Below are 112,701 nucleotides of genomic sequence, written 5' to 3' on the forward strand. Positions count from 1 at the left end.
CTTGAGCCTCCCTCCAGACCTCCAGAATCGGAAACTTGATGGATAGGGCCAGCAATCTGCACTTTATCAAAGCCTCCAGGCACTCTAATGCTCTGTGGCCAAGTGTGTAAACCTCTGGCCTGGAGAGATTGATCTCAAGCATTTGTGGAGGGCTTGCCTAAATGTGGGTTCCTGGCCCAGCTCCTGAGATTCAGAGGTAGTGAATCCAGGGAGCTGTGTGGGAATCTGCATTTATATATATATACACATGCAGGTATACATACACATACATACATGCATACACACACACACACACACACACACACACACACACACACACACACACGGTTTAGTTGGTCTATAGATCACAATTAGAAAAATTCTGGTTGAAGTGAAATTTAGGTGTTGACAAAATTAGTATTTTATCCCACAAAATCCCCCTCTATAACTGAGCAAAAACCTTGTTTTTTTTTAAAGATGACCAGTAAGGGATCTTAACCCTTGACTTGGTGTTGTCAGCACCACACTCTTCTGACTGAGCCATGGGCTGGCTCCGGAGCAAAAACCTTTGAACTCTGACTTACAAATCCCTGCAACTCTCATTCAGCCTAAAGAGCACCTGCGTGTGGAGGTGTGTGGCTTCCTCCTCGCGGCTGCCACAGGGGCCCGGGGCGTCTGTGTGCTCCAGGTGTGCAGCCCGCCCGCCCCTGCTGCAGGTGGTGCACACGCTTCATCACAGAGACACGGGCTAAAGGGAAGCAGTGGAACCCGCACCTCCACATAGCGTGAAGTATTCAGTACATGCCCAGCCGAGACAAAACACAAGTGAGGATCTCATTTTTTCCCCCCTCCTGAGATGACAGCTGGAGGAAGACCTCTTTGGGAAATGGAGACTTGATCCTTGCACATCCTGCCATAGGGATACCCTATTCTTTAAAGCAAATCTTTCTACCCTGTGACCTTTAAAGCAAGGTTTCAAGGGGCCGGCCCATCGCTCACTTGGGAGAGTGTGGTGCTGATAACACCAAGGCCATGGGTTCAGATCCCTATATTCCTGGGAAAGCGTAGATACAGCAATAAATTACAGTAATTTTACTTTTAAAAAATAAATAAAGCAAGGTTTGGGAATTATTGACTAAGTATGCAAGGTCTGTACAAATGTACCTAGCTGTGGTTTGTAATCAGACACACACTACATTTCCTCGTTGAACCTGTTAGAGATCAGTGGCAAAAAAAAGAGATTTTTTAAATGGAGAAAGGTGAAGTTTGTGATGGAAATAAAGGCTATTAGTTGTGATTTTATTAAATCAGTCTACATTTTTCTGCTGTATCAGGAACAAATTAATTTATTAATAACATTACTTTGTTTTCATTATATTTGTTTTTATTGTTATCTGATACTTAAGGTAATTGATACCATACTTCCACTTACATAAAGATAAAAAAATCACCTTTAAATACTCTTATTTCAATAAAATATGTGAGTTAATTTAAAGGAAAATGTTAAGTAAATATTAGTACAAATGGAAATATTCCAAAGATGGCACACGAATGATCAAAGTTTGGAAAAGTCTGTCCTATGATATTATTTTCATGAGTTCAGCATAATCCATTTTACCACTTTTCTAATGTTGAGCTTTTAATTTATTTTCTATTATGAACAATGCTTCGAAGAACCTCTTGGAGCTAAATATTTGTTCATATCCATGATGGTTTCTTTAGGAGAATTCACAGATGTGGAATTGTTGAGTGAAAGAGCAATCATTATATTATTTTAAAGTTTGAAATTAGTGTTCATTAACCATTTTTCTAAGTTTTTACGAAGACATTTAGGAGGCTACTAAAGCAGTATTTACAACCCATGGGAACAATTTCTTCTTCATTACTCAAAGGGTTGCTTAATGCTTTGCCTTCTAGTGTGTTTTGGGACCAAATCATAATTCTTTCCACCCTGGGGAAGCCCTGTGGTGGGGAAAATGCTTGGTTGGAAGATCTGGTTTGTAGCTAATGTTAACCTTTCCACTTAATTAGCTGTGTGATCTTGTGTGAGTCACAACCTTTCTAAACTATAATTTTCTCATCCATAAAATTGTACTACGAATAATACTGTTTACCTCACCGAGCTGTGAAGATTAAATGAAATGATATGTGTGAAAATGGCTTGTAAATGCTGAAGCACGATATAAAATGTTAGTTTTATTTATTACAGAAGTGCCGTATATGTTCCCCTCTTGAGAGATTCTTAAAGCACGATTCTCTGACTTCACAGATACATGTCATCTCATGCAATGCAGATAATTTCTTAGTACCAAATGGGGATAGTGTCTAGAAAAAGTGAAAAAATAATTAAATTTCAGTGAGAATCTGATTGTTCCTTCCTATCTCCTTCTCAACAAACACTGGGCAGTCAACACTAATTCTGGACTTTTATTTGAGCTGGTTGCTTATCATCAAATCTCAGTGAAAACATCGGTTACTCCGAAGTTACATTACTTGTTAGTCTAGAATTGCTCTGGTGGCTCAGGATTTCTGAGTCCAGCTTAGGACCAAAACCAGTTACTCCTGGCACCTACAGATTGTCGGAAGAAGAAATGAATTTCACTGAGACTCTCTTCTCTTCCTATAATGCAAATTATCTGAATGGTCTCTTGTGGGTGGATTCAGAGAAAATTGTCCAATGAGATGCTTATTAGAAAACCGTGATGGTGACAAAATCCAGAGGGTAGAGCAGGGAGTGGGCTAACCTTGAGGGCACCTGGGCTCTAGAATTGGCTCTTCGACTTCATCACGCAGGGCTTCGACTTCCTCATCTGTACAATAAAGGAGTTAGATAAGAATCTAGTCACTGGATGGTCTCCAAGTTTTCTTCCCAGAGTAAGATCCCATAATTCTGTGGGTTATGACCTGCCAGGGCGTTCTTTCTGGAGATCCCTAGCAAGGTTTTGAGTGGCAGAGTAAATGGAAATTGGGGGGCTGTCCTTTCCTACCTCCCTCCATGGGCAGAAGTGTAGGTGCTGTCCAGGAGGGTCTCAGCTGGACCATGGGAAGAAGCAAGGACTCTACTCTGTGACATCACAATATCCAGCCCCGGTTTGACCTTGACTTCTGAGAAGGAGAAGTAGCCGGAGGTTCAGTTATTGATACAGTAGGTATCAATAAAAAGCTGCCTGAGGGAACTAGAAGGGATCGACCAGCCATGCCTGCAGTTCAGGTGTATGACATTTGCTAAGCTCAGAACAGAACTTGCTGGTGTTTAAAGGAAAAGGAGGAGAGGACCACAAGGTGAGTGTGTGTCCAGGCTTAGGAAGAATGGTGTGAGCCCAGAGACTATGTCCCAGACGCATTGGGGTAACAGTTCCAAGTGAGCAGAAGAAAGGCCAAAGGTGGTCCTCGCAGAAGCAGAGCTGGGCACATCCTCCCAATAGCCAGGTTCCTTGTCATGAAGCTGGACCACAAGGACATTTCCAGGGCTGTGGTTTACCTCCGTTGCCTTGTGATGTTCTTCTATATAGGTGTTTTCCCATTAATAGCTTTTCCACAGAATGACAGGGAAGAATAAACTAAACAAAGATAAGCTAACCGATAGAAGAATTTTAATAAAAGACTGTAAAAAAGCACAAACAAAAGTAATAAAAGGAGGAAAAATACATGTATTATGGGTTAGCAAGTGAGATTGACTATAAAGTCTAGTTTTGAAATTTCGAGGCTTGATAGGCAAGCGACCACCTCCTATAAACAGCGAAAGAGCCTGCGGTTGAGCAGTAAGTGAAACAGTCCAGCTGGAACCATCTCCAACTCCTCCCCCTTTAAGAAACTCACGCCAGTGAAATCACGGCTGGGGATGCGGACAGTTCTGTTTTCTTTACCTTGCCTTGGGGTTTTGCCTTCAACAGTATTTGTTTCTTCCTGGAGTCTTGGGGCCCTGAGAGGCTCCGAGTGACGGCAAAGAGCTGTTCTGTTTACCAGTAGGGTGGGGCACAGAGCGGGTGCCAGATTCTGACTCATCTCCCCTTGGATTCCCTTGGGTCTTAGCACACTGCGACCCCAGAGTCAGAGCAGAGCTCAGACAGGCGTGTTGAGATTTGCCTGCAAGACTGGAGTTTACTGTGATTCCGTAGCGGTCCAGTGTTCTGACAGGTAGATCAGTTACCCACAAGGGACCCCAACAGCAATAGACAAGAGGAGGAGGAGACTAAATCCCTATCCACAGGACACAATTTTAATGCTCTTTGGCCTCCAACACATCATGCATAAATATAGCACAGCAGTAAGGCCAGTACTCTCTATAAAAGTAGTAATAACTCAAAGCATGTAAACTGTGAGAGATCCAGATAAAAACAGAGTGTGCTTGCAGATTAACTTTACAATGTACATTAAACTTCCATCTAGAGAAGTTCTCTTAAATCCTAGAAAATTAAAATCTCATTGGTCCAGTTTTTAGACTTCATTCATTTTATAGTCATCAAAAACTAGTTTAGGTTTAACCTAAAATTATATCCACCAACATAGAATGCCCTAACTCATGTACATTTACATTTATTGACTGTGGTGTTCTCTGACTGTTGTGTTAGTCACATACTGCAGAATTTTAGAGTTGGAAGGGGACTAAGAGATCATCTGTTACAACAGCTTCATTTCCAGAAGAAGAAATCAGCACAGAGAGATTGTCTTGGCTAAGAGCATCAAGCTAGTTAGTGCTACGGACTAAACAAGTCCTCTCACTATCAGCCTGGTGGCTTATCCAATATACTCTGCCCCCAATTCATGTTGAATGAGTTTTTTGGTTTATGTTTGAACTAACTCTTTTAATTTCCAAGTTAGAATATTCTAAAATGAAGGAAATCTCATTTTATCACCTTGGTGTGGCTATTGGTAAATGTAGGTACTTTATGTAGGTGACACTAATCATCACAGCCCACCTAGCCTCTGAAACTTCATACAAAATAAGCTTTGGTCAAGGTCAAGAAAGGGCACCCAAGACTCCATCCAAAAGGCTGAAGTAACAGTAAAAATAAATCCAAGGATATTGACAGGCTACTGTGCCTTAAGGTCTGATTAGAAGTAGTCCATTAAGAAAAAAGAACATTTATACGACTCACAAGCTTTTTGCTTTATTGTAAATACACAGTCTTCCCGTGGCCTTGCCTTTTCCAGTTCAGGTGGATCATGCTTTGTTTATGAGTATATATGTACGTGTGTATAGACCGTGAATGTACACACAAGTAAATACTTTATCTGGCAGGTGTGGGGCTATTACATCCATTCATGGTGACTGACCTATCCTTATCACATAACATATCATCTGATTAAGTCATAGGACTTAATCCCAGGAATTATATTTTGTTTGGAATTATCTTGATAATTTAGGAGTCTCCTTTGACTTGTCCAGGGTTTGTTTTATGCAGAGCTGTGTAAGTCTTGCATGCCCAATTAATCTGCAAGTTTGAGCCCAGGCTCTCCTTGGATACAGGTATTCAAGAGTTTTTGCAACTGCATTCATTGCAAATATATTAATATCAGCCCAAAGATCCAAAGTCTGAAAGAAAGTGAAATGAAATAAAGAATTATTTATAATAAATAGACCTAATTTTCATAGTCAGCAGTTTCATTGCTAGTCTTAGAAAAGTTTGATGAATATTTTTCAGGCCATTGGATAGTTTTTTAGTCAACTCAAAAGTGTACTTTCTGTAAGGATCTTCCATAGTTTCTGGTTTTCCACACAAATTGTCTTTAATAAAAGAGAATTATGAAATGATTACCAATAAAAAAGAACGTTCCATCATGGCATAGGCTTTTAAACAGGGCTGTGGTAATATCTTTCAGCTTTCATATTAATTTCAAAAATTGAGTAATATATTGAGTAACTTTGCACATATTACAGCATAAAACTACAGGAGAAAGCCAATTGTGAAAAATGGGGGATAAAAAGAGCTTCAGTTTCAGATTTTTCATTGTGGGTTTGAAATCTCAAATCTCTCCAGTAAAGTGGAACTCAGGTATGCCAAGTAAACTTTTGAAATGTTTTTTCTCAAATTACCCGACAAGATGCAGCCTGACAAGTCTTATTCAAGAGCTGGGAGAAAACAAAAAGTAGAAGAAAGCTACCTCTTTAGAGATCCCAAGACATCAGATCCTCCCTCGTGCTGCCACCACCTGGCATCTGGCCACACCTGGATTCTGACACATGCAGGACACTCGCCTTCATCCCAGCCCAGCCCCCATGCCCACTCTCCTAAGAATTGTGCAACCAGGCCTTTGTAACCCGAGGCCTGTGAAGTCTGCAAAGGAATGTGACCCAGAGCCAACAGGTGCTGGTTCCACCAGGGCCGTGAAGGAGCTCTCCTGCTGTTTACTTGGTGCCTCGTGGGAACCTCAGAAGGGGAAGAGTACACTCTAAAATGAGTGGGGGAATAGAGTCCTTGGCAGATCTATGACGTCAGCACTGTCGTGTCTCCCCCTCCTCGTCTTTGCAGCCTCCAGAGCCATGCTTCACGCTGCTCCTGAGAAGAGACCCTCATCCACTTCTGAGCCCCTCCTTCTCTTAGTCCTAACTGTGTCCCTTACTAGAAGCTACATGTTGTAGGTCCCATTGTTCCAGTGTCCTGCACAGGGTGAAGGTAATCCTGCTGGTGGGAGGTTGTATTAAGTGGTGATGTTGATGGTAGAGTGGCAGATGCTGGTGACAGGGCAGCCAGGGACATCTTTGTAGCCAGAGGCCTATTGGTCCTCATCAACTCACAGCACAAAACCAGCCTCCTACGCTCTCCTCACCTTCCCACGGACTGTTTCCTCCATCAGAGGAATCTGGCCACGATGAAACCCAGGGCCGTCCCTCATCTTCTGCTGGGGGAACATGTCATGAGTTGAGTCAAGAATACCCTTCTTTCAAGTTGTCCAAACATCATGATGGCCAAACAAATGGAAGTCTAACAAAAAGGAAGTGAAGGATCTACCCCCAGTCTTGCCACGTGAGTCAGCACCGCTGAGAATAACTGACTGTAAATAACAAGTTCTGTATTTTTTTTATCATTATTGTTATTAACCAAAGGTGGTCCCAGGAAAATGAACTTTTCAGCCAGTCAGGAAGACAACTTACTTGGCAATTAGAAAGCCAGTGTTCTCCTTTCGAGTATATTTAGAATGCAAAGCTACTATTATTAAAAGAGGGGGAGAGCCTTCTCTTTGTATTTGAAATGTTCCTTCGCACTTTAGGAACTGACACTGTTCACCTGCCTGACCATCATCTTACCTCCTGTTGTACCGTGTCCTTTCAAGGTGGCTGTTGTCCATTCTTCTTTCTACCCCAAACGAACTGAGTTTCAGCTTCAATCCAATTTGTATTTTCTGAAAACTTAATATGAACCTGGGAACTGTACCAGGCACCGCGATGGAAGCCAAATGAGACGTTTGCCATAAATGGAGCTCTTTAAGGGTTAAGAATTTTGTTAGAGGGGCAAGATGTACACCTGCAAAGAGTCCAAAAGCAAAGAAGGAGCTGTGTGACTATGTGAAAATGTGCCCGTGGTGGGCTGCACAGTGCCCCAGGGGTTCAGAGTGAGGCAGAAGCACAGTCGCCTGCAGCCTTGAAGTTGCTCCTCATGGCAGTGTTGGGACTTGAGAGGAGTCTTGAAGGAAGCGAGGCAGAATGTGACTGACTGACACAAGCTTGGGGGAAAGACAATTTTCTGGTGGAAAGTTTGGCTCTAGCACAAAGGTCTTCTCCCACTCACCAGCCTTACGGCTGCCCTTTGCTTTTACACCTTGTTCTTTGTGTGCAAAGGAAACGATTGGCGTCACTTCCCTGGGACATGAAAAACAGGAGTCACAGACACATGCCAGCACCAGGAAGGATGGAACGAACTCTAAAAGGCGGTTTCTGTGACAGGCCCCGCAGACTGTAACCGGGGCTGCGTCTGACTTTAATTATGCACACCCGCCCTTCCTGCACTTGCACCCTGAAGTCACCATGCTCCAGATCTAACTCATTACCTTCCCCCAAACCTGCTCCCTTTCTGTGATTCCTGTCTCAGCCAGTGACCTCACCACATTCCCAGTTGCTCTGGCAGGAATCTTGAGTTCTCTCCAATTCTGGGTCTGTCTGTCTCTCCCCCTGCATTGGGTCATCAAGTCCGGGGGTCGTATCTCCATGTCTCTTTTGCATCCATCCTTCTGGCCAGCTCTGCCTGCTGCCACCCTGGCCCAAGCTCTCAGCATCTGTCCCTAAGATCACTCATATCTGGTTATACCTTTCTAAAATATAAAGACGGTCACTCTGCAGTATAACAACAGTTCACATTTTTCCCCATTGCTTACAAAACGAGGGCCAAACTTGGCTTTCAAGGCCGTTGCCTTTTCCAGCTTCTCTGGGCCACACCTCTCCCTTGGCCACCCGTTCCCTCTCCCTTCCCACCTCTTGTGCATTAGCTGGTCCACCTGCTTTCCATTATTCCCCAGCCTGCCCATTACTCTCTTGCCTCCACCACCTTACTCAGGCAGTTTCTGCAGCTCTTCTGACAGTCAAAGTCCTGATGCAGCCTCCTCAAGGATTCTTGCCTCAAAGGGGCTACTGCGTTCCTCTCTCTGCCTTCTACCTCTGTACTTTATAACATTCTCATGACATTTTTCTTATTTATGGTCTGCTTGCTGAAGGAGTGAGTTAGGCGAAGTTGAAAGACCGAGGAAAAGGGAGTAGAAGAATGTTTTAAGACAGGGAACAGCATCTGTAAAGTCCTGGAGGAAAGAGAGACCCGTGTGTTCAAGGAACTGAACAGTGTGGAGCAGTTAGTGGAAACTGAGTCCCAGTGGAGAGGAAGGAATTGGTAAAAGATGACACTGGAGAAAGTTGCAGGGGCCAAGTCTGAGGGGCTTGCCCTGCTAAGGAGTTGGATTTTTGGCATTTTTTAAGGTCAATAGTCAAGTTTGAAAAATTAAAAGCAGGACAGTGGTAGGACAACATTTGCATTTTAAAAGAATGAAGTGCAGGGGGAACAGATGGGAGGGAGAAAGACTGGGAAAAGAGCTATCAGTTAGGGGGCTGGCGGAGTAAACCAAGGAGTGATGAACTGGGTCTAGGGCAATGACAGCAGGAAGAGAGAAAGGCAGTAGACTTCAGACAGCTTTTAGAAGGGAGAACTCATTAGGCCTAGCTCAAAGATCAGGCACGGATCAAACAGAGAGGGAGAGTAAAGGAAGACAGATTTCTGGGGGTCCCAGAAGTGGTTCTGTGCATGGCAAGGTATCACTTCTGCTAATGCCCCACTAAGGAGACTGAATTTTATCCTGTAAAGAACAGGAGGCAACAAGGATTTCTTGGCTTAGATAAACCAACATTTGATTTATTTATTTATAAACTTATTTTAGCTTACCAGTACACGTATTGAACCCCAGACCTTGGTGTTGTCAGCACCATGCTCTAACCAGCTGAGCTAACTGGCCTTTTCTGAAAGAGAACATTGGAGGTACTGTGGAGGGTTACCTGGAAAGGGGAGCCCGGTTGCAGGTGGCTGGAAGGCAGTGGCTGCCGAGGTAGGATGTGAAATGCTGACAGTCACAGCTGCTCAGCAGTGGGGCCCACTCAGCCCTGGTGATCCCACCCCAAACACAGTTTCACAAGAAAAATAATAGTGTTTTCATTGTAAAGTTATATGTACACATAGTAAAAATAAGTAAACAAACAGTATAAAATGTTGCACTATGAACCAAATCTCCCTCTTATCCCATACCCCAGTCCTTCTCTTTCATGGAAGTCTACAAGTTTTATACATTCTCCAGAAATTTTCTATGCACACACAAATGTGTCTGAGTACCTACTGTGTGTGCTCTCTCTGCATGTATGTGTATGTACATAGATCCACTTTCTTTTCACATGAGAGATTACTATACATTCTCTTATATGCCTTGATTTCTTTCCACAATTAAAATGTATTTTGCTATGCCATTTTTATATCAGCCCATATAGATCTGCTTTACTCTTTTTGATGTCTGCCAACAGATATACCTACATTTATTTCACAAGCCCCCATTGGTAAATAACTTAAGTCGAACATGGTTGTAAAAGTGCTCTTTCTTGTCCTTATCTTTGTCTACAATCCTCAGTTCCTGATGTGCTTACTACTTGGTCTCACCCTGGGTCACATTCTCCTTCCGCCTTTTTCACATATATCTCTTCAAATCAGAAGTAAGAGAACTCCCTCTGCAGCCACGCGAGTTTAGTGCATCCTTCCCGGTCCTCCCTGAAATCATCTGTGATTGCAGTGTCAATTTACTTCATCAGATCCACATTCCTTGGGCAAGAAATCAACCAATCCTCTCTGAATTTGTGAAATACACTTTCCAAAGTCCTGTACTTACTTACCCAGCCACACCAACAGCGTTATAAACTAAAAAATAGCACAGCCCCACAGCCAATCAGTGACTAGTTAGTTCTTTGCCAATAAGAATTAAGCTCAGAGTAGTAGGGGTTTTTCTTCCTTCTCAGAGATAAAACCTTCAATGAGGCTGGTCAAGAGCTCCTCAGGCTCTTTGCTTTTTAGCAGACACTTCCAGTGGATATGGGGCCTGTATCTCATTCACTCATTATAGCCTCCAGGGCACGTAGGTGTTCAATAAATCTTGGTGAATAAACACCTTTGCCTGTAAATATTGTTCCTGACGTCTTCCTGTTACTTTTCTGCAAAGTGCTGAGCATTTTGTCTTCTATTACCCTCCATAGTATAAAATGCAATGGGCCCTTTCTTCCTCTCCAACTCAGATTTCAGCTGAAAGTCTTGATTAGGAGGTGAGTCTTCTGCCAACCAGGTCATTTGGGAAAGCCTTCACAGGCTTCATGGTGCTCCTTGCCGGGTGCCTGTTCTCTGGTAGCCAAAGTCATCTCCAGAAAACTGTTCATGTTCTCTGACACCATCCCAAGCCAACTGTCCACTTCCTACATCTTCCATCTCTTTCAAAGTCTTGGTCTGTACAAGAAGAGACAAATACGACTATAGCCCTGCGTCCTTTATTCCTGCCTAGAACTTCAAAGGAACCAGTTTCTTCTGACTGCATCTTTTCTTTCCTTAGGAATCACTTTAAGTCACCCTCCTGTTGCCAGGGAGCAGCGCATCTCCAGACTGCCCAGTCGGGATGACTTGCTCTGTCCCTCCCCTGCCACCATGCCACCACGGCCCCTGCTCCCCTGCTGGTAGGTGGACGTCCCCACCTGATAACGTGGGAGGACTCCTCCTCTTCCCCTCCTCCCGCTCCTTCCGCGTCTTCGCCCTTCTCCCTGCCCTTTTGTGGCGTGTCTTCCTTTACCAATCTCTCAAGGCTGCTCATGGTGCCCCTCCCTTGTTTCTGGAGTCCCTTCGTTGTGCTGGCTTTCTGCTGGGTCCTTCTGTGTGTGTGCAGGAGCCCTTCCCCACCTCCACCAGCTGCAGCGAGAGGCAGCCACTGACTGCTTCCTTCATGCTCTCTAGCACAGAGTCAGGTTTGGTTTCATCATAATTAAGGAATAGTAAAATCTAGTACAATTAACATAATTCTTAAACTTTAGAGAGCTATACAAATGGAAGGTAATTATCAATACAAATCTAGATGTCTTTCTCAGAGTTTCAGATCACAATTGATACACACACACATTATTATAAATGTGGATTTAGAAAATTAAATACACCTTCTGACTAGCACAGGATAGCAGGTGCTATTTAGGCCATTATGGGCAATTCCCTCCACCTCTGAAACAGCATCATTTCAATCAGCTTTACATACAGAAGCATTTCTTGCTAAGTTTTGAGATGATAGAAATAGTAATCATAAGTACAACTTTTTTTAACACCTACTGTATTAGTCAGAATTCTTCACAGAAACAGAACCAATGCAATATGTATTTATACCTAAAATAAGGACATGGCTCACGTGATTATGAAGGTCCTAAGATCTCCAGTCAGTGGCCTTCTGAGACCCGGACGAGCCAATGTTTCAGTTAGAGTCTAAACGCAGGAAAAAAACAATGTCCCAGCTCAAGGCATCAAGCAGGAGGAAATTTCCTCTTACTGGAGGGAGGGTCAGTCCTGTTGTTCTGTTCAGATCTTCAGCTGACCGGATGAAGGTCACTCACGTTGGAGAGGGCCATCTGCTTTACTCAGTCTACTGATTCCATCCCAAACACTCTCACATACACACCCAAAATAACGTCTGACCAAGTATCTGGGCACCCTAAGGCCCGGTCCAGTTGACATATATAATTAACCATCACACCTACTATATTGCCAGTACACTTAGCAACTGTCTCATTTAACTGCCACAAAGAACCTAGGTGGAAAGTCATCTTATGCCCATTTGCTCAACAGCTATTTATCCAACAAATGTTTGCACGTTTGAGAGAGAAACTGAAGTTCATTTTAGAGATGAACTGAACTCTAAGAGAGTTGAAGCAACTTGTCTAAGGTGGCACAGCTAGTAAATGGCAGAGCCAGGACCTCACCCCAGTTCTAAGTGACTCAGCTGGGTACACTTAACCCATGTGCGACGGCTCCCCAGCATTGGTGCTGCATTCCCCACGGCTCCAGGGCTTCCCCCACAGAATGGAAGAGAACGGAAGGCATTAGTCACTGCTCAGAGCTCAGGAGCAGCTGGAGGTGGGGGAGCCTCATTCCTGTCTTCATGTGTCTGAACATGTTGGACTTGAGCGCAGCTGGGAGCCACTAAAGAGCTTCACTTTCCTTTGCCTTTGAGGTGATCCACAGAACATCAATAGCTGCTGCCAATTATGGAAAGCTACATGCTTGTGCTTTGTGTGGACACTATTGTTTAATGTTCATGACAACCCCGTGCTCTTCCCACCACCCCACTCTGCCTTGGGGCATGGAGGATGACAGGGTCACTCTGTGGCTGCTGTGGGCAGGGACCACGAGGCATCCCCTTTTAAACTGCTGTCCTCAGAGCTACCAAGAGTTCCTAGCTTGCTTTAAATGTCCCCATGGGCCAGTATAATCCTCTTCCTCCCTCCTCAAAATCTGCCCCCAACACCAGCTCACAGTGCATGTGTATGGGTGACTGCTGTCGTGTGCTGTCTGCTGACTCACGCTGGAGCGGCCTGGGCGCTCCCTCTGCTTGGCTCGCTCCTCCCTGCCTGACATGCTGAGGTTCCTCATTTCCCACTTCCACCAGCACTTTAAGGAAACACTGTCCAGTGGTGAGCTTTCCTAAGCCCCTAAATCAATCTCATATAGAGGAGACTCCTGTGTCCTCTGTCCCCTGCAGCACTCTCTGGTTGTCCCCTTCATCACGACTACACAATCAGTCCTTACAGGTTGCCGAGTTAGTGTCGGCCACAGCCGACCTCTCATTTGACAGAGGAGGAATCCGAGACTCAGCAGGCATGCGCCTCACCTAAGCTTACACAGAAGCCAAGTCATCAGTCTCCCAGGCCAGTGCTTCTGCCATACCTCCGAGATCAGTTCTGACAGGGTAGGGGTGCAGGCAGGTGAAAGAGCAGGATGGCCCTGAGGCAGCTATTGCAGGAGGTCAGCACCTGTTTTGCACATCTGCCTCCATGTACAACGACGTAGGCAGCACAAATAAGAAAAGACGTTGGAAGAGAAAGTGGATGATAGAAAGTACATTTTTACTGACAGAAGCAGACTCCCTCTGGTCTGCCTGCTTCACTGGGAGGCCTGGGAAAGTGCTGAGATTCCTATCTGTCTGGAATTGCAGTAAGTGACTCACTGGGGTCCCCATTCCTAACGGAAGTGGCTTTGGTTCATATCATGTGTTTACAGAAAATCAGCTCCTCCTTAAGTTTGCAGCGTTGGATCCACCCAGTGGCCTCTCCTCCATGACACCTTTGTAGGCCTAGGGGCACACGTGTGGGTTCCGTGGGGTGAAGTTTCTGGATCAGACCCTTGGTCTGGCTCCTTCCAGCTTGGGGCTGGTATTGAACCCGATTGCTGGAGCGGAGGGTGAACCATCCAGTTTCAGCCAAGTACTCTGAGAACACTCTACCAGACAAACACATAAGGAAACTCAATCATTGGTGGTAACAACTCTCAAAAGAAAGGAAAACAAAACTGCTTCTTGCTTTCAAGATCACTCCATTTTTTTTTTTTTTAACATAAAGGGTAAATAAACTTCAGGTGCTTTGAGAGCAATAGAATCACCATTGAGATTCTATAGAGGCGGGTAAACAATCTGGAAGGTGCCCAGAGATATGGGAGCTCATCTTGGCTGCTGAGTGAGGTCTCACTAGTGCCTCTCACTTCACTGCTTGCCCTTGGATTCTCAGAACTGGGAGACCTGTGTTCCTACACAGGCTCTGCTAATAACTGTCTGACATTTACATGAAGTTCTGCTGTGCCTCACTTTCTTGATTCATAAATGCCTGCCCTCTGCCTGCCTGTCCTAGTTGTGATGTGGGTCAAATGAACCTATGTGAAAATACTTTGTTAATAGAGTACTCTCTCTTTTTTTCCCCGAGGTAGGAGAATTAAGAGAGTGGTGGAGAATGGTAAAAGGTCCTATTGGACACACAGAAGGTTGCTGGGCAGGGTGGCTGCTCCCCCTGGACGGGAGACCATGGGTTGGTCTGTGCTGGCAGCATTCACCCACTGGCAGACAGACAGCAGGAAGTAAAACTCAGCCCACTGCGCACCAAGGAAAACCCGTCATTTTGGGAACTCTCCAATGTGCCGGGAGGGAGGGACTAGCTCCAGCAGCGCCGCAGACACTGTCACTGTGTGTGACTGGAGGGCCATCTCTGGCTGGCACCTGGCCTTTAGCTGTCATTTGCTTACCAGTTCTCTCAGGGGTCTTCTGATTTGACCAGCCAATGAGCAGGTGGATCTGAAGTCTCAGAAGTTCAACAGTTGCCCCAAAGTTTCAGACAGAAGCTTCAAAAACAGATTTTTGTGAAGTTCTAATTTAAATCTCTAGCTGACTGCTCTTAGATACTGTTGCAAAACTCCAGTTTCAGAAGAATGAACAAACGGGTGGCGTCCTCTCAAGACATGGTTTGCCCCACCCTTGCGTGAGCGTTTTTCTGGCAATTCTTGTAATCTCAGGTAGCTGGGGAGAGGCCTGGGGATACGGAAAATCCGGGGTGACTTAGGGTGAGGAATATTTGGAAGTGGATACTCCCGTTCACAGTTCCTTTCCTCTTGAACACCAGAGGGCGACACAGCCATATTGAACAGCGGGTCTCCTGTGCTTTAGGACTGAATCCTGTGAACCAATAACTTTTTTTTTTTAACTTAAGAACAAGTGCTGAATTGAATATTTGTTCATTTGAATGTTGTGCTCAGGCTTCTAAGAAAGTTACTGAGAAGGCTTTTGGGGACACTTGCTGGATGTCCATGTCCAAGGGCCTGGGGCAGGGACCGCTGTGGGGAAGCACTTGTCACTCGTGCCTCGCCTAGTCCTGAGATTGCCCAGCACTGTAGGAGGGTTTGGAGTGCATTCCAGGTGAGAGCTACCTTGAGCAGGGACTCAGCTACTTGCTTTCAGGGCCAGACCTTTTGAGCTGGTTCTTCAGGTTGTCCCACTTAGGCACCTGGAGGTGAGGTCTGGCCTGGAGACAGAGGAGACCTCATGAGGAGAGGGGAGGGTTTGCAGAGATCCCACTGCTGTTGTGCCAACAGCACTGGGGCTTTGGTGACAGAGGTCGGCTGACCAGACTGTGTGTCTGTGGTCTTGGAACAGCTTCCCACTGATGGCAGAGCATTTGTGATTTCTAGCGCAATGCAAAAACTTTGTAAGTCTCCTGGAAGACAGGAAGGAGCAAGAGTAGAGCTGTTGAGGGGGTGCAGGAGGCCTGACAGGGTGGTGAGGGCCCTGGAAAGGAGAGGCTGGGCTGACCTCCAGGGGAGGGGTTGGCTTTGGAGCCCTGCGGCCTGTGAGGAGAGCCCACGCAGGAGAGTTGCCCTGCCTGAGATGGGCAGCAGGAGGAGAGGCCACCAACCTCAGAACCCTCGCATGTCTAGAACACAAGGATGTGTTTGTGATTGTAGAAGAATCTGCACTCGATTGCATAACTCATTCAGAAAGGGCCTTGCCATTCTCGCCCCCTGAAAGAGGCAGCTCAACTTCAGCCATACAGTTCTAGGCACCTTCTAGTGACACTCAGCAGACAGTGAAATTGTTCGTAGTAATGGCATGCTGTAAATAGCAAAGAACACTTACTCTGCAGGATAAAAGAAGGCCTTGCAGACCAAAAGTTTTACTACTGGACTGATTGCAATTTAGTGAGCTCTAGCTGTTCATATGAAAGAGAAAACTTTGATGAGATAACGGGAGAACGTGTGTATGTACATACATACATGGGGATGCAAGGTCATTGCCATTATCTCGATGAGCAAGCCAAGATGTAGCACCGAGAAGATTCAGTATGGACACTAGAAATTCATGCAATGCCATGATCTGCTTGGTGCAGCTGGCCCAGAAGGCAGACAGTGGATGGCTCTGCTTCCCCAGCCAGTGACCATTGCAGAGGCTGTCTGGCCATGTGCACCAATAAGAAGGGATTCTCTTTGTCATTTACAGTTCTCTTGCTCAATTCCACCTTTTTGTTTAACAGAGATATAGACCATAATTTGGTAGAAGAGCACTTGGATTCCAGTTCCAATTTTTTGCTTTTATTGATGTTTGTGCTTGGGAGAAGTCACACAACCATGCCTAACCAGTTATCTCTTTCTTAAAATGGGCACTGAGTATCAAATAATGTTTATAACTTTCTAAAGTGTTTAGGAAATTATCAAGTATTGTATAAGTGCAGTTATTAATCTCAAGAGGGAATCTTTAGCATTTCTTTCTTTTTTATTTTTTTAAATTTATTTTATTTATTGAATCAAAATTGATTATACATATTTTTGGAGTTCAAAATTGAGATATGTTGATCAAATCAATATTACTAGCATATATATTGTCACAAATCATAATTATTCTTTATGCCCCCTGTCCAACCTCTCCCCTTCCCCAGTCCCTCCTCCTCCCCCCTCTAATTGTCCTAGATTTCTTCTCTCCTTCTGAAAGGATAATGGTTACTCTGTTGATTTGTTGCCTAGATGATCTGTCCAATGCTGAGAGATGTGATCAGGTCCCCCAAAATTATCATAGAGCAGATGCGTCTTCTATGAAAGAAGCTTCTATGAAAGTCACTATGAAATGGGCTTTGCGGAGAGAGATATCCTCTTCTTTTCTTTATCTCTGCTGGTGACTCTCCTTGTGTCAATGCACTCCAGTGGTTGGCAGACCATCTGCCTGGTGGTTGTGGCAGCTAGCCGCTTTTGCAGCAGCCATGGTTATTGTGGTGGCTGTGGTGGGCCACCCACATAGAGGTGATATTTTGGCATGCTTCTTGGCACTGGTAGTGTGCCTGGTTGTGGGAGGGGGTCCACTCCCCAGCTCCATACCTCAGGTCCCCAGGTGGGCTTGAGGTGCTGGCACAGTGGTGCTGGAAGTGTGCCTGGTTGTGGGAGGGGGGTCTGGTCCTCTTCTCCATGCCTTGGGTCCCTGGGTGGGCCCCCAGGTGCTGGTGTGGTGTGCCTGGTTGCGGGAGGGGGACCCAGTCCCCTTCTCCATGCCTTGGGAACATTCTCTTTCAAATATGTCTGTTACCTGGGCTGGGTGAGGCTCCATTTGAAAGGGGGCTTATTTAGAGTTTACATAAAGATGTATCTTCAGGCTAGTCCCATTAAACCACCACCAAATAGGATTGAAAACTATTTTGTTTCTGTGTACTCAGTTTTGTAGGCTCCTTATCCACATTTAGGTGACAATTTGCAGAAAAGTATCAGTTTGTATTGGAAAAAAGACTTTTCCCTGAGCAGGGAGTATCTTCCTTGCTTTGTCTTCTATCTTTTGTAGCTGACCAACATAAGAGACATCTTGAGCTAATGCAACTATTGGTAAAATCAGGGATCACAGTTCTATTTACAGACATTTTCTCAAATAATTGTACCTGTTGGACCTGAAGCCTCCTTGGTTTATTACAGCAAGTGCTTACTGTAAATAAGCAATAAAGTGTTTAAATTTCACACATGTGAAAACATATTACATTTTCTAGGAAGGAACAATACTCAGTTGATATTTTTTTTTCAGTAACACAGTTCTCAGATTCAGTACTTTTCTTAACCAAGTAGGTATTGTCCTTGACACTAGAACCACGGTTGGACCTCATTAATGAACATGCTTATTGGTAGTTCCTTGTTTAAAGTCATTACTTCAATTTTCTTCTCGAGCCTTAATATACACCACCTGGATCAGTCAAAGATTGATATGCAAGGGAATATCGCAGGCAGCAGTTTCCTGGAATTATAAGCTCCTGAAGCAGAGTTCTGTAATGGGTTAGATCTGAGCTATGGAGTCAGCCTGGTTTCAAAGTCTGTGTCTGTTGTTTACTGGCTAGTGACCTTGGGTAATTCATGTCACCTCTCCGGTTGTATATTCCTCCTCTGTAAAATAAGGATATAAAAGCACCAACTTTACACTTTCGTAGGGCTTAAATCAGATCATCTCAATAGAGTTTTAGTTACATCATCACTATCATCACCTCCACCTTTGCCATCACCACCTCTGAATCCCTCACAATACCCAGTTCAGTGCTTTGCACTGTATGATAACAGAAAAGTAATTTTCATTTGTTGCATAACTCATTTGACCTACTGATGAGCTATGTATTTGGGATGAAATCTACCAGCATTGCACATTCAAATTCTTAAAGCACTTTTAGTCTACTCTGTTCTGATTTTGGAAGGCAAGGAGAGAAAAATTCCTTTTTTCAATTGACACATGATTATCAAATATGTTTATGTAGTACAGTGTGATATTTCAATACCTATGTGCAATTTGTAATGATCAAATCAGGATAATTAGCATATTCATCATCCCTAAACATTATTTCTTTGTGTTGGGAACATTCAAAATCCTCTCTTCTAGCTATTTAAAAATATAGGATAAAGTGTCAACTATAGTCACCCTACAGTGCTATAGAACACTAGAACTTATTCCTCCTATCTAGCTTTAATTTTGTGTCTTGTTAACCAACCTCTACTACCCCCGTCCCCCTCTCCTTCCCAGCATCTGGTAACCACAGTTCTACAAAGGAGACAGTAACTTCATCACGATTGCTCAAACCTCAGCCCTAGAAAACAATCTGTGTATATAAGGAAAAGTTCCTAGTATAATTCTTGGCACATTGTAGTAGACATTTGATAGAAGTTCTGGGAGATTAAAAAAAGTTCATATTTTACTACAGTTTTACAGAGGGGACACAGGCTTAAAGAGAGTGACTTGCCCAAAGTCTGAGAAACAAGAATGTTGTTTTTGGATACTCCTTTTTGAATTGAACTTTGAAAAATCAAATTTTATTTTGTGTTTAGTCACACAAATGCCATTATCTTCAGTAAATGTTCTCTTAGGAAATGCAGGCAATGCAAAATTCCTCCATAGAGCTGCCTGGTGGGCAGGTGTTTTCCACATTACTTAACTGAAGAGTTCTCTGTGCAGTCAGATCTCTCTGCCACTAGGTACAGCAGCTGTCAACCCTGGCAGCTCTTTAGAACCACCCTGAGCCCCACTCTCAAAAATTTTGCTTTGGGATAATCTGGGTGGGCTCCAGGCATCAGAATGCTTAAAATCTTTCCAAGTGATTCTAGAGAGAGTTCCAATCCAGTTCTTCCCCTTAAGCTTCTATGATTCTCTGCTTTCTACATATTTATAGATTTCTGCACATTAAAATTTCATCCTCTGCTTGGACTTCTCAGCCTCCAAAACTGTGAGGAAATAAATTTCTGTATTTTATAAATTAAAAATAAAATAAAATTTCATTCCCTTTGTAATTTCCCTTTAAATAGCTCATTTTTTTTAAATTGAAAAGTTATGAAACATGATAGGAATTAACCAATTTGCTCTTCTAAAACATACAAACATTTGATTTTATAGAAAGAATTGACAGAAATGTCCAGTACTGCTGCAGTGGTAGCCAATGGCTTCTTCATTTTACACAATCAAGGCAATCACCAGTCTTTCTCCTTTCTAAATTTACTTAACACAATGAACCATAACCAGATGATTTATCACTTTGAAATTTACAAAGTGATGAAATGAGTTTCACATATTGTAATAATAATATTTAAAAGTGCACAAAGATAATAAAAATAGTAACAATGATAGCAATAATGATGCCTTTTTGTTCCTGGTATTGGATGGTCTTTGGATTAGTGTTTATTTGTTGGAGCTATGTGTCCTTGCACATTTTATGTTCAAATTGAGTGGTCTTTGAGTCTGCTGAGATTGAAATTTAAATGAAAAACTATATACTCTAATGCTTACATGTTAGATTGTTTTGGTGGAGTATTCAAATAATTCATCTGGTAAGTGCAGATTCTGTGTGGATGTACTAGTCATTTCTTATAATTGTCCTCACCATATGTGGTAATTGAGAGGTATAAAAGAAGTCCCTACAAACCCCTAAGGGAACGGTGAAGACCGCATAAATAGAACACACAAGGAAAGTTAGCATGTAACTCCCCTCCACCCACAACATGATCCTCTCTCCAATTTTCTGCCTCACAGACATGCCACTTTGGTTTTATCCTGGAAGATCTTCTAAGTTCTCTTCAAAACTTGAATGATTTCACCTGGCAATGCTTTTACAATACACTTAGTGCATTTTTGCATCAAGAAAGTGTTCGTGTACTTACTATAAGTTATTTCCTTTTATGAACAACATTTGAAACTCACCTCTTCTAGAAAGTTTCACCTGGTTAAGTGAAACATGATCCTATTGATCTCTGACAGTATCTTTTGATGACATATCAGAAGCCGTATCCGTGCATATAGGCATGTAACAACGGTCCTATGTATGAGAGCACACGTCAGAATGTTCCTTATATTTCTCCTGTTTAAGTACCTAGGACCTTTGAACATGCTCTTCCACCCACCTGAAAGGTATTTGCTTCTCCCAGCAACCCCTTCATCTAGTTCATTTCAAGTAATTTTGTTCAGGGAAGCTTTTTCTGATCTTCCTCTGTTCGCTGATTTATATAATCTTGTAACATCTCTTTAGAGTCTCATTTTTACACTTTAATCATCTGAGAAATCTCTGTCTCTCTTGGAAGGCTGTCATTCTGTGACCCACAAGCCCAGGGTCTGTGTTTGCTTTTGTTTATCGGATTATTTCTAGCACTCAGTCCAGTGCCTGGATCCAGTAGGTGACTAATTGTTGAATGAATAGATGAGTAAGAAACTGATCTTTCTCTTTGAAACACAACTGCAGTTCCACTTCACCACGTATTTTGCAAACTGGTTTATGTAGTACTTTTAAAAATTAACAATTAGTGGTTTAAGGAGAGTAATTGTGAAAAAAATAATGGATTTCACTAGAAATATGTGTTATTAAACTAAATTTGAAATATAAACTGCAATTTTTTAAAAAGCTACACATAATCTTACCATATTAATACTGCAATTATTTTCATTTCGTCAAAGGACACTGTCTTTAAGCTGAAGTGATGCTGGAACTTGGGTATTCTAAATTTCTTTGGCTTTTTTTTCTTTCTTTTTTTCTTCTATCTCTGCATGGTGATGGGTGGCTTCCTAAACTCTGGCTGGAAATCGGGATCTATGAGAAATAGCCTTTTTGTTCTCGGTATCTAAAAACCCAATGCCGTCTAGAGGCAAGAATGCTCTGAAATGTTCACACAAAATCTCCTCAGGCTTTGCTCCCTGTCATGCTGAGCAGCACATTTAAACTCCACCATCAGCCTCAGGAGCCAGACCTCACTGTGCCCAATCCAGGAGCAACACCTGTCTCATGTAACACTTTTTCAGTCTATAGGATCTTACTAGAAATCATAGGAATTGTTTTCTCATGTGACTTTTTATTGTATATGAGAGTCTGGGCATAGTTTCAACGAGAGATTCCTCAATTCTTAAAACCACTCAGTCACTACTATGACTTTTGACTAAGATTAGGGTCAAATGTGCAGATGTTAAAATAGTTGGAATGTGGTAAGCCATTAAAGTTTCTCCCTTATTAATGTTGCATGGTTTTTCTAGTAATTTTAAATCAATTGATTCGTACTAGCCTTAGACCAAAAAGGAAATAAAATTTGAAAGGACCCACTTTGCATGTCAGAAGATTAACATATTTTCTTAACTGAAAGTCCTGGTAGAAACACCGCAGGCAGTTCCACAGCAAAATTTGGTTGGCCAAGCACCAGCTGACAAAGGATCAAAAGTAGATGTGGCATGTATTTTGGTAGCACTGGATACCTTGTAATAGCAAACTTTACGGTCATGCATGTTTTATTCTCTCTTTGTTGTGTTTTCCAGAGGGATAACCAATTGGCTGACAGAGTAACAAATGAAAAGTAACCAGACTCCACTGACCCGCTCAACTTTGCCCAGAACGATGGAAAGCAGCAGCCGTTTGCTTTGAAACAGTGGAACAGGTATGGAACAGCTCATTTCGTTGTTACCTTCTTTTGTTTTTTTGCACATCTGTTTTCAGACCAGTTGACAACAGCAAGTTGTTCCTGTTTGGTACACAGAATTGGAGTTATAGGAACAGGTACTGTGGGTTATTTGTAACATTTCTGAGTTGCCCATCATCAGGCTGCTGTTTATGTAAGTACCAGTGCAATTAAGAGACAATTATTTTCAAATAACAAATAAGTAATCCCGCTAGGGAGAATTACTACTTTTAAATTTAGAGTTAGCATTTTGGATACAGGTTTAGCTTTAAGATATGTTATTTGGATTATGGAGATTTTGCTCCACTTAAATAGATTTCTATGGAGGAATCATAGAAGTAGCAACAAAATAGTAAAGTGTGTTGGTTTCCCCAAAGACAGCCATTGAAAGTGTTTTTGCTGTGTTTCATGATCTAATCTCCCCCACCCACATGCGTTTTCTCAGTCATGCATGGAACCTGCCAGGAAAGGCATAGTTTGGTTTTTTTCATTTTTCAAAATTCATATAATAGATGTAAGTGAAGTTTCTTTCCCTGTGAAAGAAATATTTCATTTCAACATGAAAAATTTATAACAGCACTCTGAGGACCCCTGGAATTAGAACCTTAAAAATTTTTTATTTTGAATTGATGTCTATCATCATTGGGGTGCTGTACCTTCCTTCACTATCTATTATCAAGAGACAGGTGAGCAAATACATGGTTTAGCAGTGACTGTATAGTGGTCAACACTTTAAGAAATTGTGATATTAATGGCATTATATTGCAGCTAGAATGTAATTTTAAGTTCAGAAGTTTATATATCATGTATCAGACGATCAAAATTAAATTACTTAATGACTTTACATGACAACATTTTTTTCCCTGTTGGATGGTTTTCAAATGAGGGACTGTGAGTAAGTAATAATGATTTGAATTTTGCATAGGGATTAAGAATTCAAGAGGCTAAGGAAACAGAATTCATAAAAATTATATTTTATATAAGGAATTAAATAAGATTATGACTCCATTCTTTAGGTTAAGGTTATTTAGGAAGAGTTTTTAGAGGCTGTTTTGACTATTACCCTGTAGTTAGAATGTTCTCAGAGCATACTGTCTTCATTTTCACACATTAAGGATTTCAATGTATTATTCTACTGAATATGGAACTAGATGTCCTCTAAATCAATAATATATGAAGAGTCTGGTTTCCAGCTTAGCAAGAAGACAGGAAAAATAGTGTATTGTTGCTGCTTGATGCACACAGCAACCTTGCGGTCTTTTAGTTCCTTTATGTTTCAGTTTATAGAGTCAGCCAACTACTTATTGTTTATTTATTTTTTATTTTTTCCATTTTTTAAAAAGTTGTGGTAAAATATATAAAACACAGGGAATGCCATGGTAAGCATTTTAAAACATTTTAAAAGGAATAAGGCAAAGAAGGTGAAAAAGACAATAAACTCTGTACCACCTAATCTGAATATTGACAATTCACACCATAAAGCAACAATCAGCAACTGGATTTCATTTAGCAGCAATAGATTATAATATGACTAGATTTCTAAATGAAGCAATGATTTGAAAAAATACATAAACCAAAGGAATAGCTAGCTACCTAGTCTTGCTGGGTATGAGTTTCTATGTAGAAAACTGTTTGAGAAATGGAATCTGCCTTCCTTTTTCCATTGGAAAGAGGACTGTGGAGAGATGCAGGCCTGGGGCAGGGGTCAGAGGAGTCCGAGGCTGTTTCCAGAACTATTCTCTGGAAGGGGTTAGGGTAGCCCCTGACTGGGCTCATCTCCCTTGTTCCACACCTGGGATAATTTTGCAGGAGGCAGCCTTGGGAAAGAAGTCACAAAGAGTGCCAGCAGGTTTTGCCAGGCTCCCTGGGCTGCTTTACTCATACTGGAAAGGATACTGGACCAGGTCCATGCACCCTAACCTCTGGGAGCCTCAGTGTCTTCCTCTGTGCAAAACATGAATGCTAGGGGTTAGACAGCTCTGCTCACAGACACTGGTGTACCCAAATCTAATGTGCCCCCTTTCCATCACAATTTGTCAATGGAAAATAAGTAAAAACCAGGAGTTTTTGAATGGAGAGGGAAGAGTGTTTTTTTCATAGGTGGTGGGAGCAAATTTAGCAAAGACTAGTAGGCCTCAGGGCTATGGGTGATGTGCTTTCCATTACCCTGAGAGTAGCCAGAGGGCTTTCTGGAGATGCCTCATGTAGTTTTGACCAAATGGCCAGGAACCTTCTTTCCTATATGGCTTACAAACTGGGCTCCCAGCAGAAGTTCTTAAATTCTTGTGTGACCCATGCGTTCCTCTACTTCCAACTTCCTCTTCCCTAACTCTGTCCTTGGGGAACTCCCCTTAAGTCTACATACAGGCTCAGTGGCTGCAGCGAGGGAAAAACTCCTGGGGCCTCTCATCCTGGACTTAGCTGCAGGGGCCCCCGTGGCCTGGGGCAGACACAGTGCAAGTCTGCATTGCTTCAGTGTCACCACTCTTCATTCAGAATTCTTGTGAGGATTGAATGAAATACTTGTTGTGAAAATTATTTGTAAATTGTAAAGCATCTACAAATATCAAGTATTATTCAGTATGGCACACTAGCAAGAGCATAGGCTTTAGAATCAGATAGATCTGAATTCAAAACTCACCTGTGTGAACCTGGGAAAGTTACTTTATTTCCATTAGACTCAGTTTTCTCACCTATGAACCGGGATAGCAAAGCAGAGGAGCATATGCTTGTTACCTCTTGTGGGCTTCCAGTCACATGTCTTCTAAGAGGCTTTATAAGGGGGCAGTTATCATTATATTAGGAATTTATCATGGTCAAAACAGTAAAACACTGTCCAGTGCTCAGCCTTGGAGGCTCAACCAGCTGACCTGGGCAGTACCCAGGGAGCAGGGCCAGTGCTGAACGAAGACCACACACCTGTAACCATGCTCTTCAGGACGAAGCACAAAGTCTGGACATCTGTTTATTATTTCATGAAGGGAAACAGCTTCCTGGGGATCAGCCCACTGTGTGAGTGTGACCAGTCCATGCCCTCCCTGTGGGCAGACCTCAGGGAAGGACTAATCACCCTCAGCATGCCCGTTTATTGATTCACAATGACACAACTGTCATGTGGGCCCATGCAAAGAACAGATTTATGTGACCAGTGTATTATCCTCCTCAAGGAAGACTACCTAGGATGCCAAATCACAGCCACAGGTGTCATGGTGAGCACAGAGTAGATGATCAAATGTTTGACAACAATGGGCCGAAATTGCTGGTTCTCTCCAGAGGAACCGTCTGGGTGATAGAACTCGAATCCTTTGGCTATTTCCTCTGGGTAGTGCTGGATGGCCCAGCCAGCATTCACCTCTGCATTTGTTTTTCTCTGCATGTCACTCTGAGTAACTCACACAAGAAGAACCTGATAACTATCAGATACATTTTTGCAGTTAATCAGGTTCTATCAGGTCTTAAGTCACAGGAGCCATTTAGCTCTTTAAGATGACTTTAAGATAAGACAGTTCTTCACCGACCTTCCAGTTTAACTCTCAGAAAGAAATTTTATCTCTTATTCCCAAGCTCTTGGGGGGTACCTCTCTGATGCCCCCAAGTGCTGATAACAGGATTAAGTGATATGACACATGTAAAGTTGTCCTTCTGGCATGTAGAAAGGGCTCAGTAAATGCTCGTTCCCAGTTCTTCCCTTTCATGCAATATGACAGCTCTCGGGACCCTTATGGGCCCCAGCCCTGTACCGTGCCCCTGGGATTACAAAGATGAATACAAATAGGGTTCCAGCCCTTAAGGAGCTCAGTGTACGGTGGTAAAGAGAGACATGCCAGTGAACAATGTTTTGCTGAGCATAATAAACCTATTGTTTCCAGGCCCACATGCTGTGGGGATAAAAGAGGTCTCACTGGTGTTCATTCTGCTGTCCTGGTGGATCCCACCTGCACAAGCACAGGGCCCCATCCCCTGCAAAGTCCTCCAGAAAGTGTGTCTGGGCTAAGGGAGACTTGCTGAGGGGGGCTTTAGTATCCACCCTTCACCCCCATTCTCTCCGTTAGCATTAGTCCATACTACCCCCATTTTTTATTTGGATCACTGGTATTTTCTTAATCCCCCCTAAAGTATATGTAAAGCAACTTTAAGCCCTCCCCACACCCGCACTCATTCCTCCTGCACCTGCTGGTACTAAGTCTTTCCCACATTAGGATTCTGGAGCTGCTAATGACCCGTAGATATTTCTGAGTATCCCCAGGGGGTATCCCAAATGTTTTCAGAAATGACTCTGAGCCTTATGACACTGGCCCTTCTCCTGTTAGGGGTGGAGGCAGTGGCGTCCCCAACTGCTCTGCCACATCCTCTGCCTCTGTTTCCTCTGGAGGGAAGTGCTGGCCTGGCCTGGCCTGGTTGGGCCTGGGTGTTGCCTCTCTCTGAGATGAGGTTTCAAGGTTTCAGATCTTCGTTGCCTTTAGTCTTTAAAGAGGGTTAATGAAAACATCTCTTCAGTCTCTAACCTCTGTCCCCAGAGGAGCTCAAAAACACTGGCAGAGCAGGGGACCAGTGGTGCTATCTGGTGTAGACTCCTCTCATCCTCTCTCTCTGAACTCGATCCCAATCAAAATTCCCCCCGTCCTCTTTCAGCCCCCAAACCCGAGTGTCCTCTTTCATGTTGATTTATGCCAACAGATGATCGAGAGAGGCCCTGGCCACTAAGTCCATATAGGCTTACCTAAAGGGCTGTAATAGAAAAATATGTACCAACTTCGACAGGAACAAGTGTTAGCATTACTGTCAGCCCAGACTTCCCCTTTTCTATGAAGCTGTCCCTCACATTCCCACTCAAGTTACGCACCTGTTCTTGGGTCACCCAAGAGACATTTATCAAGTACCTGATGAGTGCTATGCACCATGCTAGGCCTCTGGTGGCACAATTCCCAAGCAGGATCCTCGTCCTCTAGAGACTGGTTTCATTATTGGCTTATACTTTTGTATCGCATATTAGTCTACACTGCAGGCTTTAAAGAAATAAGTGAATTGTCTATTTGTGGGTGTTATCATAATCCGCTTAGTAGATTATCTTCGGTAACCTGTAAATCTTTTTCCTTGACCCAAGTAAAAAGGAATCAAAGCTGATCATGGAGCACGATGCTCACAGTCGTGGGAATTATGCATCTCTGCGCCTTGTTAAAATAAATTTTAGAACTATCCATTGATTTATAGGAGCCATGACATCCTCTTATTTCATGAGATAGGCGATGAAGGGTGGAAATTTTTTTTACTCTCAAATAGAAACTGTTTCTTTTGGATGCTGAATATATAGAAAAACCGATACAGCAAAGACTGTTTGTCATACTTTTACTTCTTCCTAGTTCTCTTGAATAGCTCTCCACACACTATCTTTATGAAAGTATCTTGACCCAGACTTATCAGTGCTCCTCTTATATGCATTCAGAATGTCTACACAATACATCTGAATCTGTTCAGTTTGAAGAGCTTAGTATATCATTGTCATTTTTCCAAAGTGTTCTTCCCCAAGTACCTGGAAGGTACATTCAATTTAAAGGAAGAGTAGGTGCAGTGATTTGGAAAAAAAAGTAGGTGCAGTGATTTGGATTAACCTGGCTTGGAGGTTCTGAGGGAATTGCCACTGTGTTTAACTGAGAGAGTAGATGGCACATAGGAGTCTTGGTTAACAGTGACCAAAACCTAGCTAAAACACACTCAAAAGGGAAAAAAAAAAAAGTGTGCAAATTTGTGTATGGGGAGGAATTTTATCGGCTCAATCCAAGGAAGGGTTGATTGGCAAACTATTGGAGGGTAAGAGTTGCTAGTGGACCTGAGAACATGTGGAATTAGGGGACTGAAACCCACCAGGCTCTCTCTCATCTCCTGCAGCTCTCCTCTTCTGCAGGTTGGTTTCAATGTCTTCATTTTAGGCCAGCCTACAATCCCCAAATTTTACATTTTATAGGTTACACCACTGAGAGATTACCCTTTATTAAAAATTCCTAAGGAAGAATTCTAACTGGTCTGGTCTACTCAACTGAGATCATGTGAAGTCTCAGGAAAAGCTTATTGAAGTGGTGAACTATGCACTCCCAGAAAAAAGAGCACTAACTGGCTAACAGGAAAATTATCTGGCCAGCGTGCCCCCAAAGGTGTGCCCCCAAAGGCGTTTGTTAAATTGGCCTAGATGATCTCAAACTCATATTCTATAGCCCTAGGATTTGAATCATTATGGCTTTTTTTTTTTAGATTGAAATGTATTAATTATACATATTCGTGGGGTACAGAATCATATTTCGGTACATATATAAAATGTGTGGTGATCAAATCAGGGTGATTAGCACATACATCACTTGCAAATGTAATCATTTCGTTGTGATGTGGACACCTGATCTCCTCTCCTAGTCATTTGATAACATGCAGTAAATTATTGCTCATTATAAATGCCTAGCTCTATGGCACACTTGAATTATTATGTTGAAGCATTTATTATTTATTTAAATTGACAAATAAAAATTGTATATATTTATTGTGTACAAACTGATGTTTTGGTCTATGAATACACTGTGGAATGGCTAAATTGAGCTAATTAACATATGCATTACCTGACATACTTATCAATTTTGTGGTGAGAACACTTAAAATCTATTCTCTTAGCAATTCTCAAGTATATAACATATCGATATTAGCTATAGTCACCATGTTGTACAACAGTTCTTGTAAACTTACTCTTCCTAACTAAATTTTGTATCTTTTGACCAACATCTCCCCACAGCCCCTGGTAACCATTATTCTACTCTCTGCTTCTATGAGTTTGACATTTTTATTCCACATAAAAGTGAGGTCATGCAGTATTTGTCTTTCTATGCCTGGCTTATTTCACTTAACATAATTTCCTCCAGGTTCATCTATGTTGTTGCGAATGATGGGATTTCCTTCTTTTTCAAGGCTGAAATAGTATTCCACTGTGTATATATAACCACTTTACCCAGTCATCTTTATCCATTCATCCCTTGATGGGCACTTAGGTTGATCCCATTTCATGGCTGTTGTGAGTAATGCTGCAATGAACATGGGAGTGCAGAGATCTCTTTGACACACTGATTTCATGTCTTTTGCATATATACCCAGAAGTGGGATTTGCTGATGTATTCATTGCTAGTGTCAGCACCCAGTGACTTTGGGGGTCTTGCCATCCAGCCGTATCTTAAAATCCCAGTAAGAGGGGCTAGCAGGATGACTCTGCTCCCGTTGCTTGTCTTCCAAGCCACACAGGAATCCCAACTTTCCAAATCCTATTTATTCATGGTATGTAGAGTGACTTGTAGAGAAGCCTGCCAGTTGCCTCCATTTCTGGATGTGTGGACAGAACATCAGTATCCTGAGGATGTGCGTGCATGGTGGTAGCAGGACGGGGGACAGGGCAGGAAGTAGGGAGGGAGTCAGTTATTTGGTCATTTTTTCCTTCCATTGAGAGTAGCTAGCTGGACTGTGCTTCCAAGGTAGGGCTGAACTGCAGGGTTGGAACACTGGGATGAAAGACACAGCCCCAGGCCTTGAATTGCTTACCCCCTAGGGAAGTTGGGGGGTGATTGTGAAGAGCGACGAAAATAAGCACAACAATTTGCTGAATGGCTGCCAGTCAGTATGGACGTCTGCTTGATTTTGTTTTGTGTTGGGAAGAATCAGGGTTGTCCTTGTGTGAACTCGGATTTGGGACTAGAGCTTTTCTGGCCTCCAGGAGCTCCACTTTTGGGGGAGGCTAATGGCAGAGGGGACAATGCAGCCATGTCACTTGAGGAGCCCTGTGCTCATACGGTGGCATCATCAGGTAGGCCAGGTTTGTCATCAGAGCCTTTGGGGCTGCAGGATGTTTGCCTGGTGTCTGATTCCCTTTAGAACTGCCTTCCTTTTCTTCTCTCAAGAAGCCCTTTACATTGCTCTTAATTGAATTCCTTAGCACCAGCAGCCCTCACTCTACCTCACAATGTTATCTAAGCAGCTTTTTTTTTTTTGGCTGGCCCATAGAGGATCCGAACCCATGACCTGGGCATTAACAGCACAAAATGTTTTCTAACCATCACCACTATCTATCTTCAGAGCTTTTCATCATTGCAAACAAAAAATTTGTACTCAGTAAACAATAACTCCCCGTTTTCTACTTCCCTCAGCCCCTGGTAACTTCTATTTTCTTTATGAATTTGCCTATTCTAGGTACCACATATAAGTGGAATCATATACTATTTGTCCTTTTGTGACTGGCTTATTTCACTTAGTATAATATTTTCGAGGTTCATCCATGTTGTAGCATGTGCCAGATTCCATTCGTTTTTATGGCTCAATAGTATTCCATTGTATGTATATACTACATTTTGTTTATCCATTCATCTGTTGATGGACACTAGGGTTGCTTCCACCTTTTGTCTTTTATGCTATGACCATTGGTGTACTATTAAAAAAATACATTAACTCACTTAATTCTTACAAAGACTCCATGAGTTTAAGCACATTTTTGTCTCCAATTTACAGATGAGAAAGCTCATGGAGCTGGTAATGGAAAGGCCAGAATTCTAACAGGGAGGGTCTGACTATGGTGCACTCCCTGAATTACACACTGTGCTGGCTTTAATAAAAATAGTTACATTTCCCCTTGAACTTACTATGTCCTGGATATATTATATGCACTATTTCTAAATTCTTAAGACATCCTTTTGAGGTAGGCTTTATTATCTTTATATTACCGGTGAAGACATCAATGCTCAGAGAGGTTCAGTGGTGGATTCAGGAATGCCTCTCAAGTGCGCTTGCTTCTCTGTGCCCTCCAGAGCCAGAATGCAGCAGGCAGATGACTCCTTGGGAACTGGGATGGCCCAACCTTTTCTGGAAAAACCATAAGGCAAAGAGATATCTCAGGTGCAGAACCCATGGGCACTGTGGGAGAATCTGGGACTCCACAGCTGCAGAGAACTTCTAACCTATGTCTCAGATGAGACCAGGATTTTAATTTTTTCCTGATACTTAAAAAAGTTGTTTTTTAGAAAAACTCTTGCTTGTGTAATGGTTGGGCCAACAGAGTTGGAATAAAATGAATGATAACTTCCATTGCTGGCTAAATTTGGAAAACATACAAAAAAAAGTTATACAAATTCTGGCCAAAAAACCAAAACAAAACAAACCTCACATTTGCCTGACCTGTGAGGACTGATTCTCAACAATCCTGAATTAGCTGGGTATTTAGATAACATTTTGCTTTTAATCATGTGGACAAAACCATATTCCATTTGCATGGCTACCTGTATCCTTTAACACCCTGGCTCAAAGCTCTACTTCTGCTTCTCCTAACCCTTTTCTCCCCTTCTTTTGCAGCTGCCACACAAACGTACTTCAGATTGTTATTTTACAAAAGGTAATAAATGAACTGCCTTCCCCTTTAGGGAGTGGGACCCAGTGTGCATAACCTTCATGGCTATCTTCCTCAATTTGGTTTTGCAGCCTGAGAAAATGGAGTATAACATACCTATCCAAAGACAGCGGACTGTGTCAACAACTGGAGAAGCTCTGTATGAAATTCTTGGTCTGCAAAAGGGAGCATCAAATGAAGAAATTAAGAAAAACTACAGGTACAGAGGAAGTTCAATGATAGTTGTTTTGTGATTGGCAAGTGCCTCCAGTTAAAGAAATAAGCTCTTGCCAAGACCAGGTAACCTAAATTTTGGACCCCATGTTCTTTGCTTTACAACATAGGCAATTAGGGATAGACAGGCATGACACTGATTTTACAAAAGAACTATGGTGATGCTTGGCCTTAGGAAAGGGCAGCCTGTGTTCCAGGCCTGCAGTGAGAGAGAGAGAGACAGACAGACAGACAGAGAAAGAGAAAGACACAGAGAGAAAACCAACCAAAATCAATAGCTGCGATTTAACACATGATGCAGCATCACTGAATCCAGCAGAGTGATTTTTAAGAAAAATAATAAAAGGGAGTTTGTCACTGTAGTATAAGCTACACTTTTCAAAACCTTAATTTTGATCTTTCATATCTAATTTATTTCCAAGTTAGCTATTTTGGGGAAAAATTGAAATATCCTTTTATTTAAAGCTCCAAGGAATAAAATAAATATTGAGTTCAAAAATAATTTGCTTATTGAAGAAAATTTACAAATTACCAAAAATGAAGACAATAACATCTATTCATAATTCCACTTAGCAATACAGCAGTTATCATTGATATTTTATTTCCTTCTAATCTTTTTTTCCCTGTAGATATTTAAAAATCAAATTGGATGCCTCCATATTCTTCAACTATCTTTCTTTTTAACAAGGTCCTATTATGAAAATATCCTGGTGTTATTAAATATTCTGATTTCTATTGGTTGCACCTATGGTTATTCTTTCATTTATTTAATCATTTTATGAACTATTTAACATGTAAGTTCTTTTAATTTTTCCCTATACTTAATATTTTTGAACATAAATCATGTCTCATATTTTCAATTATTTTCTTATTTTGTTATGGAGGAATAAAGCCATGCCTTTATGGAAAAAAAAAATCAAAATGTAAAGGTAAGTTTTAGATTTTAATCAATTACTTCTTTAGTTGGTCTTGAATTGGATTTTTAAAACACAGTATTTTTATTAATGCATGTTAGTTTAAAATTTTTTAGTAGGCAAACTTGCTAGTTATTTCCTTTATGGTTTTTATTTTACCTGTTATGATTAAAAGGTCTCTCCTGATTACAATGTTATAAAAATATTTTTAAAATTTATTTTATTTTATTTATATGTATGTATTTTTTGGCAGCTGGCTGGTAAAGGGATTCAGCCTACAAAAAGATTAAGCCCTATCTTCTTCTAGAACATTTATGATTTTGCTTCTACACTAAATCTTTGATCCATTCAGAGTTTATTTTGGCATAAGAAATGAGGTAGGATTCCGGATTTATTTATTTATTTTTGTCTTTTTCGTGACCGGCACTCAGCCAGTGATTGCACCGGCCATTCCTATATAGGATCCGAACCTGCGGCGGGAGCGTCGCTGTGCTCCCAGCGCCGCACTCTCCCGTGTGCGCCATGGGCTCGGCCCCCAGATTTATTTTTTTCTGAGTCATTAGCCCATCAATATTTATTGAATTCTCTATTTTTATCTACTGATGGGAAATTCTGAGGCCTTGGATTGGAAGCTTCGTCCTGTGGTAAACTGTGGGATCTGAAATGCCTTTAAGAAGCATGTACCGAGGAGTAAATGACAGTGGTACGAACTACCATTTGGATCCAAATAGTTGTATGAAAATGATACAGTCTGGTTAAAGTCAATATCAGTCTTATAGTTCATATTTCACTTAAGTTGCTTGGTAGAGACAAGTCTTTGCTGTTTTATTGTACCCTAGAGCTATTCAGCGGGAGTTTGCCTTCAGCTGTCCAGCCCCTGTTGGTGGAAGGTCACTAAACATGACTCGAGGCTTCAGGCTGAGATATTGTGCTAGGGTTGGAGGTGGGAATGAAAATAATTGCATTATAAGTTTAGGAATGACAAAAATGCTCCCCAAAACAAGCATGGAAAAAAGTGGTATCCAACTACCTTGTAATTTTTAAAATTGAGTTTACTTTACAAATGTGACATTTAATTGCCTTCATTAATTTTGTAAGCTAAAATTTCAGGTCATATTCTAATTAAGGCATTAATTATGCTGAGTTGTATGCAAGTTTAATAATTGCAATACAAAGTTTTTTCATGTAATTAGTATCTTGCTATTAATTTTGTTTTAATGTCATACAAATATTATTTTTTCAGCTGATTAGGGTACTAGTATGCTGCCAAAAGCATCTCCTTCTGTCTAAATTACACATTTGTATTCTGCAAGTTATTCAAAATGTATGAGCAAGCTGAAAATCTTCTGAGAATATTATTCTTATATTCAGGGGATGTGGATCAAAACAGCCACAATAGAGTGAAATTAAAAGTCAGTGAAATTTAATAAAATTACCAACTGTTGAATCCATACGCTACTTGACCTCTGTTGTAATCTTTGGTTGTGCTCTTGAAAACAAGGCTGAATTAGAAGGCTTCTTTCTCCTTTTACATCTTGTTTTTATTTTTTAATAGGTAATATATTCACTTGATTAAAATGAAAACATACAAACAGGTACACAAAAAAAGTCTTCCTTTTACCTGTTATCCCTCAGGTCACTTCCCCAGGGGAAACAATAGCAGTTCCTTTTGTGTCCTTCTAAAGAGATCTTATGCCCGTAGGAGCATATGCAGAGAACTTCTGGTCTGGGCAAGATGGTGTAGACTTGTCTCTTCCTGCTCCTTTCTGCTAAGTACGTCTAAAATCTTTGAAAATAACACAAGAAATGGCCAAGAGAAAACTCTGAAAGGAGGAAGAAGGAAGGTGAATTGATTAGGGACCACAGGACCAAAGGAACAACACAGCAGCAAGGCATCTTGGAACCCTCCACACAACAGATAGTAACTGAGGCCCAGCCTTTTCCCACAGCCAGTGTAGCAACAGGAAGAAACCAGGTGTCCTTATACTTCCTCCAAACTGAACAGGAGTCCTGCCAACCACACTAGACAAGCCCGGGAGAAAGAGCAAGAGGCACCAACTGCCAGTCCCCTAACAATAACTGGCCAGAGAGAGTGCTCTGCTTTCCCAGTCTGATACTCCCCTCCCCACAGAGACCCCACTTGACAGAGAATATTAGTAAGGGGGATCCCACTACAACAAGCCCCCAGCCCAGGAAGTGCTCTATGTCCCTACAGGCTGGAGATTCCCTTCCCCTACCTAAAGACACCAGGAAACCAAGCTTGGAGAAACTCCTTTCAGCTCGTCAACTACCTCCAACAAGGACCAGTGAGCCTCAGAGGCAGGAGGCAAACTAAGCAAACCAAAATAGCACCACAAAGGCTCTGAACCACCCACAAAAGTAGGCTAGGACCTGCGTTCTAAAACTCAACAGGTGACTGCCTGATAAAATAAGAAATATAAATAAGACCCAGAATCTCCTAGCATAACAGCCAAAATATCCAGATATAATCAAAATCACCCATCATACAGAAAACCAAGAAAATAAAAACTTGAGTGAAAAAAGACAATCATCTGAGTTTCACATTGAAATGAACCAGATATTGGAGTTATCTGGCAAGTATTTTAAAGTAACCATCATAGAAAAGATTCAGCAATTATAAATCTCTTCAAACAAATGAAAAAATAGAAAATCTCAGGAAAGAAAGAGAAATTATAAAAAAAAAGGAACCAAATGGAAATTATGATCTGAAAAATAACAGAAATAATAAAACTGGATGAGCTTAATCTTAGAGTGGAGATGACAGAAGATAGAATCAGTGAAGCTGAGATCAGATCAGTAGAATTTACCCAATCTGAACTGCAGAGAGAAAAACTAGATACAGTCTTAGGAACTTGTAGAACAAAAACGAAAGATTCAACATTTGTAGCACTGGAGTCGCAGAAGGAGAGGAGAAAAGGAGTGGGACTGAAAGAGCACTTGAAGAAGTAGTGGCTGAAAATTTCCCAAATTTGGCAAAAGATACCTGCAGATCAAGAAGCTGAGTAAACCCTAATGGGATAAACCTAAAGCAACCTATTCTAGGACACATCATAACAGACTTCTGAAAACTAAAGACAAAGAAAAAAATCTTGAAAGCAGCCAGAGAGAAACAACACATTTCCTACAGGGGACACCAATTTGAGTATCAGCCTGTTTCTCATCAGAAGCAATAGAAGCCAGAAGGAAGTGACACATATTTCAAGTGCTGAAAGCAAAGAATTATCAACTGCAAATTCTGAACCCAGTGAAACTATGTTTTAGCAATTAAGGGAAAATAAAGACATTCTCAGATAAACGAGATGTTGAAGAACTTGTCACTAGCAGATCTGCCCTAAAAGACTAGCTAAAGTAAGTTCTTCAAAAGAAAGAAAATGATAAAAGGAGGAATCTTAGATCATCAGGAAGAAAGAAAAAACAATGGAGAAAGCAGAAATATGGGTAAATATAAAAGAATATCCTCATGAGTTTTCTAAATTAATATATATGATGATTGCTACAAAAATAATAACACCACCTGATATTCATGACAATGACATTTCAAAGTGGGATGATAAAGGGACCTTAATGGAAGTAAGATATTCACACTTCGGTCAAATTGGGAAATGCTGATATTAACACGCTGTGATAAGTCATATACACTCACACACGCACAAAACCCAACCATGAAGAAAAGTATACAAAATAATACACTCCAAAACACTACAAATAAATCAAGATGGAATCTTAAAAAATGTTCAAATAACCCACAGGAAGGCAAGAAAAGGGAAATGGAGGATTGAGAAACAGGCAATGGTAGACTTAGTCTTAACTAAATAATTATATATTTTCAAAAAAAGGAGAAAAAAATAATTATATTAAATATAACTTGTCTAAGCATATATATGTAATATTTTTTCCTTTCTTATACAAATGGTAGTATACTCTACCTCCTATCCTGTACTTTGTCTTCTTCTCTTAATGATCCATCTTGAAGATCATTTTAAGGAATGGTCAGTTCATAAAAAGTTTCTTCATTCAGTTCACATCACCATGTAGTATTCTGTGACATAGATGTCCCACAATTTAATTAGTTTCTTCTTGATAGATATTTAGGCTGTTTCCCATCAAGGCTGTCTTTTTAAACCAACTTTGAGCTTTTCAGAGACAGAAACTCCATGGCCCAGAAAGGAAGATAGAGGCAGGGAGAGCATTGGTGTCTGTTCATTTTCTAGTTTTTGCATGTCCCAATCCCAAATTCCTGGAGCAAGGATCTAATGTACCCACTTGGGTCAGATGCTCATCCAAGTCTGTCTCCAATTAGAGGTCTGGAATCACAACCTCCTACTACTCTTTAGCAAGGACGTTGGACCCAACTCTATGAGAAGGTGAAGGGGAAATGTTATCTAAGAGGAAGTACAAAGTTGGGAAGGAAATTATTGGCATCCCTAATTCATTATTCCTTTAGCGAATCACCATAGATAGCAGCCTCAAAGGCCTATCTCAGTCCCTTCTGTGCCTATTTATAAATCTTTGTCATAGAGTCTCCCTGTGAATAAAGCATCTTTTTCATACATAATCTGAAACTCAACCATACTTCAAAAGTCAGCTGATAAATTGGAGTCTTCAGCTACCTCAAAGGACAGCTGGGAAAGGCGACAGGAGGAAGGCTTTTATTGTGTCAGTCCATCAGGTACTGAAGTTCTTGCCTCATTGAGATTTTGTAAAGAGAAATTAGATAATTTTTTCAAGGTTTGTGGAATAGCACAATGAAAATACCAGGTACTACTATGAATGAATGAATAACTTTATCATCCTTATAAGTCTAAAATTATCCTGCCATTTCATGCTATTGTTCAAAAACCATTTATCTAGTATAAGGTGAATTTGTAGTTTACTCTAAACTTGATGTATCAGAGTGCAAGTCATGGTATGAGTCTCATCCAGGGACTTTATCATGGAATAAATGTGCTTTAGCATTGCAGAGCATAATCATCCCAAGGAGCTTAAAGTTTAAGGCTCTTTTAATCCAATTTTCTCATTGCTATGTCTTGGTACTTAATCCTACCAGTGTTTGCATGAGACGGGCAAATATTTTTCCCTATTCTCCCACTGCCTAAAAGTCTTCACTCCCCTATCATGTTGTCAGAAGGAGACTCACCTGAGTTAATATTTTTAAATTCCAATATACCTAGAATGGCTAAGAGGTTATCCACCTTTCACACATTTGCCTTAACTTTAAACTGGCATGTTTTGCCTTCCCACCTATAGTCTCCCTGAGCCAACAGGAATTTTGACTTAGGCAGCTGGTGAAGGAGGAGAGGAGGAGAGAAAGGCACCAGTGAATGGTGAGACAATTAGACAATTGAGAAGAAGGGAGGTAGTTGAAATAGCCTTAATACTCAGTCTCTGGCCCCTTTCAAGTGACTCAATGACTTGGGCTCTCTGTAAAGTCTCTGCCACGCATGTCCTTCTAAGAGTCTCCTCTGAGAAAGTCTCCTGGGGCACAGGAGCCAGGTCATTCTCATGCATCTTTTTCCTGTACCCTTGAAACTCAATGATACTTCATTAATCAGCTGATAAATTGGAGTCCACCAAGTCAAATTTCCAGCCTGTTGATGATACTGCCCCACCTTTTGCTCAATGGGTATGTCCATGGTCATTGCTAAGTACAACTTGGGCCTTGGACTCTGCTGCTGCAGCTCCACTTCTGCTCAGCTGCACTGCCCTCCCAGGCACGGTAAGCATAGCAGGTGCCACTGCTAACTCCTGGGTCTTCAAGTCCTGTGACTGCTCCTTCTGGAGGCCCAGAAGCCTCCTCTGCTATTTATCTTGAGACTTGAGGGAGTCACCAATGCCTGCTGGGCTCTGCAACTGGGAGGTGCAAGGCTGGGCATAGGGAACGGCTCCCTCCTCATGATACCTTCTGTTAGGAACCCCAGAGAATGTCAAAGTTTGTTAGAAAATCACTTTGCATTTTTTCTTACAGCTCTCTTTCTCTCTAGGACACAGAAGCATACTCAGGGGTGAGCCAGAGACTAGCCATAATGACTCTGTACTCAGAATCTCAATCTTCTGTGACAGATAAAGCTTTGCTCCTGGGTTGAGGTCTGGCTCTTTCTTCCCTAAGATGCATTATTTTCCAGAAGATTCTGCAGTTCTCATCCCACCCTCAGATAGGCTTCTGTCAGACTGTCCCATGGGTTCTTCAGACTTACCCAGCTGTGGCTGCCCCAGCAATGGCTTGGATTCCTTTCTGGAAGGCTCTTCAGCCCTGTGGGGCTTCTGGGAAGCTGCTGCCACCAGTTTTCCAAACATGCCTTAATATGCCCAAACTCCCAGCAGTCAACAATAGGCTGTGATGACTCAGAGATGCAGCCCCACCACAGTCCTACCACGGGGCTACCTGGCTCTATTCTCCATAGTAACCTGAATGCAGTAAATGAAGGCTGACATTTTACTGCTGCTCAGCAAGCACTTTGGGTGTGTGATCAGATTATTTCTTTTCTTGACACTGGCACACAAAGTTCCTTCCCTCCAAAGTTAGTAAATTGTTGATCTATACCTCATACTGCTACCTAAGTATAACAGAAGGCAGAAGGGCTGATCAGAGCATGTAGCAACCACTAGTGTGTCTAGAGCCTCTAACAATATTATTGGCCTTATACTAGCAAGTCTTGTCTTATTCAGCAGATGTTTATCAAGCATCAACTATGTGTTGGGCAATATTCTAGAAAGTAGCAGTGAACAAAACAGACCAAATCCCTGCTTCCTGAAGTCTATATTCTGGACCGGGGGCGGGGGGGGGAAGGGAGTCTTAATTAATAGTAAGCCAGTAAGAAATACGGTATTTCAGATGTTAAGTGCTGTGGAGAAAAGCAGGGCAGGGTAGGAGGGTAGAGGGTGTCAGGAGTGTGCTGGAAGGTATACATTCTCGTTGAGGGGTTCTGCATAGATTTTAACACAAAATCCCTCTATTGCAGTGTATTCTAATAATAAAGCAGCAGTTAGGAATGCAGGATATGAAGTCAAACTCCTTCTCTCAGCCTCATTTTCTTCATAAGTGAAATGCAGGTAACAGTACCACCCTCAGGGAGTTGCTGAGGATGAAATGAGATAATACATGTAAAGAGCTTAGGTCTGGGGTACTGGGTGCTGCAAAGTTACATAGTCGTCAGAGAAATAGCCCTATAGGACGACAGCCTTCAGACTCAGCTAGGGCCTGGGCACAGGGTGACTCTCCAAGGAGTGTGTATGTGTGAGTGTGTGTGTATGTGCGCACGCACGTGAGAAGTTGTATGTGTGTGGGGGGGGTTAGATTCTGTGACATTTAGATTCCATTGAATACATTTAAAAGTGTTACCACTGCTTTATTTTACCATGTCAATGTTTATAATATGCTGCAAACTACATCTGTTCTATCTGTTTAATCTTCTTATAAAAAATGTTTAGATACCGAGTTAAAAATGTAAATGTGACAGTTTCTCAAAATTATTTATAGAGGTTAATCAAAAAGTTAGAATCAAATTGGTGGATGGCAGTGGGGGGGGAGGAGAAACCCAAACGTCATACCCAGAATGATTCTAAGGAGGCATTTAGGTGGGTTTGGGGATGGGTGGCCTGCAGGGGACAGTGGCAGAGCACCCTCCTTGAGGCCTTCTGTAGAATGCTCTATATGGTTCTGCAGGGTGCTCTGTATGGTTCTGCAGGGTGCAGTCCTGTACGGTGCTCCATATGGTTCTGCAGGGTGCTCTGTATGGTGTGCAGGGTGCTCTATATGGTTCTCTAGGGTGCCCTGTATGGTTCTGCAGGGTGCTGTGCATGGTTCTGCAGGGTGCTATGTATGGTTCTGCAGGGTGCCCTGTATGGTGTGCAGGGTGCTCTATATGGTTCTGCAGGGTGTTCTATATGGTTCTCTAGGGTGCCCTGTATGGTGTGCAGGGTGCTCTATATGGTTCTTCAGGGTGCTCTGTATGGTTCTGCAGGGTGCAGTCCTGTACGGTGCTCCATATGGTTCTGCAGGGTGCTCTGTATGGTTCTGCAGGGTGCTCTGTATGATTCTGTAGGGTGCTCTGTATGGTTCTGTAGGGTGCTCTGTATGGTTCTGTAGGGTGCTGTGCATGGTTCTGCAGGGTGCTCTGTATGGTTCTGCAGGGTGCCCTGTATGGTTCTGCAGGGTGCCCTGTATGGTTCTGCAGGGTGCTCTGTATGGTTCTGTAGGGTGCCCTGTATGGTTCTGCAGGGTGCTGTGCATGGTTCTGCAGGGTGCTCTGTATGGTTCTGCAGGGTGCTCTGTATGGTTCTGCAGGGTGCTCTGTATGGTTCTGTAGGGTGCCCTGTATGGTTCTGCAGGGTGCCCTGTATGGTTCTGTAGGGTGCTCTGTATGGTTCTGTAGGGTGCCCTGTATGGTTCTGCAGGGTGCTCTGTATGGTTCTGTAGGGTGCCCTGTATGGTTCTGCAGGGTGCTGTGCATGGTTCTGCAGGGTGCTCTGTATGGTTCTGCAGGGTGCTCTTCATAGATGCTCTGTATGCTGTGCTGTCCTATCAGAGCACTAAATCCTCACAGAATGTAATTTCCTTTTTTCTTTTCTGCCTCTCCCACTCCATGAATTCCTTGAGGACAGACTCTGCCTTGTCTCCCATTGTACTTCCAGCCCTAGCACCACACTTATATTTGTCAAATGCATAAATGAGTCGATCAGCAAATAGATGGCTCTCGGGGGTGTATGTCTGCTTTCTCCTCTATTATATTCTCAGCTTCTTCAGGACCATTTCTCAAGTGAGTGGTTTAGTCACCTTTGCTGAACAGGGAGTCATTCACTGACCCAGTAAGCAGAGGAGGGGCAGATTGGCAAGAAAAGACAACAGCTTCTGTTCGGGGCACCATGCATTTTGTATGACTCTGGGTCCTTCAAGCGAGATGTAGTTAGGGGATAAGGAAAGAAAAACTCTGTAGAACCCAGGACCAGTTGTGCAATTCAGAGAATGTGAGTCCTGAGTTTTCAAAATCTCATATGTAACATGAATGTTAGTTTTTCTTTACACCAATATGTACATTTTTGAAGTTAGAAACAAGATTAAGAGGCCTAAAGTGAGGCTGACTGGTTTCCCTGGCATGCTTGGTGCAAGAGTCTAACAAAATGCTGGCCCACTGGGTGAAGAAATCACACAAAGATCTAGATTTTTCTTAGCTCCTCAGAGAACCACAAAATCAGAGTGAGTTAGTTTTGTACATCAGCACCTGGGTCTCTGTGCCTCACAGATGAGCTTAATTTCTTATTGTTGACAAGATACAGAATATCTTGGTTCAAAGGGCAAGAGGAGACCCAATTCCTTCTATTTTATTCCATTTCACATGGAACTTTCTAGAAATTGTCTTCCAATTCTGAAGACGTGAGTCATCTCAGAGCAGACTAAAGTGGGACAAATGCTGTTTTCACAAGGAGCAGGAAAGAGCGTCATTTCCACAATGACCAGTGGCAACCCAATCTGTGGTGCTTTTACCCATCTTTATTAGCAATTACAGGTAACAACAGAGGCTGCTTATGAATAAGTGTAGATGTCAGGGGAATGCTTAGCTAATAGAATTGTAAATATTTACAAGGCAGAACGGTGATTCAAGCTCACAAGATTAATTGAAATTAATCGCTATCAAGCACTAATTTGTTTCCTGAGTTCTGAAACCTTCCGCTAAAAAGAAGAGAATAGGAGGCCGTGTCAGCGTTCAGAGCTGTCTTCCAGGTGAGCTGCATGGCTTCCTTCTCCCACATCGAATCTCCCACTTGATCCTCTTAGTTCTTTGTGCACATCGATCTCCGCCATTCCTGGGCCTTAGAATGATTACCAATCATTAGAATAATTAGAATGATCACTTACTCACTCACTCAATGTCTGTTTAGTATTGATACTGATTTATATTATATGATGCGAGATGAATGTACATACACACACACTTGTAAATATATTCATTATATTTATTCATATGAACCCTGGGCTCAAGTTCATCTTGTTCCACTCACCACAGTCTCCCTAGTTTTGCTCATTGTTGAGTGTGTATCTTTTAAACCTTCCTAAATTTTACTTATTATATAATAAGCTCTTTAGATGGTAGAAACTATATACAGTCATGTGTTGCTTAACGACAGAAGTATGCTCTGAGAAATGCAATGTTAGACAATTTCATCACTGTGTGGACATCATAGAGTGCACTTACACAAACCTAGATGGCACAGCCTACCACACACCAGGGCTGTATGGTACAGCCCACTGCTCCTAGGCTACAAACCTGCACAGCATGTTACTGTACAATTGTAGGTGACCGTAACACAATGGTAAATATTTGTGTGCCTAAACATATCTAAACCTAGAAAAGGTACAGTGAAAATATGGTATAAAAGCTAAAAATTGGTACATCGGTGTAGGACACTTACCATGAATGGAGCCTGCAGGACTTGAAGCTGCTCTGGGCGAGTCAGTGAGTGCGTGGTGAGTGAATGTGAAGGCCGAGGATATTACCGCACACTGCTGTAGGCTTTAAAACCACTGTACACTTAGCTTATGCTAAATTTATTTTAAAACTTAAGTAATTGCACTATGACATTTTGACAGCTATGACATCACTAGGTGATAGGAATTTTGCCTTCACTATAATCTTATGGGACCACCATCATCTATGCAGTCCATTGTTGCCTGAAATGTAGTTATACAGCACATGATTATATACACATACTCAAAGACAAGCAAAATAAGGGAGGCTGTGGTGAGCAGAATAGATTAAATTGAGCATAGGGTTCATATTAATCATGTAAATAAATGCTTCATTACATTATTCATTACTTTCCCAGGCACTATGCTAGGTGCTGGAGAAACAATGACAAGCAAACTATGGTCAATGATCTCACATAGCTTGAGGTCTGGTGGAGGAGACAAAAATCAAAGAAATGATCACAAAAATGAGTGTATAATTACCTGTAAATTAAGTGCTCTGAAGGAAAGAGCATGGTTCCATGAGCATATGCAACAAAGATAGCTGATCTGGACTAGGGGGTTAGAGAAGGTTTCCCTGAGAAAGTGAGTACAGTTGCAATATTAGCACAATTAGTGCCAATTTATATGGAGGGTAACCAAAGAAAAGCCAGAAGGACAAGCTCAAGAGCCACATTCAGTCATTAATAGCAAGAACAATAAAAATAACCAACATTTATGGAATGCTTACCGTGTGCCAGACACTGTGCTTAGTAATTTGTATTCATTGTTCCATTTAGTCCTCACATCACTCACTGTCTTGTAGGTACTAAAATTATGTTCATTTTACACTTGAGGAAACTGAGACTTAGAAAGGTAGGTTAGGTAGCTGATCAAAGGCAGAGCAGTAAGTAGTGGAGCTGACCCTGGACTTGGTTGTTTTACTCCAGAGCTCACTGCACTTAATCACTGTGTTCTCTGACTTCAGAACAGCTACCATGATTCCACAGGGTTACAGGACAGAATCTGAGTGATGAGCCATACTGGAGAATGAAGCAAAGGTTAATGTCTGAGAGGGAAGGCTGGGGACGAAGTTCTGGGTTCTCAGGTCCAGGTTGGGATTTAAAGACAGAGGAAGGGAGAGAAATTCCAAATGAGCCCAGAGACTCAAGATCAGAACAGTCTGGAGAAATGGGTCCATTATCAGCATACCCAGTGAACGACTGCCATCCCGGCTAGTGGGGTGTCTGTCTTTGTGCTGTATAGAAGTAGCTTTTTGTATTCACTAGCAAGGTTCGGTACAGCTGATGGTTAAAACGGTAAGATCTGAAAAGGAGTCTTTTTACATCATAAGGTAATGCAATGGATCTCTGGAAATACTAAAGGATAAATCCAACTGCTTCTTTAGAAATCCGTTGATAAAAATAAAATCATGTCATTATTCAGCATCTGTTACCTGCTGCATACCCTGCACCGATAACTATGCCTGATGGACCAGGTGCTTGATAAATAATTGGTGAACAAGTGCATGCCTGAAAGCATAAATGAATATTTCAGTAAGAAAAAATGATGTTTATTTTCCTGAGTGCTTTAGCAATGAGCATCCAGTCAAATAATCTAATACAGTAATTGAAAGAAATTATGTGACCACAAATTTACAAGCAGGAGCATGAAGGTGCAACACTGTTTGACCCCACTGAAAATTATGTTACATCTATTAGGTGTCAAAATGTTCCTTAAGTCTGTTTTATGTCTGCCAGTATTCTTGAAACAAAAGGATAAATAATAAAAGTATACTTTCAAAGCGGTATCTATTCTATAAAACTTAGTATATTTTACTGAAATTGGTGTAGATATTAAAATTATCAATAAGAAGTGCTATCAGTAAAAATGATAAGGAGCTCCAAAAGTTTGACCTTCCATGAAAGTAACTAAAAATCTGACAAGAACTGTCAGAATGAACTTTTGGGGGATCTGAAAACTAATCAAAAGCTTGCAGCAATCAGGGTGCACTTATTTAAAGAAAAAAAAAGGTAAATATCAGTAAGAACAGCAAATTTTGCACTAGTCACATACCTGCTTCCAAGCTCAGCAGTAGCCTTGAAAATAAGTGCCCATATTCCCTGTACCGGTACTAGTACTGGTAACAGAGGAATCAGAAAAATCCTTATTTGCAAAGAACTGTCATTGGTCGTTGATCTGTCTGGTAGCCCCCTGGAAGACCTAATCCAAAGGCTTGTCTTGTCTCACCTATATCAGAACTTACCCAGCACTAAAGCTGCTATCTGGAGTGGGGGAGGGAGGTTGTTGAAACATTTGTAGGCAATTTTTTTTTTTTTTTAAGGTGACTGGTAAGGGGATCTTAACCCTTGACTTGTTGTTGTCACCACTACACTCTCCCAAGTGAGCCACAGGCAGGCCCGTAGGCAAATATTTTAATCACTGCTGCCAGAGGCAATGGATAACAGAGGGGGTAAGTAATAAACTCACCAAAAAACTTGGGAGAAAAGGCTGGGGAATAAGAAGCTTTGGGAATGAGGGCTTTGAAAAGCTCTGACAGAATCCTAGGCATCTATAAGCCATCAAGCCCTAAACTCTCACCTCTGACTGACCTTGAGGCTCAGTTCAAGCAGGCCAAGGCTAACACAGAGTTGTAAACTGCCTGCATGAGTGTTGTAGGTGTGCCCAGACACACACAGCCTATCTGCAAAGACTGGAAAATTTTTGGTTACAAGCATTTAAGGAGTTTTCTGTCTAATCATTAGCTAACTATTAAACTAATGAAACACAGACTTCAGTGGCCACACGTAAGAACACAGACTTTACAAAATTAGGTTAGAAAAGTCACTAAACAAGCAATAACTACAACAAGCAGCAACCAAAACCCATGGGTAAAGGAGAGAATCTGATTTGTACAGGTGCCACATTATGATATTTAAAATGTCCAGTTTTCAAAAAAATTATGAGGTATGCATATAAATAAGTCTGGTTCATACACAGGAAAATAAATCAATAGAAACTGTTTCTGAGGAAGCATCAACTTTGTACATATTAGACAAAGACTTTAAGTCAGCAAATTCAAATATATTTGAAGACCAAAGGAATCATGTATAAAAAACTAAAGGAAAAGGATGACAATGATGCCTCATAAAATAGAGAATATCAATAAAGAAACAAATTATAAAAAGGAAACAAATAGAAATTCTGGAGCTGAAAATTCAATAACAAACAAAAAATTCACTAGAGGGGCTCAATAGAAGATTTGAGAAGGCAGAAAAAAGAATCAGTGAAATTGAACATAGGTCAATTAAGATTATCTAGTCTGAGAACAGAAAGATAAAAGAATGGAGAAAAATGGACAGAGCCTCAGAGACCTGTGGTACACCATCACACATACAAACATACACAGAACAGCAGTCCCAGAGGAAAGGAGAAAGAGAAAAAGACAGAAAGAATATTTGAAAAAGTCGTGGCTGAAAACTTCCCAAATTTGATGAAAATATTAACCTGTGCATTTCAAGAAGTTTCATGATGATCAAGTAAGATAAACTTAAATAGATACTCACCAAGGCACATCATAATCAACTGTTCAAAGTCAAAGAATATCTTGAAAACAGAAAAAGAAAAGATGTGCCAAAAGATAATGCTATTTATTTTTGCACTGAGAAGCCTAGAGGACGAAGACACTGGGAGTGCAGTAAAAGAACAAGTAGGACTGCCTCTGGAAATTAGCAGGACCTGCTTGGAACTTTGCCACCATTCACCATCTCTGGAGCTTGAGCCAGGAGCCAGCAGGAGAAAGGACTGCAGAGAGCAAGTGCCTGCTGAGAGCTTTGACCAGAACCAGGGGTGGGAGCGGCTGTTGCAAGGAGAAGACGAAGTATTGGTCTAAGGAGGTTTCTATAGTCATTTCTCCTACATCTCAGTCTTATTCCCCTCTGGCATTCAAGTTCCATAGAGATTGCTGGCCTTGAAAAAAAGGAATCCAAATTTCCCTCCAGGGAATATCATAAAGTTAGAGGCCCAGAAACTTTTGTTGGGAACTTGAGCTAGATACAGAGGTCTTAAACTGCAAATGTAGACTTCAAATTCTGGGTGAGATGTGGGCTGGAGGAAGAGAGGAATTACAACACAGCACACAGAGATCTTAGTGGCCTGCTGAAGCCATCAGTGACCTACTGGCATCAGAACTTCAGGCCCTCATTCCCCTTAAGTAGTACTTTATGATTGGTGTAGACAAATAGGGCTAACGTTGAACACATTTTGTTTATTGTGTTTGCACAAATATCCCTGTCTATTCCACTTTATTAGGAAAAATAAAGAGCTGGCTCTTAATCAGCCATAGAAAAGAATTGTAGTGACCAGAAAACTATCTAAAACAAAGCTCTACCAAATGGCATTTGGACTTTTTGAAAGCTTAAGTATTTTTGTATTTTTAACTCATATTAAAAGACATTGAAGTGTAATGCCTCATAAAATCAAGTCAATACATACTGTAGTAAAATTTGGGAAGATATTTATCAAGGAATCATTGAAGTAGAGGGGACTTCAGAAAGTACATGGAAAGATTTGTATTATCGTTTGATTCTATTTTTCCATGAATTTTCGAATTCCCCTCGTATAGTGGTAACTGTCTCCACTGCCACTAGAGGTCAGCACTTGACTCTGCCTGCAATTCTCCCTGAGGGAACAGACCGTTTACCTGAAACAGATCATTATGATTCCTTTAGTTAACTTATGCTGTCTGTCTTGAATCACAAATGTGACTGTGGCTCCTAGAAAACTGGAGAACACCCTAACAATTGCCAGTGTGAGCTGCTCAGATATTCCATCGGCAAATGTGAGGAAATCATGGGGCTGTGTAATGTGGCTTTCAGTGAGCCCTCACTGAGGCCTTGGTGATCAAAGCACATGGATCATACACTATGGTAGTGGTGTTTCAGAAATAATCACACGGCAGGGTAGCAATGGCGTCACTCTTTGCAGCATGAAGACGAATGGTGCCCTGACCTTTCTGTTCTGGCCCAGGGGTCCTACCTCCCTGAGCCCCCTGGCACTGTCATTCAGGCTCTCAGCAGCAGACTGCATCAAAGCTGCTTGTGGGGAGGGCAGCTGCACTGGGTACAAATGTATGAAGAGGTTGTGGGGGATTTCAGGGATTTGGGGGCTGATAAAGGGAAAAGATGTGACATGAGAGGCAGTAACACACAACAAGCTTTCTTGGGTGGTACTTGAGGGGCGGAATGAGAGGGAAAGTCCTCAGAGCGTGAGGCTGTCCAGAGGCTCACAGCAATGAGGGGGCTGCCGTGCAGGAGTTTCTGAATCAGGAGTTTTTTGGTTATCACTGACTAGGTAATTTGTACTATTTCTCCCTCCTGGTGAGAGCAACTAGAAAAATTGAAAGAAAAACATACATATACATGTGTGTGTGTGTGTGTGTGTGTGTGTGTGTGTGTGTGTGTGTGTGTATACACACCTTAAATGCATTTGAGAGTAAAGAATTACAGCTAACCAGGCCATGACCTGAGAGAAGAGAAGCTGAAAGGCTGAGCAGGACTTCAAACAGCTCTACAGAGAAAAGGGGGAAAAACTTGGACACTAGCCCGGCAAGGATTAGGCTCCTACAATTTTATTGAGACTGAAAAGTGCTGCAGCTGAGGACAAAGAGTAAACTGGAAGCAAACCATCTGTGGTTGACAATTACTTCCGTGGTTCTCAACAAACCATGACCCCTGGCATTCATGTCCTCACATAGTCCTCTTGAATCTGGGCTGGCTCTCTGACCTGATTTAACCAATGTAGCAAAAGTGATGCTGTGCCTAACTTTCAAAAAAGCCTACCAGCTTCAGCTTTTGCTATCTAGTTTAAGTGAGCCACCATTTAAGAAATCTAACTACCTCAAGACCATCGTGTTGTGAGAAACCTCACCTAGGCATGTGAAGAAGCCACATGGAGGAGAACAGAGTCCCCAGCCAACAGCGCTAACTGAGCTCCCAGCCACAGCCAGCACCAACTTACCAGCACGTAAGTGAAGCTATCTTGGAAATAGGTCCTTCAGCTCCAACTGAGCTGCTCCAGCCAATGTCAAATAGAGTCAAGAAAAATTGTCCCCACTAAGTCCTGCCCAATGACAACATTATGAGCACATAAACAAAATGCTTACTGTTTCAAGTTACTAAACTTTAAACTTTATTGAAGCTTGTTATAGAGAAATAGGTAATAGAAACACTAGTCTTATATGGACTGTAACTGGACTTTGAGTCATCTGGGTAGCTTAGGAGCTCTTGATTCCTAATATTGGATTAAAATGATACCAGTTTGTAAAGGTCCCCAGAAATCAGGAAAATAGGAAATAAAAATGCTCTCGGATATGAGGTAACATTTTAGTTCCCACATTATTTCTTTAAAAGTTTTTAAAAATACAGTAGCTCTCGCAGAGAGATAATCAAGCACACATGTCAAGAAAATAAGAATAAGAATCATAAGAAATGAGATAATAGAAAAAGAATCATGGTTATTTCAGATATTAGAATTATCGGATATAGATTTTATTATTTTTTCCAATCTACTTCCGTCTCTGAAATTTTTTTTCTTTTTATTTTTTTCTTAATTGACCCATGATAGTTGTATATATTTATGGAGTACAATATGATATTTGAATACAATTATCTTGTGTGCAATGATCATATCAGGGTGTTTAGCATATTCATCACCTCAAATATTTGTCACCTCTTTGTGCTGGGAACATTCAACATCCTCTCAACTACCTACATGAAGTTATATGGTAATTTTAGATTTTAAAATGACTATAATCAAGAAGATAAAATACGAGATTGAGAATATTCATTATACTGAAAATTTTGAAAAGGGAGATTTCAGACTTGAAAAAGAAAATATTCTACAACTAAAAAAATGCAACAACCAAACTCAGGAACTCAAAGATTGGATTTACCAAGTTAGAGAGCTGCCTGGAAGACAGGTCAGAAGAAAATTGCCAGAAAGAATTACAAGAGGACAGAAAACAGAGTGAAAAGACATAAAAGATTTATGAAAAAAGTTGGAAATATATGCAGTTGGAGTCTAAAAAGGAGAGTTAGAAAAAGAATGGGAGAAGAAGCCATTGGAAAAATAAGATATGTGAATTTTCTAGGTCACGAAAGAAATTAACCCGCATTTACTCAATAAAAGCCAAGCAGAATAAATAAAAAGAACTCTACACACAGGCACATCACAGGAAAACTGCTGAAAACCAAAGGTGAAACAGAAAAAAAGGAAAGATATATGGCCCACCTTCAAGAACAACAACTCAACTTACAGCTGACTTTTAAACCAAGATAATGGAAGCCAGAAGACAGTGAACTGAAATCTTCAATGTGATCAGAGAAAACAACTGATCACCTATGAACTTATACACCCTTCAAAATTAAAGGTGAAATAATGACATTTTAAGCTTAAAAAAAAATCTGTGAGAATTAATCATCAGCAGTTTTGTACTAAAGGATATAAAAAGGTGTTCATAAGCAGAAGAAAAATGATTCCAGATGGGTGGTCAGAGATGCAGGAAAGAACAAATAGCAATAAAAATGGCAAATATGTGAGTAAATGTACACAAATATTTATTGTATAAAATATTGTTAAATGCTGATCATAAGAAATAACAATTCTTCAAGGTTTAAAAGATTTAGATAAAGTACATGCTACCAACACGTAAGTTGAAAAGGGAGTAACAGTGTTAGTGTTCTAAGATTTGTATATTATCTTAGTGGAAGACAAAAGTACATTAACATTAGACTTTGAGAAATAAATGGTTCTGTCATCTCTAGAAAGACTCTAAAAAGAATAGTAAAAGAACAGGTAAATTTTAAACTAACAGAGGAGAAAAGTAGTATAATGAAAAAGCATCAATTCAAAAGAAGGCAAGAAAGGAGAGGAAAAAGAAATATATTTTAGATGGTAAAATGACATGGTATTTAACTGGAAAAATATCAGTAATTATATTAAAATAAATATAGACAAAAGGCTTCAGTTAAAAGAAAAAAATATCATGCTGAATAAAAAACCAAAACTATATAGTGTTTACAGAAGACACATCTAATATTTAAGGGTACATAAAATTTAAGAATAAAAGGAGGGGAAAAGATATGCTATACAGATGCTTACCAAAAGAAAGCTGTTATAGCTTTATTAAAATCAAAGCAAAGATGAGGGATTCTTCATAATGACACAAAAGTTCAGTTCATCGAGAATATGTAACAGTTGTAAATTTGTATGCTTCCAAAACACATGGCCTAAAATACACAGAACAAAAAGTGATGGAGTTTTAAGTAGTTTGCAAACCTAAAGTCACAGTGGGAGATTTTAACACACTTTGCTTGATAGATCAATAAAATGGCTAAGGATATAGAAGATTTGAACAAAACAATTAACAACAAAATCAAATGTTCTTATATAGAAACAAAGCACCCAACGTGTACTCATACATAATATACTTTTCGAGTACACATGGAACATTTATAAAAATAAGGAGACATAAAGCAAATCTCAAATTTTGAAGGATTTCATACAGAATATGTTCTCCAATGGCAATGCAATTAAGCTAGATAACAAAGAATTAAAAGTAACTAGAAAATTCCCATACGTTTAAAGATTAAGAGGTATATTTTAAAATAACTCATGGGTAAAATAACAAACCACAATGAAGTTAGAAAATATCTAGAACTGAATACCACATATTAAAGACATGAAATGCAGTTAGAGTACATAGAGGTAAATTTATTGAGTTAAATGCACATATTAGAAAACTGAATCCAGCAATACATTTTAAAAGTACATAATGAATAAATTGAGTTTATCCTAGGAACACAAGTTTCATTTATTTATGTAGTTATTTATTTATTTATTTTCATTGCATAACATATTTCAATACCTAGAAGTTTCCATTTATTTATATTTATTTTTAATTGAAACATAATTGATTGTACATATCTGTGGGATACAGCATTGAACATCAATACCTGTGTGCAATACGTGATACTCAACTCAGGATAATTACTATATTTATCATCATACAACATAATCATTTTTTGTGGCCCTTTACCAATTTCTCTCTAAACGCCCCTTCCCCCACCCCCGTGGCCTCAGTTCCTTTCTCTCACAAGCTTCATTTAATGTAAAAAAAACTCAATCACATTAACAGATTAAAAGAAAAACAACGTATCTTCTCAATAGATACAGAAATAGCATTTGATAAAATTCAAAGTTGATTCATTCTTAGTAAATTAGTAGAAGAAGAGTAATGCCTGCTACAGCCACTCTTATTTGGTATCGTTCAAGAGGCCTTAGCCAGGGCAGTAAGATAAGGAAAAATGTAAATGATTTAAGAATCAGAAAGGAAAAAGTCAATCATTATTTGAAGATTATATGATTGTACATGTTGAAAATCCAAAAGAAAATATAACTTAATAAAATTAAGAAATGAGCTTAGGAAGTTTGCAGTATAAAAAACATCAACATGTAAAAATTCTTTAAATCTGCAATGAATAATTAGGAGAAATTTTTTGTGTCTAAGCCCCCCCAAAAAATTAAGCTCCTAGGAATAAATCCAATAAAATATATGTAGGACCTTGATGGTAAAAATTATAAAACTTTGAGAGTCATTAAAAAGATCTAAATAGGTCAACATTTACAAATGTCAGTGTCCAAATTAATCTATAGAGTCAATGCAATTGCAATGAAAATATCAATAGGTTGTGTGAATGCGTTTGTGCAGATGTGTGCATGCATGCATGCACATGTGTATAAGTTGACAAGCTAATTCTAAAATTTATATGTAAATGCAGAGGATCCAGAACAGTCAGAGAACTCTTAAAGGATGAGGAAGAACTTGCTCTTAAAGATACTAAGACGTATTTTAAAGTGTCTTATTTAAGACTGTTGCTGGCCAGAAATAACCAAATAGACCAATGGAGCAGAATTTCAACCCAGAAATCCAGGGAAAGAATTTTTTTTAAAATAAATGGTGCTACGACATTTGGATATCTATATAAACTGAGCTTGGACTCCTACCTTCCACCACATTAGAAAGTCAGTTATAAATGGACCATGTACTTTCATATGAAAAGCAAAACAATAAAGATTTTAGAGATATATGGAATGTATAGAACAATATCTTCCTGAATTCAGGAAAAGATTGATAAGTTCAATAAACTAAAATTAAGAAATTTTGTTCATCAAAAGATGCCATCAAGAAAGTAATAACAACAAAGCCCCAGGGTGGGAGAAGATGCATATAATACACATGACTGACAAAGCGTTCACATACAGAATATACACTTTTTTAAATACCACAAATTTCGAAAACCAAACTAAAAGTTGTAAAGTACTAAAATGCACTTAGAGAATATCCAAATGACATATATATCAGCCTCATCATCATAAATCACAATGTGAGAGGTGTGTGTGTGTGTGTGTGTGTGTGTGTGTATCCTAGAACCTTTGAATTGCAAAGGATATAGGCCCTGACCATAGTAGAGAGAAATATGAGAAACCGTTATATGAGTTCCAATGCAACAGAATGTATTGGAACTCATATAACGGTTTCTCATATTTTCACTTGGGTGTTGCTGGAGTCCAAGAGGGCACAGGAGTTCCAGTTAACCTGCACTATTATGGTGACTATTGGATGTTCTGGGTCCATAGACACAACACTTGCCATATGTCAGCGGGTTACTAATCTTGTTTTCACCTGCAACCTCTGGTTTGTGGCAGCTCGTTGTTCTACCACCAGTCTCTCTCCCATAATAGCCAATTTTTTCTAGAAAGAATAGTCTACATCTAATATGAGCTCAGACTTTGTTCTCTCTGCTATGGCTGGGGCCTATATCCTTTGCAGTAGATGCTGGCTCTGCCATGAGGATAGTTTCAAAGATTCTAGTATATGGAAAGACATCAGTGCCTCCGCCCCTACTTTTTCTTCATAGGCTGCAGGTGTCTTTCTTCTGGGAGATTGTAGAGGCAATAAACTTTGTAGCTGAGTGAGTTAAGCAGAAAGTCAGATAGCACTGGGGAAATCTTTGAAATAGGAAGTAGCAGAAGGTAATTGGAGAAAGTAGCTGAAAACATGTTGAGTGGGGAAAGGCAGCTATTCCCACAGCCATGCCATGGGGGCACTTGACTCCCTTGGCTCTTGGCTCAGAGGCCAACCTTCCCAAACAGGAAGTTCTCCTCTGACATTCCAACCCCACAGAGACAGATTTGTTCAAGAGCTGGGACAACATGGTCAGAATCAGGCCTGAGGCAACTCAGAAACTGATAGAGAGTAGGTAGGTAGGTCTGAGGATGTTAGACAGGGCAAGGAAGAGAACAGGGCAAAACATTACAATTTTTCAAATTATTCCGTTGTCTTAAAATAGGTAGATCTTGGGGACTTCGATAATTACAACTATAAACCTGATGTTTATCTAGTCTGCCACTCACTGAATTCACTGTGCATTTTAGTTGACAGCTGTCATCGCATTTTGAAGTGGAAATTAGAGGCATTGAGTGCTGCTTCTAGTATTAGTTATAGCCATTCCACGTTAACAGATGACTAAGAGTATAGAGAGATTTAAAACTAAAGGCTTACATTCTGGTTGAATGTTCTATCACTTTAAAGTGTAAAATTAGAAATGCCAAGAAATACCTTTAAAATGAGTAGAAATACCTTAAAAATAAAACGAATATTTAAATGTACTCCAAGCACTTCCTTAAACACTAAATTCCATGCATGTTTTCTTGCTCTATAGACAATTGACAGTAGGGTGGGGCATTGAGAAACTATCTCCTTGAGCAGTTGTTTCATTTTGGCACCTGCCTCTGCTTGCCATATTTCCTGAGGATTCTTCAGAGCCAAGAGTATCTACCAAGAGGAGTCCAAATGCTGCTGATGGCCAGGCATTGGATTTGTTACAAATGGAGGTGTTCCAGCCCTCTGAATTTGCCAACTCCATTGTTAGAGGAGCATGATAGATGGCTTGAGTGCATCTGCCCTCGTGAGCTGACAAGGATCCAAACAGCTTTAAAAATGACAGGAAGCCAGGCGTCTCTGGCTAAGTCTTGGGTAGGGTGTATCAGTCTACAACTGAACCCTAGAAACAAGGATATGTATGTAAAGAGGCATTTTCCAGGGATTTCTTCCTTTCAAGGCAGAAGTAACAGTCCTTTCATTTGACTGGCCTTGTCATGATGTCTTTGGAAATATTAGGGGGAATGCTGCCATTAGAATTCCAGGGCACAGAGTGAGAATTCCAGGAATATTACGCCTTTAAAAGTAATGAGCTTAAAGAATCCACTGGAAGCTTTTTTGCGAAGATCAGAAGATCATCGTATTGCAGTTTGAGTACTTTTCTTTCCTTCTTCCTCCTCCCCTCCCCCAACTTTAATTTCGTAATGGGTCACTTAAGAGAACAAACTCTGAACTTCCAGCTATTCACAGAGAACAAAATTTGTGACTGGAGCTTTAAAATGCTTGGGGGGGGGGGAACACACAAGTAATATGAGTAGTTTTTATAATAAACAAAAATAAAACAAAGAATCACTTGTAATCCCAATGTGCAGTTAGAAGCACTGTTAATTTTGGTTATAACATTCCATGTTCCTATTTCTTTTCTGCTTATTTTTCTGTTTTATTTTTCCCTATATAAAGACATATATACCATTGTCTGTGTGTGTCTCTGTGGGTATGTATGTATACATGTGTGTGTGCATGTGAAGGTTGCTAAGGATTTCTATATCACTAAATCCAGTGGTCAATTCTTAGTCCTCATCTTACATGACTGAGGGATCTTGGACATGACCTGCACCATCTTGGATGTGACCGGCACCATTTTATACACACTGAGCACAAAATAGCCACCAGCCTTTCCCTTACAAGAAACCTCGTGGTTTCTGAGAAATAGAAACTCCTCCACTTCCACATGGGTGCAACCTTCCACCTGATTGCATCCGCCAGCCTTATCTTCCGCTCCAGCACCAACTCCCTCCCTGATTACATCAGCCTTCCCTACAGTCTATATGAGCTCTCCCACCTGCAGGCCTGGGGCTGCTCTCCATTCTGAGCACAGCCCAGCAGATTCTTTTCCTTTAATAAAGCTTGATCGGTACCCGGCGTTTCAGCTCACTTTCTTTCAATGACCTGTCAGCAGTCTTTGACACAGATGATCACTCTTCTCCTTGAAATACTTTCTTCACTTGGATCCCAAGACTCTGTACTCTGGACTTTTCCTTCTGCATCGTTGTCCTTTCTTAGATTCCTTTTCTGATTATCCATTCCCAAAGCTCAGTCCTTGGACTTCTTGGACCCACTCTCTTGGGTCTCTCTTCGGTGTCATGGTTTTAAACATCATCTACCTGCTGAGAACTCTCAAATGTATATCTCCTGCAGTAATTCTTGCCTGAACTCCAGCCTCATGTCTCTCTATCTCCATCTCTACTTGGAAGGCTGATAGGAATCCCAAAGGAGTCCAAAATAGAACTTTAGAATCCTAGCAAACCGCTCCCCATTACCAAAAAAAAAAAAAAAAAATCTCTTGCCATCTTGTTAAATGTTAACTCCAAACTTCCAGTTGCTCAGGCCAAAACTTCTGCTTTTTCTTTCCCACCCCACATCGAATCCATCAGGTAGTCCTCAAAATATATCCAGAATCCAACCACTTCTCACTATATTCTCCGCTACCACACTGGTCCAAACCACCATGAGTTTTGCCTGGATTGCAACAAGAGTCTGTTAGAACAGTCTCCCGTGTTTGCCTTTGTCCTCTCCAAGACTGAGCGATCCTTCTAAAACTAAAGTCTGGGCATATCTCTTCTCAAAACACTCCAGTGGCTTCTTGCATCACCCAGACTAAAGCCAAAATCCTTACAATAGCCTACTACACATTCTGTGCACCTTACTTCCTAAATTTGAAAATATAAACATAGGAGGCACCATAGTGGTGGTGAAGAGCATGTGGTCAGGGTCGGACTGCCTGTGCTCAAAGCCTGACTTTCATTGTTAGCTGTGTGATGTTAGGCAAATGGCTTAATCTCTCAGTGACCAAATTTCCTCATCTACCAAATAAGATAATTACAACACCTACCTCACAGGGTTGTTGTGAAGACTAATGAATTAATATTTATAACATGCTTACTATAATAGTGGTGGCATATAGTGAACGTTATAAAAAGAAAATGACAAAATAGGCATTTTTGCTATTAGCAATAAATTCTACATGTAAAAAATATGTCTCCAATGGTCTCATCTATAAGAACTTATAGATACCCCACACATCTCTCAAAAAGAATGGAAAATGTTTTGGTTAAATAAATTTAAAATGAACCCTCATTGTTTTATTCTGAGTTCACGGTTGGACTAGATTATATACCACAATTTCTGTCTTTAAATATTTTGGTACTTTTAAAGCATCCTGATGCTGAGCTGCTTAAATATTCACCTACTTCCTAATCAGGAATACTTTAATTCCTAACATTGGTGTGATTTGTTTAGTTTATCATGTAGATTGATTTATAAGGTGTACTTCATGTTTCTGTTCTACCTCTGGACTACTATTACTGTATTAAAATGAAAAAAATGTGATCTAAATCAATACAATAAACAAAAGTATAAGGTATATTCCTACAGCACAGTAGGGAGAATAAGTCATGTGGAATTTTCAGCATAAAGTCATAAAATTAATTGACTTTTTAGTGAAAAAAACAGCAGACTCATTTTGAACATGGTGTAATCATTATTTAAATCTGTCTGTAGGGGGAAATGAGGGAAACAGCCACCAGCCAGGCATCTGTCCATCACCACTCTGTTTTTACATCCACTTTATAAGATCCCTTTTATACTTGAGTATAACTAAAGAATAAACACCTCCAAATCCCTCCCCACTTCCCACCCCCAGTGCAGAGCATATACCCATATGCTTCAGGAACTTTTTATGATCCACAGAGGACAGAGGGTTTTGTACTCACAAGTAAATTTCTACAGATTGCTTGAAGTGGAAAGACCTATTTGGAAAGAGGCCACAAATGCATTTGAGTATGAAGGTAGTCACAGGATTTGTTCAGAAAAACAAAGGGAGTTAGGACTTGTGGAAGATTTCTGAAGGGATCCTAATGTTTGTTCAAGAGAGTATATAAATGAGAGTTTTTTTTTTTTTTTTGATTAGTTGAGTTTAACTTTTTGAATATAAGACATGAAGTTCTGTTAATTCTGTAAAGTTCTTCTAGTTCTAAATGGAATTTTGGTGTTAACTGATCCTGTTGCTAGAACTCTTAAAGGCCTCTGCATGGTGGGGCAGGCTATTGATCAGCCTCCAGTTAAAGAGAAACTTCACATATTTGCCAGCTGCAAAAATTCTCAGGCTCCACAACTATGCAGCTATTGAGAATTCCTTTGCAGATGCGAGGGGAGAAATAACACTATTGTGTCTGCACATTAGAAACAAGAAACACCATTTAATAATAACTTATTTCCTAATTAAATCACCACTAATGTGAAACTTATCCTTTCACAGTATTTGCATGAATAAAGGTTGTACAAATGAACAGTGCCCTTCTAAAATGTCATCATAATCCTTGTCAAATAACACTTGTCCTTGCTTTTTTCTTTTTATTTTTAAAGAAAATTAGCCCTGAAACACCATCCAGACAAGAATCCAAATGATCCAGATGCTGCTGAAAAGTTTAAAGAAATCAACAATGCCCACACAATACTTACCAACATCTCAAAGAGAGATATATATGACAAGTATGGATCTCTGGGACTCTACGTGGCCGAGCAATTTGGAGATGAAAATGTTAATGCCTACTTCATGCTGTCTAGCTGGTGGGCAAAGGTGAATCAGAAATTTTTTTTTCTTTAAACACAATTTCTCGGAAGACCGTGATATTATTCATTCTTTTAGCCTCCATTTCAAAGAAAGCCTAACTTATGACTATTAAGCTCTTGTTAGTAAAAGGAGATATTGCTTTCAGTGAAAGCTGTTATTTGGGGATTGTTTTTGCTGAAGCTCATCAAATAATTATAAAATACAGCATAACTTAAAATACTTCTAGACACTAATTATACTTGAATTTGGAGCTTCAGGTTAATTCTGACTGCCCTCCCTCCCCTCTTCCCCCCATAATGACTAATTAAGAACTGACTCATTGCTCAAAACCAAAAATAATTTATTAGTGTGACAACTGTTTAATAAATTATTATAGGACAAATTTAGCCATGTACTTTACTATTTTAGCATAGGCTACATCATCAAACACAATACTTGGGAGAATGAGTGGTAATTATGTCATAGGCTCACAGGAAGCCTGCTCTGAGGTAGTAGAGAAGGAAATGACGGGGGAAAGGTGAGAATTAAGTAGTGGAGGACAGGGAATTGGAGGGACAGAAAGAGGAGGGGGAGACAGAAATGAGTATCTGGTCAAGAAAAAAGCAACAGGACTTATTGCAATCAGAATTGACATTTGCACAATAAACTTTGTTTGGTTTCCTAGGAATTTCTAATATATGTATGTTTGGTGATGGTTTTATATTTGTTTATGAATTTGATACCCTTATCGTCTGATAAAAGTATATTTACATATGTGCCATACATATAGCACACCAGCATATTTTGTGGAAAGTTCACTTTACATTCATGTGAGTTTTAATTAGTAATAATAATAGTAATAAAAACCCAAATCTCCAAAAGGGCAGGCTTTATGCTGATGGCTATTTTCTTCCAGTGAATCTCGCTAAATTCAAGTTTTATATATGCAGGAAGAGAGAATATGCCTTTGTACGTAAGTAAGCATGCAGAGAGAGTCTGCAACCTGAAGTCTCATTTGCTTTTTGTGATACCCAGAGTTCTTTTTCTGGGGGATACCTGGGATTCCCACTGGAACTCCTTTTTCTTTTATTGAAGACTTGGGAGGGAGATAAGTTCCTGCCAAGCAGGTTTGGAACTCAGAATGGGAATGTACATACTGACCATGTCATTTATGACAGTAGATTGAACACATATATCAATATGGGCTTTTGGGGGCTTACATGGGAACCCAGCCTCCAGGCATGGCACTCTCACGGGAAGGCACATCAGCAGGTCCAGATAATTACACACGTGCGCCCGATTACATACCGGGGCTGCCTGCGTAAAAATAAGAATAGGTTTCCTTTTCTAGGAACTTGACAGAATTGATCAAAATTCATACAGACAAGCAGAATATGCCGAGGAGTGCAAGAAATATACAAAAAAAGTTTTGATTTAAAAATAAATGCACAAAAAATATATCTTTCTCTTCTACTTGCGCCAAAGCCCAATAAAACGGTGCCCATCAGAGTGGCCTGGCACATAGCAATCATGTGTTAAATATGCACTACATGAATGAATAAATGTACCATCAAAAATATGTATTTTAAAAAATATTGGAGATCTATTTGTGCCCAGTAGTGTGCTCAGCACTGTAAAGGATAAGGCCAGATTATTTCCTGAAAACAGTCTCATTGGAATAATTAAAGAATACAACAGGATATGAATGAAAAGAAAATTTTCAGAGAAGAGAATAATATGCGAATTTCACAGTAAAAACAGAAAGGGCAAAAGTAGGTAAAGAAGGGAGGAGCTTCTTGGGCAGTGGCTCAGGAACAGTGCACAGGACAGTCTTAGAGGCATTTGCTGAGGAGGAGGCTTGGCAGTTTTGTTTTCAGAGTAATTTACCTAAGATTCTGAAAATGTAAAGTATCCACAGCAAAGAGATTATAGGTTGAGGGTGTGACTCGAGCTCCCCCATTCCAGCCACCGGAGGCTGCACCCCACACCTGGGGCCAGAGCTGATGGCTGGAGTTCTGGGACAGAGGAGGTTCAACAACATTAAGATTTTTATCTGAAGTTACTGAAGCAGTGCAAGGCGCACAGATGATCTTTATGTTTTTTTTTTTTTTTTGGTGGCTGGCTGGTTCAGGGATCCAAACTGTTGACCTCAGTCTTATAACACTGCACTCTAAATGACTCAGCTAACCCGCCAGCCCAGTGAACTTTATCTTTTATTTCCCTTGCACGTTAATTAGATAAAATCTGCATCTTGATTGAAGATGTATAAACTACTTCCTTTCTATTTCAAATGTTTTTAATAAAATCATAAATCGATTTTACTTAATTCACAAAAATGGGCTTCTTTTAACTTCAATTTGGGGGAGTACAGAGAAATTATTTAGCAAACAAATCTTTTATATTTGTAGGGAAATCATGGTGCTGTTCACTGGGAGGAACAAATCATTTGTTTATTAATTACTTTGTATATACATTAATATAGAGTAGGTATTTGTTAAGTGTCTACCACTTGCCAGGTACTAAATCCTTAAATAGGAGGGACTGAAAGATGACAACATATATTTCCAACCTTCAAGAAGCTCTCAGGCTAGTAAAATGAGACAGACCCATTAATTGATCAGTGTTCAAAAGTGTCCACAAAAAAAGCACCAAGGTAGAAGTTTGCATGGAGTACAATTGGGACATAAAGGAGGAAGTTACTACTTAGGGGCAGGGGCAGGAAAGATATCGCAGGAAGGATCTTTGATGTGAGTCTTCCTTACTAGGTGGGTATCTGTTAGGTGACAGGGGAACGGGAGGAAACATCTAGGCAGATGAATCCACAGGGAGAGCAGAGGTGTAAGGCAAGGAGAGGGCAGATGAGGGAGGGTTGGCAGAGGCCAGATCACCACCATAAGGAGCTCAGGCTTATCTGAGAGGCAGGAGAGTCGCTGCGTAGGTCCGAGAGAACGTGTATTTCGGAAAGTTTACTCTAGCGGCGCTGTGCAGGATGGATTGGAGGGAGGCCAGAGTGGAGGCAGGGAGGCCAGGTGGGAGGCTGCTGACGTGTCCAGAGCAGGGAGAATGAGGATCTGTTCTAAAGCCCTACCCGCCGGGATAGAGAGAGGGGAGGATGCGAGGGATCTGGAGGAGAGAGACTCTACTGGACTTGGTGACTAATAGGACCGTGGGCGTGGGACGGGGAGGTAAGACATAGCTCTTCTTTGGGGAGAATGATTTGTTTTGGGGGCAGGGCAGCTTGGTTAGCTCATTCGACCTGTGGGGGTTTTGTTGGTTGGTTGATTTTTGTTTTGCTTTGCTCTGCTCTCAATAACGACCACAATAACTTAAGAACACAGAAGATGCCTTCCTTCGTTACTTTGGCTACAAGTCATTTTCTCTGGGTCTAACTTAAAGGCAAAACTTTACAAGGAAATTGATTCCCAAGGAAACTAAAAAGACAGTTCTTACACGAAGTAAGCATGAGGGTGAGAATGGGGTCTGTGGGGTACATGGGTGCAGACTTGGTTTCTGGGGTCCTCCCCCACTCCACTGCCCCTCACCCCACTTTGCTTTGCCTCTGTACTCCCCAGACCCTGTTTGTCGTCATCGGCCTCTTGACGGGCTGCTATTTTTGTTGCTGTCTGTGCTGCTGCTGCAACTGCTGTTGTGGACACTGCCGGCCCAAATCCGAGATGCCAGAGGAGAACTATTATGTGTCTCCAGAGGATCTTGAGGAGCAGATCAAGACCGACACAGAAAAAGGTGAAGACGAGAGCAGAGGTGGTGAGTGTCCCTTCACAGGCCTGACCAAGCACCAGGTCCCATGGCGTCGACTATCACTAAAGTGAGAGAGATCCAACACCAGATGGGGGAAATCCCACAGACTGTCAGTTTTAGTACCTCTGTGGGGGAAGATAAAGGACAGTTACCTTTACCAGCCACAGAAAAAATCAAAACCAGTCACTGTTAGAGAAAAATCAGGAAATATGCTGATGATGAAGCAAAGCAAGGACAATTCATGGTCTTGTTACAAGAGTCTGAGCTCTGGATTCAGGGAGGTTTGGGTAAGTGTCCAGGACAGGAGAAGTAAAGTAGAAATTTCTCCCAGGAAAAGCACTTCAGCCTGTTCCTTCAGGGTCCCTATTGAAGTAGAAGAGTATGGACATCAAAAAAGTCATCAACCCTTGACTTTTCTACCTTTTGATGGCTTGATAATGAATCTTGGGTGGAATTGGGGAAGAATAATCCCTCTTCCCCTGAAGTGTAGCTTCTTTCTAAATACACACATTCAGGGGTAGCCTCAAACCAGCATCATGAATGGGACTATTTGCTTTGCTAAATCACCTCCCCATGGCCATGATATATTACTTGATTCTTCAAGTTCATTCTACCCAGAAATGAAAAAGAAAAAAATGCAAAGAAAGATAAGATCTCAAAGAATTCACACCAGGAGTACTTTGTGTTCTTTGGGAAATGCCTTTGTTTAAACAACCTAGGGTCAAACCTGCCATTGTCCTGCTCCATATTACAGCCATATTCACTGTTATTTTGTCCTATAGGAAGCATCTTTATTCTGGACCACAGACTTTATCACTAAATCCCCCCAAACCCTAGACAGCCAATTATCAAGAAAGTTACTTGATAACTCAGACAGTGGGCCACTGTTGTCAGAACTGCTGAAATTAGAAATGGTGCACTTCTCTGGACGGCACCATGCCCTGATCCTTTTGATCACACTAAAACAGAAATTTCAAGACATCAAGCACCAGACTGTTGTAAAGCTTCCATACGCCTTTTATCCTTGATCAAATGCGATACTAAGTAATATGCAGTTATTACCACCCTGCCCCCACCCCCGACTCCAGCTCAAAGGGAGGAGTCTTCAATCATGTGAGTCATACTGAGTCCCAGGCTTTTTCAGAATTGGGAACTCAGATAGAACAGAAGAGGTTTTCCTGCAGCCCCTTGCTATGGGGACCACTGGGCAGACAGTCCAGTGGGGGTGTTCTGACAATTTCTTATTGCTGCCTCAGAACCAATTGTAGGCCCATGATTACAATTACAATCTTCCTTTGCTTTATTTGGGGTATAAAAGGACAAATTAATCTCTTTTCTTTCTTTAGTTTAAAGATTTTAATTGTGGTTCTAGAATCAGGCAATACTTCACCCCATAAAATAGATTAAATGTTCCATTGAGCTGAGCAAAAGAGGTAAACTTTATAGACAGAAAAGGGGCTGAAAAACCAGAAACAAACAACGAAAAGTGGATTGGTTATTTCAAAGTTACTTTCCCTGTAAGTGGGGACAGGAGACAAAACAATAGAAAAATAATTGATTGTTTAGCATCACCTTACTTCGGGCTGTCTTCTTGTGTAAGGATTAAAGCAGAGGAAATTTCATTACCATGGCTATTGAGGATTTAAACTGGCTTGTTTGGAACATTGGCTGTTATCACCTCTCCCGGTTTCTCAGAAGGTCAGACAACTTAGTTTGGTTTTGATAACATAGAACTTTAGCATGGGTGACTCCATCTTGACTTTTAGTCTGGTCTGTTGAGACCTAATGCAGAGACTTAGTCCAAGACAATGGCCTTGTATAATTTTTATTTAACAATTCCCCCCTTCTGGTCGGGCTGTGACCTAGGTGAGAGAGTGACCAAAACTTAGGTCATCAGTGCTGCTCTCGGTTATCATCATTCCAGATTCCCAGTCTCAGCACACCATTCATAGGTTAAGGTGTCCTCCTTATCGTGCATTTCTTTCAGTTTTTGTTTTTCCTGCCAAAGAGAGACCATTTGATATTTGACGTATGGCTGCATACAAACATTTAAAACTTTTGAGAGAATATATAGTGCACCAGGAAGATAAGTATTATGACTATCAAGAGAATAATTACCAAGAATTTGGATTATCCTCCTTAGCCAGGGTCCCCATGAACCAAACTGACTGAAATCAGATAACCAGATGAGTAGTTTGCCCATTTTAACCATGTAGCCTGTTTGCTAATTTTTTGTAATTGATTCTCTGCAGTACCCAATGTATTTATCCGTGTACTGTGAGAAGTGTTAGCAATTGCACAGACTCCACCCTATTCAGCTGGTAGGTAACCTGGCATCCCATGACAGGGTTAAACTAAGGCAAGAAATGGCAATTTGCAAGTCACTTGCAGACACTGTTGATTGCAAAATTTTAACTACAACTTTATTCTGCCAAGTGAAAGAGGTCGGCATAAGGAAAAAGTTAGAGGGTTAAGAGTCTCATTATGACAGAAGGTCTTATCCTGACTGTCTCGGGAAAAGCTGTCCACAGCATGAAGTTGGCAACTTCTTGTCCTGGGTTGCAGGTTGAATGTCTCTGGTTATGGCATCAGGTTTGTTTGGTGATCTCTCTTTATGGCCCACACATCAGTCATAAGACTTTCCCTTGAAATCTACATTAAGTTGTCCAGCTTTGGCTTATCAGGCTTCAGGAAAAGAGCAGTTCTCATTTCTTTGTTGGAGAGTTTTAGCCTGATATTAGAGAAAACTAAAAGAATTCAGAATCTAGTCCAGTGTGCAGGTAGATAATAAAAACTCAAAAACAATGAACAGGGCTACAATCTAATAACAAGTATACTATAGTGTTCTTTTGAAACATAATTTTTCTCTCTACAGTTGCCCCCATTTCTACCAAAGATAATCATGGTAAGACCAATTTGCATGGTTATTTACATGAGTGCAGCAAGAATAACCACATAAGCTTCTTTTAAATTTGCACTGCTGGAAATTTTGACAAGGAATATTAGATGAGACTTTTAAAAACCTCTTGATGCTAGCAAGCCAATCCAACACAGACATTAGACTTTGCCTGATGTATCTAATATCTTAAGGTTCCTAAACATTCCACAAGGTGACAACTTACTCACTTGCTGGAAGGCTGGGTATCCTTAAAGCTAGGCATTTTCAAATATGGCATTCCAGTTGAAACTTTAAAAATATAATCAATGTTTCCAGTTGTATCCTGTTAAAGAGAACAGATTCTCTTTAAACTGAAGTAAATGGGCCGGCCCCTGGCTCACTCGGGAGAGTGCGGTGCTGATAACACCAAGGCCACGGGTTCGGATCCCATATAGGGATGGCCGGTTAGCTCACTGGCTGAGTGTGGTGCTGACAACACCAAGTCAAGGGTTAAGATCCCCTTACCGGTCATCTTTTTAAAAAAATAAATAAATAAATAAATAAATAAATAAACTGAAGTAAATAACCATCTTGCCATAAAAATAAGAATATTCATGAATAGTTTCTAAATTCTGGATAAATCAGGTAGAGAGGAAAAGTAAATATTCTAATTTTTTGTTTATAAGAGTATGCTTTACCAAATTTCTATAAGCTAAAGATGGCTTTAGAGAAAAAAGTTTCCTTAAATCCAGAAAACAAAACATTAAAAGATCCAGCAATGTTTTAAATAAAGAAGCCCTAAAAACCATAATCTTCAATTAGTTTCATGTAATTAAATTCTTGCTCTGATCTTGGTTAATAGTTCCACAAACTTATCAGTTTCCTCACTAGAATTTTAGAAGTTCAGTTCAATGGTATGAACTCAAAGTTATTAGAAACCTGTACTTATCAGTTCTTTTTATTCTTTACATGAACTTCCTTGAAGACACAACACTTTAGGGTTATAATTGCTTGCAAAGCACTTTCAGAAAGAACATTGGAATAAAGCAATTAACCGTGGACATGAAGACTTAACATGGCCATAATTAAAGATTTGATGAGAGTTACAAATTGGCCCCCCAAAATTGATTATTTCTGTGGCATACAACAATTTAAAACAACCGAAATTGTGACTGATAGCATATTTATCAAGACGTATCAGATTTCTAGGAACTTTACACAATTTTGGAACATATCCATATAAAAATAACTCAAAGAGGAATAAACATCACTGCTTATTTGACAATGTTTCCCATATAATTTAACTTACCACATAGGCCCAATTAGGTTTTTTTGTTTGTTTGTTTGCTTTGTCTTTTGGGGGGTTTTTGTGGCTTCCTGGTACAGGGATCCAAACCTGTGACCTCGGCATTATAAGGCTGTGTTTTAACCAACTGAGCTAACCAGCCAGCCCCCAATTAGTTTTAATAGCTCTCTTTTATAGATCCTTTGAGAAGTTTCAGGGCCCTCTGGAACATCCCAAAGTTAATTTGAGGTCAAAGATGAAAGAAAGTGAGCCAAGACACCAGGTACTGATCAAGCTTTATTAAAGAAAAAGAAAATCTGCCGGGCTACGCTCAAAGTGGTGGGGAGCCTGGGGCTGCCCTCAAAATGGAGGACAGCACCAGATGTGGGGGTGAGAGAGCTTATATAGGGCACTAAGGGCATCAAGGTGGGGCATTAGGCTAATGCCGAAACTACGCGACCAGGATGGAGAACTGAGCCCTTGTGGAAGCAAAAGGGTTTCTGTTTTGCAGAAGTCACGAGGCTTCTTGAAAAAGGAAGGGGGGAGGGGAGAAAAGGCCAGTGGGTATTTTGTGCTTATTGTGTGCACAATGGCACTGGTCACATCCAAAATCCATCATTCCTGGTTTTTAAGAATAAAGAGAAGGGAAAAGGGGTGAAGGTCTCATTCTTCTGAAGCTACTTCCTGCTGGAGATGGGTGAAGGTATGGAAAAAATAAAAGATTTATGCTGGCAGGTAAAACAATTATTTGGCGGGGTATTGGTTTCATGTGGGGAGACTGTATTCTTCCAGGGAAGGGTCGCTGATTCTGAGGGGCTGATATCCTCCTCACAGGAGCAATTCGGCAACGTTTTGGTTGGTGAAAGCCTGCATTCATTCCTGCAAGGAATTAGAGAAACACAAAAAGAGACACAGACCAAAGGGTAGGATGAGTCCCAGCACAGTGAGGGGCCCTAGTAGGGGCATAAGCCAGGGTATCCAAGGGTTCAGTGAAATGGCTTAAATTGTTTGGGATCACCCCAGGCTCACTTACATAATAACAGCATTCCTCCCCCAAGAAGAGGCAGGTGCCTTCCTTCTCGGCTTAAGGAAGTCAAGGGCCTGACAGTTCTGTAAAGCAACTGTCACGAGTGGGTGACCTGTCACTGGAGGGAGGAGATGCTGTCTATGCTTAGTTCTTCTGAGAATTTTTGATAGAATTGAGAGGCAGTAGCAAGACCCACTATGCCAGTCCCAGTTGCAGGAAGGATCCCTGCCCCAATTAAAAAAGGTACAATTAGTGCCCTACGGGAGCAGGGGGCACTTTCTGGGGGGGGTGCAAAGTTAGTCCTAGTTCCATCTCCATCCCTCCATCTGTCTGGACAGTGATGTCCCAAGGAGCCAAATGAATATGCAAGAAATCTTGTTAAGGGGAAGGCAGCAGGATAACATAGTTTTACAAAGGAAATATATTCCTGTTTTAGGGCATGGATGAGGAGAGGGTAAGTGAGCAGTAGCGTTTGGTGTTAGTGAGGCAGAGTGTGGGCAGGCCCTGCACAATGCTGACACTCCCCACTGAGGTGAGATTAGAGGAAAGTGAAGAGACATTTGTGGAAACGTTGCAGGCTGCATCGATGGTGGGGGGGTGACCACAAAAAATTTCTTGTGAAGTGGGAGACAGATGAATCACTTGAGGACCAGTCTGATTCACTGAAGACTGCATCGTCCCTGCAGATCTGGAACCTCCATGTTCCAGGTAAGGGGGAGCATTGAGATAGGAGGAAAAACACGGGAAGGATACAAAGCGTTGGGGGGGCCAAAAGAATTTAAAGGGTACATTGCCACAATGAAATTGCTAAGAAGCACCCTACTGAGTGGAGGTAAAGACGTGCCAAGAGAAATCTTCCTATAATGTTACACTCCTTTGGGGCAGCACTGGCCAATCCTATAGCAAGTAGTAGAACAGGTAGTATGATAAAGGTTAGGAAACATGGGGTGGCATGTACTTATCATGTTCCATGACGGCAAACCTGCCATAGCAGGTCAGGACCAGTCTTGGAGTAGCTCTTGTGTGAAAGACATGAAGCGGGTCTGCAAGAGTGAGATGATAATCGCTGAGGGAAAGATCAGCCCTCTTCTGGGACTGGGGAAGAGTGGAGGTCCTGGAGATTTTTAGTTTTGTGGATCCTAAAATGGACGAAGTGTAAGGAGGTGTTGGGTTGGGAATTGAGCAGAGGGACCCCTCTGGCTTGGTGTTAACAGATTCTTTGGGTAAAGTCTCAGGTGCTAGTTTTACCAAGGGTAAGTGATTCCAAGGGGCCTTTCCTAGTACTTTTACTGCCATGAGAGTGGTGAGAAGTGCTGTATAAGACCCTTCCCAGCATGGTGAGAGGGACTTTGGGACTCGGGTTTTAATATACACTTGCTATCCTGGGCTCAGTTTTAAATCTGAGGGGGTGGTGGGGAAAGGATGAGGTAATAGAAGGTTGGCCTGTTCCCGAAGAAGGTCCCTAATGAGCAAAAGAGTAGGAAGATACTGGCATAAAGACGATGAGCTGGAAGGGAGAGGTGTGAGAGTGAAGGGTCTGCCATACATAAGCTTGAAGGGGCTGAGGCCTGTGGGCTTGTGGGGGCAGCTCGTGAGCGAGTGAGTGCTAGAGGGAGAAGTGGGGTCCAAGGGAGATGAAGCTCCATGGGCAGCTTGGTGAGGTGTGTTAGATTTACTATGGCATAACCCACCTGGGGGGCGGGCATGGAGGTGGCACTCCCTTCTATGAATCATGTATGTTGGGGCCGCATAATGGGATGCAGGGAGATGTGTGGAAAGGAATTGAGAAAGAGGTCTAAAGCCTCCATGCAATTGTGTTCTAAGGGTTGTGAGTGCTTTGGGATGAGAGTGGCTGGATTTAAGGGTGGGTGAGGTTACAGGAGAACTGGGAGTTTTCAATGAAAGTAAGGTGAATAATTGTAGGTGCGAAGGGGAGAGAATTGGCATGGCCTTATGACTGAGAAGGTCTTGACTGTTTGTTGTGCAGAAGTTACTTTAGAGCTTTCTTGTGCTAAAAGGGCAGCTGCCACCAAGGCCCATAAACAGGGGGCCCATCCTTGAGCTGTGGTGTCTAGTTGTTTAAAGAGGTATGCAACTGGGGAGAAAATATCTCCTGCCTCTTGTCCCAAAACTCCGAGAGCAAATCCTTGGGTTTTGGTGACGTATAGGATAAAAGGATGACATAGGTTTGGGAGGGATAGAGCTGGGGCTGCGAGGAGAGCAGCTTTTAATCACTGGAAGGGAGAATGAATGGGCTTTGTGGGATCTAAGGGAATGGCAGGATCCCCTTTGGCTGTCTCATAAAGTGGTTTTGCTGGCACGCCAGAGTTAGGAATCCATAGGTGAAGATACCCTGCAAACTCTAGAAAGAAAGGATTTCACTCTTTGTGGTAGAAGTAGGGAGTTCAGAAATTAGACTCTTACGATCCACCATTATTTCTCTGGTGTTGGGGGTGAGGCGGGCTCCGAAGTAGGTGACTGAAGGGGAAGAAATGTGGGCCTTGCTGGGGGACAATCGATATCCCCTAGAAGCCAGGAAATTAAGGAGGCAACAGTGTGGGCCTTTGAATCCTCACAGGAGGGGCTACAAAGGAGCAGGCCATCCACATATTGTGTTGAAGTGCTAGAGGCTGGGGGAAGTTCAGAGAAGTCTTGAGCTAAGGCCTGGCCGAAGAAGCGGGGGCTATCCCAAAATCCGTGGGGCAAAACTGTCCAAGTAAGTTGTTGGGAATGGCACATGTCAGGATCAGTCCTGTACTAAACGGTATGAGCCGTTAGACTTTATAAACAGAAGGATGGGTGTATTAAAAGGTGAGTGGGTAGGCTGTGAGAGACGAGAAGAAAGGAGTTTGTGTACGACGTGTTTTAAGCCTATTAGGTGTTTGTCAGTGATGGGGCGTTGTGGGACATTAGGGAACAAAGACGGGGTTCTGAACAAGGATAGGGGAATGGTGCATAGCAATGGAGGGAAAAGAAGTGTCCCCTACTACAGGATTAACTTTGTCGGGGGGGAAGGGGGAGGATAGAGGATTCAGGGCCAGGTCTGGGGTGGCCTGTAGCAGGAGCTAAAGGGTTTAGGGTAAGAGTAGCTTTGAATTTGAAAAGAATGTCCCATCCCAGTGAGGGGGTATTGAGGCATTATTAAGAAGATATAACAACCACAATTATTTGAAGTTGATACGACAAGCAAACAGAAAGGACATTGTTGGGGGGGAGGGGGGAGGGAGAAGGGAGGGAGGTTTTGGTGAGGGGGAGCAATAATCAGCTACAATGTATATCGACAAAATAAAATTAAATAAATAAATAAATAAATAAATAAAGAATTTTCATGTAAAATGGGTGTGATGTAGGGTGCAGGAAAGGGGTTGAGTGATCTGTGGGCAGTATTCTGACACCGTGACCTCTATTATTGTGATAGAGGATGGGATTGTTGGTTCTGCATATTTAGGAAGGGTGGAGTAAATGGCCCCTGTATCAATGACAAAAGAGATCGGCTTACCTGCCACAAGGCAAGTTACCCTGGGCTCACACATGGTGATCTCTGTGAGGGCCTCGGGCCCTGGGCATTGTCACTCCTCCTCCTGGGCCAAGCCAAGAAGCTCTGGTAGGGATGGCTGTGAAGCCAAAGGCTGTGGGTTGGGGACTGGGCCACTCCCTCCCTGGTGAGTAGAACCATCAATCCCCCCAGTGACCTGGCTGTTTGCAGTGAGGACAGGGCCCAGGAGGAGGCCTGGGGTTAGAATGGGCCTGTGCCTAGTGGTCTGGTAGACCACATTTGAAGCAGTTCCCAGGTGGCTTGCTCCTTGAGGCAGCCGGCTTAGGAGTGTGTGAGCCTCGGATGGCATTAGCCAGGAGTTGGTATTTGGCCTGATCTCTTTTGTCATGATCTTTCTTTTCTCCTCCTCCTCTCTACTGTTAAAAACCTTGAAAGCTGTGTTGAGGAGGTAGTGTAAAAGGGCTAGGCCTGCAGGGGAGTTTGGATCTATACGTGCGTATTTACATAAAGCCTCAGAGAGCTGGGTTAGGAACTCGCTGGGATTTTCAGTGGATCTCTGTGTGATTTCTCTAAGCTTGTCATAATTGACTGACTTGTGAGTAGGCTTTTGGAGGCTGTGAAGTAGGTGTGTGACTATATTATCCCAGAGATCCTGGTCCCCTTGGCCAGCCTGGTAGTCCCAGTTTGGGTCCGTGCAAGGGAATGCAACAGGTCCCACTAATCATCTGTTATTTTGAGCATTTACCTCATCTGCCTGTTATTGGGCCGTTATCCAGACCTGTTCTCTGTCCTCGGAGGACAAAGTAGTAGTGAGAATCATAAAAAATATCATGCCAGGTGAGATCATAAGACTGGGTGAGATATCTGAATTCCTTAAGATATGTGTCTGGGTTGGACTGGAAAGATCCCAGTCATTTTTTGATTTGGGAGAGATTGGAAAGAAAAAAGAGGATACATACCCAGATAGTTCCCTCCATCCCGGCCACTTCACAGAGGGGATATAAAGGAGCCAGGGCTGAGGACAAAGAGAGGGAAAAGGTGGAGAGACTGGTGAAGGATTTGGAGCGCAAGGAGGTAGTCGAGGTGGCCCATATGGGGAGCAGAGTGGTCTTATGGATTAAAAGATTAACCCAAGTCTGGAAAGGGGAGGTTGGGTATGAGCTAGGAGAATTTGAGACATAGGACAGTTTTGACAGAGAGAAGGACTGTAGTTGGAGATAGAAAAAAGGTTTGAACATAAGAAATCTCTCCAGCTTTTGCCATTTCAGTGACTATCTAAATTGAGAATGCCATTTTGTGGCCACTGGGATCCATTGTAACAAGGTGCTCGAGTTTTAATATCTCCCTGGAGGCCAAGAAATTGGCCAGGAGACAGCCCAGAGGCATAGAGCACAGAGATTTGGATTGTGAGGATCTTATTTAGAGCATGAGAAAGGGAAGAACTCCTCTCATAGCTGGGGGGCATGAGAGGAGTTCCCCTGGCCAGGCGCCTGTGCTTCGAGAATGAGAGAGAGAAAGAGAGAGAGAGAGGAGTTGGGGGAACCTGAGGCAAGAGAGAACTGACCCACTGACTCATCCTGAATTGAGGCCAATGTGGAAGCGTTGGTCTGAAATGGCAAAAGGAGAGAGTCCCAGAGATGCCTGGTTTGGCAGGTCTGGGAAGGGCAGCCGAGGGCCAATCAACCCAAGAGAGGGGATCGGGATCGTCCAACAACATCAGCTAGAACCCTTCCGGGTTTTGGCACCATAATGAAAGAAAGTGAGCCCAGACACTGGGTACTGATCAAGCTTTATTAAAGGAAAAGAAAATCTGCTGGGCTGTGCTCAAAGTGGCGGGCAGCCTGGGGCTGCCTTCAACATGGAGAACAGCACCAGGTGTAGGGGTGAGAGAGCTCATATAGGGCACCAAGGGCTGGCTGATACCATCAAGGAGGGGCATTAGGCTAAATGGCAACCAGGGTGGAGAACTGCGCCCTCGCAAAAGCAGAAGGGTTTCTGTTTTGCAGAAGTCACGAGGCTTCTTGTAAAGGAAAGCGGGGAGGGGCTTGGTGCTGGAGTGGAAGACAAGGCCCGCAACTATTTTATGCTTATTGTGTGCACAATGGCGCCGGTCACGTCCAAGATCCATCAAAAGAGATTTAATTTTTAGAATTAGATTTTGGGAAATTTGTCACATATCAAAGGCCCAGGTCACTATCAAATAAAACAAAGGTGACAAAAGATTTCAAAGGCACAAAGCCCAAGAAATTATCTTGATAAAGCATGGAATTTGTTTCCTGGACAGTAATCCAAAAGGAAAAGAAAAACCTTTCACAATTTTTTTACTAAGAGCAGATCAGTTCTCCAAGAAAACCCTGTTGTTCCAATGCAGGACAGCAAACTCTAGCCTTGCATCAGAGTACTTTTGATATTAATGTTCAATTTTTAGAAAAATTCGTAAATAATTTTCTTCTAATTTTAGCCAACTTGATCACACATAAAATTTCTTTCATCAGATTTGCCTTCCGCAAGCCTTCCACAACTAGCATAAACCTTTAGTTTTTGTTCTGTACTTCCTTTTTTAAAAATTGGTATTATACCTTAGGACAAAAATTTACTTTCCTCTTTTCCTTATCATTTTGACCACACAAAGTTCTCTCTCTTCCAAAAGAAAAATTACTCTCTCCTTTCAACTTTCTTTACCAAAAATATATCTTCATATTCATAACTATTTTTGCATGTCTCCTACTTACTGGTTCCTTCTTGCCTTGTTTCTATTTCCATCCTTAATCCATATTTTTAAAAAAATCTTTAAATAACCTCTGAATTAGACAAAATTTCTCCTTTTTAACAAAAATATATCCTAATGTTTTTACAGTTTTTCTCACCAAAAACACATCTTACTTTTCTTGTTACACTTTGCATACAGAATTGTTTCCCCTATTTCTAGTAGTTTTAATTACAATATTAATTAGAATTTTAAACTCTCAGTAACCTTAAATTTTTGTGAAAACCTAGGAGGTAATTCATTTTGAATCACTTGTCATAAACCAATATTTTACGAATCTACATTTCATATTTCTAGAAACATGTACTTCCACACAGAACAATTTTTTCACGTTTACTAGGAGACTCAAATATATTTAGCTTCTCCATACAATATAAAAACAAGATGCAAAGTATATAAACTTTAAACTTATGCTTAACGATTAATATTTTAGTATTTTAACTTATTTAGAAATGACCCAGACATTTAATGAGTATCTTAATTTCACCTTCAAGTTCTATTTACCAAAAAGATTTTTTGAAACTATGAAGAGTTAATCTATAAATGTTTATACATAATTTACTAATTTAACAACCATGCTCGAACTGTTTGGGAAAATTCTATCAGACTTTGAGCAAAACTAGCCATCATCTCAAGTTATTTTCCTGTTAAACGTTTTTGCAACATGTGAATGTTAGACAGTCACCACCTAAGCAAGAATCCTAAGGTTAAATACATGGGTATTTTGCTGATCAGACGACACAGCTGTTTTTTATTAACCTAGCAATATTAAACTAGTCTTATTTACCTAAGATTTACCTAAGTCACATGAACTAAAAGTCATTTGAATTAGGTTCTTTTCCTTTTTTTTTTTTGGTAAGATATTTGATTTAAGCACTTTCTTTTTCTTTAAGCCAATTAATTAGAGCTCTTTCATATATTTTGGTAGAGAAATCACATACACATAACACATGTAAGCACACAGACACACAGATCTTATAGCTTTCATTAAAATTATTTGCCAGTTTTCAAATAGTTTCTCTTCCCCCTTTTGACTGTCAATATTCTGATTACCTTTTCCATTGCCTTAAATGATTGTTACCGGTACACCCCAAAATTTGCACTTCCAAAAGGATAAGTCCCAGATGAAACAACATAGACAGTTTACAGAATTTAGAAATAAACACTATTACTTGCAGAAACAAAGAAAGGCATAGGCAAAGGCCCAGTTAAGACAAGATGACCAGGAAAAGTACTTTAAACAAAGTAAGGTTTGTTATGTAAACTTTCAAAGTCTTCACCATTATAAAAGTTTCTAGTGGTTTATGTCAGAGAGGGAGATGTCCTTGCAAATAGAGATTTCCTTTATAGATGTAAACTTATTTTATGAAGAGTTTCAGAATAGCCAGTTAAATACCACAAAGTTGTATTTTGGAGTCTAGTTAGTTGATAGGTGGTATTTTCAAATTAGCTTGTTTCTTAATTAGATTACTGACTTAAGGGGGAGCCCTTTAAGAAATAAGACACAGTAAGCATTTTCTATGTCTGCTTGCTCTGAGGGCCTTTTTATAAATACAAAAGCCAAGGAGATCAGGGAGCTCAAAAGCAAAAGAGAGCAGCTTACTTGTGACTGTCAGAGCTCCATGAGGAAGACAGTGGTTCCCCCAAAAGAAGGTTAGTGGATCTTCCTGTACTCCTCAGGGGGTCTGAGGGATCAGCAGTCTCCTTTAGGTCCCTTTGTGGTCACCTGATTTGTCAAAGGACCAAATTAATCTTTTAATGAAGGCATGCATACCAAAAGAGCAAGGAAGCAGGATTACTAATAAATGGGTTAAGCCACTATATATGCATGGAAACGCCCCTTCAGGAAGAGCTGGTGACCTTGGCACAACTTTCTTAAGACTGATGATCCCAGTGCATTAATCCCATCTTCTCTTGTGAGGGAGATAAACTGTTATAAGATCACGTCAGGGGTTGCTGGCCCCATTGGCCATAGGATCTCCCATAGCATTCACCAATACAGCACAGTACTCAGTCCCCCACAGAGGACAGGAAGACACAATGAGCTAGGAGAGTATTGTCATTGTCATCCACTGTGTCAACCTTATCTTAACTTTTTCTTTATACTGGGAAAAACCAAAACAAGGTGAATTAAACCTAGATATCCCAAATCCAGTGTGTCACACTTCTCTAAAGCCTCACAGTCCTTCCTTTCTAAATTAGATAAAAGTTCCACAGGGCATTTCAGCAGACCTTCTTTATGGAAGATTTCTTTTCTGGAATAGAAATCTATACTAGGTGCCAGATTCCACCCTAGTTTCCTCCCTGCTGGGGGATTAGTGATGAATCCATGTGTCTCTCATTGTTCTAAGTTCTGACACCCCAGAGCTACCAATTCCACTGCAGAGGTCAGATTCTAGACTAAGAAAATCATGATCCCGTTTGACTGTGTTATTAGGAATCCTTAACCAAAAGTAAAAGCTATATCCTATTTCTAAATATTTAAAAGTTCCTATGCAGGGATGATCCAGGTTTTGTGGGGCCTGAAACGTATACAATTTAGGCAACTCTCTTTAAGAAAAAGAATACAAAATTAAGTCTGAAAGTGAATATTTATTTACAATGAGAAAAAAATCACAACAAATTGTGCTTAAAAACTGACAAATACCATAAATATCACAAAATCTAGAAAAATAGCAATTGTTTAACTGCCTGGCACATGTCTATAATACTTTACCCCTAATGCTCTGTTACTGCATATTCTTTGTTTGCCTCTTCATATCACAATATTTTTGTAATATCATTTTCTATAGGAAGAACAGAAAAATAATTCTGCCTTTCCTTTGCTGGGTTTGATCAAATTTTGTTTTTTTTTTATTACTAGTGAACTAGAAAAGTTTTTTCAGCTTTAAAACTCATTACTCATAGTGTTGTCTACATTTTTAGGGATTGTTGCCAAATTTGGGAAACTCCAATCTAGTTTATTTCATATATCTAAGATGTAAGCTTTGGAAGAATTTTACAGATCACCTTTGAGTGTACATTTCAAACCTTGTTGTCCCTACACCACCCAATCCTTCCAGGGTCAGAGCCCACTGGACTCACTCATATTGAGTAACACCACCTCTGGACTGGATCTTCATGTCCCCTCAGCAGGTAAATTGGCGTAATTAGCTGAAGGAGTATACCCAAAGCCATTGCTACACCAGTATAGCTAGCAATAATAAACTATACACAGACTTGCTGCAAACCACCAAGACATACACCACTGAACTCAAGTGAGACCTATCCCCAACTCTATTTCCCTTCAGTCAAATCCTCAAAATGTCCACAGCCCCTCTGTCGCCACTCATCAGGAAGAAAAGTATGATGGAGGGAAGTCAAAGTAAAAGGAGACAGTGTTTCTGCTAATTGTGGTCAAAATATCTTACTTTTGCAAACCTACAAAAAATGTGAACACATTTCTAGGGCCCCAGCAGACCCCTGGAAGAGTCTGTGTAGGTGAGGTCTCTGAAGCTCGTTTCATTGACTGTGCAGTAAAATCCATCACTGCTCTTTGGGCTAACATTTAATTATGAGAATCTATGCCTTAGTTGCATTAGTTAGTTTCAGATTTGTACTCCACTAATTCAGAGGCTTAATGTAGTTTAGAGGTAAAATTAATGCAAGTTAAGACTGGTGACGTTGAAAAAGAAGACTCTATCTGAAGACTATATTTTCTGGGCTGTGGTCCAATAAACAGACTGTGGTCTAAACCATTCTACAAAAGAAGGGAACCCACCTGAAGTTATTGAAGAAAATACACTTGAAAGCAGTTACTGATCACTTGGATATCAAATTATTCATGACAAATGATAAGCAGCAAACATCAAGATTTGAGTCCATTAGAAGGCATGGGTATGACATTGGGGCTTTGAGAATTTTTAGTTATTCTGAAATTAAATTAAAAATGGCAAACATTTTCTCACTTAAAAGATTTTTATTTTTATTTTATTTTATTTTATTTTTGGATCTAATCATAAAATCATAGAGTTTCAGAATTGGAAGGAATTTGAGCAATCAATTTTCACCCTCACCTTTTCTAGCAGATTGCTGCCCAACGTCATTTGAAAGCTACCTGTGGTGAGGAGGTTTGATTCCTTGTATGAAAGTAAGAAATGAACTAATAAAAATTGAATCACTGTAAGAGGGTATTGAGTCAAAGATAACTCTACACTTTACCCCTCAAGCTCCATAAGAATAATATAACACTTAAAAAATTTTTGTGTGTAAATATTTGAGGTTTTGTTCATTTTACAAAAATGTTATCAATATCCACATATGAAGTCCTTCAAAAAGCTCATGGAAAAGTAGAATTGAAAAATAATACGAATCTTTCCACATACTTTTTGGAGTACCCTCATATTATTATGATTTTTTTGCTGCTTTCGTGCAGTGAAAAAATTTAGATGAAATCAAATTTATCAATACTTTTATTTATTTATTTATTTTTTGTCTTTTTCGTGACCGGCGCTCGCACCGGCCATTCCTATATAGGATCCGAACCCGCGGCGGGAGCGTCGCCGCGCTCCCAGCGCCGCACTCTCCCTAGTGCGCCATGGGCTCGGCCCTTATCAATACTTTTAAATTATTTTGAGATTTTAGTGTCTTGTCGAAGAACTCTTGGCCTAACTTTATGTCATAAAGATTTTCTCCAATGTTTTCTAAAAGCTTTATAGTTTTATGTTTACCTTTCAGATCTATGACCCATTTTAAGTTAAATTTTGTATAAAATGAGGTTTAGGTGGAGACTTTTTGTCATATGGAGTCTCATTGTTCCAACACCATTTGTTGAAAACATTATACTTTCCTCATTCAATTGTCTTTGCACTTTCATCAACATCAATTGGCCATATTTCTATGAGTTTATTTCTGCATTCTCTAGTCTGTCCATTGATCTATGTGTCTATCTCTTCACCACACTGTCTTGCTTTCTGCAGCATTAAAGTAAGTCTTAAAATCAGGTAGTGTGATTGCTCTAATTATATTCTTTTTCAAAATTGTTTTGGCAATTCTAATATCTTTGCCTTTCCATATAAATTTTAGAATCAGGTTGTCTAGATCTACAGAAAAATTCTACTAGGGTTTTTTTGTTTGTTTGTTTTTGGCTGGGGGAGTAGCTGGTCAATACAGGAATCAAACCCTGGACCTTGGTGTTATCATATCAGCAACATGCTCTAACCAACTGAGCTAACCAGCCAGCCCCTCTGCTGGGATTTTTATTGGAATTACATTGTTGGTAGATCAGTTTGGAAAGAAATGACATCTTTACCTTGTTGAATATTCCAATCCATCAAAACGATATGTATCTCTACTTGTTTAGATCTCATTTGATGTTTTTCATGAGTGTTCTGTAGTTTTTGGCATATAGAGCTGGTACATATTTTGTTAGATGGATACTTATAAGTATTTCATCTGGAGGGAGGCAATATTGTAAATGGCACTGGTTTTTTATTTTGTTTCCAGATGTTCAATGCAAGTATTTACAATTATTTCCATCTATTGACTTTGTATCTTGTGTCCTGTGTCCTTGTTAAACTCATTTATTAGTTTGGATTTTTTTCTGTGTGAATTCCTTAGGATTTTCTATGTAGATAATCATGTCATCTGCAAATAGAGACAGTTTTATTTCTTCTATACCAATCTGTATGCCTTTTATTCATTTTCCTTTCCTTATTGCACTGGCTAGGATTTCCAACACTTGGTTTACTGCTCAGTTGTCTCTGTCTTGAAATTCTTAATTTTTGAATATCATATCTTCATTTTGCACTGGGTTTGCAAATGACAAGTAGCCAGTACTGAAGATATTCACCTGTATAAACTATAAATCTGGATTTCACACTTGACGACTTTTGTCAGTAGAAATTTTTTTGAAGAAACTATTACCTACCTTTACATTTACATTTAAAAATCTGTGTTAGATAACAATGTTTAAAAGAACAGAGGAGCCAATACTCACTGGCAAGGAATAGGACAAAGAGCCTCCAGAGCATAATACTCTGCATTTAGGGAACGGGGAGCTAATTGAGATGGGAAGGGTGGGCTGGAGAAGAGTGAGTGGATCCATAGCTTTATATTAATTATCTGTCTAAACGCTATGCTACAGATTACAATGTGCTTGGAGGTTTGGCCAATATATGAAGATTACAACTGAAAATTTATTTTTTATATATGAACACCTATTTTAAAGGAGTGTGATTAACATTTCTTTTTCCTATTATTCTCTCTGTTTTATCCAGAAATGCCAAGATACAAAGTATAATAAAACTAATATGAGGCAATGTTCTCTCCAGGATAAAAGTAATAGCTGCTTAACACTTTCTTTTATGCCTTACTAGACTAACAAGAGAAAAGGAGTTAACTAGAGAAACATATTTCTGTTTTGACCTCAGTGACGAAACACCTCAAATTTCACTTTATTTATTTATTTTTTTCGGTGGCTGGCCAGTTTGGGGATCCGAACCCTTGACCTTGGTGTTACAAGGCTGCGCTCTAACCAACTAAGCAACTGGCCAGCCCTCAAATTTCACTTTTAAGAACATGTTATAGGACATTATAAGTATTTCTTAATTTATGAAAATCTAAATTTAAAATATCAAATTCTTTTTTACCCATCAACTTATAAAAACCATTCAAAATATTTTTCACCTGCCTTAAGATAATTTAACAATTCTAATTTTATATCTAAGCCTTTTTTCTTGCATATTTTTTATTATGTACATATTTCTAACACACCCTAGCTAAAGTCTAAGATAACTTTTGATGGTGCAAAATGGTACCAGTCTGTTCAAGAGTGGGGGTACAAGGTGGAATTTGGTAACAGAGGGGAGAGATTTGTTTGGGCTATTGTGTGTCTTTCAACTACTGTGTCAAAGGGTATAATCCAGCTTCTACCATTAAGAAATAAAGGGTGGAAAGTTCAAACAGTGGAATCTTGAATATTCACTGGCAGCTACAGAACTTGTAAAAGGATTCTCATCCCTTTCTCAAAATAAAAATTTTTTTCCCAGTGGGATCCTAAGAACACAGGAGGATTCTATTATTCCTATGAATAAATCAATATCAAATTGAAGAGAGAGAGTGTCTGGGGAGAAACATTTCCCCCCCTTTTTTTTTCTCTTGGGAAATTTGAAACCTAAATGATGAAAGGTAATGAGTCATTACCCTCACTTTCACATGTTCACAAATTAGAATTTTCACTTTGTGAAATTTTGAGGATATGTTTAAAACAAGCTCATTTAGACCCTATACTCCTCTGCTAGCTGAAGGCCACAATAAAATCCTAATTCCAGTATCTAAGAGGGCTTTGCAGACCACGTTGAGATAGAACCTTGTTCTGTGGGACTGTGTGTGTGAGAGAGAAAGACAGAGAGAGAGAGAGAGAGAGGAAGAGAGAGAGAAAAGGTATTGAAGCAAGAGCCTAAATAAAAATCTCAGAACACCCCGGCAAAGCGAACCAAAAATATAAGAGCTAAATTCAGTTTGTTTTTTCCAAGCTGAAGGAACTGGAATGAAATCCAACCAAAACTCCCAGCTAAATTCTAAAAATTTCTTGTGGAGTCATGATTTCCCATTTTGAAGGGAGGGGAATAAAGTATCTAAAGGAGAAGAAGAGTTTGCAGTGTTGACCTTGGATCTAAAAATGTGAGATTCAGTGCACAGGAAAATCTGTTGATTGCTTAACTGTTCTTGCTACTCACCTGGATAAAACCCAAAGAAATTCACAACCACTGAGCTGCAGAGGCCATATGGCTTGTAATTAGACCCTTGCTCTTGGCCAAGATATTGAGACATTTGTTACCTTTGCTGTTCTACATTCATCATATCTTACTGCCCAGGAAAAGGGCATCAAGGAAGAGACTACATTTATCCTTCCTCTTTTTGCTGCTCTCCACTCAGTCTCCTTCCTACACCCTTTCCCTAGTCAAAAAGAACTAATTTCTAAAAATAATGCTTGGGAAATAATGCTTGCAAGTACTCCAGAATGCTTTGCTTCTTCTTTATGTGAAAATATTAAGCAATCACTATCAAGTCCCAGGCCAGAGCAGTGGGACAGGTGAGTCTGCTTAAAGTGGACCTGAGGTTTCTCTGATTTGGGGCTCCAAAATTCAATGAGCAAATTTACTAAACAGGTTTATTTGAGATAGTATTTCAACAGCAAACGTTTACTGAGCACGATATCTGCCTTACACTATGCTAGGGACTAGAGAAAAGAAAGACATGGTTTATGGAATCTTGGACCTTAAAATTTAGCAGAAGAGATGGGAGACAAATATTAAACAAATATTCACACAAAGAGCTAGTTAATGTACAGGTACAATGAACCTGCCAAAGGAGAAGCACAGGGGCTATGCAAATGAACACTCGGGGGCCTGACCTGTGGATGCAGGTGAGGACAGCTTCCCAGGGGAAGTGACATTTAAAGCATTAGACTTACAGAATGAGGAGTTAAGGGGTAGAGGACCCTAGAAGGAATGAATCTTAACCAAAGCATTTGGCATAGTCTCTCCCTATATCCTTGTGGATAAGATGGCGAACTGTGTGCTACATGCTAGGCATGGCAGGTGAAGTCATATCAGGTTGTTCTACTGAATAGTTTTATCAAGGAATTGAATGAAGCTGAAGTTGTGCAAAGAATGTATTTGCAAAGAACCCCAGACAGAGATACGCTTAGACAAGGCCTCAAACCATCAAAATGAGATGTGATAAATAAAAGCAGCTGGAATCCCCAAAAGTTTGCTGGAAAAGAGCAAGAGTGGTAAATTAACTAGGAAAGGAGGAAACAAGGTCAAGAGACACTGTGGAGAAAAGTGAAAAGAAGTAGAGGAGAGGTGAACTATTATTTAGCCCTAAAAAAGAATGAAGCACTGACACACACTGCAATGCAGATGAATCTGGCAACATTATGCTAAGTGAAAGAAGCCTGGCAAAAAAGGACAAATATTGTATGATTCCACTTACACGAAATATTCAGAATAGGTAAATCCGTAGTGGGAGAAAGTAGATGGCAGTTGCCAGCGCCTGGAGGTTGGGGAGGAACTGGGTGCAACTGCTTAATAAGTCCTGGGTTTCCTTTTGGCGTTGTTGAGGCAGGAATAGTATAGGACATGCCCCAAGGAAGTCACTCGTAAATGTTCAGCTGGATCAGCACCACCACCTCTTTGCCTGGCAGTTAATGGACTCATAATGCACCGGCAACAGCTAAACCCACAACCAATCAGCATGCTACACTGTCGCACCTGGGCACAAGGAGCAACAAAGGTGCAGATAACCACAATTACGACCTTTCACTGGTGATGGACGGGACAAGGTTAAGGGAAGTAACTCCTGAGCATGACTGGAAATTCCAGAATGACCACCCTTCCTATCTTTCACCTATAATGGACAAAGACAAGGTTAAAGGAAATAATTTCTGCACATGACCAGAAGCAGATGCTACCTCATTAGGCCTTAATTAACCTTAGATCCTCCTTCACAGAGGAATATTCCTCCCCTTAGAATAGAAGGACACCCCCATCCAAGGCAATATATAAACCCCCCCTTGCAAACACACAGGGTGGTTCTCATTTTCTTTCCCAGGCCTCCTGAGTGCACACGTTGGCACGTATTCTCTCTGCACAGTGAAGTCCTATTAATTGTGTGTTTGCAGATCTGTCTCTTTCCTTTTGTCCTGGTTGAATGAGCTCACTGGACTGTGAATTTCCATTGGTCCCAAGTTAGGTTGTCCTCACTTGGTTGGATCAAGGACCTAGATAAGCCATCAGGCATCATAATGAAAATGTTTCACAACTAGATAGAGGTGGTGAATTGTACATTTACTACATTGTAAATACACTAAATGCTGCTGAATAGTTCACTTTTAAATGGTTAATTTTTTAAAAATAAACTTTTAATGTTGGAGTAACGTTAGATTTACAGAAAAGTTGCAAAAACAGTACAGAGCATTCCTTGTATATCCATCATCCAGTTTCCCCTAACATTGATTTTATTGATTTTATTATTATTTTTTTAACATTCTGAGATGTTGCTGGGGGGGTGGGGGCATGGCTGGCTCCTTCGCTGGTCTGTATGCCCAGGGCAGGGGGCTTGGCTGAGGCCCCCGCCCACCTCCCCGCAGCTGCTCAGGAGCCCAGGGCTTCCAGCTGTGGCTCCTGTGTTGCTGGCCTGGGTATGGACTGTTATGGTGGGGGGGGGGGTGTAAAATGGTTAATTTTAAGCTATGTGAATCTCAAGTTTTAAACAGTACAGGAGAGGCTAGGCCAAGATCTGACTAGAGAAAGAAATTAAATGCCCTTCCTTCAGAAAAGGAGAGGGTTCTTTGTTCTTGGCAAATTCACGCATGGCAGGGAGTGGAGGACGTCACAGGCCTAAGCAAGACATCAGTATTAGCAGAGCCTGGGGGAACAGGAGCGTTGACCATCAGCCTGTCATGCCGGCCGCCTCCAGAGGCATGTGGGGGTCAGATGATCCCGTTTCAGGCCCCAACTCTATTAGTTACTTGTCGAGGTTTTGAGGGTAATTCACTCAACTCCTTTATCTGTTATTGTTTTTTTAAAAATATTAAATAGGTACAAACAAATATTATGAGCTGACTTTATACCTTGGAAAAAGAATATTACCATTATCTTTAGAGTTCCTTGATCACTTTTCCCTCCTCGGAAGTAATGATCTTAAATCGTTCCTTATCATTTCCTACTATTCTTTTTAGTATTACATCTATACTTATATATTTGGTTTTGCATACTTTTGAACTTTAAGTAAGTGGACTTATACTCAATAGCTATCCTTCTCCAGCTTGCTTTTTCCCCCCAACACATTATATTTCTAAGAGTCATTTACATTGTGGCTATCACTCGTCTATTTTCACTGTCATATAACAATATGTGAGAACATCCCATGCCTTATTTATCCGTTCTACCGCTGATGGACATTTGAGTCGCTTCCACTTTTTTCCACTACAAACAGTGCTGTTATAAGTGTTCTTGTATGCATCTCCTGGTGCAGGAGAGCTGGAGTTTTTCTAGGTATACACACAGGAGTAGAATTCGCTAGTCAAAGGGTGTGCACATCCACAGTTTGTTAGATAACACCAGTAAGGCTGAATATCTTTTTATGTGCTTATTGGCCATTTGGGTTTCTCCTTCTATAAAATGGCCATTCGAATCTTTTGTAGGTTTTTTATTATATTATATGCCTTTTTCTTACTGAATACTATTTATATTCTGGGTATTAATTCTTTGTTGATTATGTTTGTTTAAAATATATTCTCCCAGTTTGTGACTTGGTGTTTCGCTCTGTAAGGTATTTAATGATTTTATCATTCTTCTCAAATAAACAACTTTTGGTTTTGTTGATTTTCTTGTATATTTTTTTCCAATTAATTTCTGTTCTTTATTTCCCAATTTATTCTGTTGTTCATTTTCCAAGTTCTTAATGTTTATACTTCTTAATTTTCAGCCCTTCTTCTTTTCGTATATTAACATTTAAGGCTGTACATTTTCCTGTAAGTACCACTTTAGCTTCACACACTTACACACACACATGTTCTTAGTAAATATTTTATAATTTCCATTATGATTTTTTATTTGACCTATAAGTTAGGCCTACATATGTCTTAATTTTTAACCTGCGGGGGTTTTCCAGGTTCCTTTTTGTTGTTTGTGTCTAATTTAATTGCTGTGATCAGAGAATGTCGACAGTACGGTCCCAATACTTTGAAATATCCTGAGATTACTTTACAGCCTAGAACTTAAGTCGATTTTTACATATGTTCCACATTACTTCAAAATGATATGAGAGTACTTCAAAAATTCACGGAAAAAATAGAATTAAAAGATAATACAAATCTTTCCATGTACATTCTGCATTTGTTGGGTTTGTTGTTCTATATATTCCTATTAAATAAAGCTAATTTATTGTGTGTACTCGTTTGCTAGAACAGCCACAACAAGGCACCACAGACTGGGTAGTTTAAACAACAGAAATTTATTCTTTCAAAGTTCTGGATATTAGAAGTCTGAGATCAAGGTTCAGGGTTGGTTTCTTCTGAGACCTTTCTTGTCTCATAGCTGGTTATCTTATCCCTGTGTTGTCATGTGATGTTTCCTGTGTTCAAATCTCCTCTTCTTATAAGGACACCAGTCCTGTTGAATTACGGCCCACTTTAACAACTTCATTTTGACTTAACTTCCTCTTTAAAGACTAGCTCCAAATATCGTCACATTCTGAGGTACTGGGAATGAGGATGTCAACATGTGAATTTTGGGGAGACACAATTCAGTTCACATGATACTTTTCAAATTCTTCATATTCTTAAAGATTTTTTTTTGCTTGCATTAAAGTCTTCCACTGTGATAATGGATTTTTCTATTTTTCTATAAATTTCTGTCAATTTTTGCTTCATGTATTTTGAGGCTATGTTATTAGTGTATATAAGTTTAAAAATTTTATAGCTACTTGGTGGATTGAACATTTAATATAATGTAGTTACCCTCTAGCTCTAGCAATTCTTTTTGCCTTCTATTTTATTTTGCCTGTTAAAATATAGTTACATTAGCATTTTGGGGGGTTAGTGTGTGGTAAATATGTTTCCATTTTTTTACTCTCAACTTTCAATCCTTATGTTTTTTGATGTGTCTTTTGCAAACAGCATTTATCTGTTTTTTTTAATTCAGTCTGACAATACTCTTCTTTTAAGTAGAGTATTAAGTTAAATTGCATTTATTATAATTAATGATATATTTTGATCTTTTTCTACTAATTTACTTTTGTGAGATTCGGTATAGAAATAGTCTTTAAGAGAACAGACTCTGGAAAATACTGCCTAAGTTTGAATACCAGCTCTATTACTTACTACCCGTGCAACCTGGAATAGTAATTTAAACAGTCTGTGACCAGCTGTCTCATCTGTAAAATGGGTATAATAATAATCCTACCTCACAGAGCTATTATAACTGCTAAGTTAGTTAATATACATAAATGCTGAGAACAGTGCTGGGCACATAATAAGTACTATCTATATACTTTCTATTCATATTTTTATCATTATAATTACTTTAAATTAGTATGTTTTTACTGTTTTTCTCATTTTTTTTTCATTCTTTTCTTTCTTTTGCATTGATGGTGTATTTTTTCTTACTCAATTTCTTTCCTTCTTCTGATTTGGAAATTATATTCTTTGTTCTAGTCTTTTAGGGTTACCCTAGGAATTTAACAAGCATACTTGATTGTCAAAGTTTAAAGTTAATTCTTATCTTTACTTTCCTCCTGAACAATTCAAGAATTTCATAACACTTAACTCTAATCATCTCCTTTCTGATTTATACACTATTGTTGTGTTCTCAATTTATCTCATTTTTAAGCCTCAGAAATTATTATTGCTTTATATAGTCAGTAATTGTTTCGTTTTACTCACACATTTACTGTTTTCTTTGCTAATGATTCCTTTTTACAGCTCAAATCTTCCATCTGACAACAAGAGATGCCCAAATTACTTCTTTTAAATTGGATCTGCTAGTGGCAAAATTTCTATTTTTATTCTATGAAAATATCTTTATATAATGCTTTCTTTAAAAAAAGATGCAACTCATAAGAGAGGGTTTATTAACAAATTTAGGTTGATAGATATCTTCTTTCAGCATATGGAAGACATAATTCTATAATTTTCTGACTTCCATATGTGCTGTAAAGAAGTAAGATTGCCTTTAAAACTATTGTCTTTGGTGTTCTTCAGTGTCACTAGATGTTTTAAATATTGATTTCTCTTTAATTTATCCTGGCTGTTTCTCAGATTTGTAGATTGGTGTCTCATCAATTCTAGAAAATTCTCAGCCATCAAATCTTCAAATATTGCTTCTCCTCTTCTTTTTTTGTCCACTTATTTATGGCAGTCATATTAGACATGATAGATTTTATCACCTATCCTTCATGTCTTTTAATGTCTTTCATATTTTCTCTTTGCCTCTCTGTTACATTCTGGATGATGTCTGCAGATTGGTCTTCTAATTTACTGATTCTCTCTTCAGCTGTTAAACAAATTGATCAAGTATTTTTTTTTTATTTCAGATGTTTTAATCTCTAGAGGTTTTTTTTATAAATTTCAAAATCTGTTTGATAACTTTAAAAACACTTAATTTTTTTTTCATTCTGTGTCTGATAAAGTGCAGTATTTGATGTCCTACTAGGTCTGATTTAGCCTTCTGTTGTTTCTACATTTATCTCTCATCTGTTTCTCTATTTGTTTTTACTTTGAGCTCATGTTTCTTGTAATTTTGTAGTGATTCTTTGAGGCTTGGGTTGAAGGTGAGGTCATTCATGTCTCCTAGGTGCCTGGGACCACTTTAAGCTAAAGTATCATCTTGAGGTTTCTTTGAACACAGAGATATTGTAAATTTGGTCGGCCTATTTGTGTGCTCTCTGGCTTTCCTCTAAACAGATTTTTTAGGGTATTTCTTTCCTCCCTTAACTCAGCACCAAAATTGAAGAATAACAAATACCCTTACAGATTTAGGGATATAGTGATCTAGAGATAGTATAACCATTTGGGGCACTAGCTTTATGTGGGAAGCATCCTCTTAGACTCTCCACCTAAGCAAGCCTGGTGTCTTGACTCTTGTCCCACCCAGGGCCATTTATGCATTTTTTCACTCCAGAACTCTAGGGGACATCTTTCATATAGACTACACCTATTACATAGATATACACTGTCGTCTGTACGTAAGGTGCCTCCTTGATCTGTGCAATGTCCAATCTGAATAACTGTATATGGTGGCCTTGTCTCCATCCCCATAAGATGGTAACAACTAAAGCTCAAGTTCACCAAGTTGGGCAAGCACCCACAAGGTGAAAGCTGGGGCTGGTGCTTTCACTTTATAATGCTATAATGGACAGAATTTGAATAAAAAGTAAAGACAGTATCTCCTCCCTTTTGAAGTTCTTAAAAGGGTAGGCATATTAATATCTTGTGAATTGAATTGATTTGCCAATCATCATTTCAATAAAAATACCCACCATTTGCCCCTTTAAAAGAACTGTAACACAATAAGAGAGTGTTTATCGCTTTGCTTTGTTTATTTTTAGGTATGGACTTTCCAGTTGTTCTCCAGCCTACAAATGCAAATGAGAAAACACAGCTAATCAGAGAAGAAGCTCAAAGTTATCGCACAGACTCTTGATATTGAGTCCATTGAGGGTCCACAGTGCCTCCTTCTCTTGGTTCAGCCATGTCTCCAGGTGGTCTTGGGGGACAGTGGGGCCATGAAATGCTGTGAAATTTTCCATGTTTGTATTTTATTTTTAGGTTAGGGAAACATAATTGCTACATAATTTTCTCAGTATACAGTCTTTCTCTTTGAGCAGAATTCCCAATGAAACACATTCAATTTTGATGAATAAAGGCCTGAAGAGTTGTTCTATGCTCCTTGCATAAAGTTAGGCAGTGGCATTGGACAGTCTTTATAAGCCTGCTCTTTATGTGAGCCAGACCTTATTTCTCACAGACTGAAGTAGTATTTCAATACAGAAGCCACTTTTCATCCATTCAACTAAATGCAATATTCATATCTGCCACAAATATCACCAGCAAAATACACTTGAAAACATAACAAGGAATGTTCATGTGTGTAGCCTTTTCCCTATCCATATTCAATATGGTTACAGAAATATTTCAAGAGGCAGAAAGAGATCATTTTTAAAAAGACAAATAACATTATTTTAATGTATATTTTTGGAACATTAAAAATGGGCATTTACTGAAAACTGACAAGTAAAACCAGGAAGAAACAGGCTTTGTGTGTACTTTTAGATTGGTTTCAAAACAAAACAAAATTTCAACCTGGTTAGATCTTATAAATAATCCAGAAAATCATTCTGAGCCTGAACCAGCCCCAAACATTGTGTTGACAATTTTTTAGCAAAATAATTTTTATATAGCTGTCTCAGATTAGCCAGACTGAGGAAAAGAAACACATGAGATACGGACGGGTAGCATTCCAAATTCTATAGTCTAAATTTACATTTAAAGGCATATCACTGCCTTGTTGGTGGAATTAACTACACTAACCAGAAAATGCTCAGCTCTGTGCATGTTGGGCTATTTAAGTTCCGAGGTTGACTCTGCATTTGCTTCTTTGATTCTTTTATTCATGTGGTAGAAACCATGTGCTATTTCTAAAATAGTACAGCAGCAAAAATGTTTGTTTCTTCTAGGTCTTTCTTAGTTTTTTACATAATATTGATTTTTCTAAGATTTTGATGTGTTTTTGTATAATATTGCATGAAATACATTTTGTTCTTTGTTTCTTATTTCCTCCACCACCAAATTACAGTCAATATATATTCTAAGTGAGAATTAGTGTTATAGCTCTGACAGTTCGAAGTTATTAAAACTCTGCTCTAACTCTTGAGCTACTGGAATTTTTTTTTCTACATCATCAAGGAGAAAGAGCTTTGGTTTGAAAGTTAAGAACCTGGTTCTAATCTAAGCTCTCACTGACTACCCTGTGACCAAGTGAGATAAGAATAAGATGGCTAGTCTCTCTGTGACTATGTTTTCATATCTGCTCTGACCACCTTCCGAATTGCTGAGACCAGATGAAATAGCTGAGGTGAAAGAATTCTGAAAAGTCAAGTGTTTAACAAATGTAAGGTGGTCTTACATGAATTTGTATTTGCTGGTGCACACAGACAAATGTAAGATGAAAATAGGACACGAATCAGAAGCAGAGTCAAATGGTGAAATTAAATTCTTGGAGGGGTTCTAGCCAGTGTTCTCCCAAAGGGCTAGATTCTGGTTACAATGATGTGTGGCAAGTGCGAGCACATGAATGCCTATGAATGAGAGGATGACTTCTACAGAATGCCCCTCAGCTACAGAGAAACAAGGATCGGCTTTTCATCTGAGGAGGGGATGCTTAAGCATCTTGTGGGGGTCAACAGGAGTTGCCATCCAGCATCCCCTGCAGTCATTCTGAATCCACAAGCATCTTAGCAGAGGAGCATCCAGGAAAGAAGGGACAAGCTGACCATGACCCTCAGCAGTGGTTATGCAGACTCAAATGAACAGCTCACTTCACCGGCTCATGACCTAATCCTGGGTGTCACACTACCAGAGTGGGAGATTTTGTATAAGGTTTCATAAGTCACCCATTTATTTCCTTGCTGTTTTACATTAGAACATAATACAAAAATATATATATGCATTTTTCTTTACATATATGTTAATTTTTTGAAAGTAAATGACATTCTAGTTCTACATTTCAAGTGGTATGCAGGCTAAAGCATATTTGACTGTCCTAGACTGGAAGTACATTCACCTGGTAGTGCACTGTCATAATCTCTGACTTACAGAGAGGGTTCCAGTTAAGGCTACACAATCTCTGTGGTAGGCACGAGAATGGCCCCCCAAGATGTGCACATCCTGATGTCCAGAACCTGTGACTATATCGCCTCTTATAGCAAAAGGGACTTTGCAGATGTGACTGTTAATGACCTTGAGATGGGGAGATTTGCCTGAATTATCCAGGCGGGCCCAACCTAATCATATGAATCTTTAAAAGTGGAGAATCCTTCCCAGCTATGGAGAGAAAGAGAGACAAAGAGACAGAGACAGAGAGAGATGCAACTACAGAAGAATGGGTAGAGAAGCAATTTGAAGATCAGAGAATGGTCAGAGAGATGCTTTGAAGATGGAGGACAAACTGCCATGAGCAACCTCTAGGAGCTGGAGAACATAAGGAAGTGGATTTTACTGTCAAACCTCTGCAAACATAGCCCTGCTGACACCTTGATTTTGGCACAGTGACTCCATGTTCCACTTCTGACCTCCAGAACTGCATGAATTTAACACAGTTGGTGCCCTTCACGTGTTTCCTCATTATCCTTACTCCTTATTCTGTATTTCTCTCATTTTTCATTCCCTCGTCCCAAGTTTCTTTAACTTCATTTTCTCTTTTCTCCCTTCCCTCCTGTCCCTCAGTACTCCCCTCCCTCCCTGTCCTGCTTCTTTCTCCCATTTCCACCCTTCTTCCATCTGACCCTCGGTTCTCTCCTAATCTCTCTGCTCCCCATTGTCAACTCTCTGCCTTCACATTTGCTGGTCTTTCAGATAAACTGAACTGTTGTGAATCTACCCCAACTGGTGGTGGAGGGAGAGACAGGAAACAGTGTGGGTAATAGAATATTCTTAAAGGAATGTCCTTTCCCCGTGACTTCAAGCACAAATACTCACAATGCTAATAGGCAAGAAGTGGGAGTGGGGGATGAACTAAACTATTCTGACAATGCTCTGAGTGTACTGCCAAATAGAAATAATTCACAGTGACCACATTTGTTATTTGCATGTATTGGCAAGGTAGTATATTGAGACGTTTATTTCATTTTGTCCTTCGTGCTTTAATATACTCAAAGGAATTAGGGCTCTCCTTCTGAGTCTCATCTTAAAGAGGTTGCTCCCTTGCTACCATAGCCTTTGGGATTAAAGGCAAAGGTAGCCGACACCTGGAAATAGCACCCAGGCTTTGGTTTGGGAGGTTGGGCTATTAGAAGGGCTGAAATGTGAGGAGGAGAAGTGGCCACATGGTGAGGAGCCTCTAAACTGAAGACGGGTTTGGGAGTTTGGGGGGCAGTTCCCAGAGTAGCCTAGACTTGTGTCATTGCCCCAAAGCCCTAAGAAAATATCTGGCCCCTCAAAGGAACCCTGCAGGTTTAAACACTGAGACCTCAAGAGTAACTGGGCTGGAGCATAGATTCACTCAGAGGACCAAGACGTAAAGCCCTGCGTACCCTCACCACCTGTGGAAGTGGGGGATCTCGAAGCCCAGCTGAAGTGAAATTTCTTGCTACCTTATTACACTGTAGATCTGAGTCAGAGATAGATTAATTTAGAATATATAATGTGTTTAGAGCATAAAGAGACATCCCCCAGATCTTCTCTCAAATACCACTTCTCCACAGGCCTGCCCACGCCACTCTGCCTTGAATTGCAACCCCACCCCACCCTGCATTTTCTGTCCTGTCTACTTTGCCTCCTTAGCGTGTTCTGCCGACATCCTTCTTTATTGTGATCACTGTCTGTCTCCCACACCAGTGGGGGAGGATTTGAGTCTGTTTTTGTGCCCTGCTGTATCTTCAGTGCTCACAACCACCTGACATGAGGTAGATGGTCAGGGAATATTTGTTAAATAATTAAGTGTTGAACCTGTGTGGTAGAGTGGAGAAATTCCTACATGCTAGAAATGCAAAAGCTGCTAGAGTCCTTTGTTTTTAAAGAGGCCTTGCATGTTAATTTTTTGGCAAATTAATATTTTATATGAAATACTCCTGAAATGAAGATAGGAAGATGGAAAAGAAGTGTCCACTGTCACCCACTCCTGGTAGCCTGGCTCCCAGTCAAGCCCCTGACCGATTATGCATTATCTTTTTTAAACATTTCAGCCACCAACCTCCCTCACTCCTCATGTATAAGTCAAATGTCCATTTCCAGAACACCAACCCTTCCCCAAGCAGAAACAAACTTGTATTCAAGAAAAACAAGTCCTCTTCTTCAAAACCCCTTTTTCCAGCCTGCAGCTAAGCAGCATTTATCTTCATACAATTCCTGAGCAGTTCTAGACTACAAATAGCCAGAAATTGAGATTAAATTCTGTATAACTGGGTTCTGTAAAACCAAGGCTTTTCAAATTGTAGATGACTCAAATTAGAGTGATTTCCAGAACTATATTTCCAGAGTTTACATCTGTATTTCCCACAGTGCTAAAAAGGATGTAGGAAATTCATACATACCTATCGATTCATTGATTAATTCTCACAACATATACCATTGCTGAAAAAAGAGGTTTTCTCCAAAAGGAGATCTAAACATGCTCCGTGTCAAATGAATGCGTAAGTGTGATACAACTTTCTGGAATTCTCATGCTGTTCCAGGGCTGTCCCTAAGAAGCAAAAGTAAATTCCCAGAATCAAATCAGCAGTTACAGGACTCCTGATAACACAGCCTGCTCACCACTGGGCTGCCCACTGAGCTTTCTGAGGGCTGAAAGTCTGATCCTCAGCTTCTTCAGTGCCTGAGAGCCCGCTAGGTGCATCCTTGCTCCAGGGGTCAGGAAGAGGGGATTCGACATAGCCGGGGTTTTTTTCTTTCACTCAAGTAATCTGCTCTGAAACCCATCAGGCAATGAAAAAAGTTAAGTCTATATACTGATTAACTTAGCATAATAGTTGTATATAAAATACCTTCCTTTCAAAAGTTTATTGTATTTGACACGGGAATTATTATTTTAAATCAATGTATAGCATACTAGGAAATTAAATTTTTAGCTACCAAAACCTGAATGATACATGTTATTCTGAGTAAGAGGTTAAAGCTTTAATAGAAAAAAAAATTATCCACTTTTCTGTTTATCTTTTGCATTTCTTAGCTCTCTCTTTTACCTCTTCCCACCACATGCCATCCTCCAAACAAAAGATTTGAAACTACTAGCTTTCGGGGTCATAGATGCATTTAGGTCTGAAAAAGATGATTCATTTTTTTATGAATTAAAAATAAATCTTCTGAATGAATAATAATAACCAATAGTTGTAGTACTTAGTACCCAAGAAGGGAGATTCCCTGGAGGACTCTCCTGGAGCTGCAAGGGCAGTTCAAGAGAAAGGTAGGTAATAAAGGTAGTAACAGGAGTGAGTATATTCCCTTGAAAATAAGAGGACTCTAGGAAGGAGTTGGGCTGGGTGGGGAGTGAGGAGGTGGACGGGGTTAATTTCCAAGAAGGACAAGATGACCCAGCTCGTAACAGGTGGATCGCGCGGGTCCTCTAGGCCAGGACATTAACCGCTGCACTACATCACCTCTCTAGGATGACCTTATGTTTCCAACCACCTTTGTCCTTCTTAATTACCTGTGACTTCCTCGGCAGCAAATCTGAAGACTTTCTCACTTTATCCCTTCCCCTCTCCCTGCCCTCCCTGCCTCCTTCCCTCACTGCAGCACCTCCTTACCTGGTAAGTTTTCTTGGCCTTGGTAGCTGTACCTTTGTCACTTTCTCTTGTCTGACCAATCAGTAACTGTAAGTTAATCAAGTGAGTGAAAAGTTGGATTTTTTAAATTTTAAAAGTGACTCTAGAGTAGTTGACAATAATAAACAATTGTGATTTCAAAAATTCTGATATGTAAAGTTCCCACCATACTTTTCCAGGATGCTTAGATAATAATAAGAAAATTTTTAAAGATATTTTTAACAGCAAACATATATATGGTGCTTACTATATGCCAGGCCCTATTCTAGGCACTTAATATAGGTTAACTCATTTCATCCTCACAGCAAACCCTCCCTATGAGTAGGTACCATTATTATTTCCCATTTCATAGATGGGAAAATTGAGGGGCAGAGAGCCACTATTTTGCCTCTGCTGTTAATAATTGGAGCCAGCATTTGTCCTCAGCTAGTTTGGCTCTAGGATCTGTCTGCCCAATTGCCATACCACCCTGGTGCACTGAGACATCTTTGAATTCTGTAATGTCAGATACAACTGCTCATTTAGTGTCAAAACAGAGTTTACATTCAGTATATTCTAATTTGTCCCTCCCCCACCAAAAATGAATACCACAGGTCTCTAAATCCAAGTTAATTTATTCTGTTCCATTATTCTGAATCCATAAGATCAGAATGAGAACATTTGCTATTATATGTAAAAATAAGGCATTTTAATACCACTCATACAATGAGATGTAAAATCTTTTCATAACTTTAAATGTTATCTATTCATAATAAAAGTGAAATTATACCTAATTTCTCCATTGTACAAAATAAGGTATAAATTGTGAAGTTTCCATTAGTAAAAATATACCACTGCTTTTGTCAGACTGCTAAATTAGCGATCCCTTATTATTTCTTCATAGTACAAAAGAAATATGACTTGGCAAACTTCAACTTTTTCTTTAAAAACTTTAATATCTGCTGCTTAAAATAAAGATGGTGTATGTATGGCTATTTAAAATAAAGAATGTGTGTGCATATGTTTGCATATATGCATGTATGCATGTGTGTATTGTGTGTGTATGTATATATGTACTGTATGAGAGTGCTTCAAAAAGTTCATGGAAGAATGGAATTAGAAGATAATACTACTCTTTCCAAGAACTTTTTGAAGACCACTCATACCTGTATATATTCTGTAGTAATTTATTTTGCTTCTTGTCATCTATGTCAATTTGCTGTTGTGAGAAGCACAGTACCCCACACGTTCCTGATCTACCGTGTTTTATTTTTCTCTTTGGCACTCACCACTGTTGAGCCTACCATATATGTTATTTATTGTTATATCATCTGCCTGCCCCTCCAGAATGTATGAGTACGCTCTATCAAGTTATGGATTTGTGTTTGTTTTGCTTACTGCTGTATCCCCAGCTCTAGAACAGTACCTAACACATAGTAGGAACAAAATAAATATTAGATAAATGAATAAATGTGAGAGTTTGAAGACAATCTCCCTGCAACATCTTCCCCCAACCCCAATCATACCTTTGAGAAAGACATAGTATGAACAATACGAGGGTCCTGCTCTTCCTGAGTGTGAAAGATTGCGAGTGAGCTTGCGGGACTTATGGAGCCCTGGGAATTGGATGGGTTAGTCTTGCCATTTCCCTGTAGTACAAATGACTCCTATTAACCTCCTTAAAGAGAGATTGGGGCTGGGATTAGTCTCATTAAGAGCTTTTGATGTAGTGATTTGACATGTAATTCAGGTTCTTGTTCAGCTTCGTAAAACAGTCAATCCTCATTACTCACACATTCCATATTTGTGGATTTGCCTATGTAAGAAGAACAAACTTCCTCCTACACAAACTGCAGGGGAGGAAAAACTTCCTTCTATCCCCTTATTCTGTGGCTGGGCCTCAGAATTAAACTAACATAAGATAAATTAACAAGAGAAAAGCATATAAGTTTTATTTAGTATTTTCATGAGCACGGGAGTCTTCATAAGAAAAATGAAGACCTTAAGAAGCCATGAGGCCACAAAGCTTATACCTTTTTAAAACAAAGAATGACAAATTGTGAGGCAGTGACTAGGAAATACACAGGAGAAACTAATGGAAGATAAGTGTTACTTTAGTAGGTTTGTTGGTACAGATTCATTTCAGTGTCAAATCCAGTTCCAGTGATGAGAATGTTACTCTTTTCCTGGTACAAGGAACCTTTCTCATGGGGAATTTATGACCTGCTTTAGGTAGAAAGGGAAGGTCAGAAAGCCCTTCCTGTACCTGCTATATCTCAAAATAATCAGTAGGCCAAAGTGGCATATTTTGGGTTGGCATGCTCTGAACCTCTTTACTGACTCCCTAAAATTTATTTGTAACCCCCAAATCAGTATTCATGGCACTTTCCTAGTCATTCACAAACATGCACAGAGCAGCCAAAACTTTGAGTCACCTAGTGCCAGCTGAGGTCAAGCAAGGCCTTCTTGTTTCAGCTCTTACTGTGAACAAGGGTGTGGAATATACCAATATTTATAAAGCAAATGTATTTCACAGGGCCTCCAAAGCCCTGCAGTTTCAGGTTTAGCCTAACTTCTTAAAAGCACATGTAGAAATGTTAACCTTGCAAAAGACAGGAAATTTTCCCCAGGCTAAAGTCTCTGTTGTAAGATAAAGAACTGTAGCACAGCAAGGGTGCTGGCTCAAGGACAGACAAGTTACTGATTGATATGTAAAGATACTGGGAAATTTGCTGTAGGGAAAAACAGCATTTGCTGAGATCAAGCTTTTGTTGGTGGATTGACTTAACCTTTTGCAAATTGCATTATGGAATGTCACTTTGCTAGTTTTACTGAATGTTACCAGCCTCTATCACTAAACTTGTTAAACTATACTTAGCTAAAACCCCACCTATGTTCTTTTCCTGTAACTTCCTGGTCTGGAGAATAAATGTGGGGTGAGAATTCCCAAAAGAAGGAATGCCTCTCCCTTGAGAGTTCTGGGAGATTAACCTCTTTGGGGTCTCTCATTGCTAGGAAGAAATGGGCTTTGAGTAATCTTTTTGCAGCCCCATCACCTGGGGGAAGAGAGGTGACAAATCCATGGGAGGCAAAGCAACAAAGGGTTTTGGTTGTTGTCTGACTTTGTCTGACATCAGAAGCCACCTTTCAACCTCTCCCTCCCGGGGTGGCAGCCAGCAGTCTAGTTTTCCTAACCCAAGTGTCCAACTGGGGACAGGGGGTCCAAACACTGCCAAGGAAAGAGTCCTGGCTGTGACTTGGGAGACCTCATCTGCCACTGCTCTACTATGTTACCTTAGGAAAGTCATTTCACATCTTTGGGCATCAGCCTTAATTTTTAAGCAATTTTATTGCATATAGTCATTCTTGGTATCTGTGTGGGATTGGTTCCAGGACCCTCACCCCACAGACACAAAAATCCAAGGACATTCAAGTCCACGATATATAATGACATAGTATTTGCACCTATGCACATCCTCCCATATGCTTTAAATCATCTCTAGATTATTTACAATACCTAATGCAATGTAAATGTTTGGAAATAGTTTTTATATTGTAATGTTTATAGAATAAAGTCGAGGGGAAAAGTCTGTACGTGTTCAGTACAGATGCAACCATTGTAGGCCTAACTACATTGTTGACCCAAGTTTGGTTGAATCCAGAGATGCAGAACTTAAAGATACGGAGGGCCAATTGTACTGTCTGTATTAAATGACAATTATGGGACTGACTGCCCCATAAATGTTATGCAAAATAACTTGCATATGGTTAAACAAAAATGCAAACAATATCAAATAATGAAAAAAAAAAGACAGCAAATTTCCTCACCATCCCTGCATTAGCTTACTGACACGACCATAACAAAATACCACAAACTGGGTGGCTTAAACAACAGAAATTTATTTTCTCGTAGTTCTAGGGACTGGAAGTCCAAGACCAAGGTATCAGCAGCGTTGTGTTCTCCTGGCTTCTCTCCTCAGCTTGCAGATGACCTTTCTTCTGTGCACACACGTCCCTGCTGTCTCGGTATGTTTTAATCTCCTCTTTTAAGAACACCAGGAAGATTAGATTAAAGCCCACACTACAGGTCTGATTTTAACTTAATTACCTCTTAGAGGCTCTATCTCCAAATACAGTCACATTCTGAGGTACTGGGGGTAGGGCTTCAACATATGAATTTGAGGGGGATACAATCCAGCCCATAACACATGCCAGCAATTTCTCAAAACTATGCCCCATTTCAGTTTGCTTTATATTTTGACCATGTTTTGTTGTTGGTTTTTTTTAAATAAAACTTTTTGTATTTTTTAGAAATCCTTAAGTATTTTTGTGTTTTTGAGAAGAGTGATGTATGCCTTATCGTATCTCTAAGGACTTACAGGTCCTTAATCACAATACTATAAAATCCACTTTCGTCTTGACAGATAATCTTCCCAGAGCCTCCTGACCATTTTCTACCCCCCAATTTCTCCTGATTGCTTTCTTAGCCTGCAGCATCACTGTCAACCTGAGATTTATTTTCAAGGAATTCCTGGGTTGTTTCCCTTTTTTTTCTTAAATCCTGTGAACTCCTCTTTCTAGGATTTTTTCTTTGTTTTGCTGTAGTACATTTGTGGCAGACACAGAGATATGCTAGATTGTCTTTCAAGAAAGGACTCGCTGCACAGCTGCAAGGAGCATGGTTAACCGAGTCTCCAGGTGTTAACTCCTTCAGGGGCCACCTCTGCTTTCTAGCTGAGGTTACCCACCTCTGGCCAATGACTGAGCAAGGTGGTGGTATGAGGGTCCACCATTTCTGCCCACCTGAGGCTCCTCTAAAGGGCAATCTTTGCTTCGAAGCTACCAAGGTGACCGGCAGACTTTGGCAGGTCTGCATCATGGTCTGATGCCTGCCCCTATCCAATCCTGTGTCCTCTCCTTTTCCATTCACAGATATTGCTCCCCAATAAAATTTCATACTCTAATTCTGTTTCAGCTTCAGCATCCTGGGAAATACAACCAGTATAACATCTTCAAATAATGTTTATTTACTTTGTATTTGTTTCAGAAAGGAATCATGGGATTTAAATTTCATGAGACCTTGCAAGTGTGAACTATTTGTCCTCATATGTGATTGCTACTTTGATGGGGTATACAATTCTTCGTTTAAAAGTATTTCCCTGCAGAGCTTTGAAGGCCTTGATCTTCTAACTATCCATTATTGCTGATGACATGTCTGATGATCATCCAATTCTTACTCCTTTGTAGCTGTTTTTTATTTGTTTGTGTTTTGTTTTGTTTTATTCTGTCCCATCTCTGAAAGCATTCATTTTTACCCTCAATGCTTTTAAGTTTCACTGTGCTGGGTCCAGGCATAGTTGTTTTTCATGCATTCTACTTAGACTGTCCTTTTGATCTGATGACTAATGTCTTTCTTCCATGCTTTCCCTAAATTGTCCCTGCTTTCTCCTTCTGGAACTCTCATTAGATAATTGTTGTATCATCTGTATCTCTCTTCTGTGATTTTATTTTTATATTTTTTACTCTCTATGGTCTAACATCATCAGAGATATTTTCCATTCTGTCTTCTATATCTTCATATTTGATTTTTAGCTGTGACTGTCTTATTTTTCACCTTAGCAATCACATGTTTCATTTTCAAGAACTCTGTTATTGCCTAGTTGCTCCTTGTAACGTCACCATATTCTGTTTTTCACTGCTACAATACCCCTTTGGACCTTGAGGATATCCATTAGCATTTAAAAAAAAATTCTGTTCTATTCCTCGCATTATCTTTGCTCCCTCCTGGGCCATTTATTTGATTGGTTCATCCTGGACTTTCTTTTTGAAGTTGTTTCCTCTCAAATGTCTGGTAAACCTTTGTTCACATTAACAAATGAAGGACTGTGTTGATTCATATCTGTAAAAGGCCAGGTCCGGGGGACAAGCAGGCTTTTTCATTGTGGCACATGGATGGGAAACAGCCATGCTGGCCCAAGATACCTCAAACTGCCAAGTCAAGGAGGGGCTCACTCCTGAGAGTGGGATGGGGTGGCCTTCCTTTTCTCTCCTTGTCTATTATTATTGTTAGGCTCTACTCTGCCTCTCTCCAGCCCTATGCCCAGGCCAAGGACTCTCCCCAGGCAAATCTGCTCTGCTTAAGCAGTTCTCCAGGGGGCTCCAGTTGGGGACAAATGAAGCAGCGTGTTGAGGGGCAGCTGACTTCTGTGTTGCTGCCTCTGTGCCTGGAGCCTCTTGGGAGGTCTACGTGGAGAATGGTTTTGTCTCTGCTAGCTTGCAGAATGTGTATTTTGAGCTATGTTTTTCTCTATTCTGGCATATGTATCCATACAATTTCATCTGCTTTCCACTGCCCAGAAATTATTTAAAATTTTTGGTTTGCTGATTGTACCTACAGTAGTTTTTCATATTGCAATAGATTTTTTTTTCTTTTTGTATATGTTTATGATCTTTTCAATGCACTCTTGGGAAGGAAGAAATGCAAGCATTATGTGCTCAACCAAACATGTAATCCTAACCCCTGGACACAGTGGGTGAGCATCTAAATGAGGCCAGAACAATGGAGAGTTTTGCAGTCAGGCCTGAGAAAGAGAGATGAATATGTGGGTGATAGACTGTGAGGAATAAAGCTCAGGAACTTTTAGGGTGCGGGGACAACACCATGTTTCTAACTGTGAGCACTAGAGGAGCATAGAGAGGAGCTGAGAGCCACCGAGAGAGAAACCTTAAGGAGGCCAGTTACATTTCATCCTTGGTTTCCTAGGGACACCCTTGTATCATTAAAATAAATGTCTCTCTTGCTTACACTAGCTCTGTGTGAACATCTGTCACAGGTAAGAGAGCCAGAAATCATGGAACATCTTGGTCTCCATGGAACCTGTTACTTGGTCAAGCTGGTTATTGGGGAAGGGGGTGCAGCAAGGGGCCAGTGGCTCTGCCACAATGCAGTGATGGCCAGGACCACGACCTCTGCAGACAATGAACTGCTCGCTTGCAACACTTGTAAAATAAGGAGATGGTAGGACTAGGACAGAGGTTCTTTCCTCTTAGCCTAATTTACATGGTTCTGTCAATGAAATGGATGGATAGGAATCTCCCATGGAGGTTTTTTTTTTTTTTTTTTTTAACTCTCGGAAAGGCTATATAACTTTTTAAAGATATATCTGCTTTTTACTTGCAAAAATGGAAAAATGTTCACTAGGAAACATAAATACAACCCACCATCATTTTGTTCAAATCCTCTGTGCTGGCCTTCCCCCGCCCCATTCCAGTTTCTTTTGACCACGTTTGTGCAGCCTTAAGAGAGCCACTTTCCTGCTTAAAACAAACCAACAAACAAAAATACCCCAGTCCTTTTCTTTTCCATAACTTCACATTTTCTCTTCCCTAACTGCACATTTTAACACGTTTACTTTTAGGAATTGCTATCTTATCGAAGGGATTTTATAAATAATTCCAAACTGCCCTCCACAAGTAACATTAAGGTAATAACATAAAAACTCTGCTTGCTCAAATCAACATCATGCCCTTTGGGTTAAAAGACCCCTGCGGGCAGAAGCCAAGTCGTTAGACGGTTCTTACCGCAGCGCTAACAGCTGGGCAGGGGCACTGCGTGGGAAAAAAACGGCAGCAAACCATTAACGTGTTACCCTCTCGACTTTGACCTTACACAAACAAACCTTCGAAGCCGCATATAGGCCTATCTGGGCGTGAATAAGACCTTTGTTAAAATTAAATGTGAACTAGGAACCTGATCAAAAAGACATTTAAGTCATCTTAATTCTTTTTCTCTCTTTGCATTGTCGAGGGTGGGTGACTTGTGCAGTGACTGGCCGTGAAGATCATTCGCGAGCGCAGAGCGGCGGTGGAAGCAGTGCTGGGCTTCACCCCGCATCGTCCGCGGGAACTGCGGGCCTCGCGGGCTCGGGCGGGAGGCGCGGCCAGGGGCGTCCGGGAGCCTCGGGCCTCCCCTCGCCCCCGCAGAATTGTGACAGGACGGCACCGGGAGCCCAGGCAGGGCGGCAGCGGCAAGAGCGCGCGAAGGTTCTGACGCTGCAGAAATGTTAGTTACTGTTGTTATCTGTGGTTTAGGAGAGACGGAGGAAGGAATGATCTTTGGTTTTAAAAACCTGAGAGGACAAAAGTCCGAGCCAGGCAGGAGTCGAACCTACAATCTTCTGATCCGTAGTCAGACGCGTTATCCATTGCGCCACTGGCCCCGCACGTGCAGTTGGCTGGGAGGGCCATGCAGATCACCGAGTGGTGAGGCCCAGCCGACAGTCATCCTAGAGGCAACGCAGGCTGGTAAAGGAAAAGTGTGACAGACAGGTGGGGGTGGCGGTGGAGCCGCGGTCTTGACACGGCGGGCCCTGGACACCCGGGTTGGGAGCTTTTGCCGTGACAGCAGGGCTCGGGAGGCGGGGGGAAGGGGGGCACGGTGCAGGGTGCGAGCTGTCTTTTTGCGCACGCGCAAAACGCTTCCGCACCACTGGCGCAGTCTCCGGCCTCTGGCCCTCGGATTGCGCATGCTCGGTACAGTCCCTGGGCGACTGGCTCTAATGTGTTGAATCTCAAGGGGGCGCCACGTATGCTCGTGTCCCTTCGATAGCTCAGCTGGTAGAGCGGAGGACTGTAGTGGGTTTCCCTGACAATAGACATCCTTAGGTCGCTGGTTCGATTCCGGCTCGAAGGAGACACCTTAACCTTTTTCCCCGCTTCCTCAGATTCTCTCCGGGATCCCCCTCGCGGTTTCACGTTACATTCCGTGAAACGGTTAGGACCTTATGCGCTTTCGCTCTATTTTGGGCCTATGGCGTCCCGCGCGTGAAATCTTTTGTGATCCGCAAGCGAGGACGTGTCCGTGCAGGTTCCCAGCGCGGCTGGGAGGCTGCTGGGTCACGGCTTGTGCTTGGTCCTAAACCGTCTTTGGCGTTTCCCGAGTCCCCGAGTCACGCCGGTACCGGGCCAGTCGCCGGCTCCCGGGGCCAGGCGGGGACCCTTTCCTCAGAGCCCCGGGCAGCGTCAGCGACGCGAGGCCTGGCTCCGGCTGCCGTGAGGACAGGGCGGTCTGCGGGCAGGAACTTGGGAATCGGGAAGAGATCGCGATACAAAACACATGAAGCCGACGAAGTGCGTCGCTGCCTTCGGTAGTCCAGCTGGGAGGGCGGAGCTGTAGGTGTTTGTCCACAGCCGTCCGCAGGTCGTTGGTTCGATTCCGGCCTGAGGGAAAGTCACTTTTACTGTGTCAGTTTGGCTTTATGAAGCACGATGAATGTGGTCAAAGCAATTTATCTTCACGTCTCCATTCTCTGACCCTTCTCTAGAGGAACAGATAAGCGCCCGTGCCCAGCGGTGGGGGATTAGCTCAAATGGTAGAGCGCTCGCTTAGCATGCGAGAGGTAGCGGGATCGATGCCCGCATCCTCCAGTTTTCTTCCCTGCCCGTCCGGTCGTTTTTGTTTCGACGCTTTCTCAGCCCGACTGGAGCTGACAGTCAGACATCAGGAAAGTGAAAGTAGGGCGAGCTTAAAGTTACCGCTCCCTAAGACGTCCCAGACAAGGGATGATGGGTGCTGGCAGTTTATCTTCATTTAAAAAGTGTAGACGCACTTACTTTTTGGGAAATTTACGAAATTGGCCATTTTCTTTTACAAATGGCGATAGATTGCCGTCCCATCTATTGCCACTCCGACTCCTTTGTGATTGCTGTCTGTCTGCACTTCCAGGACGGAACTGCCCACAGTTAGGGCACTAGACAGATGGAAAAACGAAGCAAGAAACAGAACTTGGAAAAGAACGACAACTTTAAACGTTTGCTGAGCTGAAGAAGCGGGGGCTGTTCTGCTCCATCCCATCTCCTTACAGTGGGGTGCCCAGCCCTGGGCAGATCCCAGGTGGAGAGGATAAGACAAGGGGGATCTGTGGAGAGGCGAGGAAGTGCAGAAAAACCCTGGTTATTATTTTCAGTAAAGTCTTTTAATTGGATGCATTGTGAATCCTTTAAATTATGTCATCATGGTTTTCACGAAAACAAATTTACAAGGTAAGAAAAAAGAATTTTTTATCAGATCACATCCCAATTTCTAGTTTTGGATTATGGGTGTTCTAGCTGGCTGGGGGAGGAGCTAGCAGTGAAACTGTAAGTGACCAAAAGAGCAAGAAAGGGATAAGTCAAAGGAATATGAAGGAATGCACCCAAAACCCAGGTGGAGGACGTGTGTTTGGGGCAGATGACCTGGGTAGAACTCAAACGATATCTCTGGGTCAGCAGCCCAGGTGGGGATGGAATTCACATAAAAAAGGGTGGCAGTATTTCACATTGCTTAATCACACGGGCTGTGAAACCTGACGGCCTTTCTTTTGCCACTCCCTAGCTGCATGACCTTGGGCAAGTCGCTCGACATCTCGGTACTTCAGCTTCCTCATCTGTAAAATAGGGATGATAATAATGGCACCTACTTTTAATTAAAATAGAACTGGTAAAGCTCTTATACAGTGCCTGGCATGTAGTAAACACACGAGCTGTCATCACTGTGGAAGGAGGGAGAGATGGAGGGAAGGAAGGAAGGAAGAGGAAAATACATCATGACCAAGTGGGATTTATCCCAGCATACCAGACTGGTTCAACATTCAGAAATCAATGTAATTCATCATATTAAAGACTAAAGAAGAAAACCCACATGATCATCTCAGTAGATGCAGAAAAAACATTTGATCAAATTCAACATCCATTCCCGATTTTAAAATCTGTCAGCAAACTTGGAAGGGAAGAGATCTTCTTCAACCTGATAAAGGGCGTCAGCAAAAAACACACAGCTAACACTGTACTTAATGGTGAAAGACTGAATGTTTTACTTCCAAGATCAGAAACAAGTCCAGTGTGTCCATTCTGGATTTTTGGCTATAGCGAGTGCCATAAGGCAAGAAAAATGAAGTACAAGGCCTCCGATTGGAAGAAGTTAAAACTATCTCTAGTCGTACATATCTCATCTTTTAAAATATTGATTACATGTTGAGATGATAATATTTTAGATGTTTGGGGGTTAAATAAAATATATTAATAAAATTAATTTCATTTGTTTCTTTTTAGGTTTTTTGACGTGGCTACAAGAAAATTGAATCATATGTATGACTCATATTTGTCACTCACATCTTATTTCCCTGGACAGTGTGGTCGGAGAGATAGGCAGGGGCCAGATCATGTCAGGCCTTAGAGACCACAGTGAGGATTAATATCTTCATTCTAAGGGTAATATGACCATCAATGGGATTTACTTTTTATTATTTATTTATTTGTTTTTTGGCGGCTGGCTGGTATTGGGATCCAAACCCTTGACCTTGCACTGCACTCTAACCAGCTGAGCTAACCAGCCAGCCCCCATTAATGAGATTTAAATAAGGTGTGACTGTAGATGTCAAGAGTGAATTTAGAGAAATCAGTTAGGCTGAGATGGAGGGGAAGGAGTGTATGTGTGGTGAGGGTTGGAGCCTCGGGGGTCCTAGAGCCAAGGTGGGGACTTCAGACATGAGCCATTGGGAAGAACTTGGACTAAAGTATTTGCTTCTTGTTGGGACTGTCACTGTTTATTTCTGGCATGTGAATTATGCCAAGAAATGTTCAGAGGAAAGTACAGTATGTTAGTTTTCTAACATTTCCTCAGAGATCTTTATGATGAAGTAATATTTATAAACAACAGATTTGAAGGAGTAATTATCAAGATGAAAAAAAGCTTTCAACCACAAGTTTGCAAAGTATCTAATGAAAGAAATATCACAATGTTAGCTTCTGCTAAGTGTTTTTCCGGTTAGTTCATTTCTCTTTGATTTTTGATTTTATAAAGTGTTTCTTTTTCATAAAAAAATTTTAAATCTTATATCCAAGCTGCCTATTGACAGAGAGCTAAATTGAAAAAAGTAACAATGTACACAGAAGGAAAATGTTAAGTATTTTGTAGATATTAAGAGTCAAGTCCTTGGTATAAAGAGATGGCAAGAATCCCTTTACTGGAAAGAGAGTTCTGGGGTGTGTGTGTGTGTGTGTGTGTGTGTGTGTGTGTGTATTTTAGTAACTTTTAAAATTGTTATATAGAGGCAAATTCTTAAGCCAAATAATGGTTAGAAAGTGCTTTTGTTGGACTACATCCTGAGCTCTAGGATACCAAAAGAAATAATATTATAGCCCCATACATGTCTCCTGTGGTCAGATGGGTTATATCTGCACAACTGATAAACAGAGCCTGGATCTTGGAACACCAGCTCATCCAAATCCCAAATGAAGTGTGGCCTTCTTTCCACCAGTCATATGTGGTGCTTTCACTAATCGAAGGATGGATGGATGGATGGATGGATGTGGTTTGCAGGGAAGAATTAACAACCTCATTGTCCTAACAGGACCTTGTCTGCACAAGATTAAATGTTGGACTTTGTTTTGACATGGGATTAAAATAATTTTCAGGAGACTTATGTGGTTCTGGCATTGACCTGACAGTCTTAGTCCACTCATGCCCTAGTGTTCCAGCCTAAGTAAACCTCCTCCTTCAGCAATCCCCAACTCTCTGCTCTACACCCGCATCATCAGGTTTTCTCTCCCAGTTTTAATGATTTATTCAGCCACCAAATTTCTCACTTCTACTGGGCATGAGAAGGCAAGAATTCTCCTCCCTCCTTACCTTAGAGGTTGGGCCAGAAGCAAGATCAGCCTACCACTTCCTACTGTTTTCTCTCCACCAGGGCTTTGCTATAACAGCCTCACTGCGTTGCTTTAAACTGCATCTGTTTTTCACTTCCCTTTAGCTCCACCCTCCATCTGACCATAAGTCCTCTGCTTTGTTGGTTGAACAAATAGCTTCTTAAGTTATTCTGAGAGTCATTCTAGCAAATTATCAAACTGAGAGGGTTAGTGGGAACCTCAAAATTTGTAGCCAGTTGGTCAGAGTGCAGGGGATCTAGGAACCCCCCAAGTTTGCTGCTGGTGTCTGACATGAGAGCAGTACTGAGGAGGACTGCTCTTCACCTAGGAATAAACCTGGATTAATTTCAAGTATCTGGCTTTGCAATTACCTGTGCTAAAGAGACAAAAGAGAACATGGATAAGTAAAATGCCCAGGATGTTCTAGAGTCCTCAGGAAGGGTAGCAGTCCTGACACTGCTTTTCTAATGCCTCCTGTCCACAGAATGCTCTGACCTATTTTGAAAGCTGGGATGAAGAATTGGTGCTACTCTTCTACCCATTCTGGGGCCAGTGGGGATTCACATCACCCTAGCCAGAGAGTACAGAATCCACCAGAAGAGAATGACTCAGTTCCTGCTGGAGAACCCTTCATACACATTTTAATTTTCCCCCATTTTTTTTTATATCTTATGTTCTAGGGCTGGTTGTCCAATATGGTAGCCACTAGCCACATGTGGCCATTTAAATATAAATTGAAGTTAAATAAGGTTTAAAATTCAGTTCCAGATTTACACTATACACATTCTAAGTACTCAATAGCCACATGTGGCTAGAGTTTGGACACCACAGATACAGAACATTTCTGTCATTGAGAAAATTCTAGAGAATAGTGCTGTTCTACAGCATGGGTGGGGTCAGCTTAGTGGGTGAGGTCATGGGCCCTGTAGTCAAAAGATACATCTCTGAGTCAGTGTCACAACTTAGCAGCCACATGACTCCAGGCAACTGCATAACTTCACTCAGCCACAGGTGGCTCAATGGAATCTGTTACGGGGAGCTATTAGACAAAGTGAGTACTATTCAGTACTTATTTACTACATTTGTTGTGGTGGTATAGTAGTAAAAGTAATTTTAGCATTCCCTTTTCTCCCTTCCCGAGATTAAAAACACACTGAGGTCTCATTGTATAATAAAGAATTTGGCTAGGCTTTGTTCCAAGTTCCTGGGAAGGTGTCTCTAAATCCTTAAAATTTCCTGAGTGATAGGCATGTCTTAGTTATTCATCATGGGCCGTGATATTTCATGAGATGACTCAGGATGGGAGCCGCCATGCCAGAAAGACCAACCATGTGGTTAAAATGTTGGGGCTTTGAGCCATGTGGTATCAGCCCAACCTCCAGGGAGGCAAGGGGGCTGAAGTTTGAGTTCAGTCATGTGGCCAATGATTCCTCAATTGTGCTTATGAAATGAAACCCCGATAAAAACTCTGGACACAGAAACTCAGGTGAACTTCCCTGGTTAACAGCACTCTGTACGTATTGTTACACACTGATGTGCCTCCTGACTCTACTGGGAGACTGCGCAGTAGTTCACATCTGGGATTATCCCTGACCTTGTCCTATGTGTTTCTTCCTTTGGCTGGTCCTAATTTGTATCCTTTTCTGGTCTAATAAAACTGTAATCATAAGTACAGTGTTTTCCCAAGTTCTGAGATTCATTCTAGCAAATTATCAAACTGAAGGGGATAGTGGGAACCTCCAAATTTATAGCCATTTGGTCAGAGGGGACCTGGGGACCCCCCAAGGTTGCTGCTGGTGTCTGATGTGAGGGCAGTCCTGAGGAGGACTGTGCCCTTCGCCTGTAAAGTTTGGCACAACTTCAGGTAGTGTCCACATGGCACCGCAGGCCTATGTTTCATTCCTGTGTCCTGGTCCCTAAGGCCTGGTCTCATCTGGCCTGGCAGCTAGAGGTTGAAAGAAGTCAAAAGCTTCCTCTTTCTGTTGTCACCTCTTAAGGGCCAAATACACTGTTGGGTGCATACACGGGTTCTTAGGAAACCATCTCATTCCTCCACACTTAACTGAGGGCTGAGAAGCTGTTGGAGGAGGGGACAGTGGTGGTGGCTTCGCTTCAGTTTCTCAGTGTGTCTGCACACACTCCTGCCCCAGGCTGGTGGGACGCAGGAATGAGTGGTAATTAGGGCTTCCAACCAAGGCAGCTCCCTGCTTAATTGCTCCTGATTGCTTTCAAGCCCCATTGTTTTGATTTGTATTTACCTGATGCTCAGTGATGCTGAGCATATTTTCATGTGTCTTTTTGCCACTTATGTTTTCCTTTGAGAAATGCTTATTCAACTCCTTTGACCATTTTTCAATTGGGTTACTTGAGGTTTTTTTTTTTTACTGTTGTTTGAGTTTTTTGTGTATTCTGGATATTAATCCTTTGTCAGATGCATTCTTGGCAAATAATTTCTCCCATTCTGTAGGTTGTCTTTTTGTTCTGTTACTTGTTTCTTTTAGTGTGCAGAAGATTTTTAGTTTGATATAATCCCATTTGTTTGTTTTTCCTTTTGTTGTCTGTGCTTTGGGGATCATATCTGCAAAGTGTTTGCCCAGTCCTACTTCCCAAAGTGTTTCCTCTATGTTTTCTTTTAGTAGTTTTGCAGTTTCAGGTCTTATACTTTAAGTCTTTAATACATTTTTGAGTTGGTTTTGCTATATGGTGAGAGTTATGAGTCTAGTTTCATTCTTCTACATGTGGATGTCCAGTTTTCCCAGCACCATTTATTGAAGAGGCAGTCTTTTCCCAATGTATGTCCTTGGTGCCTTTGTTGGCTATAGGTTTGTGGGTTGATTTTGGGGTTGTCTATTCTGTTCCATCTGTCCAAGTGTCTGTTTTTATTCCAGTAACATGCTGTTTTGGTTACTATAGCTTTGGAGTACAGTTTGAAGTCAGGTGGTGCTATGGCTTTGGCTTTATTTTTTTTGCTCAATATTGCTTTGGCTCTTCAGGGTTTTTGGTTGTTCCATATGAATGTTAGATTGTTTTTCTATTTCTGTGAAGAATGTCATTGGTATTTTGATGGGCATTGCATTGAATCTGTAGATCTCTTCGGGTAGTATGAACATTTTGACAATATTAATTCTTCCAATCGAAGAGCATGGAATGTCTTTTCATCTTTTTGTGTCCTCTTTAATTTCTTCCAACAGTGATTTATAGTTCTTATTGTAGAGATCTTTCACCTCCTTGGTTAAATTCATTCCTTGGTATTCTATTTTTCTGGTGACTACTGTAACTGGGCTTGCTTTCCTACTTTCTTTTTCTGCTAGTTCGTTGTTCGAGTATGAAAATGTTGCTGATTTTTGTGTGTTGATTTTGTATCCTGCAAGTTTACTAAAATTGTTTATCAGCTCTAAGAGGTTTTTCTTTGCACAATCCTTAGGTTTTTCTATATTTAGGACCATGTCATCTGCAAACAGAGACAATCTGACTTTGTCTTTTCCAATCTGGATGCCCTTTATTTCTTTCTCTTGCTTGATTGCTCTGGCTAATACTTCCAATACTACGTTAAATAGGAGTGGTGAGAGTGGCCCTTTTGTCTTGTTCCCATTTTTCAGGATGATATTGGTGGTGGGTTTGTACAATATGGCTTTTATTGTGTTGAAATATTCTCCTTCTATACCTAATTTGCTGAGAGTCTTTTTCATGAACGGATGTTGAATTCTGTCTAATGCTTTTTCTGTCTATTGAGATAATCATAGGTTTTTGTCCTTGATTTTGTTAATGTGGTGTATCACATTTATTGACTTGCATATTTTGAACCATATTGCAGCCCTGGGATGAATCCCACTTGATTGTGGTGTATAATTTAATGTGTTGCTGTATTCTATTTGCTTATATTTAGTTGAGGGGTTTTGCATCTATGTTCATCAGAGATATTGGCCTATAGTTTTCTTTTTTGTTGTATCTTTGTCTGGTTTGGGCATCAGGGTGATGCTAGCCTAATAGAATAAGTCTGGGAGAATGGCTTCTGTTTCAATTTTTTGGACTAGCTTGAAGAGAATTGGTATTATTTCCTCTTTAATGGTTTGGTAGAATTCTACAGTAAAGCCATCCAGTCCTGGGCTTTTCTTTGTTGGGAAACTGCTGATTACTGATTTAATCTTGTTGCTTGTTATTGGTCTGTTTTGGTTTTCTGTTTCTTCTTGGTTCAGTCTTAGTAGTTTGTATGTGTCCAGAAATTTATCTATTTCCTCCAGGTTTTCATATTTTTTGGTGTACAGTTGTTTATAATAGTCTCTCATGATTCTTCTTATTTCTGTGGTATCAGTTGTAATGAAAAAGATTTTCATTTATGATTTTTGTTATTTGTGTCTTCTTTTTTTAGTTAGCTCAGCTAATAGCTTGTTTATTTTATCTTCTCAAACCAACTTTTTGTTTTATTTATCCTTTGTATTGTTTTTGGGGTCTCTGTTTCATTGAATTCTGCTCTGATCTTAATTATTTCTTTCCATCTACTAATTTGGGGATTGGACTGTTCTTGCTTTTTT

General features: G+C 40.7%; 1 protein-coding gene and 3 non-coding genes across 4 annotated transcripts; 3 read left to right on the plus strand and 1 right to left on the minus strand.

The window, feature by feature from the left end:
• The first annotated feature begins 31,922 nt into the window (after nt 1–31,922).
• Nucleotides 31,923–89,667, plus strand: DNAJC5B (DnaJ heat shock protein family (Hsp40) member C5 beta). The gene is made up of 4 exons (XM_063080133.1): nt 31,923–32,041; nt 59,078–59,291; nt 62,837–63,008; nt 89,573–89,667. Exons 1-4 carry the CDS (start codon nt 31,923–31,925, stop codon nt 89,665–89,667), a joined length of 600 nt encoding a protein of 199 aa, XP_062936203.1.
• Nucleotides 89,668–103,628: 13,961 nt separating this feature from the next.
• On the minus strand, nt 103,629–103,701 carry TRNAR-ACG (transfer RNA arginine (anticodon ACG)). The gene has a single exon. It is a non-coding gene; the product is annotated as a tRNA-Arg (tRNA).
• Nucleotides 103,702–104,080: 379 nt separating this feature from the next.
• Nucleotides 104,081–104,174, plus strand: TRNAY-GUA (transfer RNA tyrosine (anticodon GUA)). Its single transcript has 2 exons — nt 104,081–104,117; nt 104,139–104,174. It is a non-coding gene; the product is annotated as a tRNA-Tyr (tRNA).
• Nucleotides 104,175–104,835: 661 nt separating this feature from the next.
• TRNAA-AGC (transfer RNA alanine (anticodon AGC)) lies at nt 104,836–104,908 on the plus strand. Its single transcript has one exon. It is a non-coding gene; the product is annotated as a tRNA-Ala (tRNA).
• Nucleotides 104,909–112,701: the final 7,793 nt, after the last annotated feature.

This window comes from Cynocephalus volans, chromosome 15 (assembly GCF_027409185.1).
Source record: "Cynocephalus volans isolate mCynVol1 chromosome 15, mCynVol1.pri, whole genome shotgun sequence".
In the NCBI taxonomy this organism is placed as follows: Eukaryota; Metazoa; Chordata; class Mammalia; order Dermoptera; family Cynocephalidae; genus Cynocephalus; species Cynocephalus volans.

Bases quoted from the DNA above. Each gene is read 5' to 3' on its own strand.
- DNAJC5B (XM_063080133.1), top strand. From the start codon at position 31,923: ATGGAGTATAACATACCTATCCAAAGACAGCGGACTGTGTCAACAACT. The intron at 32,042-59,077 runs GTACAGAGGAAG...TTATTTTTAAAG, and splicing joins GAAATTAAGAAAAACTACAG to AAAATTAGCCCTGAAACACC. The intron at 59,292-62,836 runs GTGAATCAGAAA...TGTACTCCCCAG, and splicing joins TGTCTAGCTGGTGGGCAAAG to ACCCTGTTTGTCGTCATCGG.